Source organism: Nelumbo nucifera, chromosome 8, assembly GCF_055504915.1.
Source record: "Nelumbo nucifera cultivar China Antique chromosome 8, China Antique-T2T, whole genome shotgun sequence".
Taxonomy (NCBI): Eukaryota; Viridiplantae; Streptophyta; class Magnoliopsida; order Proteales; family Nelumbonaceae; genus Nelumbo; species Nelumbo nucifera.
In genome coordinates, this window is record NC_142656.1 from 30,811,265 (window position 1) to 30,955,443 (window position 144,179).

The window sequence follows — 144,179 nt, forward strand, 5'->3', positions numbered from 1 at the left end:
TAAATCCCTTAGCATATACTCTGCCTTAGTAAGATGAAGGCATCTAAGTTAAGGAAGAGTAAAGGACTTCCGGTATAGTTGGTCACCTATAATAACATAGCGAGCAGCTCAAGGCATGTGGGTAGCATGCCTCGGTGCAAGTACTCCATGATGCGATCAATCCAACTTGGCTCAATCCAGCTTGACTCCAGGTGCCATAGGTCCTCTATGCAAACCATTTGTCTATCAATGCTTTTTACTCATGTTCGTCATTAGATGCTTTAAATCCAAACCTAAAGGCGTGCTCAAGCTCCACTTCATCAAGTCCTAGCAAGATTAGCTTGGCTCCAATACCTCTCTGGTTAGATAAGCCATCTATGTGGAGGATCCAGGGTTCTTCTTTCAAGTTAGATGAAGGTTCCACACTATTGGATACCTCTGAGTTGGTTGGTGGTTTGTCCAGTTCTAGTGTTGTCGAGCTGAAAGTGCATTCGGTGATGAGATCGGCTAAGACTTGAGCCTTGATAGCTGGTCGCGGATCAAATTGAATATCAAACTCAATGAGTTCCACTATCCATTTGGTGAGTCTTATCGATACCTCGAGTTTCTGTAGGATCTATCACAAAGGTTGGCCAGTGAGTACAATGATTGTATAGGCCTAAAAGTAAGGTCACAGCTCTCGGGCTGATATGATTAGAGTGAACGCGAGTTTTTCAATATTTGAGTATTTGGTTTCAACTATATGTAAGGCTCTGCTTACATAGTAAATAGGTCATTGCACTTTCTCTTTTGTTCGAACCAATACAAACTTCCAACTTCATTGTCGGCTTATAAGTACAGATAAAGCTCGTCTTCGGGCACGGGCCTTGTCAATAGCAGAGGTGAGCTGAGGTACTCATTTAGTTCGCCAAACACATGATAGAACTCTTTGGTCCACTAGAAGTCCTTTGCCTTCTTGATAGCTTAGAAAAAGGGCAGACATCTTCCCGCTGACCTAGACATGAAGCAGCTAAGTGTCATAACTCAATCGGCGAGTATTTAGACCTCCTTGATGGACCTTGGTGGCTACTCATCCAAGTTTGCTTGGATCTTCTCAGGATTGGCTTCGATGCTAGGTCCCAGCCAACTTTTCTTGGGAGCTCATCGGGTACACCTTTTGTACCTATTTCATCATGGAGCGTGAGTTATCAACCCTGTAGGAAGAGTTTGCACTGCTCCCTTCCTCAGGAATTTTGGTACAGTCCCACTGCTCCAACATGCAAGTCCAGGAAAGGTTGTCGTTGTTGTTGTTCTAACTTCTAAGGTGCTAGTGGAGATGGAGAAATTTTCTAAGGTGCAGGTGGCCGGTTGTTTTGGTTCTATGCTAGAAGCTTCTCCTACTAGTGTAACGAGCTGCTCTCGAGGTGGTTGTTGTCTAACTGCTTCTCACTCCTCTTTGGCTCTAAGGACATCCATGCTCCAAACTATTTATACCAGATCCTTGAATTATTCTTGTGTTACCCCCTGTGGTGGTGTAAAGGGCTCAACATTTTGAGGGTTTCCTCTAGAGAATGATCCCCCCATAGTGATGAAAAATGCGGAAAGGGAGTGGTCTTTGTGTTCAAAAAGTTCCATCAAAAAATGCCAATTGATAATAATCAATATTTGCAATCCATGCTAGTAGAGATCATTGATGATAACCAATGAGTATTATACTTTTCTTTCATCCAATCCATCAGCCATAGTAGTTAGGGCCTCCACACTCATCCTTGCTGCTTCCAGACCCAATGACTCCACTCGTTTCAAGTTGTTGGATGATGCTTTGTAATTGCTCGGTGCCTCTATGAAGGCATTTCTTTGATGACATAAAGATTTTTTTTTATTGTATTCTATTTTTTATTTTAGAGCTTGCAAAATTCAAACAAGAGGAAAGACTGTAATTTTCTATTTTAGTCTACCCATTTAGTAGAGTATAATAACTCTTCTAATTTTCAAAATTTAAAGTTCAAAGTAGGAAAGACAAGATTCAAACAGATAACTTACAATAAAATTTTAAAGATTTAATGGTTAGAGGAGAACGGCAATCTTAAAGTGGGGACTTTCTATCGGTTTCCATAAGTTGGTTTTGTGGTGAAGGATTTATATTTTTTTCATTTAGTTATGAAACATAGATTTACACTACAATATACAATTAACCATTGTATTATGTTTCATAACACCCTTTCCAATTTCCAATTATATGATTCAAGTACAAACATTCAGACTTGAAGCGCCATGGCATTAAACATCTATAGATGATATTTGATATATCATTGGCATTCTAGTCAATTATGTGTAGGAATTACATATCTAAAATTCAGGTGCAAGACTTGAAGCATAATATCATCAAAGATAAATACAAGAAAATTTCATTAGTCCAAATTTGACAACTTCATCTGTCAACAACTCTAAGATCAATGGTAGGTTACATGTCATGCAATTGTAGAGAGCCTTGATGACAGCAAAGGCTACCAAACATGGATACCTAAAGTTTTCTCATCAAATACAAAGGCCCCACTAAATTCCAATATATGGGATCTCCTAAAATCAAAAAGCATGTAGGGAGATGTTTTCTAATGTGTTGTTGGATGCATGCCATGCTCTTAGTGTATTTACCCACCTTTTGCTTTGAGGATCCAGACTCTAAAATGCCAAATGTAATGAGTAAAGAAATATTTTTAAACTTAAGAACCATCATTTTGATTTGATTAGAATGTAACACCATAGTATCAAATACCCTCTTTATATGTTTTAGGTCTAGCTTTTGTATCATACTATGAATTAAACAATCTAATGGCATGTAGATTGATCGATTTCATGCTTAAACCATTATCACAACAATGTTATATTTTTATTTTATTTTGTCTTCAAGGGGATACACAATGGGGGTAGACTATTCTCCATACCCATAAGGCCATAACCCCCAACCCTGGCGGCAACAAGATTTGATCCCAAGTTTCTAGAACAACTGTTGGAAATGGGATTTTCATATGTTCATTCAAAGCCAAATGTATTTACTTTACATTCTCTTTGCTAAATGGTTATACCTTTTTTTGAGGCATTGATTTATGTATTTGTTGTTTTCTCCATAACTGTTATGCCCATAGATGATATTATAGGGCATTCAGTTAATATACGAGTTCTATCATGGGAGATCTGGATAGCCCAATTCCTTATAGACCTAAAACATCTTAGCTATGAGTTGGCTTAGACCACTTACTTTAAAGGTTATCACATGGATAGTTTTCACTGGGTGGAGTGATGAGATCTCAATCATTTTGATATGTGAGATTTCAAACTTTGATATGTGATACATATTGAAAGATTTATCTATTATTGTTGGTTACATTAATCTCTCTTATGTAAAGTCTCTTTGGTCAGACCTAAGAAGTTCTAGGGCGTCATGACCAACCATTTTGATATACCATGATGATTGTTGTTAATGACCTATGACTATGAAACTCCATATGTTGGGTGTATGTAAAAGTTTTATGATTCTATGAATGTAGGAATCAAATGCCAAGTAGTTGATTCAAATCAAGACTTTCACCTAGAGTCCTATGGTAGAAGAATCCCAGTGACTCTAAGACTCTTATATAAGTCCCTATGTAATAATGAGATAAGTGTGAAAAGATCCTTATTGAATTGGAACTCTTGGGGAGGAATCCTAGTTGCACTAAGACTCTAGTATTCAACTCCTAGAAACCTCTAAAAAGAATATGGGAAGAATCTTTGTGGTACTAAGGATCTTAGGAAAGTTTCCAGGGCTTGTCTTATATATAGTGTCCTAATTGATTTGTGAATACCTAATATACCTAGATAATTAATTGATAGAAATTGCCTTAAAATAGTTTCAAAGTAATAAGTTTGTGGAGGTTTTCCTATCATAACTCTTAGTTAAATCGCATATAGTGGTAGTTGGTCGAGAGAATGACTCCTTGTGTGGTTTCTTAACCAAATTCAAAAATTGTTGTGTAAAAGGATTGAATTATCTTTCCACCTTACATGAATGAGCCAATGTGATAATTTTCAAAACAAAGATTTAACTGCAAATGTGTAGTTAGACCTCTTTGCAGTTTCAAGAAGTCTTTCTAATCCTAATCACAAATTAGAAAGAGTGGATGGAAGATTCCAATCTAAGATCAGAGAGATAGAGTATCTAGGAAACCCTAATCCTTATGTATGGAAACCTTAATAGGATCTCACACCCCTCTTAGAACTTTGCTTCTCTTAATATATAAGAAAATAGAGAGCTCAAAAAGGAGAATTCAACCAGTCATAAAGGAGAGACCAAATTGCCTATTTTGGTACCCATGTGATGTAGAAGTGAGTGTTAAAAAGATACAAAGAAAGGAGCAATGTGACTTTCACTAAAGAAATTGATTTGGCCAATTGGATTGGCATCATTAGTATAATTTTTCATTGGAGAATTTAGATTTAGGAGTTGAAATTTGGGTGATTTACATATATTAAATAAACAAAATTTTAAAATAATCAAATACTCCATGGTGATCTTGGGTTTACAATGAACCAAATTAACTTCATTTCTTGCAATTTCACTTTCAATAACTAGCCAGAAAACTTACCAACTAGCCATCATTAGTAGGTATACAAAATGTGCTATCAGAAGACCTTAATTTTTACCACATTTGGAAAGTCATTTTTTAGGGTCTTTTGAGTTTTTTGAAGTTGGAAAGCCTAATTTTAGAGATTTTTCTAATTAGTTGGAAAAATCCCACAACACCAAAAGATGCACGTTAAAAAAACTTAATGAAGTTCAAAAATGGTCAATTTTAGAAAGCTTCAAATAAAGCTTTCAGGCTTTTCTAGGGTCCTTGCATTTAGCTCATTTGTGTGCCAAAACATACACATGCACAAAAAATAATAGGAATACTCTTGCTCATTTTTGACACTCTCACAACTAGCCATTGTAATAGAGAATCCCTTATGGGATGTCTACTCTCCCTTCTCTCTTCATTCTTTTCTTCTTTTTTTAATCATCCTTCATCTTCTACCTCTTTCTTGCTTGTCCCTCTTCAACCTCATTGTCAGAACCCAATTTTTGCTTGGTCCTCGCCCTACCTCTTGGAACCCTCCTTTTAGAATCCAAAGCTTGGAAACACAAGTAGATCTACTTGAGGCTTTTCTAAAAGCAGAATTTCCCTCTTTTGACAATCCATGGGACAAATGAAAACCTGATATCAACATCAACATCATATTAGATATGGCCTACAGATTTAAGAAATCATAAATTAGTTATACTTCTACCATTCATCATGCCAACTTCCTTTCTAATGGCCTTGATGCAACACATCCATTGCCCGAAAATCACTAGGATACAATCAAAAGCGCCAAGATTCCATTCTAACAGCCCTACACAACTAGAATTATAAAACCTATATTAATCATTTATTTTTTAGATTAAAACCACTCACTTGACCCATCACCTTTATTTGTGCCTATCCACTAAGTTTCAGCTCAAAATTCCTCTGTTTGACCCACCATCAAGCCTATGTCATATTTTAGCAAATCTCATTAATTAGAGCTTATCATCTATCATCCCCATTTCATTTGACCAATCAAACCTCACCACTATGTTCAAAAACCAAAAAAACCCGACCAGCCCATGGTCATTCACCTAATGGGGAATTGATATCCTCGACCTTTTTCCACAAGAAATTAGGCAATGGAGATTCCTAGTCGTAGCCATTGATTACTTCACTAAGTGGGTAGAAGTTGGGCCATTGGAAACCATCACAGCTCGGAACATGTAGAAGTTCTTCTGGAAGAGCATTCCTAAGCTGGGAATCAAGCAGAAATTCACTTTGGTCACCCATCCCCAAGCAAATGGGTAAGCTAAGGTGACGAACAGAGCCATCCTATGCAGCCTGAAAGCCTGGCTCACCCATTCAACTTGACATTTGACACAGAAGCAACAAGCTCTCCAGTGTACTCAAGGTGCCAACCTTGCGATCCAAAACTAATGATAAGGACGAGAATGACAATGAGTTATGCACTAACTTGGAGTTGATAAAAGAAGTACGAGACCAAGCGTAGATCTGAATTGCCACTTACCAACAGAGAGTGGCTTGATACCACAATGCCGAAGTAAAAAGGCATTTGTTTCGAGCCAGTGGCCTCGTGTTACGAAAGGTCATGGTACCTGAACCTGGCTCTAGGAAGCTCGGCCCGAATTGGGAAGGCTCCTACAAGGTAACTAAGGTATTGGGACCTAACACCTATGAGCTCAAAATTCTCAAGGGGAGGCTAGCCTCCCTTGCATGGAAATTTGAGAACTTTAGGCAATATTAGATTTAGAGGTTCTGAGCTCGTCGGCACATGATTTTTTTCACATTTACAGTTCGGCCATAGGAGCTCGGGCTTCAATAACATGACCTCTGCTTATGTGAATCAGTCTAACTGACCCACTATCTAGCACTTTGGTTCATTCATATCGCTTTTAGCGCCTCAGCATTCCACTTTATTACTTAACCAAACTCTCTAGGTCGTTTCATTACTTAGAAAAAATCAAAGGGTGACAAATAGATTGACACATCATTGGAAAGGAAAGTTTCAGTACTTTGTTAAAAAGGATCACTACTTGTCAAAAATGAAGGAGTACATTGTCATAAAAAATAAGCAAAAAAGAAAAAGATAATTGAGCTTGGAGGCCCCAAGACATATCCACTTTGTATATACAAGGTCCAAGAAAAGAGGCAAAATGATCATCCAGCAGGTCATTACCCTAGTCACCATCTCCTCATTGTTGTTGCCACCAATCTCTTTGTCTTTGTCTTCCTCTTCCTCCTCATAGTCTGGCTCCTCATCAACCACCCTTAGGAAGGAGGGATGCAATGAGTTGACAACACAATTTGAACCCTTTGCTTAGGGTGGTAGTAGCACACTCATTCTTTTCCTACTAGCACAAATTTGAGACACAAAATTCCTCAATAGCCTCCATTGTCACAACATGGATGTCATCCTATAATTGGATCTCCACTCTACTAGCTCAACCTCCTTCTGGTCCAACTCGACCATTAGGGCGGTGACATTCTCCTCGATTTCACATAGCTTCTTCACTTGTTCGGACTTCTCTGCCCTTTCATGCAATAGTTTGGCCTTTAGAGCCTCAAGATGTGTTATGGTCGTTTCCAGCTACCTGTAGGATCCCTCTACGTCTTTCACCATAGCTTCGTACTAGCGGGATCTCAACTCTATCTTCCCCATTAGCGCATGCATCAAAGTGTTTGTCTGAAAGTGGACTTTGAATTAATACTTGCAAGGAAGGAAGAAATGGGAAACATAAATAATGAACTAATGACATCGAATACTCACTACCATAAGGTACTAGACCATCTTGCAATCGAGCTAAGTAGGCCACAGTTTGGTCTACTCCTCTCTGTCCTTTGGAAGGACGGTAGCCTTGCTTATTTCCAATGTCATCAACCCCCTCAATGCTTGGTACTAAAGGACTCTCCTCAAGGGCCCAAACACTCAACAAGGTCGATGTTGATGACCTCTGTGCCTCTTTGATCCTTCAACCTCACCTATCCCTATGCTGTAGCTCGGGAGGTGTCTTTGACCTTCCTCTTCTTCTACTTCAATGCTCCTAGACACCAAATGTATCGACTCCTCCCATCTCTCTTGTAAGACAAGAATAGGTAAGTTAAATTGCTGATGTGAAAATAAGAAGTACCTCAGCTAGGAAATCACTGATCAATGACTTCTTGCCTACTAGGTCTTTTACCCTGTCCTTCAAATGTTCATCCAAGGTCTCTTCCCCAACGTCTCCAATGGTTGTCCAATAATCTAAAGTGAAGGGCCACCTGCCATCAACTAAAAGAAAAATGTACTTCCCCTTCCAAGTTGGCACCTTGGAAGGGAAACTGCCCAATTGCTTACAACCAAACCAATAAGACAAATGAAGTTGTATTCCTCGTTGGCCAACTTCTTTATCTAAAGAGGCTGGAAAAAGTCTTGAGATTCAAAGGGAAATTGTGGTGATGGAAAAAGGAGATGGTGCCGACTATGGTCCTAATTGAGCTTGGATGGAGCTAACCTATGGTAATGTCATAATAGCTGAGGGCCTCGCGAATTAGACAGTGAAGTGGGAATCTGAGCCCAGCAATCAAGGCCTGCTCAAAGACACAGACCTCGTTCTTAGCATGGTCCCAACGCAGGTGGTCATCACCAAGGAGGCTATAATCATACAGATCAAGAATTTGATACTGGGCTACTAATTGGTAGATGTCACCAACTGACAAAGTAGTCGGCTTGAATTCCAACTTAGTCTTCTTACAGGAGGTCGAGGCCCCTTTGTAGGAACCTCGCCATTCCTGTGTCGAGGACCCCTCCCGGCTAGAACAGCCACCTACTCCTCTCCCTTGGACTCATAACCTAACACAATATAGACATAACTTAAAAGGAAAGGAAAGGCAAAGGACTCACTGGAAGATGTTAAGGGAACTGACTGACCTTGTCGACCTCACTAGAATTACTGACTATGCCAAGCTCTCTGATCTCATCACTATGCAACTTCCACCAAAGACAAATCAAAATGGATCCCCCAAGCTCAACTATTTATAGTCAAGAGACTCGGCCCATCAATAGTCACAATCGACTTGATTTGGCGGTTCCAAGGGGCATAACAGTTCATCTTCCGAGGCCCAAAAACTAGTTTAGTGCACTTTTTACACCTACGGTAGCTAATTATCACATCATGTCCGTGTGTACTCGCCACTCGACTTATTAGAGAATCCCAACCAAACAAATTGGACCAGCATGAATCCACGATTTGACGGAAACGTACTCAGAGCGTCTGACAAAAGTCGCCTGTAATCGAGCTACTTCCTTCACCCGAGCTTGGAAGTAGGGGGCAATTGATGAGGGGTAAAATGACCCTATAGTTACGAGCTTCCACGTGGTAGCCAAAACCATCTCATGAAATATCGTCGTCACAGGTGGCATGACCTTAGAGAATGATCTTCAAAAGATCAGCTTATGCCACCCAGATAACACCGATCTTGCTTAAATTGTAGATCAGCAAATTGGCAAATGAGACCTTCTAGGTTGTTCGCAACAACTCTGACCTGCCTCTCTAACCTAGGTAATTGATAACTTGATGAACTAGTCAACCTCGAGGACACTGACCTACGTGGCATATCCTCCCTTATCCATTTGCATCACTAGACACCTCCAAAATGCAAAACGACACATCGCCCACCTGGTAGTGGTGAGCGCGGTCCCTCCCACTTCTTGGGGAACTGAATAAGGGTCAATGCAACGTGGTGCAGATGAACTCTACAAGTATTAGAAGGATAAGGCTGATCACCTCCAAATATGTTGGATGCACTTTGTGTAGTCTATATAAAGGTGACTCCTTGCCCTCTAATGTACACTCACACTCATACTATCACTCTTGCTCTATACTTTGGATTCCTGCCTACCATCTCTCATTCTTTTCATAGTTCGATACTAACTTGGCCATCGAAGTCCCCCTGCCCAGGTCATCGCCCCTAGCTCTTTGACATGTTCTCTTCCTATAGAGCCAGTTTGCCAATCTCACCAACATTCATCCAAGTTATCCTAGGCAGTAGGGACTCTGCCAATTTGAGCATTATCAATTTTTTTTTATGTAGAATTGTGTGAAAGGATGGGAGATTCATCATATGGATGGCCGAACCCTATAGGAAGATTAAGCAAAATTTCAAAAATTTCTTTCTCTCCCATCCGGGAATTGTATTCCCTAATTTAGAAATTTGCATTTTCAAGGTTCGTTCTTGAATCAAAATTGGACCAAATCTGAAACCAAAAGGGAAGAGAGGGATATACCTGATACGAAGTAGTAGTAACTCCCAATGTAGGTATTTACGCCCAAAGAGAAGACCAAAACCTGCCTCCACTGAAGATGACACAGTGTATGGTGAAACAGGATCAACAGGATGGTTCTTCAGCAAGAACCTGAATTCTTCAGTAAGAATCAAACAATGGTAGGTGAGCACGACTTCAGATTATTTCTTCTAGCAAGAAACAATATCAAGAACCTTTATTGATTAGCTCCACAAGTGGAAATCGAACTGGGTAGGGAAGGCAAGAACTGGGGAGAATCTACAGGTTGCTTAGTATGTATAAACTGAAGAATTCGCCTCCTATTTATAACCTTCTTTGGATCAGCCTCCTAATCCAATTAGGAGAGAGTTTCTTGATCCAAATCTGATATTTGGATCTAGACTCTTAAATGGATAAGACTTATCTTATCCTTCAACTAATCCTAATCAGGTTATAAATCAGATTTTGCCCTCTTTTAATTAACTGACTTAAGCCCAGTTCAAAATGGGCTTTAGGCCCATTAAGTCACATAGCTCACTTACTCTTTAATCTGCTGGCTAACTTGGCTCTCTTTGTATGGCGTGGAACCCTAACATCGAACTACACATCAGCGGCAAGCATTGGTTGGAAGAAGAGGGCGGGAGCTAAAAGTATGCAGGAGGGCTACCTTGTTAACAAGCGCAGTACCCAAGGATCCCTCCCCCCATTCCATGTCCTTCTCAGTTAGGAGTGAACTTTCCATACACCGGGCCTTTATTTGATATACATGGATTCAACCCAGCCTTTGTTACAAGGCCTGGCCGAATTCACTATAGGACACAGTAAACCTCTGAGTTCATTATAGGCTCTTAATGGGCCCAACATCTACATTAAATGGTCATTGAGTCCAACCACCTTATGAAAACTCAAGGACTATGGGTAGATGCAAGATTAGCCCATCAGATATTACCCTTAATGATCTTACACTTAACATCTTAGCCCTTAATGATCAAACACTGCCCGACAAGAGAGAACCCCTCCCTCGACTACAAGGTACAATGCTGCACTCTCTACTCACATGGATCGTAGGAATTAAAACCTTTTGCAAACAATTTGAAACCATAATATATATATATATATATATATGTATATCTTTATATAAATATATTTTGCAAAACAAATTTCAAACACGTTTGAAATTCACTACTAGCAGTTTAGGTTTCCATCAGATAGAGTGCATTCCCTCGATCATTTACTTTATCCGACAAAGGGGTTGATCCTGTCACTATGATCACCCATTTAGGTGAATTCTCGAACTGTCCCAATATACCCAGGTTTTAACCCCCTCGAAGGATATCACTGATTGGCATATCAAAGACAGTCCAATCCGGCACCTAGTGAAGTTCCACAATCGAGTCTAGGGGTCAGGTGTAACATTCTAGTTTTGCTCATCTATCTCCAAGGTATAGGGCAATACTAGAATTTAGTCTAGTTCAAGGTTTCAAGAAAACTCACACTACATGTACCTCAGGTTTCACCCTGGCAGCTGAGACAAGCCACCCCAACCAACTTGGCAGCACATCAATATCAGCCTTGGCAGGATAAATCTCCTTAGATCTATCCAACAACTGTGAAGATTCTAAACTAACACGAGTCTCATAAGTGTCCAGTTTAAGGGTATTACACAGAAACACACCATAATAACATGAATCAATTATGCACTTTATTCATTTACAATAAATGACACAATGTACATCAATCTGATTGGATCTAAGGGCACTGTCTAACATTGTGTAGGGGTATTAAATGGTATTCATATCCATGCATGTGTACTAGCAAATGAGCAAGTTCCATTTTTGGGAAGAAAATCAATAACCACCCAGAATATGATGTGTGCATGTTCGTTTAATATGCTCTTCACATTTGTTGAAGCAAGGTAGGAGGGTGTTGCATATTATTCAAGTTATTTCTTGAAAATAACTCAAAACCGTAAAAATATGTTCCCTTTATTGAAAGAAGGTTAATAAAATTAACAAGCAATACCTAACCTCATAAGATTTTATTTATTTACTATACTAACCACTATATTTATATATTTTTGTACAAGAAAATGTTAGTGGTTGACTCTAGCTACACAAATATGCCTAGGTTTTTATCTCTATATTGGTTTGAGAGATGCCATTTGAAAGACTTTCAAGGAAGAAGTGGGCATCCAAAGAATGTCAAATGGTACTTTAATTATGTTCATTCTTCATTAAGGAATGTTATCAAAATAGTGTTTTGGTGTTTTGAAGGCGATATTCCAATTTTGAAATTGATGTCATCATATCCACTATACAAATAAAAAGGGCTGTTAAAAAATTTTTCAAACCAACCAAATCAAATTGATTTGACCTAAGATGGTCAGTTCTAAGAAGTAGTCAGACAGTTTCTGTTTAGTAAACCTTAAAACCTGATGGCTCAGTTTGGTTAGGGGTCATGTGTGTATAAAACCCGTAACCTAATCAAACCAAACCAATATGCAAGCATTAATGAGAACCATGTACCAGACCTATGTGGCTATGGCATTTTTATTTCGGGTTTTTATAGTTCAGTCCACCCATAGGGTGGAGCTAAGATTTCTAGGAATGGACTGAATCCTAGCCATGGATTGATATCAAATTCATGGGCAGGATATGTGGTTTAGGGGGGGCTATTAGTAGGCTAGGAAGGGGCTGCAATTTCAGAGCCGTCCACTTATCCCTTTTATTTCTAACGCTTATGAGATTTCCAAGGGCCAGCTCGTCAAGTGCACCATTAAAGTAGTGCCAGTGATGTCAATTTGTTAGTCTGTTGTCCCTCTCTCTCCTCAACCTTTGTTTCAACTATTATTCAATATTATTTAATTAGATTAAACCTCTGATATATCTCTCCAAAACCTGAAGTCCAAAAGATAAGGAAAAAAAAGATAAAAAACAAAAGTTGATGAGACATACTATTAGTTGGAAATTTGTATCAATGTTTAATCAATTAAACTATTTTACACAAATATGTATGGTTGACATTGTTTTTGAAGATAAGTTAAGACATTGAACTATTGGTGTCTTAACTACTAAAGTTCATCTTACATAATTATGATAATTTACGGATGATATTTTAATTATGATTTGCTGTGAACTCTTTTATTGTTTAAAGTTATGTCTCTAATTTGAAGAGGACCCATGTGTGCATGTGAATGTGGACATATAAAATTGTGGATTGCAAAGAGAAAAAAATCATAGAAGGTGATTTTATATTTGTCCTTCAAATGAGATATAATTCTGGTACTTAAACAATTAGACCATATAAGAAACCAGCATTTTAAAAACCGACACAAAGGCCAAACCGTTTTTGCTTCTAGGTCGAGGGTCATCGGTTCGATTAGTCGGGTCAAACGGTTCAGACCATGCCACATTAGCGCATCTACACATATATGTGCGTGTATAAATATATATTTTAACAATAAATAATGTATAAATATATTTTAGATATGTCATATGTATTATTTTATATTTAATTTATGTTTTTTTAATTCAGTTTTAAATTTATTTTTATTTATATAAAAATATTAAAATTGCAATTTGAGGCCAACAAAGGGTTTTTTCACAAAAATAGTAGGGCAAGGCGCCTACATCACCTTGGAACTCATAGATCTTGAAAAGTTACTCAAAAAAAAAAATCACCCCAATCAGACATCGGAATGCAACGTTATGACCTCTAAAAGTTTTGCATCCATTGAGTGTGCAACCTGCGACCTGGTCATCAGGTCTAATGGGTCAATGGTTTAACTAGTCGGCGGGTCAAATGGTTTTTAACCAAGTCAATAATTCTTTACCAACTGACAAGTCTTAACTGAACCGGATCTAAAATCTTGACCAAATGACAATTCAAACGAACGGATTGAAAATATTATAAGAAACCCATCATAATTTTCTTTCAATCACATGATTACAACTCCATGTGAGTAGACAACTACAACCTAGAGGAGTCTAAAATCCACATATTTGAACAAACGTAATATCGTTCATAATAATGTATATATACAAGGAGGAGGTTGTTACACTTGGGGCATATGCATATGTTGTATTATGATGTGTTTGATTTTTTTTCTTGTTTTTTATTATACTTTTCTTGGTATAGAAATACGTTTATTGATACCCACATGCCATTGACATTAATTATGCACCTATATGATTTCAAACATGCTCTTCACCATCATTCAGTCCTTTGATCTCACATAATGAGTCCCAATTCTATGTTAGCGGGCCCCACGTATGAGATGGGCCCAATTTTGCTTTATGCATGCGTATATATGTTAGTAGGGTCCACATAAGTCAATATTGTGTGTGTGAGTGTAAGTGAAACCCATATATGCAAAGGTGAATTACTTGTATATACGCTGTGTATTTGAGAAATTAGGTATATGTATTCTGAACTTTCAAAACCAGTTGACCTTTCAAAGGCTAAATCTAACAGTTTAAAAGATAAAAGTAACTTTAACTATTTATCAAACTTTCAAAACATACCTCACAGAACAGTCGCTCACATTCATCTTTGTCTCCTTATTTTTGTTCTAATAACATCTCGAAACTGACCTCTAGGAGGGTTTTCTCAACTGATGAAGCAGTCAATAAACAGATTAAATGAAGTAAAAAAGAGCTAAAACAAATATTATATCACCAAATCACAATTGCAAATGCCAGGGAAGATAGAGAGAGGAAGTTGAAAAGGATCTGACAATAAGTCGTAAGATTTGGTGGTAAATCCACCAAACATATAAAGACGTGAATGCCATTAAGGTTCTGTTTGGAAAGAGTACAAATAAAAATATGTACAGTATAAATACATATAAAATAATACAAAATATAAAGTTTCGCACTCTATATATTTGCATCTGTACTCCTTCCAAACTAAGGCTAAAGAAATCTTTCTTATTTTTTGGTACTTAGCACAATACAAACTGACTTTTCAACATAAGTGATAATAGAAGGATTCAACTGCTAGGCCCATCCAGCTAACATGCCAACCTAGCCACCACCCAGTTGGCTGGTTAAAGGAATATTTGAAACTATTTAAAGAGGAGTTCGGCTTCAATCAGGGCAAAACCCATCCGAGCAGCCTTTACTGCCTTGCATTGAAAATATCTCCATACTAATGTACTTTATTTCATGGGGAGATATTCCCAATGCAAGGTTGGGAAAGGCTGTTAGATCGGTGTGGGCACAGGTTTGCCTGATGGAAGCCAATCTCTCTAAAGAGACCCAAAAGAACAAATGAAAAATTTTAAGAGAGAGAGAGAAAAAGAGAGCTGAAGTGAAAAAGGCAAGGGCCCATTCCAATAGGGATGAAGAGCAAGTAGCCATTGTTGCAGAGGAGATGGGTCGAAGATGGTCGCCCAGCCCCCGTTCTGCAACAATAAAAGCAGCAGTGACAACCACAATAACGAAACACCAACAATAACCAAAACTTCTGCCAATTCAAACCATCACTGCATCAAGCTCTTCTCTTCCGTCCACTCAACACCAAAAGACAGAGAAGCAAACAAAAATTCTTTTTCAAACTCTCGGATGCTTCTATTCTTTGGTTACCGCTGAATAGAAAGAAGAGATTCCAGATCTTCTCTTCTCTCCCTCAACTCCTTATGGTTATAAGAGGATTTTTCAAACTTTCAGAAAAAGGATTCTTTTTTATTTCATTTTTAATTAAAAATTAAACCAAAAACTTTCAAAAGGATAAACTTGGAATTATGAAAAGAATTTAATGATAACTACAAACGGCCCTAAACGTTTCATTGATGGAGGCCCCATTTATGTTATATCGGGCTACTAAAAGGTATATATGTATCTGTGCAATGTACAGAAAAATATGAAAGATGGAATAATTTTATTTACTGTTAATTAATTGATAAATTAATAATTAAAATTTGTTGTAATTAATAAAAAGTATTCAGTTATTATTAATATTTAAAATATTAATAATTGTATTTTCATTTAATGTTGATTTTCAGAAAATAATTATTGTTAATTTAATATGAACAAATATTTTTTTAATAAATTAATTTTATTAATCTTTTGTAGTAATTTTAATAACTATTATTATTTTCATTATTTTTAAATAAATTTTTGATTGATTTTAAATAAATAAAAATAATTATAAAAGCTAATATTTTTATTAATTTCACTAATAATTAACAATTATATAGGAATGGCAATGGGGCGAGGCACCCCATCCCTGCCCTCGCCCCATAGTCAAGACACTCTACCCCATCCCCACCCCATCCCCAGTGAACCCAATATTCAATTTGATGACAAAAATTATCAAAAGAATATACTAAATATTAACCACATTGTAAATTTCTAAAAGTACACTAAATTGTCTTTAATTTTCAAAAATATATATATAATTTTATGAAAATTTATTACATTTGTGTAATTTTGAAAAATTATTCAAATTTATTTTTAAATTGTTATTAAATAATTTATTTTCTTTTTAAATGGTTTACTAATAGAATTACAATAATTTATTTTATATTTTCTATTATAAACTAATTATAGTTTTTCCTTTTCCATGCATACACAATTATATTTAATAATTTTCAATAATTTACAATGAAAATTACATGATTTTTCAATAGTTTTCCAAAATCTATCAAATGAAATAAATTTTCCTAAAATTTCCAAAATATTCCAATAATTTTCAATAAGTATTTAATACATTTTAAATAAACTTTCAAAAATTTTATATCTTTTAATTTCCAAAATTTTATTGTACAAAAATGTGGTTTTATGAAAATTTTTGAAAAAAAAATTATTACATTTGTGTAATTATGAAGATTTATTGAAAATTATTTTAAATTATTAAATATTTATTTTTATTAGGTAATTTACTAACAAAATTACACTAATTTATCTTTTATTTTCCAATATAAATTAATTAATAATTTCATTTTCTAACATTATAATATTATATTCCCTCATCTACATTCAGTTATTAACTATAATAATAGTAATAACTAAAATTTTATACTTTTTGATAATTGTTAAATATAATTCTCAATTTTATAGAAATTAGTTAAAGAGTTTTCAATTTCTATAAAATGGTGTTAATTAACACGAATATAACAGTATTTACCCAAAATACTTTAAAAGGTGATGATGAGTTAATTAATAACAATATTTATTAGTTTTTTGTAATTTACTAATTATGCTAATAAGAATATTTAATTTTTGGTAATTTACTAACCGTATTTATTAACTTTTGGTAATAACACTATTTAATACTCATTGAAAATGGGTTGGATTAAATATTAACTGTATTTAACTATTTATTAATTAATATGAATATTTTAAATGAGGGAGACTGGATATAAATTGGGGGAGAGAGCAATTTTAGGAATTGATTGGGGAGTGGGGTAACATGATACCTTCCCAATGAGTTTGGATCTCTTGCCCACACCTTCCTACCCATGTGCCTACCCACACCATAAATTTTGCACAATGTCTACTAACATGTGCCTCTTCGCATTCACATGTGCAAACTTAATGGAATGTAATGGGCGGTGTTAAGTTCATCCCATCTTAACTCACCCTTAATCCCAATTATTTTTTAACCTAAAAATAATTAATATTCCCCCTTCCCCAATTATTTTTTAACCTAAAAAATAATTAATATTTCCCCTTCCTTTAGGAACAAGAACCCTAGTGGACGGATGACGGATGTTAAGTCCATCCCGTCAAAACTCACCCATTAACCCCAAATATTTTTTTAACCTAAAAATGATTAATATTTCCCCTTTCCTTAGGAACAAGAACCCTGGTAGTCTCATTCTCTCCATTCCATTCTCCACAACGTACTACTCCAAGAAATTTCACCAGCATCTAACAATCGGCAACCGACAACATGCTCACCGGCATCCTATTCTCTTTATACTCCTCCATCGATTAACCTTCTTCTTCTATCCTCCATAACATCCTGTTCCAAGAAATTTCACTAACATCCGACATCCAACAACCGAGGATGTGCTCATAGGCATCCTAATCTCTGCATAGTACTCCTCTGTCGCTTAGGGCTTGTTCGTTTGCTTTGAAGTCTAACATCTGAAAGTGCAATAATTACATTAAAAGGTATATTGGTATTGGTGAACTTTTCTTTCCTTTGAACTCTGAATGCAGAGAATGTTGTTCTGAATTTTGAATTCGGAATTCTGAAAATGATCAAATATCCATTTTGACCCCATATAAGAGAGTTTGTGTTTTTCTTTTTGGGGGTATCATTGGAAAACAAAAAGTTGTATGATTGCACTTTAAGAGATAAGAGATAGAGGAAACGAACAACCACTTTTCTCTTAAAGTTAAAAGATTCCTCTTAAGATATAAGAATTAAGAGGAAACGAACAGACCCTTACTCTTGTTTTTCTTGTCTCCCATGACAATGTGGTCCTCATCCTAGGTATGAGAAGAAAACTCCGATGGTTAAGCAACTTCATCAATGTGCCTTGCGGATTAGGACCTTACTCTTGTTCCACGAACAGGCCCTTACTCTTGTTCCGTTCTCTCCATACTTGTCCCTTGTGGATTAGGTAGAATGGTACATGAGTTTTAGTTTTTGGATTCTTCAGCTCTAGTGGAAATATATAAAGCATTTTGATTCTTTTCATTATTAAATTCTATTAATTAAGTCCATGAATAATAAATTAATAATTTCAATAACATAAAAATATTTTTTAAAATCTACTTGAAAAAATAGTGTTTTAGAAATTAAACAATTTTAGGTCAAATGGGTCAATCCATGTTGTCACAATTAAATAATAAAATTCAAAATAGATAAAATGCAAAAAATATAGAAATTAAAAAAATGGGAACATTTTTAACATCATATATTTGGCATAATAAACAATAATAAGTATGATAAATAAGAAATATTTTTATTAATGATGGAAATGGAATGTAAAATTTAAAACCAATTAAAAATAAAACTATTTTCCCATTCTCTCTCATTAAATCTTGTACCAAGGTATATTCTCTCATTAAACCTACAAAATTAATTTAATAGTATAAAAATAAATATTTTGAAAAATAATTTAAAAATAAAACTATTTTCTTCCCTTCCAATGGTGGGTAAGCAATTCAACCATTTGGGGTCAAATGGGTTAATAAATAATGTCATAATTAAATAATAAAAAAATAAAAAAGAATTTTACAAAAATCTAATATTGTATATTCATTATACTAAATAAAAATACATATGAAATGAAAGAAGTAATTTTATTAATGATGAAAATGAAAAGCCAAACTTAAAATCAACCTAAAAATGAAATGAAGTCCTAGTCAAATAATAAAATTTTAAAAATAGAAAATTTAAAGAATAACAAAAATAAAAAAATAGAAAAATTTTGGGCACATATGTAATGTTATATATTCATAAAAATAAATATTGGGTACATCTCTAATATTATACATTCATTATATTGAACAAAAATAAGTATTATACATAAGAAATAATTTTATCAATGATGGAAATGTAATACAAAATTTAGTGTCAACATAGAAATCAAACTATTTTCCATTTTGGGTTATGGGTTAGTGGTATGGGTCAAATGGATTTATCGATGATATGAAAGTTAAATAATAAATCTTTAAAAAATAAAATTGTACAAGTAATCAAAATAATATATAAAAAATTATATATTAATTATATCAAACAAAAACTAAGTGTGATAGGTAAAAAATATTTATATAATGTAGATGATATATAATTTAAAAATTGATCCAAAAGCAAAGCTATTTTCTTATCTAGATGGTGGGTCAATGATCAAACTTTTCAAAAAAATTCATGATGTTATAATTGAATAATAAATATTTAAAAGAGATAAGTGGATTGCAATCCACCTCAGAAATCTGAAATTGGAGCCCCCTCTTAGTCTACTAGTAACCCCCTTATAAACTGCATCCTATCCATGAATTTGGCATCAATCCATGGGCAGGACTCAATCCACCCCTAGAAATCTTAGCTCCACCCTAGGGGTAGAGTGAACTATAAAAACCCTTATTTAAAAAATATAGAACACAAACAATGAAAAAGAATAGAATTTTGTTGCATTTGAGAACATTTTGTTATATATTCATCATAATAAATATAAATAATTGTTAAAATAAATTTTTTATTTATGATCACAATAGAATACAAAATTTAATAACAACAACAACAACAACAACAACAACAACAACAACAACAACAATAATAATAATAATAATAATAATAATTGTTATTGTAATTTAAAATTTCCACATGCAATGCATGTGCACATTTACTACAAGTATTTGAATTTATTTTTAATCATATTGTTACTTTTGTTAATTTTCAATTTTTATCTTATGATATATCTAAAATTCAAGTAATTAATATATATATATATATATATATATGACATTTTATTTTTTCTAAAAATATATATTCTATTTTCTTTGCGGACATGGCATTCTATTTTTTTTAAGATACTTTCTACTCTTAAATAAAAGTTTTTTTCTCTAAAACATATATTATATATATGTATTATATATACATATATATATATATATATATATATATATATATATATATATTATATACTACCATTCTGAAAAAAGTAAGAACTAGAAAAAGTATTAACTTTAGACACATGGCCATTTATAAAAAAGTTACCACTGGGCCCATATTAAATTTAATTATTTAAATTAAATATATCAAATAAAATAATACAATATTATTAAAAAACAAAAAACAAAAACCAAAATAATTCATGGTTATAAATTTATAATTGCCCCGTAATTATTACGGGGTGCTCGCTAGTTGATGGATGGATGGAGTAAGATTTGAATGAATGGTGGGCTACAGTCCAATCTGTGACTATAGATTCTGGTATAACGGTCTGGATTGGAAGCTGCATTCCAAATCGTACATTGGTATTGTTGGAAATTTGGAATTTAAATGTACAAGGTTCGAAACTTCCGTCATTCTTTACGACTCTAAAATACCACGTGTCGTGTTTCGACCAAACCAACGTCGACGCGCTGGCGGGAACTGAATAAACAATTATTTTTCTCTATTTATTTTTGACACCCCAAAAATATAAAATATTACGAAATAGTTCTTTTATTTTGGTCGAAGAAAAATAGAAGACACCTTTCCAAGCCACAGCTTTCTCTCTGTTTGCTTTTTCTTGCCTCTTTGCCTGTCTTTAACGCCTCAATTTGGATTTTGGAGCCTTTTTATTCCTCAATTCGCGGCGTTGTTTTCGAATTCTCGCCCTAAATCCGATCAACAACCCAATATCGGCGCTGGATTCTTCTCGAAGTTAGCCAATTACAGGCCTCTAGGTTTTCAGAAAGATACCAATCAGTTATTTTTGAGAATTCTAGGCCGAAGAGATGAGCTTCCAGGATCTCGAATCTGGTCGGCTTTTGGCTTCGAGGCGTGATTACATCAATGGGAAGCAGGACTCGACGCAGGCCGTTGCTTCCGGCGTGTTTCAGATCAACACCGCCGTCTCCACGTTTCAGCGCCTCGTTAATACCCTCGGGACTCCCAAAGATACGCCGGAGCTCCGGGAGAAGCTGTGAGTTCTGTTGCTGCATGTCCCCCTCCACCAATCGTTTTATTTATTTTTTCTCTTTCTTTACATATGCCGAATTACAAGTTGAATTGGGTTGAATTATCCTGTGCGTTTGGTGGCATCTTAACTAGTTCTCCTGCTGTTTTTCCTAAGTATTTGTTTTGCTATTGTGGATGATATTGAGTTGTGGAGGGAGAAGTAATAATTCTGTATACGACATAGCATTCAGTTTAATCTAGAACATAATACTTTTTTTTTTTACATATTGATAGAATATTTGTAGCCAAAAGATTGAGAGTGTGTGATCGTATTGATTTCTGTATTTCTATGTTTTGAAAACTAGAAAGAAAAAGTAGCTTGAGCTGAGCCAAATTTCTGAGCAGCAAAGATTCTTGATTAATGCACCAACAAGTGGGAGCCGTGGTGGATATTGCTGAAACACAACCAACCTTTTAGTTCAACGGCTAGGATTTTAACCTTTCTGTGATCCAGAACATTTTTCAATAGAAGAATATAATGAAAATAATTCAACTGATAACTTTTGATTGAAAAGGGCTAATGACAAAAATGTTATGATTGTAGCTAACAAATCCATCCAAGAGTTGATACTAATGGTTTAGATGTGGTTGTTGTAGATGTTGTTGGCTATATGTGAACTTTATGGGAAGTGTGACTTTTCTAGACTCTACTATCATCCCTTTCCTTTTGATCAGTGGTATCTATACTATATTCTAAAATGCAGTTGTCCACACTATACTCTTCATATTGCTTCCCAACCCCTTTAGAATTTTGTGTTTTTTTTATGAATTTTAAAAATTAAGAAATTAAATATGGGTGTATTTAAGCTCACCCACAACCACTTCAGTTAAGAAACTGAATGTAAGATGGGCATATTTTTAACACCAGTATCACATGGCTCCCTTCTAGTTCAAGTCCAAATACTAAGATAAGGATAATGGTTTTATACCCATACTTCAATTCCTTTTATTTCTTTTTCTTTTCCTCCCACTGTTACCTTTTTATTATGTGAATCCCCATTATATCTTTTCCTAAGCATGAAGCTCTCTTTGTCTTTCAAACCTGGTGTATAACATTTAATCCTGCTCTTTGAGTTGAGCCTAAAGTTTGTTGATATATGTCAAGTACTAATTGTCATTCAGGGTAGACATGCTACTGCAGTATGTCTCATTTGCATCCATGGAGATGTCATTCAGGGCCCATGTACTGTTTCCTGACCTTGATGTCATAAGAATCAGGACCGGCTCGCTTTATCATATTGAGTGAACCGTATGTCTCATTTGGTAAGAGGAATTGATTATCCCATTCCACTTTCTCATCTGGTCACACCAGCCAATTTTTCAAATCACTCTGAGAATTGCAATGGATAAGATTATTCCTCAAAGAAATGATTAGAGGAATCAGTACTCTCAATTTCTGTATTTAAGGGAAACACTTCAATCTGAGGGAGAAAGCTTCCTTGAATTGGGGGGTGATTCTCAAAATGATTTCTGATGTGGCAGAGACATGTCTGATGTTAAAAAAACCCAAGTGCATATGTTTTGAGAAAATGCCATGTCAGTGTTATTTCACCCAAACATGTTTTTTAGAGAAATCAGTGATTTCCCAAATGCCGCAAAATCAATGATTTCTGAGGAATTTCTTTAGGAATCAATTTCTCTTACCGAACATCTTAGTTGTGCCTTTTGATTCTTAGATCCTGTTTGTTTGCACCTTAACCATACCTTATAGCTATTTGGGTAAGCATATTTATATCGATGGATGATATCCATGGATAAAATCATAAAAAAGTTGGGTCTTAAGATAAAAGGATAACCAAGTCATTTTAAATTTTTAATAAGATATTATAAAGTTAACTTGGGGGTTTTTAGAAAGTTTGAGGGGTCAATCATCATTTTGTGAAAGGATATTAAAGGCACATTTTTTTTATTGTAGCATCTCCAGCTAGTGTAGAAAAAGATTGCTTCAGCTTTACTTGAGAAACTGCTTCATTATCTCAATTTAAAATTTCCCTAACTTGGCCTTTTTCTCCATATCCAAATGACTAATTAAGCTGCTTTTGGCTTTGAAAGCATGAAAAACCATAAAAGTCCAGTGAAGATACTCCCAAATGCAGTCTTAAGCAGTTATTGCTTGTGTTCTAAACTCCACAATCAGTCCTTGGGAAGCTGAAAGATTTTTGATAGAGATTGTCTATGACTGCTGGGGTTTTAATTGTGGGGAAATTCATCATGAGTTCTATGGAAGTAAGTCTGGCGGATTTGCTGCCTTCTTTTGAAATTCCTTAAATGATTTGATTTTGAATTCCCATACTTATACAGCACTCCCTCTCGATCTTGCCAGAATTGTGGGCTTGATGGATGTGATCCTGCTCAATTAATTGATGACAGTGACAGAGTTGTGCTTTCCATGGATTACATCCCTAGGCACCAGTTGTCTTCCATCATACACAGATGCAGTAAGCTTATTGTCCATTGTGAAGCACCTTTATAAGTTTACAGCTTGATACCATGCTTCCCTATTTATTAATGTTGTCTCTGCTATTTGGTGAACCTACATTTTTAACATACTGGTTCTTGTCCTCTATGACCTTATTACCTAGATATTGGAGGTACATTGACTTTGTTGAGCTGTAGCAATGGGCTAATTATATAAAAAAGAACTCTTGCTTGAAATAGATACAGAAGATCTTATGTTCAGAAATTCTAGGTTTTCTTGACATTGGCCAATGCAAAGTTGATTGGTAGAATACTTCTCACAAAGTTCCATTTACATTAACATTGGAATGAACTCCACTTTTGTTGCTTTCATACCAAAGAAAGCCGGGGCCTCTCACTCAGCCTATTAGCTTGGTAGGTAGTCTTTACAAGATTATTGCTAAAGTCCTTTCTCTCAGACTCAAGGAGGTCCTCCCTTTATTTCCCTAGAGCAAGGAGCATTCATTAATGGCAAGCAGATAACTGATCCAATCTTAATTGCAAATGAGTGTGTTTAGGACCTGAAAAGGACAAAGAAAAAAGGCTGGGTGTGCAAACTAGATTTGAAGCCTATGATAGGGTGGGTTGGAGTTTTTTAGAGGAGGTACTAAGGATTGATGAGAGGTGAAGAAAATGGATTAAGGTACTAAGGATTGATGAGAGGTGAAGAAAATGGATTAAGGGATGCTTATAGTTGTGTAATTCCTCAATCCTAATGAACATAGTGCTTAAAAATTTCTTTCTAGCCAAGAAGGGCTTTAGGCAAGGTGACCCTCTCCCACCCTTCCTCTTTATACAAACAATAGATGTTTTGAGCAGACTTCTCTCTAGAGCTGATGATAGAGGTCTATTAAAAGGACCTTGGGTGGGGAGGAAGTGATGGCCTTGCATTTGTTATTTATGGATTGAAATATTGTTTTCTATGGGACTAGTGATGAATATGCTGTGAGTCATTTACTATTGCTAGTACAATGCTTTGGAATAATTTCCAACCTCAAAGTTATCCTCTCCAAAAGTTGTTTAGTGGGTATTAATCTAGATCAGGGAGTGGTAGAGTGTTTTGCTTCTTAGGGTGTGTGGTTTCCTTGTGGCCTTTGTGTTACTTATAGGTTATCTTTAGGAGGCAATCCCAAGTCACATAACTTTTGGAATCCTGTAGTGTATATAAATTTACCAAAAAGTTGGATTCTTGGAAAAGGAACTATATCGCTTTAGAAGGGAGATTCACCCGAATTAGGTCCACTCTTGCCATTTTGCCCTTCACTTCCTTCCCTATTCAAGATCCTAGCTGTAGTAGCAAAGAGATTCGAGAAGATCATGAAGAGCATTTTTGGGAAGCTAGGAGAATCCTGAAAGATATACCTTATAGACTTGAGAATGGTGTGTACAAGAAAGAACAATGGAGATCTAGAGGTGGGTGAAATTGTGAGGAGGAATTTGTCTGTTATGGGTAAGTGGCTATGGAGATTCTTCCTCAAGATGAAGACAAACTAGAATCAGAGATTCTCCCTCGCTGCCAGTTATGACTATGTCATCCACATAAAGCACTAGCAAAATCTTTTCGGCTTTAGAATCATAGCTAAACATTGAGTGGTCAACTTGACATTGTCTCATTCCGTACTCTTTCACTACTTCACTGAACTTGCCAAACCAAGCAACGGGGGAGTGTTTGAGCCCATAAATTGCCTTCTTGAGTTTACACACCTTACCATCCTCCCCCTGAGCAATAAACCCTAGTGGTTGCTCCATGTACACTTCCTCTAGAAGATCTCCGTGGAGGAAGGCATTTTTAATGTCAAGCTGAAACAGGGGCCAATCATGCATTGTTAATGAAATCAAAACACGAATTGAGCCAATCTTAGCAATAGGGGAAAAAGGTTTCCACATAATCCACACCATATAGTTGAGAATATCCTTTGGCAGCCAGTTCGGGCTTTCAACCGTTCCACTCTCCCATATGATAGATATTTAACAGTATACACCCATTTACAACCAACAACATGCTTACCTGGAGGAAGATTGGTGAATTCCTACGTGTGATTGTGTTGAAGTGCAGAGAGTTCCTTTTCCATAGCTTGACGCCACCCTAGTGAGGTAAGAGCCTCCTAGACATTCTTAGGAATAGACGCAGAAGATAATAGAGAAACAAATTGGCGATGTGAAGCGGAAGGGTGAGAGACAAAAACATAATTGGTTATAGGATGCAAAGTACAACTACGCTTACCTTTCCACAATGCAATAGGAAGATCAAGTTCAGAAAGCAACTCTGGTGTACTTTGCATCCTATAACCAATTATGTGTACCTTTCCACATTCTTAGGAGTAGACACAAAAGATAACAGAGAAACAAATTGGCGATGTGAAGCGGAAGGGTGAATGTGTACCTTTCCACATTCTTAGGAGTATACACAGAAGATAACAGAGAAACAAATTGGTGATGTGAAGCGGAAGGGTGAGAGACAAAAACATAATTGGTTATAGGATGCAAAGTACAACTACACTTACCTTTCCACAATGCAATAGGAAGATCAAGTTCAGAAGGCAACTCTGGTGTAAAAGAAACTAGATCTGTAGACAAAGTAGAAGTTGGAGGAGGTGCTGGTCTTTGTTGGTGAGTATACACTTGGCGGATTGGTGGTCATTCAGTATGATTCTGCACTGGAGGAGGTGGAGACTCGGTCACAACAAGAACAACAGGAATGGGATCATCAACTGGAAGAGGAACCTCTACGGGAGAGAGAGACATATCAGGACCTGAGAAGAATGGCACAGACTCAAAAAATGCAACATCAGGGCAAACAAATGACTTCCGAGTAATGGGGTTGTAACATTTATACCCTTTCTAAGTCCTAGAGTAGCCAAGGAAGATACACTTAATCGAGCATGCATCCAACTTATCTAAACCAGGGCCAAGATTATGAACAAAGCACACACATTTGAAGATCCTGGGAGTCGAGGGATATGGAGACAGAGTGGGAAACAAAATAGAAAACGGAGAACGACTGCCAAGAATGAATGAAGGCATGTGACTAATGAGGAAACAAGCTGTAAGCACTGCATCATTCCAAAAACGTTTAGGAACATTCATATGATGAGAAGGGACCAAGCTGTTTCAAGTAAATGTCGGTTCTTCCTCTCAGCCACCACATTTTGTTGGGGGATGGATGCATAGGAGGTCTAATGAATAATGCCATGTTTCTCCAAATACTGTTGAAATGAAGTAAGGAAATACTCTCTACCATTGTCTGAATGAAGAATTTTAATTGGAACACCAAGTTGTGTACGTATCTCAACATGAAATTTTTGGAAAATGAAGAATAAGTCACTCATTTCTTTCATTAAATAAATCCATGTCATTCTTGAACAGTCATCAACAAAAATAACAAAGTACTTGTAACGATTATAGGACTCAATTCTAATCGGACCCCAGACATCTGAATGGGCTAAAGCAAAAGGACTCAACATACGACTATCAACTCTGGGACGAAAGGAAACCCGATGGTGTTTCTCATACTGACACGACTCACACTACAAGGAAGACCATCAACTCAATGATGGAACAAGTAGCTTGAGAGCTTTAAGAGATGGATGACCAAGTCTGCAATGCTACTGGAGAGGAGCCAATGAAGTCTGAAGTGCAACTGTGGATCCACCACCATCAACCAAAACTTCTGCCAATTCAAACCATCACTGCATCAAGCTCTTCTCTTCCGCCCACTCAACACCAAAAGACAGAGAAGCAAACAAAAATTCTTGGGGGAGAGTGTAGTCGGATGCTTCTATTCTTTGGTTACCGCTGAATAGAAAGAAGAGATTCCAGATCTTCTCTTCTCTCCCTCAACTCCTTATGGTTATAAGAGGATTTTTCAAACTTTCAAAAAAGGATTCTTTTTTATTTAATTTTTAATTAAAAATTAAACCAAAAACTTTCAAAAGGATAAACTTGGAATTATGAAAAGAATTTGATGCAGCACGATCTGGGCACTCCTAGTTGGCTGGGACTTGGCTCCTAGCTGTGACGGACGACACCTGAGAGGAAGAGGAAAGTGAAGGGTTCTTGGGGAGCTCTCCTGGCGGGAACAACCCAATGAAGTCTGAAGTGAACTGTGGATCCACCAGCTTCATGCCCTCCACCAATCTTCTTCCCCGTCTTGAGATCCTGAAAAGCACAAGAGGAAGGGTAAAAAGTGATAGAACAATTGAGAGACTTGGTTAGTTTACTAACAGACATAAGATTGAATGGAAAATTAGGTATATATAACGCAAAAGACAAGGGAAGAGATGCAGTGTCAACATTACTAACACCATAAATGGGGGAAGTAGAACCATTGGCTAGGGTAACATTATGTGATGTGGAGGTTTGAGAAAGGGAGGAAAACACACCTGGAGTCCCGGTCACGTGATTAGAGGCTCAAGAGTCAATTATCCAGGGGGAAGGTTTTGATGCTAGGCAAGCCATACCTGAATGAGCAAGGGTGGCAATATTCTGTTGTGAAGTAGCTTGAAGGAACCTCTCATACTCATCTCTTGGGACACTCATCATCTCCTTCTCGAAAGTAGTTATAGATGTAGAAGGTGTTGGATCAACCGGCTGATTATCATTGACTTCACTGCCACCAACAACGACATGATTGGCCCATGTGGAGGGTGGCTCATGTAGATCATAACAGAAATTAATTGTGTCCATCCATTCCATAGTGTGTACATTTCCTAGTAGTGCTTTCTCTTCCTCAATCACGGCCTCCCCTTGAATCACGACCTCCACCAATACCATGACTATGACCGAACATGAGGTTATCACGACTCCCTTGAACTGTATGACGTCTTGCTCTGTTTCCATAAGCTCCTCCTTGTGCTCCAACAATTGTTGATCTAGTAGAAGTTATGGTACCCTTTGTGTGTCCAAGAGAGATCCTATGTAGACGGGCAAACACTTCCTCTAGAGTGGGAAGGGCAGATCCACCCAATATCTGTGCTCTGATAGGTTCATATTTTGATTTCAACACTACTAAGAACCGTGTAACATCAAGTTGCTCCCTTTGTTGTTGCTGAATTTTGACATCTGGAGTTAAGGGATGATAGACATTAAGTTCATTCTGAAGATTTCTCATACTGGCATAATACTCTTAAAGGGTCTAATTTCCCTGCTGCAAACTGAAATACTCCTTATAAAGCTGATAGACTCTCGTAGTATTGTCTTGGCCAGAATAGAGTTTCTTAGCATGCTCCCATATCTCCTTTGCTATATCTAAGAACATAAAATTGACACTGATTTTGGGTTCCATACTGTTGCACAACGGCACAACCACGTCATGATTTGAGCATCTTCCTGCTCCTAGTCACTAAAACCCGGAGATTCAGCTATAGGTTTCTCCTCCCTCAAATGTTTTACCTTCTTCTTGGCCTTAAGAAACACTTTCACTGACTTAGCCCATGGCACATAGTTTTCACCGTTGAGTTTAATGGATGTCATCTGCACATTTAAAAATCTAAGGAAATCATCACACTCGATTTCTGGTCACCACTGACATCTCCTATTGTCATCATCAAGATTTCAATTCAAGAAACTGGTTCTGCCCTTCTAGAAAAAAAATTATCAGTCCAGACACACCTGCTGTTGTTATTTGAATACTACACCAGTTCACTCACCACCTTACAGTACCTCCTCATCCAACCACCACGATACTACCTAAACACACATTCGGCCACTGCTGTCGGCATAAAAAAACACTTCTAATAACACAAGCCACAATTTGATAAGAAATCCCTCTTGAAACTGCTCGGTAGAGGGTTCAAACCACTACAAACATAATCACGACCACTAGGGCTGTCACACATGGTGACAGCAGTCCAAAAACCACCAACTAGGGCTGTTGCACTCCTCTCTCACCTGTAATCCAGACCACAGTAACACTAGGAGAACCAGAATAAGTTACCGCAGACCTCTATAGATCACCACAGCCTTCTCTTGCCCTTAATCCAGGTTGTGCAGCCCAGAAAAAAATAAAAGGAAAGAAAGGGAGGACTGGTCGTAGTACCAAGAACTTGAAGCTGTAGTTTTCTTCTCTCCTGTTTATTGCTCTGATACCATGTGTTGATAGCTCAATCGAACCAGGTTCAGAGATATAGAAAAGAGAAAGAGAGAAGAAGAAGAGAAGAAGAGAAGAGGAAGAAGGAGAGAACTGTCGTACTGAGAAGACAAAAAGACTCTCCCATCTGACCATATATATATATATATTGTCAATGCATGATACAATGTCTAATATGCCCCTACTTAACTATGAGACACGTAACTTAACACAGTACAAATAGACAAAGCACATCTTAACTTATGATAAAAAGACAGAAATACCCTTCCTTAGCCAACTCTAACAGCTCCATTTGTAGCTTCTATACCCAACGTTTCATTCATCAGGACTCTTATGCAGTCAAACTCTGCAGCAGACGGTTTAGTTAGGAGTTCTTTCCAATACAGGGTTTAGATGAGCCTGATGGGGTATGTTTGTATCTATTTTATCATTGTATTTATATATGTAATTGGTACTTACATGTTTCTTCTCCTGGATTTTGTGGAGCTCTATGTATTTTAATGTTTTCTCCTTTCTGAAAGTTTCTTCTTAAGAAAATGTCTCTTTGTTCTTTTCTTTTCTTTTTTCTTTTTTTTTCTTCCATCTGTTGACATGAGATATGAAACAGTATGCTATAAAAGAAGTCAAAAGAAAAGAAGATTTATAGAAACAAATATAGTGACTTGCAGTTTTACTAAGGGATAAATAAAGCCAAGAATAAAAAAAAGAGACAGGATGATCAAAATCTGAAAGATAGAGATATGAAAAGCTTGATGCTTGAAATCCACTAATTTGCATTCCTTTTGTCTGGTTTGGGTAGCTATTTTAGCTACTATTTTTTTAAATGATCATTCTTTTTATTTGATCCGTATGAGAATTCAATTTAGTATCGTCAAATGCAAAATTTTCTACATGGCTCTTGCTTGTGTTTGTAATTTTAAATACACAAATCATTTGAGAAACACAACACCTCCTACTTGAGACATTTTATTTGCTTTTAATTGACTGAATTTTGTTTTCTTCAAATAACAATGGATTGTTTAATTATTGCATGATGAACCTTTTTTTTCCTTGAGTGATATTTGTAATATATTCATATGTTTCACAGGCATAAGACAAGGCTACATATTGGGCAGTTAGTGAAAGACACTTCAGCAAAACTTAAACAAGTTAGTGAAACAGACCAGAGTAGCAAAGTTAGTGTAAGTTCAGATGCATTTTTCTTCTGTTATATAATCTCAAATGGGTTTCTCTTTACTTCCAGATTTTCCTGGTAGAGACAAGATGATTGTGGTTAGTGACTAGAAAGGTTTAAAATGTCAGTCATCCAAATATTGAAAACATGTCAGAAATGTCAGAAATATTGTATGAAAATTTTGTAAAAGTTATAGACATGTTGGGAACATTGCGAAATATGCAATAATATATAATGATATTTTATGAAATGATGAAAGAAGATCAACCAAAAATCTATTACACAAACGAAAACTAAGATTTAACTTAATGTTTGAAACGAATTTCAAGCTGGCTCAAAGTGGTAATCATGTCCATTAGGCAGGCAATGACATTGCTAGTCAATTTTTATGTCCACTAGGAAATGTTAGTTCACTAGGAAATATATGTTATAATATTGTTACCAACTTATGTTATAATACCATCTCTTGTACTCCACATGGTGTCCACTAGGAAATGTTAGTTCTAGTAAAATTTTGTGTCAGTAACTATGGAAATGGAAATATTAGGAAATATATGGACATTTGAAACCATGGTGACTAGCATGTTGAGGCAGGTTCACATCTGATTGAGCATTATCAACTGTGTTCAAAGCTTTGATCCTCCCCAGACCAAACCCATCATCTGTTAGAGAAGAACACTCCTCTTCCGTACTAAACCTCCACCACTACTTTCCAAGGAAGGCAGTGTTCAAAGCTCTGATCCTCATACCAAGCCCACCATCTGTTAGAGAAGATCACACATTCTTCCATTGAACTAGGTGCACCTTAGGTCTTCCTTCCAACCCTTCTTTTGATGGATGAAAGAGAATTTTATTATCAAAAGATGAAAACATTGCAAATAGCCTAAGGAGAGGCATGAGATGCGACCTCTCCTTATAAAGCGGATATAGGTACATAGTGCTCGCTCAGACCCTCAGACATCAAGATTAACACCGCAAAGTTGCGTGCGAACAACCCACAGCCAATCCCCATGCTGCGATGAACCTGCAACACACCATCAACCCTGCGATGAACTCACGTGTATCGCAAAACTGCGATAAACCTGCAGTCCACCGGGCCTACTCGGTGCCCGAACCAAAGGAAACCATGATCGAACCCATCCAAGGGCCTCAAGCCTACTCGAACGTGTGATGAACCTATGCCCACCAAAGCGTGTGAAAAACCAGCAACTTACAAGCCCACTCGCGACCCAGATCAAGAGAAACCCAGGCCAAGCCCATGGCGAGGCCCACGTGCGCCCGGAGGCACATGGAACCTGCGACAGCAAAAAGATGTGGCAAAACGCCACGTGGAGTCAGCAAAGCGGCGCCCGCCAAGCGATGATGTCATCAATGCCATGTCAATTAAGTTAAACCGTGCAAAAGGTAGTAGCACACGTGAGTGATGAGGAATCTTGAGGAGAGGGAAAGCCAATCCTCGGGAAGATCCTCATGAGACACGTGGTGAAAGCGAAACCAATATTCCCTTTCCCGATACGTTGCAAATACTCTTATCTCCTACCTTTTAGGATCTTAGGATCTCCCCCATAAATAGAGATCCTCTTCGTATTGAAATTTATTCAATCCTTAGCATTTGGCACCCATCACTCAAGCACACTCTCTCTCCGCTCCTTTGCCTCAGCATCTTTAACCCCAAAAGCCTATTCCCCTACTCACCGGGCCTCTCTCTGTCTTTCAAAGAGACCACTCCCCAACCAAGCCTTACCCCACCTACAGCGGGAATTACTTCAAACCAAGAAAACACATTACAAAGCATCCCAGTACAACTGTTCCCTATTGGCCACTTGTTTAGCAAGACAATCAGCTAAAGCATTTGCTGACCTGCCCAACCAATGTAAGCTACCATTCATATTCCTTGTTAACTAGTTAGTTTTCCTGAAGATGCCCCTGTAGCACCATATGACTGAAACCGGATCTGTCAACCACCCCACGACTTTGAAATCTCCTTCAATTATTAGGTTCTCCATTCCAAGTTGGTTTGCTACCTGAATGCTGTGTATAGCCACTAGTAATTCAGCCCTATTAGAGTCTCCTATTTCCATTAGGCAACAAGGCTAAAATGTTTCTGCCCTTATCTTCTCAATACCCCTCCTATGCCAGAAGGGCCTGGGTTGCCCAGCTTCTTCCATCAAAATTCAGCTTTACACAACCTTCAGGAGGACTCCACACTGTAGTAATCCTATCCTTCTTGGAAAAGCTATTTGCCAGGGCTAACCAATTCCTCCAAAGATCATTGAAGGAAAAGGGTTAAAAGGAGTCCAAAGATCTTAACCAATGAATTGCCCTAGTAAAAGATGCAATCCTTGACATTTAGGAAGCTTCTTACCTCTGTAGTTAGGTTCCACCTGCATCCAAACACCGCAAAGATCCCATTCCAAATAGCAACAACAAAGAATAGATAAAAGTAAGTGGGAACAATCCTCACCATTAGCCCTGCAAAGTATACACCAAGTAGGGGGGACAACACATGAAAGGCCTTTTCTTCTACAAGCGGTCTAAAATATTTATTTTTCTACAAAACACCTCCCAGCAAAACACAATAATTTTAGGGGAAACAGGCCTAGTCTAAATCTCCTTAACTAGGAAGCCTGACTACACAAAAAAAGAGCAAATGGACTTAAAGAAGAATTTGGTCCCCCCATCCAAAAGGTTACTTGTGTCTTCCTTCCAACCCTTCCATAAAATGTTTTACATTTTTGTTCCAATTTTCCAGCTCCGCTGCAGGTATGGGAATAATGACAAGTAGTAAATGTGAAGAGAAGAGAGAACAATCCAGATTAATGTTAGCTTTTGTTTGGTTGCCCCTTAGATGAATATTTGGTCTTCCAAGTAGCCAGTCTCTGATCTATTACTCCAGTATGGGATCCCAAATAACATTTGAGATGCATTTTCCCCTAATGGCAATCCCAAATATGCCATTATATATTGGAAAAACCTTGTGCTTATGTCCCTTAAAACCTTTAAAAATCTTGTATATTGAATAACTTTCTATTGAATTGTTATTTTTTGTAGATGGATGCTTCTTTTAATATGGAGTTCTTGTGCTTAAATGTTCAAATTGCAGGCAAGCAAGAAGATTGCTGATGCTAAGCTTGCAAAAGATTTCCAGGCAGTTCTTAAAGAGTTTCAGAAGGCACAACGGCTTGCAGCTGAGAGGGAAACAGCATACACCCCTTTCATTCCCCAAGCAATACTTCCTTCCAAGTAATTGTTGAAACTATTTCCCCTCCCTCAAGTGAATGCAGAACAATATCTATGTGTAATATAATGGTTTTATGTCAAGAGATGAGCATAGCTGTCAAGTTAAAAATAGTTTCTGAAACATGATAGGTTGGAAATATCAATCAATTCATTTTAATCTAGTGGATTAATGTTTGGTGGTGATGAAAATACGATGGTTCTGTTTGGTTTAGATGCATATTGTCCCTAATATTATTCTTTTAATCATTTTGATACAATTATTCTGTTTGATTTAGATGTAAATATTTTTCTAAGATTATGCTTTTAATCATTTTTGATACAGCTACACTGCGAGCGAGCTTGACATAACTTCAGATAAGAGCCCTGAAGAGCGTGCTCTTCTTGTAGAGTCTAGAAGGCAAGTTTAGCTCCTGATCTGTATTTGTTGGTATGCTAGTTTATACATTGATTTTTCTGTTCTTCATACTAAAAATATTATTATCATATCATTATCAATGCTCATCAAACTAGTTGCAATGGCCTTGTGTTTCTTCCTTCACCTAAATTGTGTTTTATGTTCTTTTGGATGTGGTTCTTATAATGAGGTTCAATGAAATGATCCACAAAGAAAAGCATATGCACATGACCTTCAAATTAAAAAAGATGAGGTAGAGAGGTAATAGGAGAAATTGCAGGTGAGAAGGCACATGATAAATTGGTCAGAGGAAAACACTCCAAAGAAAAAAACAACCAAGCTTAGCTGAGGTTTTTGTTGGAAAACTTCAAAAATTCCAGTTTTTGCCATGCCAATATTCTGGTATTGGAATTTAAATCCTCGCTTGTGAGCCACGGGATCCTGCCTGTGGATTGCTATATGATCACACAGTATCAGTTCAATGGTCATTTAAAGGCAAAGTTTGTAACTTCTCTTCAGTGTTACCAATGTTTCAACTAATTATTGACTAGTCAGTTGAGGGCCAGATAACTGCATCACTAATTAGTCGGTCAATACTCATGATTGGTTGCCTAGGATGACTAAATATTGACTAGTTCAACTAATTGATTAACCTAACATGGTCAACCACAAAACCATTTTTAAGCTTTATTTGTCTGTTTTTATTTCTAATTGTTTGAAATGATATAAAATAATTTTTACATTTTTTTCATATTGATGCTGTTACTTTATATATTTGTCTGTGATAAAACAGTATTGGATGATGGTATATAAAATAAAAAACATAAAAATAAAAGAAGGCAGTGGAGAAGTTCTTTTAAGCTTTCTTCTACTCAATGGTGTGTTGGTGTGGAGTTACCACAAATAAAGGGCACATTAAATAGTCAAGGTTGCACTTTTTCTTTGTTTGCAAAACAAAGACTGTAAACTAAATGCTAAATGTCACTTTTCTTGCATAATTACTGTCTATATTAACTTATTTATGAAATTGCATCAATATCTTAATGTAGAACATATCTTTGTTTTCTTAATCAACTAGTCATCACGTCAACTCATTGCTTCACTGTATTGATAGCACTGCTTTTATTGAACATATATATCTTGCCACCTTCAACCCCTTATGGTGGGACAAGGCTTTGTTGAGTTTATTTGAGTTGAGAAGTCTTGCCACCACATTTATCCAATCAATTGGCTAGTTCATTACACTTCCTTGGTTTTAGGAGAGGTCATGTACTCTGAAAACTTTTTCTACCTACTCTTCTATGGAGGAAACCATAACCAACTATTCAGCCCAGACCTACCTTTGATATTGTTGTTAGGACTTAGGGTTGTTTATTCTAGATATATTATCATCAGGAGTACTTGTGTAATTTTTTAATCTTTTAAACACCCTAATATATAAGTCAGCTTGAGGATTGCCACTGACATCTTTTGCCAAACATTCTCTTTCCCTCTTGGGCCTTGTTTGTTTGTAATAGTGCAGCTTATCTGGGTAAGTGCACTTACCTAGGTAAATGTTACCTAGGAAACATTTACTTGGGTAAGTGCACTTACCCATGTTTTGATTTTCAGGATTCCCAGGTAAATAATAAAAGGACATTTCTACCCACAAAAAGTAACTATTAAAATGGGTAAAATGGTCCCATCATGTTTTGTAAAAATTTCTCCTAGATGGGAAAGTTACTTACCCACCTGGGAGATGGGTAAGTCTTACCCAGGAAAATAAGGGTAACTTTACTGCAGGGCCCATTGCTTAATGCAAAAAGAACATAGGAAAGTTGGTCAATGGGAAAAAGATACCCATTGACCAACTTTCCCATGCATATTTACTTGCAAACAAACAGGGCCTTGTTGTTTCTCTTCTCCTTCTCTTCGAATCTACATGGTATTAGAGGAGGATTGACAGAAGTTTGAAGCTCGTATGCAAATTCAAAAGTAGGAGTTTTCTAGTCAAGAATAAGATTCAATGAATGTTAATGGGAGTTAATACCTTAAATATAATACTTAATGCAACGGATTTGAATGAGGAGAAAAGTGGTTGTTTAAGTTACATTTTTAACCTTACAAATAGAGAGCAATCAAATTTAAAAATTGGGGGTATTTTAGACAAACAAAAGTTCCACTCTCATTTACACTTTTAATCAATGATTTAAAAGGTCCGTCTAGGCACATAGGCGAGGCATATTTTATGGTAGGCGCCTTGCCCAAGTCCTAGGCTTCCAAAAGACGTGCACCTGGTGTATCTGATGCGCCTTGTGCCTTGGCCCAGGTGAGTGCCTTTTGAAAATTGTACGTGTTTTTGCTTTTTTTGAACCTACTGGCTGGGCTAGGGGCGAAGCCCCTGGAGCCCTGACCGCACCCTTTGAGGCAAGCCCGACCACGCTGCTCTAGTTTGCTCACTCACCGAAGCTCCGAGAACCCCCCATTTGCTAATGTTGTTCATTCATTCATCTTAACAAAATATCTTATTAAAAGGCAAATAAAATTATAAAATCATTATTTTTGTGTGAGAATTTAGAATTTAAGGCCCTAACATGGACTTGTTTGGGCTTGCCTCGAGGGGCGTGGCACAAAGGTGGCTTGTAGAATTAGGAATGTAATATGTTTTACATCACATTAGCTACTTGAAGTAATGCAATTGAGGAAAAAAAGAGATTGGGTGCTTGACATGCTTGAAAATGCTTTATATGTTTGATTTTATTTTTAAATTTTCATTTGAATATGCTTTACATGTTATGTTTATGAATTTTAATTTTAGATAATTGGTTTTTTAAACCACTAATTTTAAAATTTAAGTTTATATTTCTTATTAATATTATGTTTAGTATTTTTGCATTTTTTTGAATTTTCTAACATTTTTTTATTCTTTAGCATTTTTTTGTATTTTTGCACCTTGCTTCAAAAAGGCATGCACCTTGCCTTGTGCCTTGTGCCTTGTGCCTCAGGCGCAAATTGGCCCTTGCGCCTTGCACTTTTAAAACACTGCTTTTAATAGTAGTATAGATATAGATTTGCCAAAGTAAATGTCATTTTACAAGATTTATATCTTTCCAAATTTATGGAAAAGGATTTATATTTTTCCAAATTTATTATTATTAAATTACTACAATGTGCAGATTTTTCATGGCATATTTTGTTAAAACACATTATCTTACATATTTTAAAGTGTTACACTGTTAATGCAATTACATCTAGAAGTATTTGCTATTGGGCATGCTAGGCATATACAGGTATCTAGGCATAATAGCATGCAACCGCATGAAAGAAGTATGTTGGTAAGTGGGGTAAGTTAACCTTTCTCTCTTTATTGCAACTGTCATTATCTTACTCTATAATTGGAAGTAGTCTCTTTTTAACCAATCAATAAAATTGTTATTTGTTAATTATAAAAAAGAAATGGCGCTTGGTTTCAGAGATTAGCAAATGGTTTAGGTGATTACCTAGCTAAGCAGGGAGTCAATGGACAACATCTTTTCTGGGCTTGTGATATGAAGTGTATGGGTGGGTTGGGAAGCTAGGGCTGTATTGTTCTCACAACCTCTTGTTGTACCCCTTTTAATTAATGAACAAATTTTCATTGTGTCGCTGATAAAAAACATGACACTTGGCTTCAGAAACTAGATATAGAAACATGATATGGGCATAATAAATGGGATACCTGTATCTGTATTTCTGTCAGATTGCAAATGGGAAGTGATTGAAACCATGGAAAATCCTATGAAGCAATCAGTCTTTGAGACAATTCCAAAGTTTAGTGGCAAGGGCAATCAATCTACTTTCCCATGGGCCCTAACCATCAAATAAAGTGTTTAATAATGACTTTGGCAATCTGTGGGTGTTGAGTTTCATATGCAAACACATTGATGCATGTGTCTGTCTACCAGCTATATGTAGAGAAAAGTGGAGCACCTCCAGCCTTGGTAGGGTGCTATCCTGTACAATGTTTCATTAGATAAAAGTTAGAAGTCATTTGTTCTTTGAGTTGACAATTCATTGAAGTGTTGAATATAGGATTTCCTTGTTGGATAATAGTGCAGTAGCTTCAACTTCTATTTGTTTTGTGCTTCAGGCAGGAGGTCTTGTTACTAGATAATGAGATTGTTTTCAATGAGGCCATCATTGAGGAAAGAGAGCAAGGGATCCAAGAAATACAACAACAAATTGGTGAGGTGAATGAGATATTCAAAGATCTGGCCGTACTTGTTCATGATCAGGGAGCAATGATTGGTCAGTTACATCCTTTTTTTTGGGATTGATCTTGTAAAGCTTTGTCTATCATGTTATACTAACTGTAATGAACTTCTGTACTTGCAGAGGAAATTGACTCTCATATTGAAAGATCTCATGGTGCAACTACCGAGGCAAGAAAACAACTTGCAAAAGCATCCAAGACCCAAAGAGCAAATTCATCTCTTGTAAGTTTTACTGAGTTTTGTTTTTAGAAAAATATACCATGGCTCCTGCACCATAGACATCTTGCCTCTCTTGTTTGGACTTTAGGCTGTAGTGTGACATCAATGAAGCAAGATGTTGAACTTGGAAGGCTAATTTACACACACAAAAACACACTCTTATTGAATCCATTATTTAAGTTATTTATGTTTCTCATCATTAAATTCCACTAAATAAATCCATACATAATAATCTTAATAGAATAAAACCTATATTTTAAAACCTACTTGCAAATGAAACTTTTTTTGTTTAATTTTGTCTAAGTGGTAGCTAAGCAGTTCAACCATTTGGATCAAATAGTTCAGCCCATGAGGCCATAATTAAATAATAAAAGTTTACAAAATAGATAAAAAAGCAAAAATATAGAAAATAGAGAAACTTGTAGAAAATTTTGGGCACAAATGAGGTCTTCGATGTTTGGAATTTTTTAACTAAACAATTTGAGCATTACTTTTTAGCATGGTTTTCAAAACCGGACCAGACCGGATGGTCGGATCGGGAAAATCGAGAACCAGTCAGGTGACCGGTTCCGTTTTATCCCATAACCATTATTTCCCCCAAAACCATTGATTTGGTCAGCAAACCGCTGACCTGGGCAGTCGAACTGTTCGATGGTTTGGCCGGTTTTTATTTTTTATTTTTTTGTCAGAATGGGCTGTTCGTTCGGTTCAAACGGTCGGATTGTTCGACTCGGGAACCGGACCCCTGACCGGTTCGTTGTCCTGGTCGGTTTTAAAAACCTTGCTTTTTAGTCCATTATGTTCCCTGTTATTAAGTCCATATTTAAGGTATTAACTCCCACTCTCATTGAATCCTATATTTAAGGTGTTTATGTTTCTTGTCATTAAAAGCTACTAATTACAATAATTTTAATAGTATAAAACCTATATTTTTAAAACAAACCTAGAAATGAAACCATTTTTTTTCATCTAGATGGTAGGTAAGCAATTCAACCATTTGGGTCAAATGGATCAACTCATGAAACCATAATTAAATAATAAAAATTAAAAAATAGATAAAAATACTAATAAAATTATAGAAAATTAAGGAAAACTTCTAGAAAATTTCCGACATAAATGTGGTCTTGGATTTCTAGACTTTTTCTTGACTAAATACCCTTCCTCTTGAATTTCGTCCCTCTCCATTGTGAGGGTAGAAAACATAATTTGAACACAACATTTCAGTCCATTGTGTAATTGTGTTACTTCATTAAGTCCCATATTTAAGGTATTAACTCACTCTCTCTCTCATTGAATCCTAAATGTAAGGTATTTTTGTTTCTCACATTTAAATTCGACTAATTATGATGGGTTTTCACCAAGGTTCATCACTTAGCCTTATTCATTTGCACTGATCAAAGATGAATTGACTAAACATATACTAACATGAGCCATTGACATGCATAGAAGATGATCGACAACACCCTTAATAATTTTTTTGCAAGTTGAAGGGGCTAGGGTAGACTAAAAAGGACATGGGTTGAAGTAGTATGAAAACAGTTTAAGCACTCATACTTTAACAATGAATATGCTATTAAATAGAAAACAGAATGACAAAATAAGACTCATGTAGTTGACTCCATATAGTTGGGATGATGCTTGGACGATGATGATTTAATTCATTCACAATAATTTTAAAATATAGAAACCTATATTTTTACAATTGATAGGAAATGAAACCATTCTTTTCCATCTAGGTGGTGGTTAAGCAGTTCAAACATTTCAGTCAAATTGGTCAACCCATGAAGCCATATTAAATAATATAAATTTAAAGAATATAAAAAATAAAAAGTACAAAAATAAAGAAAACTTGTAGAAAATTTTGGGCAAAGATGAGATCTTGGATTTTGGATTTTTTTAACTGAAATTGCCTCCTTTTTAATTTGGTCACTCTCTATTGTGAGGGTAGGAAATCTAATTTGAAGTTTTGAACGCTACTTATCATTTGATTGTGTTCTCATTTAAGTCCTATATTTAAGGTATTAACTCCCAATCTTTCTTATTGAATCCTATATTTAAGGTTTCTTTTTGTTTCTCATCATTAAATTCCGCTAATTAAATTCATACACATAAATTTTAATAATATAAAAACATATATTTTTAAAACTGACCTGGAGTTGAGCAGTTCAACCATCTGGGTCAAATTTATAGAAAATTTGAGCATGTCTTTAATAAGACATATCTGTCATATTAAACAAGAATATTTGTGAAAAATGAGAATTATGATTATTTATGAAGGAAATGGCTAAAAATACAAAAATAAAAAACAAGAATTAATGTTTTACCCATAGCCCATTGACTTGGTCAAGTAGTTCATCAGTTCAACTAGTAAGATCATCTAGTTGTCAACCAAGTCGATGGTCTTTTTTTGTCTGGTGAAAATTCAATCAATTTGGCTGTTCAGGTCAATCACAAGTTAAATTACAAGAATATTTGAAGAGGTCTTTAGGCTGAAAGGAAAAATCCACCAGTTCACCGTGTTCCAACTTGTCTTTGTTACATGAGTTCTGATAAAAATTTTTCATTTATTTTGTTAACGATATATGAAATTTCCCCATGCCAGACATGCCTGCTATTGGTGATATTTGGGATTGTTCTGCTCATCGTGATCGTAGTCCTTGCAGCTTAATCAGCGAAATTGTTGTCCTTACCACATCTGTTCGGAAACAAGGTCTGATGTCTCTTAGCTATGTGTTAGTTATCATGTTTTGCAGGAGGTCTTGGCTTGCTTAGATTTATCTTGACTATAGACCTCTTTCAAGCTAAGAAACATATATTGTAGGTCATTGGTTGTGTATAATCTTTAGTTGCTGTCATTGAGGAAGGGGGAGTTCACTTTTCTTTATTCCATTTCTATTCCAGCTTTTGTATTTGATAGTTGTAATTTTGAAGTTTTCAAGCGTTTATGTTTACCACATTGTTGAATGATCAATCTATTATCAATAAATTCAATATTCTTTGTTTCTCCATTCTCCTTGCTAAAAATACACGATAATTTTAAGAGTATAAAAACGTATATTTTTAAAACCAACTTGGAGGTAAGCACTTCAACCATTTGGGGTAAAATTTATAGAAAATTTGATCATGTCTAATAAAAACACATTTGTCATATTAAACAAGAATATTTGTGAAGAATGAGATTTATGATGGAAATGGCTGGAAAATACAAAAATAGAAAGCAAGAATATTATTGTGTTACCCAAGTAGGAACTAAAAAAAAGTCATATCCAAGTTAGTCAGCAGTTCAACCAATAAGGTCATTTAGTTGTTAATCAAGTCATATTTTTTTTTCTAAAAAAGGTGTTCGGATGAAACATAGTAAGAAATGTCTAGTGACAATTCAACCAATTTACTTGTCTTTGTTACATGAGTTCTGATAAGAACATACACACACACCCCTCTTTGATGCTAGGCAATATATATTGTGGGGCATTGGTTGTGTATAATCTTCAGTTTCTGCTTTTACTTGGGGGGGGGGGGGGGAGGGATGTTCTGTATCCCCTTTCTATTCCGGTATTTTGTGTTTGGAAGTTGTTATTTTGAAGTTTTCAGGTGTTTATGCTTACCATATTGTGGAATTATCAATAAATTCAATATTTTTTGTTTCTCCATTCTCCTTGCTATTTCTTTGTTTTGCTTACGCTATTGGTCCTGCTCTAATGGCTTATCTTTGTGGTAGTGCACTTTGCAAAATAGCTAGGGGTGGCAATTGGGCAGGTTGGGTTGGGTTCGGTTTGGGTTGAGCTTCAACTCAGCCCATCTGACCCGCCAACCCATTAATGACCCAGTTAGATAGAGTTAAATGGGTTGGGTTTAACCCAAACCCACCTTGACCCAACCTAACCCAACCCAACCCATTTAATTAGATAAAATAATGAAAATTACACAAAAATAATAGAAATTGCAGGAAATAAAATAGAAGTTAAACAAAACACAAAAAAATGCATAAAACTTGTAGAAATTACATAAAAAATATTGAATAAAAAAACAAAAATTGCAACTTTCATTTTATCCTTTCTATACATGTGAATAAACAATATTACCGTAAAAATTACAACAGTAAAATTGGACAACACAAACTATTTTGGATTGTCCCAACCTGTCAGGAAGTACAAGAAAGACATGCACATCAAGTCCCAGGAAGGAGATATCAATCTTATATTTAAGCGGTTTTTACCATTCAGTCCACTCCTAGGTGGAGCTACTAGTAGATTAGTGGTGGACTGAATCCTGCCCATGGATTAATGTCAACATTAACAATTTTGACATTAACACATGAAAAAAGAAGTCGATGGCATGAATTTGTATATCATATAGTTGTTTATAGGAAGATAGGAGTTCAATAAGATGAAACCACATCCCACTGATTAATCTACTCAACAGAAAAATGCAGCACAAAAATGACATGAGCTCAATCTTGACACTTACTTTTATCCCTTTTCTGAATTAGAAAGTACTTCGAACACAGGCAACGTTAACTGCCATCCTAATGAATAACTTTTTAGGTATTTAAATTTAAGAAATCTCAAAGGCTACCTCAGGATTGTTTTCAAGAACAATATAAGAATGTAGTTCCTTTAAGCCTAGGGGCCTAGGTAACAACATATAAACTCTCTAGGTGTATGCTGAGGATAAACCAAAACTTACATAAATGGCCTTGGTCATCAAAAATCAGGTATCATTTTAACTCCCCTCTTAAATACCATAACAATAGGAGATACCGAGCTACATCTTGTTTCTTTTAAATGAAAGTGGGCTTAATTACAAGCTTAGATAACATAGTTAAAAAAGATATTATTAGGCCTACCTAAGTTTTTTTAATCAACCTGGGACAATTATATGTGGTATCAGCGTTTTAAAAGGAATGAGAGGTGTGCCTCCAGGCAAGGTGCCCCCGAAACGCCCCGAGGCACCAAGTTGAACAACACCATGTGGACGTACAGGAATGATTACAATTGTCTGCAAAGTTCAAACAAAAACAACATTCGGAGTAAGTTATAGAGAGTGAGAGACAAAGGAAAAGGGTGAAAACAGGAAACAAACCATACCTGCATGCTAGCTAAAAACTGATAGTGAACCTCATCATAACCTAAAAGCACAACGAAAGCTGGAAAGGCATGTACTTTTTACAGAACGGTCAGCACTCGACATAGACTTGATGAAGATCAGTATTCAGTAGTTTGACTAGAAATGAGAACTGAGAAAGACCAATAAAAATGCACCAACCTCATTGTAGGAGATATGTAACAAAGATTTTACTACTTTAGTAGTGTAAACAGAAAAGAACAAAAAAACATTAGATAAAACCAAAAATAACTAATATCTAAAACCAAATATTTTGCAATTCATCAATAGCATAATGCAATATTAGGTTATATCTGAACAAAAAATTCAATCTAAATTATGAGAATCTTAGGTCCAATTGCTACATTTTGCATATTAAGAGTCGCTCAATGAAGAGACCCTGAAACAAAAACCCAAAACTAATTTTATGGATCTACCTCTAAACAAGTATAATTTGTTTCATCCTCTGACTTGTCTACATAAAAATTAAACAAAAGAATAGATTAATCAAAACTTTTTTAAACTAATAAGATTTTATTATAAAAACTTAAGTTATCTACATAAATAAATATTTACAAAAAGGGAAAAAATTTACCTTTTGAAACAAATGACAAATCGTGTACAAACTTAAGTTTCAACATTTTTTGGAAGAAATGCAATATTGTTCTAAAATTCTACCTCTACCACTAAATGCAGCTTCTGTAACAACTATAGAGATTGGAATTTTAAGAACATCATGAGCCATCCTTGATAACTCAGGAAAGCAAGACTCATTCAATCTCCAAAATCCTAAGATATCAATATAGCTTTTTTGATCAACACTTGTTTCCTCTAAATACAAGTCTAATTGGGATTTTTTTTCATGAATACTATAGACTTGACTTTGAAAAGTATCAGATTCCTATAATAATAAGAATGTAATAAGACATTAACTGAATAACTAATATATGAAAACTTTATATTTTTATTTTCATAAAAATAAACCTTTCAAATTATAATTGCCTTCAATGGATCAAACTCCTCATCATGCATTGCATCACTAGTGGCTTCAGTTTCAATAATTGATTTCACATTAGGCATGGCACTACTACTCTTCATGTAATTAGCAAATAAGTTCCTCAATATTTCTTCAATAAGAATATGTGATTTGTTGCATCTTCCATATTATACAACTTCCTGTATACAAATTCCACAAATTTCAATTTGAAATGAGGATTTAGAACCATAGTAATTGACAAAATAATCCTATATTTTTTCAATATTTTTTAAATTTACTTAATATAGACTTGACCATCTTTTTTCAAAAATTCATCTGTACCTTTCAATGCTTCTTTTAAACACAATTTAACTTTTCAAACCCCGTGAAAACATAAATTTGAAGTTAGATATTGAGTTCTTGAGAAAATATTGGTCATATTATAAAAAATTTTCTAAAGCTTAACAATTTTTTTAACCCTCACCCATTCTTCTTCGGTTGGAGCATTAACATAATTGATATTATATGATTTCTAATAAGAAAAAGCTTTTCGATAAAACATAGCCCTTTCAAGTATCAAATATGTTGAGTTCCACATTGTAGAAACATCCAAAATTAGTTTCTTTTTACTTTCAATCATCAATTGATTGGCACATTCAATTAATCTTAATTTGCGTGCCTTAAAACTTTTAACAAGTTTTACAATTTTTCGAATTTTAATTATTACATCATCTATTTTTTTTCAAGCCTTCTTGTATTATAAGATTTAAAATATGTGCACAACAACACACATGAAAAACCTTTCCATCTAATAGAAGTGCATTTTTCAAGTTAAGATGCCTTTTATACAAATTAACAAATGTATCATTGGTTGAGGCATTGTCTAAAGTAATTGAAAACTTGTTTTCAATTTTTCATTCATTTAATACTTTCGATGCCTTGTCCAAAATTGTAATACCAGTGTTAGAGGGTGATACATGAGAAAAACTTAGAATCCATTTCTATAACCTCCACTCTATCAACAAAATGAACAATTATGCACATATATGATTTCGTGGTAATTAAAGTCCACATATCTAATATAAGACAAATTCTACTAGGAAGTCATTGTAATAAATACCACTTTTTTTCCTCCTTGTGTATCTTTAATACATAAGCTTTTGCAGTATTACCTGAAATATATTTCACTTCTAGATTCAAACCAGAATGTATATGCCTATTACCTTCATGCTCTACAACTGAAAATGTATATCCATGTCTAATTATAGTTATTGCCATATTTTCTTTATATGCATCTTGATCACATTTATTTACTCGACTCTTAGAAGATTCATCTAAACCTTCCCCACAAATTCTTATATAACACGATATATTTGATGTGTTGACACCAAGGTTCAAAGTATTGGAAACGCAGGGTGTATTGGAAAGACATTTTTAAGAGACATATTGGGATATGTTTTGTATACACATGAATATAGATGAAAAATCAAGATACACATAAATATGTTAGGAAATTCAAATAAATCATGAAAAATATTTTATTAACAATACTTACAAGTTTTATATTATTGTAAATAAGTCATTTAAATGTAAAAAAACTATAATTTAATGTTTATATAAAATGTGATGCATTGAAATATAATTAGTAACCGTTGAAAAATGATGAAACAACTAAAATGTAAAAAAAAAAACATAAAAAAACTAAAATGTGAATGTATATACATCAATTTTCAAATAACCAATATAATTATCTTGATATTTATTAGTATATAAATTTTAATAATTAATTTCAGCATTTATTAATAAGCACCATTAAGAAAAGAGAAAATTGGCTTAAAACAAAAAATGCATATAATTACAACAAACAAATCAAAGTGGTTTAGTGGCGAAATTATGGGCACTAAAATCTAGTGACCAGGGTTTAAGTCTTGCTATTGTCAATATTTGTAGTTTTTACACTAACAAAACGAAATTAGTGAGAAAGAGAGAGAGAGAGAGAGAATGAATCATTAATTAATAAAATTAATGAGAGAATTATAATTAGGCGCTAAAATTTAAATTTAAATTTAAATTTATCTTAAATATAGGAGTAATTAACTAATTAATGAAGAAGTTAGACTTAAATATAAGAGTAATAAACGACATTAATGAGAGAGATTCAATATTAAATATAAATTAATGAAATTAATGGAACAAGGAGAATCAAAACGATTCAGTTTGTATTGGCCTGTTTCCGATCTGTATCATACGAGCCCGTATCGGCCGATACATATAAAAAGAAACGAAACACATGATTTTTACATGTTTTAAACCTTGGCAATCACTCTCATCTGCACTATACGATTTATCACAATTTTTGCATTTTGCCCTTTCAATTCCATTTTCATTGTAAAACAAATCAAAATGTTCCCAAATAATGAAAGTTTTTCTTCTTTTATGCTTTGAAGTAGACCATGATGATTTTTCGACATCATTATGGCTTTCCATTGACATTAATCCTTAACAAAAAAAAATTATATTTGATTCAGATTTCTACTACAAACAAATAGAAACAAAATGAACTAAATGCCAACAAGAGCTTCATTTCAAGGTCATCATTAGTGAAATAAGTGTTCTAACCAAAGACACTTTGAAACTCACAAGCACCAATGTAGCAATATGACAACGCTTCTTTTGATTTTTTTATCTCCAATCTCGTTCATGTATAGCAGGGAGAACTTCATTTTATTTCCATAAACAAAAAAGACCAAGACCAATTTCTTCTTTTTTATCTTCAATTTTTTTTTTCAACAGAATATTTTTGGCCTAATCTGGTGAAATAATTCAATTTCACAAAGTGGTGTATGACTTTTATCTAATTCCTAGGTGTTTTAAGGTATTGCATGAAATGGGTCATTAGTTTCAAGTCCCGTGAAATGAGCAAAATCATGCTTATTTTGGTCTATGAGATGGACTTCTATGCTTTGGGGAATGGGTATTACTATCTGCATATGTATCATGATGCTTCATGGAATTCAAGCTACTTTTGACTGTTTTGTTAAGAAGCGATGCTCGATTTTTGTTTAGTGGGTGTATTCTATAGAGTGTTGAACTTATTAACATCTGTGTAATGACTTTTGGTTCTTTTCACTGGGTTCTTTATGAAGTTCTAGGGAGCACGACAGGAGCTTGTCGAGTTGCAAAAAATAATTCAATTTTGTAGTTCAATTTAACCAGTTCCAATTCCCAATAGGAAGTGGGTTTGGATATCCTAATTTAGCTGCTCATACCATTGTTTGGCACTGTTCCTAGTTCAGCATAATTAGCTTTTATCTTGTTCAGTTAGCCTATTACAAAATTTCGGTCTAAATTTAGAAATATCTTATCCAGTGGTAGGCTGCACAGGACACTAACTTGTGAGCTATGTTTACCACTGAAGTGAAAACAAAGATCATATTAGCTTGGGATTACTGGTTATTCTTCATGAAGTGACACAATTGTCAATATATGCTGGTAATATAGGGTCAAAGTGAATTGTTTGAATTACTGTAATCACATAGAGTTATATTTTCAGGTAAATTCTATTCAAAAGATGAATTCGACCAAACATACATTCCCCGATCATCAAGGGATGGAAAAGCTTAAATTGAAATTGAGAGGGTGATTGATCCAATAATGGATCTCGAAATCTGGAAGAACCTAGAAGAGTTTATACCGGAAACGTTCATGGATAGGTTTGTTGATTTCAAGGGTCAGCCTTTTGAATTTATACTGTTTGAAGCAGGTCGAAGAATATGTCTTGTAATGCATTTCGGCTTCGGGGTTCATGTAAGTTGTAGTAGAAGTCCAAGTTTCAACCGATTAATCTATATTTGTCTCATAGCCTAATTAATGTAAGTTACAAGTCCAAGAGAAATGAAGAGGAATTCAAGCAATTGATCGAATAAGGGCTTCTCAATTCTTAACTCTCCATGCGATCAGCAATCTAATGTAACAAGTCAAAAATTTTCACCATGCATGTTGTAGAGTAGAAAACAAGGTTAAAGATAGAGAGAGAGAGAACCTGAAGAACCTAAGATGGCAGTCTGAATCACCGTGTTGATCTCTGTTAAACCCTAAAGTATGTTCTTCCCTCTTTGTTCTCCAACAGCTTAAATCGCCGTATTGATCTTGCCAAACCCTAGAGTTTGTTCTTCCCTCTTTGTTCTCTAATAGCCTAAATCATTGTATTGATCTCTGCTAAACCCTAGAGTTCGTTATTTCCTCTTTTTGTACTCTACTTCTTTGTATTGACCGATCTCTGCTCCTTGATGGGTTCGATGGTTAACCATTACCCAACCTGCCTAATCCATTAAAGCCCATGCTTATTGGGTTAACTGACCCACAACGTCCCAGAACTAAACAAATGGGTTCGACGCATTAACAATAGGGTGGGTTGGGCGGGTTTAGCGGGTTGGTTCAAAAACTGTTGCTCCTACTTGCAAACACAACTAACCTTGTTATACAACCCAACCCCAACATGAGAAAAATCGAGATGGACATAACCAGTTGTCTCAACATACAGGAGAGAGTGATGTCTCATATTTATAACCTGTTGATGAATCCACCCTCAACACTTTCAATGAGGGGAGAGTATAGTAGCAATGGCTACCTCCACAACATGAATAGATTGTGTGAAGCTGCACGAGAACATCTTTCTTCAACAAATTTTCCTTAAATGAAAATGTTATGTTGGAATGCAAGGGGGCAGGTAGAAACACCTTCCAAATAACTCTTAGAGATCTATGGAAGATGCATAGACCATTCATAGTAACAATATTGGAAACCAGAATTCAGCACTCACAGTCCAATCACATTATCTTTCGTCTTATGTTATTCAGGTCATTACATCCTTGACCCCAAGGGTTTTTTTGGTGGAAAATGGCTTTTATGGCAAAAGGAAGAGCTCAGAGTGGTCACAAATCGTATTTCCTTATAGATGTATTCATGTTGTTATCCAATTACATCCATCATAGCTTGAATGGTTGCATTAGCCATTTACAGTCAGTCATCCAAGCGCTCAATAGAATCGCCAAACATTGATGGAATTACAGGGAATGAAAGCTAGCTATGAATCAAACCATGGATTCTATTAGGTGATTTTAATGTTGTTTTAACCAATAATGAAAAGCAAGGTGGTAGGCTTGCATGCATGTGAAAAATGCAAGATTGTTTCAGAGCTATTGTAAACTCTTGTTGCCTAATGGATATGTCATTTAATGGACCAAAATTTACATGGACAAATAACCAAGAAAGAGCCGGGGTGGATTAGCTGGAGACAAAAACAACACACCTGGCTGAATTATCCATCACGGTTGGACACGCCAGTGTTCAATACAACTGGATCCCAGATGGAGTCCACAGTGAGCACTGGTGCGTTCAACTGTGATAGGTAGTTCAGCCGGGTGTGTAGAATTTTGTCTCCAGCTCATCCGAACTGATCTTATTCAAGCTCGATTGGATCCTATGCACTTTATAATGGGGAATGGCACACTCTCTTTCCTATAACCCACTTATTTTACCACCTGGTTTGCATTAGATCATGGTATGCTTTCTCCATCTCATAAACCTTTTAGAATGGAGAATATATGGTTGTATCACCAAGGTTTTAAGCAACTAGTGAGGGATGCATGCCAAACCCCATTAAGCTCATCTGTCCTATCTTTGTATATGAATGTTGTAGCATGCTTTCCCTCACTGGCGAAGACCTGGAACAATAATACTTTTGGCAACCTATTTGCTAGGAAACATTAAATTATGAAATGGATTGAAGGGATCCAAAGGTTCTTTGAGACAAGGACCTCGGGATTCCTTGAAAGACTCGAAAAAGAATTAAAAAATGAATATTTAAATATCATTCGTCAAGAGGAGATATTCTGGTTACAAAAATCTTGTATATAATGGCTAAAGGATGGAGACGTAAATACTCATAACAATTCACCGTTAGACTTATAATAGAGTTATAGCTTTAAAAAAATTATGAAGATTGTTGGATTGAAGACCCAGTTGAAAGAGAATGCTCCAGCTAATAGGCCTAATCCATGCATCAACCCTATTCCATCTGAGTTTTTTAATTGCTTAAATCATGTTACGGTAGAGGAGATCAAAGATATTGTCTTTAACCTCCCTTGGGACAAATCACATGGTTTGGATGGACTTATAACTGAGTTTTTTATTCAAAATTGGGGCACAATTAAGAATAGTTTTATCTCCACTGACTTAGAGATTTTCGACAATTAGAAAATGCCTTTGAAATTAAAGAGAGATCTTGTATTGTCCTTAGGGAAATCCCTAAGGATACTCATCCAGAGTAGTTACCCAATTTAGACCTATCAATCTATGTAATACCATTATACAAAGTGGTTACCATGTTAATTGCTAAGAGGTTTTAAATATTTTATATGCCTATAGTCATGTCACCTAACCAAATAGCTTTATTCCAGAACAATATCCTCTTGATGCATAAGGTTGTTCACTCATTTAAGCATAAATAAGGTCAAGGTAAAGTAGGGATCAAAACCAATTTGACAAAATTAAATGGGATTTTGTTTGGTCCACGCTTGAAACTATGAAGTTCCCTGTCCAATTGTGAAAAACTATTATGCCAAGTCTAAGTCAATGCTCCTTTCAAGTGATTATCAATGGGGAAGCTCAGGACTCTTTCATTCCTTCACATGGAATTCATCAAGGGGATCCTTCATACCTATTGATGGCCTGATTAGAGCCCATCAATAGGAGGAAGCTCATGACAAGGCCCACCCTTGTCCCACTTCCCTTTTATTGGTGGTCTATTTATTCTTAGTAAGGTTAATCACCAACAGATTCAGCTGGTCATGAACATTGTGCATGAACTTTGTGGCAAGGTAGGACAAGTTGTGAATGTTAGCAAATTTGTGATGTTAGCATATAATATGTTCCCATAAAACATCAAAGGATGTTGTCTACCATTTCTAATGTAGGGAAATATTTAGGACTCCCAACTATTTTGGGAAGGGCCACTAGACGAACCTTCAACTCCCTTATGGATAAAATCAACTCAAAGCTCTTCATGTGGAAGAGCAATGTCCTCTCCCTTGCTGGTAGATATATATACCCTTAGTAGTGGTCTTGGAAAGTATCCCCAATTATGCATTTTAGAGCTTTAAGGTTCCTTCCTGTGTGACAAAGAAAATAGACCGAATTAAGAGAAACTTTATTTGGGGTTCATAGGAAAATCAACATAGACCTCACCATGTAGGCTGAAAACATTTGATTTAACCTAAAATTAGCTTGGAGGATGAATTCCAATCAGGACCAGGGATGGGCTCAAACTTTAATAAGTATGGTAGGGGTCAAATCTTGTCAAGTATGAATTCTACTTGTGACTCTTGGAAGTGGAAGGGTATAGTCATGGGAATGTGGGGTCAAATCTTTTTAATAAGTATTTTTCATCACAAAACAAATCCCTCGAGTGCTAATGTGAGGGATGGGAAAAGTATTTCATGGGCCCCTCTCTCATCAACAAGGTTGGATTAAGCTTAATACTAATGGAGCAACAAAAGGTTAACAAATGACATAGAGGATCTATGGGCAATTTATGAAGGCCTGCATTAGGCTAGAGTTGGAGAATTTCAGCATATTATTGTTTGATCAGATTCTCTTTCTACTCTTAGATATCCTTTAACAAATCCCCTATGTGGAGCTTTCACACTGTTAACGAGAAGCAAACATATGTGTTGATAGTTTAGCTATGTTATCTAACAATATGTTGTCTAGACGTAGGTATTTTGATAGTCCTGTTTCTGTTACTTAGTTACTTTGGGAGGATTGTGCCCGTTTTGGTTCTTAGTGTTATTGTATCTCCTAGTTAAAAGAATGCAACATTTGAGAAGAGTGAGCATTAGTCTCAAAATGTATATGCAAAGCCAACCACACTGCTTGTGGAAAATTACAAATTACGTTTGAAAAAGAGGTGGTGAATTAATTCTATTGTCCTATCATGATTTTGTAAGAAGGGGATTTTATCCTTTGAAGAATAGCATCCCAATATAATTTCCAAAGAAAATTTTGAAAATGGAAGGGAATCTTCAGCTTTAACCCAAGTAGAAGAGCTGACAATATGTTGCAAGAAGCACCTATTAGAAAATTTTGCAGTATACATATGGGAGTTTTGAGTAATAGTAAAAGACACAACCAATATGCTAAATAATATGTACATTGAGTATTTGTTGGACTTTGTGTTGGGTGAATATTTGAGAGAGCAGTTTATAGTATTCTTGTTTCCATCCACCTGTAGAACATCTTTTATTTTGATTGAGCTTGCATTGCTAATCTAGTTGTCCTTAAGAATAGGTTGATTCGTATGTATTGTGGGTACCCATGGAGTCCGGATCTCTTGCCCACGTTAATCGCAGTCACATATGGAGAATATCTCATCCTTTGCATAGTATTATGTAGGGGGGAGATGTTCCCAATTCACGGAAGTAGTGTATTGTGGGCAGAGTTCTCATGGACAGGAGATCCAGAGTCATACCCATGAGCCTCTAATTAGAAATGATTGAGACAACATTAGCAATTTCCGAAGTTGTTTCCCAAACAGCTTTATTCATCTCCTACAATTTTTTAAAGCCCAAACCTCTTTCATTCTTATTCTTAGGTTTTCCTAGTTTTTCCCAACTTAGAGTGTACATTCTTGAATTTGAATTGGTTCCCAGCCACCAAAAGTTTCTCTGTAACTTATTCCATTTCATTTAAACATTCCTAAGGAAGGAGAGCAGTTGACATCAATGTTTTAAAAAACGATCCGGAAATGAAATCGTTCTAGCCACTGGTTTTTGGGTTGACGGTCTGACCATCCGGTTCGAACGGACGGTCCATTCTGACAACAAAATTAAAAAAAAAATAAAAAATAAAAAAATGGTCAAAACCGTTGAACGGGTCAACGGGTCGACGATTTGACCGCCCGGATCAATGTTTTATTGACTTTTTCAACAGTTTTTGACCAAATTCTGGATTTGGAGTAAAATAGAACTAATTGCCTAGACGGTTTCCAGGCCAAACCTCTGACCGTCCAAATCAACGACGATTCTAAAATGTCGGTTGACATAGTGTAAACAGGTAGAGCCTGATAGTAGCTTGCTCGCCTAAGATTGAATATTGGAATTCCACATAAAGATTCTATTCTTAATTTTATTAATTAATTCCTTATAAGCCTTCACCTTCCCCTTACAAATCCATAATCTTGTGCCCAAATATTGTCCTTACTGTCCATTTGCTTCACCCCAAACATGTGAATGATGAACATCCTTTTCTTTCTGTGAATGTTGCTACTAAAGGATTGAACTCTTGTTTGGGTTAATCCTTTCATCTGACATTCTTTCAAATTTCTGTTAAAAAAATTAAAGTTCTTTCAATTTAGCAATTTCAATCTTATAAAAGAAGTAAACAATCATCTACAAAGAGCATATGTGAAATATGCCAAGCATCCTTTGCTAGATTTAGGCCCACGAATATAAAAAATAAATAGGGGAGAGAGAGAGGATCTCCCTACCCTAGGCCCAAATGTAGCTTGAATAACTTAGAACACCATTTACTTAAATTGAGAAAGAGGGGGTAATTATGCATTGTTTTATCAATGAACACCATTGTTGTGAGCAACCCATCCCCTCCAACCATCTCTACTATAAACTCTCTTTTGGCTATCATATGCACTGGACATGTCCAACTTGATGGCTACCCAACCCACAACTTTTTTTCTTAGTCATTTTATTTCTCAATTCTCTAGCTATTATGATATTACCGATTGAATTTCTACCCTTAATGAATGCTGATTGGTTTTTAGATATTAACTTACACAACTTATTTTTTAATTTGTCCACCAAACACTTGGAAATTATCTTGTATAGAACATTACATTTGTTAGAAAAATTACATCCATGGTCATGTTGTTGGAGTTGTGATCACATTTTTAACATTTATGGGATTGTTAAGCTACTATCTCAATCATCTCTTTCCCATCTTCTTGGAGGCTTAGAGTTGAGTGGAGAGTCATCTAAGAATAAGAAGGGTTGAATTAGAGTTTGTAAGCTCAGAGCAGCTAAATGGGAGGCATGGCTCTATTTTTAAATATATATTTGCATTTATTTTATTTAACAATGTTTTTTCAAAACTAGTATCAGAGTTCTTTGAAATGTTAAAAAATGCAAATTTTGTTTTCCGGTGATTTGGCCAGAGTTCGACAAAATATATGCCGGATATTGATCGGCATCCGGCTCCGTCACTTCCGGCCACCGGTTAGCCTTAGACAGGTCGAAGATGGAGGGTTTGAAATCACCCAAATAATTATGCAAAACCCGGTTTTGAATGAAAGTCGGGCAAAGAAGACGATATATTTGAGTCGCTGAAGACTTATTTTCGACGGACACGTATTACGACACAATGGGGGTCGTGGTTGCCATGGCACTGTATCCGACATGCTACCCGTTCCAGATCAGTTCCATGCAAACTGAGTCGTTTGAACGCATTCAGACCAGTTTAACTTGGTCTATGCGAACCAAACCAGTTCCAGTTTACATCGAAACACTTTTTGGGACCGGTTCGACATGTTTTAGGCCAGTTCTTGACCGATTCTAGGCATATTCAGGATATTAACACCCATTTAAGCATATTTTAACCATTTTATTCAACTTAAATCGCATTTTGGCCCTTATTCTTGTAATAAATACCTGGTTCAGCCTAGTTTGCATTTTATTTGATAATTAGGGGAATTTTGTTCCAATTTAATGGCATGAAGAGTGATTATAGGGCCTAAATATAATTATTACTACTACTTTTTTCCTTAAGATTGGATTGTTTATGGTTTGATTTTATAAATTGCCATTGACACTATATGAAAGGCCAATTTGAGAACCGAAAGCCAAAGCAATTGGGACTCAATTTGGTATTCGATGCTTTGTGATTTGGATATTGGTTGTCCATTCCATTGAATCCATAAATGGCTTACCCAAAGGTAACATCATTTACTATGATTTAATTAGAGTGATCAAGGGATCTACATATGTGTATTTATTATTAATTGTTTGAACCCAAAGGTTTAAGTGGTTAATAGCTAAGTACACGCATGTGTAGTTTGCTTTTATTATTAATTGTTTGAACCCAAAGGTTTAAGTGATTAATAGTTAAGTACATGCATGTGTAGTTTGCCTGGTTGTGTGATTAGATTCACTTGTTGATATGGAATCACTCTTGAACCCAAAGAAGAGAGGGTGAGACCATATACAACTTGGTCATTTGATAATCATGCTTATCAACTTAGATGCATGATTTGAAATTTGTTTATTTTTCTCCCATGTGTAAATTAAAATTGGCCTTTATATTTGTATGGCAGCCTTTTAACACTCAAAACATTTTTGCCCAATTTCAACCATTCTCCATTGAACTTTTGACTAGAACAACTACTAAAGAAGGAAAAGTCAAATTGATTCAGTCCTAGGGGCTTGTGGATATGACATTTGCCTCATACAACCCAAGTCTCTACAACCTCCAACAAATGTAAGTAGTTAAGCCTACACTAGATATAACAATTGGCAACAGGCCAACAAAATGGCTCTTCTTATCATTTAGAGCAGGATTTTTTAGCCTTTAAAACTTGGCATTCCAATATGTGACACTACTAGGGAAATCCTTGATGCTATCAAAAGTTAGTTTGCAGGCTCAACAAAGGCTATCATTATGAGTTTGTTTTCCCAACATTTTGTTTCAAAGTTTTAACAACCTAGGAATATTAGAGAATTTATCGTTAAGGTATCAGGGATTGTTTATCAGCTATAATATCTAAAGATGAACCTCAATGATGATTTCCTTGTTTATGGTGTGTTATTTGCTTTGCCCAAATCATTTGAAACCTTTGTGGTTAACTACAATAATACTAGTACTCACAAATAGAGTGTGAATGAACTAATAAATCAATGTGTACTAGAGGAGGAGAGACAAAAGAAGGGCAGGATTGAATTAGCACATGTTGCAAGTTTGGACCAAGGAGAAAACAATTTAAGAAGAATGGAAAAACAAAAATCAAAAGTATAAGGAGAAAAGTTCTACTAAGCCTGAGCATAAGAAGGTAGAAGGTATTATCTGCAATTATTGTAAGAAACTAGGGCAGTACAAATTTGATTATTAGAAGTTCAAGAAAAAGGATAACAAGCAAGATAACCCTTTAGCCTAAGCGTACTCAGAATTGAACATTGTGGGTATAGGTGAATTGATTCTAAGTGTACTGTTCACATTTCCAATGCCTTATAAGGGTTACTAATGTAAGGAAGATTGATTTAGAGAGCATCTACATCTGAATGGTGGGGACTGTATATATATATATATATATATATATATATATATATATATATATATATATATATATATATTACATGTCTAAAGTACGAACCTGCACATAAAATAGCAACGTGAGAAGCTTTCGGAATTTCACATGGCCTTGTGGTTTAATCCACCTAAATGGCTTAGTCAATGTAAACAAGAACAACAAAACCAATCTGTACGGGCGTACAATCCTAAAATGGCTCAAAGAATGTCAAATGCAGTTTAAGACTTTAAGTTACCTATCTTTTACTCGATCACATATGCCGTAAGTTATGGCATCGGCCTATGCAATAAGTTATCTTTTAAGCTAAATCTGAATGTAGTTTAATTTTAATTTCTGAAAAAGAAAATATAAAAGTTTGACAAAAGTGCCAAAAAATGAAAAATGGAAAGGGCCATACTCAAGAATATTCGTCTTTAATGAGGTAAAACAGAACGCATACATTCAAATCTTTAACCAGAATTTTACATGTAAAATAGCTAAAAGATTTGTCTGAACAATTTGTACTCTGAAAATAAGACAAGTCATGATATCATCCCACCTTCAGAAAACTCTCCTGTCAAAGATCACACCAAAATCAATATCTTTTTTCTCCATTCAGAGTTAGCCGGATAGCAGAATCCTTGCACTGATTCTTGAATAAGTTAGCCACCAGACTTGAGTGTATTACTCAACCTGCAAGGACATGTATCAATGTACAAATAAAAATAAGGATATGTATCAATTTTCAATCGGGCTTCCATAAAATTGAGTTGTATAACTCCATTTGCTTCTTCTATATATGATAGTTTAGACAAGGCTTAATTAGGGGTGAACATAAAAACAAGGATAGTAGGGGTGAGCAAAAAAACAAAAAACGAAAAATCGAAAAACCAAAACAACCAAAACCGAACCAAAAAACCTGTTAACCGAACTGGCCGGTTCAATGTTTTTAAAAAGCCGAAGGTATCGGTTTGGTTTTGGTTAACCAATATAGAAAACCGGTGGTTAACCGAACCGACTGGTATACATATATTTCTATATATTTTATATATTCTAAATTAGTAAATATGCATTATATATATAAATATATATTTATAATATATGATTATAAATATTATTTAAAATATAATATTTATATATATATCTATAATTTTTATTATATATTTTTATAATATATTGTAAAATTAAAAAACCGAAAAACCGACGAACTGAACCGGTCGATTTTCGGTTACCGGTTTTCCAAAAACCGGTACTACCGGTTCGGTTACAAAAAAACCGAACCGTGAGCATCCCTAAAGGATAGTTGAGACAAGGCTTTCATAATATATATATATATATATATATATATATATATATATAATATTACATTATTAAAATTTGGTTTTAACCAAAACAACCAAAAAGCAAACCAAAAATTTCGGTTTTGGTTATTTTGGTTATTTTATAATTTGGTTTCAGTTTGGTTTTTATTTTTTTAATTCGGTTTTAAAAATTTCAGTTTGTTCGGTTTGGTTTTTAACAGAATAAACTTGAACGCTCACCCCTAGGCTTAGTTGAGTAATAATTATAGAGAGAAATCCAATAGTATGCTATTATCACAATTTTATTCAGTTGAGGCAGTTGGGAACAAGATATAATAAATCAAGTTACAGAAGATATATACAGGGCCACCAATATGTTCTAAATCAAGCTCATAAATGATATTATGACGAAACTATCATTCTTAGTTGAAGAAACTTCAACTTTTTGTGGATGAGATGGAGGTTCTCATTTCTTATTGTACATTGTGAAATCCTATTAATTTCTCCCTTGCATTATTCTTGCAAAATCAGGTTTGACCAAAAAGATGAAAATATGTAACGGAAATAGTTCCTCTTCGACATGTAAAAAAAATTAATCATTCATTGCAATGTTGTTCGACTCAGATGAGGGGGTTTGCAACTTTGTAGATTTGGTGGTTCTCTTCTAGGAAAATCAGGGAAAATGCTGAAGCAGATTAACAGGATCAAGGATTTCCTTCTTACAGCAAGAAGAAAAGCATGTTCTGTCAAAATCATAAAATGCAAAGATGTGGTTAAGGTTCATTGCTCCAAGTATGTATGACTCCGAGAGGCAGATAAGTTGAAGCAGTCTCTTCATCCAGGCCTGAGTACCCAAGATCTGTGAATAGAGGATCTGAGCATGTTTGGATGATTTCACCTTAATTTTGGTAAGAACAGAGACTGTTACCTGTGAGCATTTCTTAATTGCATGCCCTTTTATAAAGTCAGACTTAGACCAGACAAGACTGCCGGACTATCAGACTGGTTGTTATTCCATTTTATTTTACCAACCCAACCAGCTTTCGATGATCTGCCCAATCACTACTTTGTCACAATCACAAAATGAACCTACCACCTCTCCTTTACGTAAAGTAACATACCAACCTGGAGGCTGAACTGTTTTTCCCTCCAGGTCATGGATCACTAGTTCAACCACCCAGGTCAAACCGATCAATCCTTGACGTGCCCAAATTTATAAATAAATATTTGAGACCAAAAGAGGAGTTTTGTGGCAAAATTAGTGGGGCAAGGCATTGGAACACAGACCTCGAAAAGTTACCCAAAATCAAGAAAAAAAAAAGATCTCCTCAATCCAACCACTGAGAGCAAAGTTATGGCCTTCGGAAGTTTTCATATACATTGAAATTTATATGAATAAAAACCAGCTGGTTTTATGAAAAATGAAACCAGGACCACACTGGTTCCCTGGTTGGAATGGCCAATTATGGCTGGTTTTTCGAACCCCCCGTTTTAGAGCCTAAAAAAACTGGCCAATGGACCAGTTCATGGTTATTCTAGTAAGACCAGCCGGTTCGTTCTGGTTATCTAAGTACTGTTTTTGACAAAAACATGATTTTAAGACTAGAACCCTGGTCAGTTGTATACAACCAATGAAAAAGCCATCGGACCATAACTTACACATACTAAAATATACACAATATTTTATATGTATCATGGTCACTGATTGAGATAGAAATCCAACCTTTTGACCCAAACCCAATAGCCCTTCTAGTTTTGTGAATGGTCCAAGTCTGACAATATTGATATCCGGAGCCTATAGAGGAAGGGGAATGATGTAGGAAAGCTATCCTTGCTCTGGTTCATGAACTTAGAGTGGGGTCTGTCATCAGATTGAGAGAAGATAGAAGAAGACTACGAAATGGTGGTGACTCTAGATGAAGGGACTTGGCACCTAAAAACACTTCATAAGAGAGTATGGATCTAGATACTACCAAGACTGAATAGTTCATTTAGATGGAAGTTTTGCAAAGGTCAGCCAATACATCAGTAGGAAGTTTGGCTATTTAGTTGGAGCAAATGCTACATTCAAGGTTCAAAATTTCGATACGATACGCCCTATCATATCGTATCGTATCGTTGGGGTCCTGATACACCTATTTACAGGTGTTTCAGGAACCCCCTTCTTTTTAATAAAAAATATGGTTAAAAACAAGCCTAAAAATCAAATTTTGAAAAACAAAACTAAAAAAACACAAACGTGCGTTATTTTAAGTACCAATACGCCTCTGCCAATACCCAGGGGCGTATCAATACTTTGAACCTTGGAGAGTATATTCCAGTGCCAGTCTGTCCACATTGTTTCCATCCTCTCTTACCATTCTCTTAACTGTACTATTAGACTGTTGAAATCCTCTATGTCATTCCTCCACAGATTTGTGATATTTTATGGGAAGTGAACACCTAGAGATAACCAACACTGGACACTGGACATTGGACATTTGCCTCTAGATCAACTAAGTTCGAGCCAGGTCTCCAACACTGGACATTGACACAATGTTCATTTGTTTGAAGTCACATTACATAAAAGTCATTCAGAGGGGTCGGGAGCTCTACAATTTCCTTGCAGTTTTGATAAGGGATTAAAATGACAGTCTCTTGCCCCAAACCTCCTCCACCACATTCATGCTTGGCTTAGGTTGATTAGTACAGCAGGAGATTTGTAAGTCTTCTCCCTCCCCTGCAGCTTGTGTGTATCAGCTTTAGGCACCGCCACTACCTCTTCCTTTGTCCCTTTGTATCCCAATGGCTACAGCATCAATAGGATCCACCCCTTTTCAAGAACATGTTCCATTAATATGTTTCTTTGCCGATATCCCTGTATGACTTCCAAGATCATGTTCCACCCCAACCTCTGTTTTCCCATCGGAAAGCAAACCATTTGTCTCCTGTCATTCCCAAACCACTCAGCCAGGGCAATAAACCACCCTTTCTTGTTGTTTCTTGTTTCCACTTCAAAGAATTTCTGATAACTCTTTAGATTCTTCCTCCACTCTTGTACTTTAAGCAACTTGCATGCCCCTACCAGGAAACATTTGAACCAAAGTAAATCACCTTTCATCAAGAAAACTGTAGCCTTCTTCCCTTCTTGCAAATTCAACATCTCCAACCCTCTTGATCTTATTTATTCTTCAACAATGAAAACATTTGCCCTTATCTTCACTTGCTTTCTCCATCTTCTCGCCGGCTCAAAATCTCTCCATGCAAACTGACAATCAAAGCTGTCAAGCAGCCTAGCAAGACTGTCCCCCTTGGATGGCACATTGCTAAATCTTAAAAATATGCATAATAATGTGAGATAGAATCAAGTGAAGGAAAAGTGAAATGGCAATCAACAGCATCAGATGGCCATAGAAGTGGAATCGAAGCAAAAGATGCTACTACTTCGAAAGCAGTCAATGGAAGCCTTCCTTCCACCCCACCCCCAGGCTCCAATCTGGCAATTCTTCTTCTACCAAAGAAACCCACGCACCCAAGCAAAGAACATAGTTGACCCTTAAAAAAACACAATTAAACTTATCTCCAAAAATTTATGCCTCCACCCACCATATCCTCCAAGAAATAGCCAGATCCCACTAACACAAAGAGTCACCCTGAAAGTACACAAGATTCCCACTTCTCTCCGAAAACTTAGCAATTTTTATTCTCTCATTTTCTTCAAATTCCAAAAACATTTTTCTAGCATGTTCCTCACTTAATTTCTTACCCGCCACCACTTCTTAATATCTATTCTCTTGTCTGTCTTAAGTACTTGATCAAATATTACTGAATCAATTCCAGACTCCCTTACCATGTTATCCACATCCTCTAAACTCTCTAATCAAGGTGTCATCAAAGTCAGCCACAGGCCAAGTTCTATATTTTAAGTTCTGAGATCTGCTTTCTTCTGATGACTCCTAACCCAAGATACCACATTTGACACTTGAGAATGAGAAGGAATAGAAAGAGAGCTCAGCCGTACTTTTTCCAACACCACTGTCAACTTTAGCCTGAAGCATACTTCCCAGAATTTTACCATTCCACATTGTGCTGCCAAACAAAAGGGTATTAATCTGATTGTTGGTCCTCTGCTGAGGTCCTTAAATGTTCAAACAGTATCCTCAACCGTCCTCTTATTGACCTTCAAAACCTTAAAAACAGAACTTAGCATGGCTATCCTAGCACAGTAGCATTACTACTATTAATCTTATTAGATCTTCAAGGCAGAAACTTAGAAATTCCTGTCCTTGATTAAAAAAATCTCTTAATGTAGATTAAGTAAAAACCCTTGGAAGATGTTGCTGATTTGTAAAGCCACTAGATCTCAATAACTCTAGTTGATAATGACTCTAAGATTCTTGACGAAACAACTTAATAGTGGTTTCAAGAACCAGTGAAAAATTTGTTATCTTTTGAATAATTATTTTTTCCTTTTGATAAATTTTACCTTTACATCAAAAAGTACCATTAAGAAGCTGTTTACCAATATGCATTATATTGTTTTTTTTTAAACAAAACCCACTGCCACATCAGCAGAATGTTCATCCAACAGTATAAAAATGTATAGATTTAATAGCTGAAATCAAGAACAATATAAGCTAATATCTTTCTTAATAACACTAAAAGTAATGTCTTAGTTTCATGACTAAGAAGTCAATAAAAGATAAACCCAAAAGAAAAATTATTCAGTCCATTTTATCGAAGATATCTTAAACCAACACATGATAAGATAAGGATAATTAACCATGCTTACCAGTCCAAACCCTCAAAGAGTCCTTCACCCTTTATGGCAGAAGTTTTAAAGATAGCCCACTGACGGCTTTTTATTTTGTGCAGCTCTAAGGCCTCAGTCACTGCAGCATCATCAAGTGCACCAGGGAGATCCTGCATTGAAATACATGACAATGAATGCAGCACAGAGAAATCAAACCTAAGATCAGAATTTCATGTAAACAAAAAGAGCATTACCACAATTCTATTTATATATTTATTTACGATATCATTATTCTTTTTTATATATTTTTTATTTTGTTAATTGACCCATGTTGTTGAATCATTGATCCACAACAATTTGCTTCTTGAAGAAAATAATTGTTATGTATTTTATCTATTTTTGTAATCATATATATATATATTATCTAACTGTTTTGTTTATGTTAATATTTTCAACAAAGAAAATAACATAAAATCAACCATTGTTACATAGACCCAAAAACAAGGAGAAAGTAATGTTAAAGTAGGCATGACACACGTAGATCTATCTCATCAGAATTCACAACATTGATTATACATTAAGATGGCCAGAGGATCTTTTTGATTTCCCACAGATGTGCCAACAGAGGGGAGAGAATTGAAAGAGGGTGGGTGGAGAGAAATCTGAGGCAATTGAAATCACATCATTACAGTTTAGTTGAGACTTGAGAGAAAGAGAGAGAGAGAAAGAGAGAGAGAGAACCCTTGATAGTACTCATTGCCAACTATAAACACAATCATCTTATGCCAGCTCAGCCTGATGTGGGTCCCATATATATGAATTGTGGTTCAAAATTGGCCCAAAACTAAATATTACTATTTTTTCAATGATAAAATTGAGATATTTTTTTTACAAAAGGATAAAGTAACTTATATTTTATATCAAGATTGAGCATTGGGTACATCCATCTTAACAATACCACCATTGCAAATAACAACCAAAAAGATACACTATTGATAAACCCATGCCAATGTCCATCACTCCAAAATCTTCTTGACATAGGTGCAACCATCAAGCCATAGCATGTAAACCTCAGGTTGGGTGAGCATTCACGCGTAGTTCTCCCGCGTGTAGATTATGTTTTCCCTCCAATGAAGTGCCCACGTCATGTAAGGAAAGTATACATTTCCTTTCAGTATTTCAGTATAATACATATGATTTTCTAATGAAAAAACTTAAATCAATCAATATTTCTTGCAAGAGATTCAATGAATAAGTGTTCCTTGATGTGAAATTCATTCTTTAGTGGAAACAATTGACTTTTAATCTTGATCTTGCTGGGTACTATTTAAACCAAGGAAACAGCAACAAAAAAGAATTGAGGTTTTTTGTCAAAATCAATTGGAAACACCTAGGAGGGAATCTATATGCAAGGTGCTCCGTTGTTGCACAGCCTCACCTATACACCTTGAAGAATTACATGACCAAGTGGCTGAGTGACTGCCAGTTCTGACTCCATATTTTCCAGTTTTCACCAAATGTTGCTTTTCATTTTTCCATGCCTCAAATTCCATGAAAGCAGAAAAGCTATGGAAAACCCTCCCAAACAAGTACTTGAAAAAAATGTATAAATTATTAACAGAGTTATACCCCCGCCCCCAGGTGTAGTTATCTATATCTTCTGAATTTATTCCCAGGAATGTGTCAGGAGATTTACCTAACCCTGAATTTAAGAATGCTATGAAAGAAAAAATGGAAGCCTTGATTTTTTTTTTATCAGAAAAGAAAAATTAATTTTATTAATGAGTGAGAAACAAGTGCTGAATTAGAATACAGCCAGTCAACAAAGCCATAAAATTACAGTTATGCCCAAAACAGCTGCTGCCTATGGACCCCCTGCTTAGCTAATGAACCAGCCATTCTATTTGCAGTCCTTCTGATCCAGGTGAATGAAGCATTGAGTTCCCTTGCCAGACTTTCTATCTCTCTCAGGGTGTGTCTATACATCCAGGGACCATTACACCTTGTGGTAGTCCAAGAGGTAATCAGTTTTGAATCCCCTTCAACCTCCAAATTTTGAAAGTTTGCTTGCTTAGCGAGTTTTAGACCTTGTAACAGCACTAGCAGCTCAGCCTTAATTGAGTCTCCTACCCCTAGAGGACCTGAGTACATTGCCAATACTTTCCGTAAAGAATCTCTAAATACACCACCTACATGAATAGGTATAGACATGGGAGGTTGTAGACATACATGAAGGAAAGGTGCCAGTTGTTTGTTGGTGGGTTATAAGACCAAGTGTGCATCAAGAGGTATAAGGAGATGCTGATGGCTAAGGGATAGACACAAACTTATGGCAATGACTAGTTGAAAACTTTTTCTCCTATGGCCAAGATGAACTCAATAAGAGTTCTTTTACCTCTTGCAAGAAGCCATTGTATAGACTTAAGCAATCTCCTAGAGCCTGATTTGATAAATTCCACAATGCATTGATCAGGAATGGATTTCTTATAGGCCCAGCCAGATCATACTCTCTTTACTAGAAGGAATGGAATACTTACTGCTCTTATTGTTTATGTTGATGACTGTGGTGATGGGGAATGATGTTGGAATTAAGTAATTTCTAAGCAAAGGGTTTGAGATTAAGGACCTTGGGGAGTTGAGATAAGAAAAGATTTTTATTTGTCAAAGGAAGTATATTCTAGACCTACTCCTATTGAACCTAGTCACAAAGTTGTCAACTACTAATAGACAACTTCATAAAGACAAGGGAAGATTTCAAGGTCTTATTGGCAAACTATTGTATAAGCATGACACATCTAGATACTTCTTATGCAATTTCACAATATATGCACCCACCTAGATATTCTCAATTGGCTGCTATAGAAAGGGTCCTTGCTTATTTAAAACGTCATTCAGGTAGAGGCATCCTTTTCTCTAATCATATGCATATGAAGATAGAAGAATTTACATATGCAAATTAGGCAGGGTCTCTTGATGATAGGAAAACGGCTTCTGGTTATTGTACTCTTATTGCTAATAATCTTATTTCTTGGAGAAGCAAGAAGCAGTCTATGGTTGCTTGCTTTGGTGCATAAGCTATATACTTTCATTTATAAATTGCATAAGCTATATACTTTCATTTATAAATTGCATAAGCTATATGCAAAGCCATGGCACATGGAATATCAAAATGTTATGAATCCAATCAATGCTTGATGAGATTGGGATTGCCTATTAATTCATGGTTTAAAATGTCCCTAATTTCCCTAATATCTCCACGACATATTCCCATTTCCATGGGTAGTGACACGAAATTTTACCGAAATCGACATTTCCCCAATGAACACTACCAACACTATGTGGAGTATAAGAGATAGTTTCTATAACATATTTCCATTTTCACTTCCATGGGTAATGACATGGAATTTTACTGGAATTGGCATATACCCAATGAACACTACCAATACTATGTGGAGTACAAGAGATAGTATTATAACATAAGTTGGTAACAATATTGTAGGTATGTGAACTAGAAAGTTATTGCCCACCTAACTTATATCATTACCACTTTGAGTTAACTCAATATTCATTTCAAATATGAAGTATTAGTTTTTGTTTGTGTAATAGATTATTTGGTTGATCTATTACAACCATTTACATTTTCTATGAGTTTAAATTTGCTTTAACTCATTCTATCATGAAGCTTTGAATCTTGAGGTTTACAGGGCAACTTCAAAATGCATTCTTTTGTCTATAACTTTAGTTTCTTAGCTTTGTTTAATGATTTGGAATAAGATAATAATTTAAAAAGATGTGACTATGCTTCTTTTATCATTTCATAAAATATCATTCTATATTTTGCATATTTTACAATGTTTCCACCATATCTATAACTTTTACGATAATTCCACGCAATGTTTCCGACATTTCCAATATGTTTCTTATATTTGGATGACCGACATTTCCACCGACATTGACATTTCAAACCTTGCCTATGATGAGCCTATCCATTTATATTGTAACAATCAAGCTGTTATTGTACACAATCCTATTCAACATGAATAGATCAAGAAGATTGATGTCGACACACCATTAGCGAGCAAGTGACTTCAGGAGAAGTTGGTCTTCCTTGTGTGAGTACAAATGGATAGCTAGCAATTCATTACCAAAGGAGTCAACAAGGCAAAGTTGGATTAATGCATAAGCAAGTTGGGCATGATTGACCTATATTCTCAACTTGAGGGGAGTGTTGACACATCATTCATTCATTGTTATTCATTATTGGATTTATTTGCTTTCCTTCTATTTGTAATGGTTTTGTTGACAAACCGACCATTCATTGTTATTCATTATTGGGCTTATTTGTTTTTCTTTTATTTGTTATGGTTTATAGGCTTTAGTTGTCTATTATGTTTATGGGATTTGGGCCTGCTATAGGCCTCTTATTTTTCTTTTCTTTTGCTGTCACTAATTAGGTGAAGATATGTAATTCTATTCCCCATTACCTAGGCTGACTAATACAAAAGAAGTGGGAGTTCTCGCTAGCCTCCCGTGATTGATATCTCTTCCATCCTCCTCTCTTCTTTTTTGTCATCTTCCTCTGTTTTCCCTCTTTCTTCCACATAATATTTGTTAGGGTCCGTTTGGTTCGCAGCCGGAATCGGAATCGGAATGGTCTATTCCCATAGTTTGTTTGGTTCAGACAGGATTGGGAATGAAAATTGGAATCAGCAGGAATTCCCAAGGGAGGGGGAGGGAATGGCCATTCCCTCAAATGGGGGAATGCCATTCCACCAGGAATGGAAATGGGATTCCAGTTCCACACAACCAAACAGTTGAAATTGGAATGGCCCATTCTGATTCGGATTACAGACCCCTATTCCTAATGGGGCCTTAGACCCTTAGTTTAATTGATAATATACTGCTGAAAACACAAGTCAAATGTTAAGACCTCCACTCAGGTATACCCATTAACTTATACCCCCCTTGACCAAAAGCACAGGGGGCAATAGAAGAAAGGGAATTAAAACAGAAATAGGTACTTTACTAAAATGACCTTAATAATGAAATATTAATTTTGCTTTTAAAATATATTAACAAATGTAACCTCATCTGAAAACACTAAATACATTTTTGCCATATCAAATTTTTATTTTATTTTCTTCAACCTTATTTCAACTTTTCATTCACCTTAAAAACATAGAAGAAAAAAATTTGTCCCTTCAAGAAATATAAATAAGAGTATCTTTTCCATATACAAGGTGTAGTAAACGGTAAAATAGACTTTTGAAAAGTTTTGAATGTCATGTGAACACTTTCCATCACTAAAGTTGGCAGCAAGTTAACAGAGGGGTGGAACAGCTCAATCCCAAACTATAAGGCTTAGTTTGGAAAGAGTACAAATACAAATATGTACAGTACACATACATACAAAATAATACAAAATACAAATACATACAAACTATAAGTCTTAGCATTTGGCCAAACATCAGGAGAGGTAACAAGAAATTTACCTTAAAATTTTTCAGAAACTAAAAAGGAAAAGAAGAGTATGACAATATAACAGATCAAAGTTCATTTAGTTTCCCTGTGTATTTATTTTATTGAACTGAAAAAAGAGCAACTAACCTGCTTGTTTGCAAAAATGAGAACAACAGCACCTTTTAACTCATCCTCCTGTTACAGGTCCAACAGGCAAGGTTAAAGTTCTAAGATGCCCATTAGTGCTTCAATTCATTATGGCATGCGAGCATGTGCCTTAGTTTTGGATAAAACAAAAAAATGAATAAAGCAAAAATGTAGCACAATTAGGTAAGACAGCAAGAACTCTTGGTTAAAAAGATGGAAAGGCTACAAATATAGTAGTCCACACTCCACAATTAAGAAAACATTGCAATTTTGAAAATTAAAGTGAGCTCTTTGGTAAATTTTATAGCCAAAGGATCCTAAAATAAATCCTCTTTCACCCATCTCTTCCAATGGATAACCTTGTGTGTAGGGTGCACAACCATTTCACAATCAATAGCACCACTATTGGAAATGGCCACCTCAAGAACACCATTTGTGCAACTATTTGCAGTGTTCAATGTACACCTCAAGCCAAGAGCAGATGAAAAGCTACACATCTAAAGAATAGTCCTTAAAAGGAACTTCATAAAAACCTAAGGAAACATAAGTTGCTTTATTGTTTTGACTTGGTCATATTTGTGTTTAAGGTTACTAAGTTCATTGGCATGGAATTTGAGATGGCATTAATTACTATAATTTCCACAAAACATGGGCATTACCTCCAAAATTGCATGAAATTCATCTTTGGCTATTACCATCCTGTCGGTGTCACTGGAATCAACAACGTAGATGATAGCTTGAGTATTTGGAAAATAGCATCTCCAGTATGGTCTGTACACAACAAATAGGCAGGTAAAATTCCATTTTTTTCTTAGAAAGCACTGATCCAGTGAACAATCAAGAATAATATTTAGAAATTACAGAAGAAAAACCAAATAGGACAAAGGAAAGCAAGTGAAGAAAAAAAAATATCCACAACAAGTTCTAAAAAGCACAATAAGATGAAGCAAAACACATCAAAGAAAGATCAGAATGGAATCTGGAGATGAATTGCTTTTCATCCAGGAGAGAGAGATGTGATGCAGGGCCCACCCAAGCAAAAGCTATTAGGTGGCAGAAATGGGCCCCAAACAAGATGAAGGCAAGCCCACAAGGCCCTAAGCTTGCTAGACTAAGCCTTGATTTACCAAACCAGTAGGCTGTAAAGAACTCAAAGAGATCAAATAATCACTGGAACAAGTGGAAAACTGGAAATAGAATTGATAAATGGGTAAAATGAACTCAAATAGAGCTTACGGACTTTACATAAATAAAAGAAAGGACTAGAGAGGATCTCCAACATACTAATTAGAGAGGATGGCACAAATTCAATAACAAAAAAGAAATCCAAGGAGAATAAAGGAAGGAAAATGGTAAGAAAGAAGATGTATGAAGAGGTTGAGGAAGTAATTCATAAAGCAAGAACATAAGAAAGACAACGAAAGAAAAGGTGAACCTGAAATAATAAGATAAAGATTCAATAGACTAATACTCAACTCAACCGATGTTTTAAAACATGGAAGCGTGATGCAAGGTGTTCCACTACCTGGAGGCATGAGGCGTAGCTCAAAATGGAAAAGGCATAAGCCTCCCAAGCACAAGGAGGCATAAACCTCCTAGTGAGGAGGAGTTGGAAGAAGAAGAGGAAGAAGCCCCCCCCCCCCACCTTTCTAGCTAGTGTTATGCATCTTTATTCTTAATATAAAACAATTTCATAAAAATGAAATAAATTGAAATCCCCTTCCTCTTCTTCATCCGCCTCCTCTTTAGGAGGCTTACGCCTCTTACATTACACCTCACGTGTCACACCTTCAGGTAGTGATGCCCTGCATCACTCCTCCATGTTTTAAAACATTGGTCTGTTGATGGTCGATATATCTGGGCATATACTATATATATTAATTATGTTGTATTTCAGGATTTTATTGTTGAAATTTAAATGACCTAAGGGTTCTGAGCAGAGAGAGAAGACAAATGAAAAGGGCCCCTTACAAGTTAACCATCAAGAAAAGAGAAGGGCCCCTTCATTTTCCTTTTTTTTTCTTTTCTTTCTATAATTACTCCCCCATATTAATTAGAACAAGAACTCCACCCATTAATCTTTTAGTTTTTTTCTTGCATTATTATCACTCTATATTTAGTAGTAAAAAGAACGTGGCCTTCTTTAGTTTTTAATATCTTTTTGACACACAATTCCTTTACAAAATACTTATCACATTGAGTGTCTTGGAGTGATGTGTGCTACACAAAAGAGTATGAGAGTGCTTGATTTAGAAATCTAGCAGGATCATAAAGCATAAATATGGTAATGTAAGGGACGGATTGGGTAAAAACTCTTTGTTCTGACTCCTATGGTGTCAATGTGTGGAACAAGGTTTAAAATGTCAATGCCAATGAAAATGTCAATGCCAATGGAAAAGTTGGTCATCCAAACATAGAAAATATGTCAAAAATGTTAGAAATATTGTAAAAATTACAGACATGGTGGAAACATTGTGAAACATGCAAAAACATAGAATGATACTTTGTGAAATGATAACAAGAAGATGGCAATCAAAATGAGTAAGTAGATTGTTGATTCAGAGTCCTTTGGGGGTTTGGTTCTTACTTTAGGTCTAGGGTGGGGTGGTTTTGTTTGCTTTGGGTATTATATGGGTTTTGGCTTTTGCTTGTTTGTTGTTCTTGTGTCGGTTCTTTTCGCTTTGTATGGGGTTTGGAATTTGAGGGTTGGACTTCTTGGGATGGTTTAGCATATTTGGGTGTTTTAAGCATTAGTTGGGCGTCCTTTGGGTGTTTTTCCTTTTCATTCGGGTGATTGCTTATCACCTTGTATCCTGTTTTTTGTTTTAATATAATTTTTTACTTATCATCAAGAGAGATGATAAAATAAGTGTAGACACACCTTTTTTAAATTATTATCTTGTTCTAAATCATCAAACCAAACTAAGAAACTAAGGTTATAGACAAAACAATATGCTATGGAGTTGTCCTGTATACCTTAAGAATCAAAGCCACGTGACAGAATGAGTTCAAACGAAAATTAAACTCAGAAAATGCAAATGGTTCTAATTGTTTAACCAAATAATCTATTAAACAAACAAAAACTAATATTTATCTTCATGTTTGAAAAGAATATTGAGATGGCTTAAAGGTGGTGATCATGTCCATTAGGTGGTCAATAACATTGCTACTCCACACATCTACGGTATTGTCACCAACTTATGTTATAATACTATCTCTTATACTCAATATAGTGCCAGTAGAGTTTATGGGGGAATATGTCAAATCAAGTAAATTCTGTGTCGGTACCCATGGAAATAGAAGCGTCATGGAAATATTCAGAAATTTTGGACATTTTAAAGCATGGTGTGGAAATGATCAAAGGAGAGATGAAGTTTAAAGATGTGTCCCAAAAGTGTTTCTTTTACATTAGGGAATGACCAAAATATCATGTTTTGGATCAGTGGTAGACTTGTTCATGGGCTGGGTAGCCCAGCGGGCTTGCTAGGCCTTCTTTATTGGGCTTGGACATTATTTAAGGCTTGTAGGCTCAGGCTCTAAATATCAGGCCCAATTACTTTTTGGGCCAGGCTCAAGGTTTCTCAAATAAGCCTAACCCGAGCCCGAGCCAAGCCCAATAACATTATTATATATGGGCCAGGCTCAAGATTTCTAAATAAGCCTAGCCCGAGCCTAACCATGGTCCAATGATCACCCCTATTGACAGGTCACTTTTGGCACAGACTGACCTCAACCCAAAACCAACCAAGACCCAATTAAGGCTAATCAGACCCCAACCCAATATGGTCAGGTCAAGGCAGGTTTTCCACTTAATTGACCCACTAGCATCACTAGCCCTCAAAACAGTGTCCAATGGGAATGGTCCCTTGACCAATGTTTTAAAAGCGCAAGGCGCAAGGACCAATTTGCCCCGAGGTGCAAGGCGCAAGGCGAGGTGCATGCCTTTTTGAAACAAGGAGCAAAAATACAAAAAAAAAATTCTAAAAAATAAAAAAAAAAGTCAGAAAATGCAAAAAATGCAAAAAAAATCAAAAATATTAAACATAATATTAATAAGAAATATAAATTTAAATTTTAAAATTACTAGTTTAAAAAACCTATTATCTAAAATCAAAATACATAAACATAACATGTAAAGCATATTCAAATAAGAATTTAAAAATAAAATCAAACATATAAAACATTTTCAAGCATGTAAAGCCCACAATCTCTTTTTTTTCCTCAATTGCATTACTTCAAGTAGCTAATGTGATGTAAAACATATTACATTCCTGATTCTATGAGTCGCCTTTATGCCACACCCCTCAGGGCAAGTCCAAACAAGTCCATGTTAGGGTCTTAAATTCTTAATTCTCACGCAAAAAAAGAAAGATGAATGAATGAACAACATTAGCAAATTGGGGTTCTTGGAGCTTTGGTGGGTTAAAAACAAGAAAAAGTGTACAATTTTCAAAAGGTGCACGCCTAGGACAAGGCACATCAGGCGCACGCCTAGGCACACCAGGCGTGCGCCTTTTGAAAGTGCTATGCCTAGGACCTAGGCAAGGTGCCTACCTAAAATGTGCCTTGCCTGTGCACCTAGGCACACCTTTTAAATCACAGCCCTTGACTCTTGTTAGAGCATTTGGAAGGTCAAAATAACCAAATCTTTGAACACATCTAGAACTTGGGAGAATGTGGAGTTAATACCCAGTCATTAGGATCTGTCATGAATGAAGAGTTAAAAATTAAAGCTCATCAACTTTTTTGATAGAAACGACTTAGTTCTTAGTAGCATATACAATGCTTGTTTTTCTACATATGATCTTTTCAGCTAAAGAGTTTCTTCTCTTTTATGACCTACTGTACTTGAGTCACAATGTACATGCTACTCGCCCTTCACACATCTTAATGCATATTTATCTAAGCAAAGAAGTTCAATGAGCATTAAGAAGAGCAGCTAAGGACATTTAAGAACCATATTCTGTAATTAAAATGATAAGAAAAATCTCAATAAACCAATTACTCTTTTAGGGTTTCTGCAAATATCAAATTCAGATAATAGGATAAAACAGATTCATCAATTTGGTAAAACTTGACTGAAAATATAACTTTATTAAGTTACCAACAATGCATATATGGAAAAAGCTATACATGGTATACATGCTCAATCTTGAAAAATGATGGTAAAAAATCTTCAATTTAAACAAAAAAAATGGTGAAATTTTAGTTGAAAAGGGAAAGTTTACCTGATACTTGTTTGCCCACCTGTTTCAACAAACCAACCCATCCATATTAAACTTAAGTTGGCATAACAACAAATAGAAGAAACAAAACTGTAGAAGAATAAACGATAGCAAAAAATAACATGCTTTTTTAAGTTCTTAACAAATAATAGCAACTTAAGGACAGTTCAGTCAGTTAACAAAATTATAGAAAGCCCCAAAAAACTTCATCAAATACATTTCGGAACTTATTTTAAGGTTAACCGACTAGCTATCAAACAGATGTCACGTGCAAAACGTAACCTTATTATTTGGGCATAAATAGCATTAAATCATTTTATCCACGAATTAATATCTGTTTACTTTTGAAAAAAAGGATGTAGTAAAACCATAAAGAATCTAAACAACATATTAGCCCAGGTTAGTTTCTTCAATAAAAGGAATCACAATTAGACATTGCAAACAACAGGTGCAGGTTAGATTGGTATGCACCAGATGAATAGATCTTCAACATGTTGCTACATTTACCAAGCCAAGGGCATAATATGGCTTTATGTTTCCAGTTGATATCACTGTGAAGGGATATGAATGGTGAACAAAACTCCTACCAGTTTCAAATGGATCCAGAAACATGGAATACAGGAAATGCCCAGTGCAAATTGGCACATATGGAATATACAAAGTTGCAGTCAGTCAAAATACCCAAAACACTTATATGGACTATGGGTCAAATACATGAGCAGGGTTTTGACATACTGATATTTGATCATGAGAGGGACCAATAAACATTATTGAGATTCAGCAGTTTCTTATGATTTTCTTATTTGTAATCATTAGTAAGTGTTTTTGGGTGATTAGTTAGTGTTGGGCCCAAGGCCCATAGTTTATGTTGTTTTTTTGGAGCTGTTTTTATGTTATGAACAGTAGCCTCCCTATTAAGGGCAATATTAGTCTTTGTAATCAATCTTTCTTTCTTTTTTCTTTTTCTCTGTTATCAAATCAGATTATTGTTTTCTCTTTTTCTACTTGGTATTTGCAACCCTATATCAGCAACTGCATGGTGAGGTAGAGAGCTGATTAAAGACTTCAAAAGTGTCCAGTTCTTGGTTTTTGGTGGATCTAGAACCCTTTGTGTCAGATCTTGGGTTGATCATAGTAGGACTCTTCCTGATCTTGGGTTGATGAGGAAGAATTGGAGGAGGAAGTCTTGAACTATAGGACTTTTTATTTTCAACCTAGGAAGGGGTGCTATGGATTTTTTAGACTTCTTAGTGTTTTCTGAAGGGGGGGTGGTTCAAGTTCTAGAGTTTTCTGAGGTCTCTAGTGGGAGCAGCAGCCTTTTCTCCTATTTCTACCGGCTCCCACGGAGACAAAAATCTCTGTGGGTGAAGGTTTCTAGATACTAGAAGGTTGCTTGAGGCCTCTAAAAGGGAAAAATCTATTTTTTTCTCATGTACAGTTGATTTTATAAACTATTTTGAGAATTATTAAAAGCAATGGAGTTTGAGTACAAGTCTACTAGTGAAATGGGACTAGGTGGAGGAGGTGCTAGTGACCCTTTTAGGGCAGGGACCATCACTACAATTAGATTGAATGGTACAAACTATTTGGAGTGGTCACAATCAACCAAAATGGCTATTGGTGAAGAAAAGAAACTTAAGACTAACTCTTCCTAGTGGGTGCAGGAGAACTACATGGTGATGAGCTAGCTGTGCAATTCTATGTTACCCAATATAAGCAAAAAAATTTCTATGGGTTATGGGCTAACATATCTAAGGAGATATGGGGTGGAGTTGCAGAGACTTACAGAGTGTGAATGTTGCTAGGGCCTACCAGCAACATTTGGGATGGAGTTATAGTCTTACAAAGACTTACCAGTTGAGAAATCAGGTGATTGCTACTAGGCAAAGAGATAAATCTATTGCAGTTTATTTTTCAGCCCTCAAAACCTTATGGCAAAAGATAGATCATTTGGAGACTGTGGTTTGGGAGAGTAGTAAAGATGAAACTACTAACCAGAAATTGGTAAAGAAGAATAGAGTGTTTTAATTTCTACAGGACTTAACCCAGAGTATGATATTGCACGATAGTATGTTCTTTACCGTGATAGTGCAACTCTCTCTCAGGCATATGCCTTTGTGTTTGGAGAAGAGAGTAGGAGGAATGTGATGATAAGGAACTTAAACTTTGAGCAATTTGCTATGGTTAGCACAGTTAAACCTAAGCCTAGTGGGGATAAGGGTGGTAGTAATGGTAGGAAGGAGGACAAGAACTTGATCTGTGACTACTGCAAGAAACCTATGCATACCAGAGATGCCTGTTGGAAGCTTCATCCACACCTTATACCAAGTCGTCTTAAAAGCAAAAAAAAGGTACATTAATATGGTAGTGATTGGTGACTTGTCTGAACCACCTACCACCATGGTTTCAAATGCTACGACATTTCGCTAATGTCACCCGACATATGTCGATGTCGAGGCTCACCGACATATTTTGGACTAAATCGGTCCAAATAACCTAAAAAAGACAGTTTTTCCTATTATGTCGATAGGATGTCGACTAACGTACATTAATAATATAATATATTAGTATATTATATTAATATAATACAGTATATTAATATAAATTATTCCATTAATAATTTATATTTAATATTTCAAATAAAATATTTATAAAAAAGAATTAACAAAAATAAAAAAAAAAATGAATAAATTAATTACTTTATAAAATATATTTTTCAAGTAATAAAATATTAACTAGTTAGTATTTTTAAAATATTTATTAAAATTAGAAAATGTTTCTTAAATTTTATAATAAATCATATTCTAAATTTAATATAAAAAATCAGAACAAATTTATTAAATTTTATACTAAATCATAATTTATTATAAATTTAGTATTAAAAATCATAATAAATTCATTAAGTTTTACAAGAAATCAGAATTTATCATAATCTTAATACTACAAAAAGGAGAATCAGTTTATTAAATTTATAATAAAACATAATGTATTATAACTTTAATATTTAAAAAAATCAGAATAGATGAATTTCTATTTACTAGTGTGAAATAAATATATTAGAATTTATAATAAATCAAAATTAAAAATAAGAAAAGAAAATATCGAATAACCTTGTAAAAACATAAAAATGCATAATAAATCAGTAAATCGTCATTTACTAATTTGTTATTGATCTTAGTTTCTTAGCTTTATATAATGGTTGGGAATAAGATAATTGTCTAGAAATATGTACTAATGATTCTTTTATCATTTTACAAAATATCATTGCATATAATATTTCCACAATGTCTCTAATTTTTACAATATTTCTCCTCAACGTTTCCGACATATGTCCTATATTTTGGTAAGCGACATTTCCATCGACATCGACATTTTAAACCTTGCCTACCACAACTTCCTTGGAGTCAGTTGCAGGCTTGCAGCAACAGCAGTTAGGGCCAAGTTGGAGAGATATGGGTTGCTTTTGAGCCAGAGAGATACATCTAGTTTCAACTCTTCACCAGGTGGACAGCAAGGTGCAAGTAGCCTAGAGCTAGTCCTTCTACTTCATTTTCACATACAAGTAGTTTATATGCCACTACAAATTATGCCTCCATTACAGGTAAGGAGGGACCTCCCTGGATTATAGACTCGGGAGCCTCAAAACATATAACCAATATTTCCACCATTTTTACCCCATACCATATCTACTCCAGTAGAGATAGAGTGTCCACAACTCTAATGGACACTTGGGAATGGTCGAAATTGAATTGTTCAATAATTTGTGAATTGTTCAATATTTTTTTCTCCTAATAATTATGTTTTGTAGGATCTTGAATCAAAGAGAACAATTGGGAATGGTCATGAGGTGAATGGAGTCTACCTTCTTGATGTGCTTCCCAGTCATCGAAGTCATCATGTCAGCTACAAGAGTACGGAGTCAGAGTCAGTGGGTCAAAGTATGCTTTGGCATAATCAGTTAGGGAATTTGTCATTTGGTTCTTTGTGTTTTTTGTTTCCAAATATGTTTAAGTCTGTTAAGTTGTCCAATTTGGAGTGTGAAGGTTGTGAACTTAAAAAACATTATAGACATTCATTTAAGGCAAGTAATAAAAGATGTTCTTCAATTTTTTATATTGTGCACACTGATGGGGACCATATCATGTTTCTTTTATGGGTGGCTACCGTTACTTTCTACTATTTGTGGATGACTATTCACGATATTCTTGGGTATACTTGATGAGATCTCGTGTTGAGGTACCTTCCTTGGTACAACAGTTCGGTCGGATGGTATTGGCAAGTTCAGAGTACAAAGTGAAGGTGTTCAGATCAGATAATGCTAGGGGATATTTTGAAGAAAACCTAGCATCATATTTATTAGAGAATGGAATAGTTCATTAGAGCAACTATACATATACTCTACAACAGAATAGTGTAAAAGAAAGGAAGAACGGACATATTGTGGAAATACCAAGAAGTATGATTTTGGGGTGATGCGATTCTCATAATCGTCTTCTTGATTAATCAGATACCCTCTCATGTTCTTGGATACACTAGTAGAAGGGTCCCACCTGCAACTAAAAACAAAATCCTTCCTCTCCTTTTTGGCTCGCACCCTCTTGATCTTTAATGTTTACAATTTAAAAATATCCATTCACAACTTTAGTTCTAAGATGGGCATCAACATGCAAAAACTCATCTTTATCTTCAACTTTGTAATTTCTTCTCATTGGCTTTAAATTCTTTGTTGTAACCAGTTGCCTCTTCTCTATCTTGAGAGCCAATTCAAAAGCATGATCTGAATCATAAATTTGAATTGTAGACAATTCATTCTTTGTCTTTCACTTATTATAATGTCACATCTAATATATAATTCATTAAGTTTAGCATATATTGGACTTTAGATAGCATAACTTGCTTGAGATTAATCAACTCCACACATAAATCATCATGAAAATATTGTGGAATGTACTTTTCTTGCAGACACCTCTTCATCTCTACTCGCGTAGTAATAGGATATTCACCTTCGTTTTCTAGTTGTTGCTCAAGAGCTCTCCACTATACTTTAGTATGACCAACAAGCTTTGTGCATGCAAATCTTTTTTTTTTTTTTCTTTTGATACTAAAAGAAAATTTATTAAAGAGAAAAAAAGCGAACAAGAGAGAGGTGACAAGCAATCAACTGCAAAGAAGAAGAGACCTCAACACAGACATGACTCAATATCAAAGCAACCTACAAAGGGACCTTTCAAAACCTAACACCCAACACCCCCTTCCACCTAGGCCCCAAAACAATAGACACAACAAAAAACAAAAACAAAAAAAGCAAGATATGTGCCAGCCACCATTACTCCACCATATACCCATCATCATTCTCATCTTCTGCTTCACTCCAAGCCTCTCCTCCTTCCCCCACAATAACTTTCTCCAAACTCTCCTACCTCCTCTCAAACTCTTCAATGGCTTTTCTAGAAAATGCATCTCCTCCCAAAAAAGACCATTTTTTTCCAACTTCAATATTTTGTTAGTGATTTTCTCACTATCTGGTCCAACCTTCTCCCTTTTTTTCTCCTGAAATCATGCCAACTATCCTTGTGTTAGCTCCGTTCCTTTCCTCAATATTCTTGGCTTGTTGTTGAGCGTTAACCATCTATGAAGCTGAAATCTGATGGCAATTCAGTCCCCCCCAAAGAACAACTAACTCCAATAATTTCGTCTTCATGCCTTTTTTCTTGTAAACTTTCTTAAAATTTTTTGTACGACCAACACCAACCAGGCCTAGCTTTAGTCTAGAGAAAACTATAGTTACATGAACAATATGCGTCTTACTAGAAGCCTTGTGCTTCTTAGGAACCAAACCGTCCTCAATAGTTTTGCATCTTTCATCCAAATTCCTCCTGCAACCCAAATCAACACCCAGCCGACCACAACCTCTTCAAAACGAACTAGAGAAACAAATGAAAGCTCGTCATACTTGGCATTTGCTTCTACGAATGGGTCACCTTCTTCAACCCCAATAATCTTGTTGGTTTTCATAATGATATCCAATTGGTTCGAAATATCCCCCAAACGTGACTCCATCCCTTTTCCTCCTCTATATCTCTCAAACGTACCTCCACCAAAGAAGAGCCAACTTCTTGAGATGGCTTGAAAGCATCATCCTGAACAGTAGAGACATCGTACACTGCAGCAGTCTCACCACCATGAAGAACGCAAGTCTCCATTGATAAACCAACCGCACCATCTGCACCATTAGAACTGTCAAAAATAGAACCAACAAGCAACTCCTCTTCAACTCTTTTAATCGTTTTATCACTTCCTTTGTCCCCTCTCAAAATCTCCCTGACCCGACTCAATTTTCTCTTTAATCTTCGACACTTTTTTCCTTTTAAAAGTGACACTTCAATTCTCATCACGGAAACATAGACAGTCGGTTCCCAAGTTCCCCCTTATTAACTCTAAGCCTCAAAAGGAGTTCCCCACTCAAACCATCAACCAACTTCTCAATTCAAGGAGGCTTTTCCACTCCAATGCTCAAACTTTTCTCTCTTTCTCCACCTGGTCCCACCTTATTATCTTTTTGATCCTCCATGTGTCCCACCAACTCCTTTTGTACACCATTCCCAACACTTTCCCGTGAAAGTGGACCTAGGTTGGGATTCGAAACGTCTTTTGGTTGGGACTCCCCTTGGCTCTTCGAAATCCCCACTGTCACCCCTCCTATCAAGATCCACTTCACTGCCTTCCTTAGGGGAAATTCTTTCCATATTTCCCAAACTACCCTTGTCTTCAACCTCCAACTATGAAACCTTCAAGCCAAACTAACTATTGGACTTCCCACCTATTTCAACAAGAAACTGTGGCTTTTATTGCTCATCCTCCCCCATGTACCCGTATTCTCTACCCATCTCTTCGAATAAGATCCCTCTACCACAAGTCTCAGATCGTAAGACTCCCAACAACTCACAAAGATAGAGAAGAGAGCACCAAATCAATTTCATCTAGTTCAACCAAGATACGTGCACAAACAAGACTCCAACAACTCACAAAGATAGAGAAGGCACCTGATGGATTTCATCCAGTTCAACCAGGATATGTGAACAAACAAGAATTCTCCAAGAGCTTGTCTTAGAATTAACAAATCTGAATCTTCCACAAGCATCACCCACTACTTCAGAAGTTTGAAAACAACAAGCGTGAAGAGGAATGTCGTAAACATTAATCCACACCAAGCTTGTTGGACCCAAACCTCTAAGTGCCCAACCCGGGGTTCCATCTTTCAATCCTCAGATCAGGAGACCAAAACTGAGTGTATTGACGATCCAAAATATTAACTACCTCTTCGTTTCCGAAAATGAACAAAAATAAACCAGCATCACTTGGAGAAAATTATTTGACCTCCAAGCCCACCCACTCCTTCAAAGGTTCTTCATCTAGGTCCGAGTTAACAAAATGACCCACCAAACTCCTCTTAAGCAAGCCCAGTCGCCCAAACACACTCTCGTTCAAGTACACATGCACCTCCCTTGATATCGTTATTTTGTTACCAAGAAATATCTCCTCCACTCACCCTAATCGGAGTTGCATGCGGAACCTGCACAACCCCCATCTTTGCTTCATGTGTGCAAATCTAAACCTTTGTTTTTCAGACATATCATGCCCATCAAAATATTCTTCTAGTTCAGGTCAGCAACCCAATCAAATAATGCTTGCAGGTCTTCATCTCCCTTGAAATTAGGTATTTCCTTCTCTTTTAACATTCTTGAAAATCTCATTCCCATAGTCGACATTATTAGATCTATTCCACTAACTTCTCAAATAAGTCAACCATAGACCCATCATATGGTTCAAAAACCCAATCATTGATTCTAGGCCCATGAGATTGTTTAGTAAGATTCCCTAGGCCTATAGAACTAGTCACTTTGTGAGAACATAGTAACTAATCATTAGCTCCGATACCAAAACTGACATAGCAAGTCTAGAACAAAACTAACACAAGCTAAAAAGAGAGAAGAATAGAGAAATAGGAGAAAGGGTAGAGAAAGAGAAAAGAGAAAAGAGAAAAGAGAAAAGAGAAAGAAATCCCAAGGAATCACTCCAAGGTCCTAGAATCACTCCAGGGTTTGTAGCAATCACTCCATACAACAAACTTGCAAAAGAGCTTTCAAGAAATTTTCATTCATTAGCTTCAAAAGGAAGAGAATAAATCTATTTATAGAGTGACTTGTGTGGCCCAGAATACTGTTCATCATAATTACAAAAAGGGTAAATTACAAGACTCCCTTGTACTATGGGGTCTGTGACAAAGACCCCCTGTACTTTGTTTTGTGACAAAGACCCCCTTCCATTAGCCTTCCATCCAAAAAGATGAGAAGTCTGCCATTGCAATATTTTTTAATCCCCATACTGCCCTTGTAATAACTATTCAAACAATTTTAACTCCCTCACGATTTTCGGCCACACAAGACGTGGGCCTGGGGCATGGAGGTTGGACCCACCATTTGGTTCTGCTACTGGTGATGGTCTAACAGGAACGTCGACGTGTCGAGAGTCGGCAAGCAGCTCTACAACTGGGTACCAGGACGTTGGGGTTCTGGCTTAAGGATGGGACCGGGGACGGGCGAGATGCGAAACCGGACGTCGGTGACTTGTTGCACCATCTAGCGGAAGTTGGCGAGGTCGGCCGTGATGAAAGTGGTGGGAGACCGCTTCGATGCCCGGGACTTGCACTTTGAGATCTTTCCGATGGCGGCGGGGACAATGTTTTGGCGCTTCGTGGCCATTCCAGGCTCCGATCCTGAGCCCGTTGGTGTTGGCACGGTTTCAGGCTTGATGAGGTTGAAGATGGAAGTGACCGAGTTGGTATATGCTGCTACTGTTCGGTGTCACTGAGGAAAGCGTCGGAGACCCACAAGTCAGTGAAGGTCCAGAAAGTCCATGGCTCGAGGCTCGCCAAGTTATCAGAAGATGCCATCTTCTTGTACTCCCTTTATCTTTCTTAACTTGTTGCGATTCGAGTGCAAGTCCAAGTGAAAACAAAAATGATAGAAACAACAGAACCTCTCACTGCATAGTTCTGTTATTGGACGAAATTCACCAGAAAATCAACGAATTTGCTGATTATGGCGAAAAGCTAGTTGCACTCGAATTGGTTAGACTTTGGAACACGTAGATCTAAAGGAGAGTACAAGTAAAGATGGAAAGCCAGGGAAAGAAGAGATTCGACAAGCTATGAAGCGCGGAAAACAGAGAGAATAGAAAGTAATTGATAATTCGATGAAGTTGAGATGAATTACAAAGCCTGAGAACAGTTCTGAAAGCAGTGTAAAACCTAGAAGAAATACCTCAAATCAAGCAAATCTAAGGAGAATTTGCATGAGGAAACTTCGGAACAAAGCTCAATGAAAAACGAACAGTCGGAGGAAACAACTCCACTCTCCGAAGAAAACTAACCAGAAAAGATGAGAACCAGGGGAGTGTATGTGAAAGTATATAAAGAGAGAGAGAAAGGGAAGGAATAAGTGAGAGAAGAAGCGCAAAAAGAGGAGAGGGAAGAGAGAGAGGAGAAACGAGCGTTATATCGAGGAGGTCGCCCATCCCTGGTCCCATCCTTAAACCAGAACCCCAACGTCCCGGTACCCGGTTGCAGGGCTGCTTTCCTGTTTTTTTATCAATCAAAAAATTCCAAATTTGATTTTTCAGCTCCTGCATTAGAGGTGTCAGAGATGAAGAGGATAATATTATAGCTTTGTACTCAGGTCCTATTGGAGTTGGTGACAAAACAAGAGCAGAACTCAAGGCCACAATTTATGGAGTACAAAAAACCTTTGGAGATGAGAGCAGAATTCCATTTTTTTAATCAATCAAAAAATTCCAAATTCGATTCTTCACTCCTGCATTAAAGGCATTCAGGGATGAAAAAGATAATATTATAGCCTTGTACTCAGGTCCTATTGGAGTTAGTGGCTAAACAAGAGCAGAACTCAAGGCCGCAATTTATGGAGTGCAAAAAACCTTTGGAGATGAGAGGAGAAAATAAATATTGAAGGTGATTCAAAGGTGGTGATAAGTTGGTTGCTGAATACAGGGGAAATTGTATGGATTTTAGGAATGAGATAACGCAGTTTAAGTGGCTCTCAAGAAACATACAGTTGAAAATTAGATGGGTACAGAGGTCAGCAAACTCATTGGCCGATATGTCAAATAAACAAGGGGTTAACAAAAACCATATGTTTTGGGCCCAATTGTAATGCAATATTCCCATACTGTAATAGGAGAAAGATAGAAGGGATATGCTCTTATAGTCTTTTCCTTTTTGTATTTGTAAGGCAGCTGCTAATTTAATTTCTATGCCTTGACCATCTCAATCTCTGGGATGCTAACCCTTGCATTTCTCTTTATTCTAATAAAATTGATTGTTATGAAGTTATCCATCAAAAAGCCAGTTCATCATTTATCCTAGGACCTTTGCACCTTCTAGATGCCTAACCTAATGTGTAACTTGATTCAGATACACAATTAGACTACCTATTTAATTTCTTAGCATATCAATTCCTGTATATGAAAGAGCTAAGTCCATCCCAAGAAGAACTAGACCACATTCAATTCATCTTTAGACTTGCATTATTCTTCATACATCATAGAAAAAGTGTCTAATTCCATAATTTTGGCATATTCTTTCTTGGAACATGTTATAGATGTCAATGTTTTCCTAGAGACCAGAAAAAGAGCTTTTACCATTGACTGAACCAAGTCCATTTCAAAAGGAGGTAGAAGAGCCACTAAAGACTAGCAGTTCAGAAAGAGGGATGGAGGGAGGGGGAGAGAGAGTAGGGATGGCAATTTTCCCTATCCTGCTGGGTACACGACCTCCCCAACCCAATCAGATTGGGTATGGATACTGCTGTAGCGAGGATGGGGGGAATAATTGGGAAACCCAATCAAGGACAGGAACAGGGATAGGGAGTGAAATCCTAGCCCCAACTTAACCCCAAATATATTTGTGTGGGTGTATAGATATATAGATATATATATATTTGGAGTCGTAATTATATATTTGTCCAATATTTGTAGCAGAATTATTGTAATTATACAAAACTATTTTCAAAATTTAAAATATATATACATAACATTATTTATATTTTAAATTTTGAAAATAGTTTTATATAGTTACAAAAATGCCACTATAAATATTGGACAAATTTCAATTTCTATGCTATCTCGGTGATTAATGGTGTTAGTTTAAGTGTTAAACCAAGTAAGATTAATTTTTTTCTTTCTTTTAAGTAAATCTTTTTCCTAATCATATATGGGCTCCCATACCCTTCAAGGCAAAAGCAAGCTTTAAATAAACAAAAAAAAATTGGGGATTCGGGTCCCAAATGGGGAACCCATCTTCATCAGGTCGGGGGTGGAGGTTCATTTTTCTACCTGATGGGGATCAAGGACAAGGGTGGGGAGTTACTTAAAAATCAGGGATGGGGATGGGAGTCTGGTTCCTACCATTCCTATGAGAGAGAAAGAGAGAGGACTCTAAGAATGAACTACTTGGCTCCAAAGTTTTCAAATACGGTAGAAGAGCCACTAAAATCTAGCAATTCATAAAGAGGAAGGGAGGGAGGGAGGGAGGGGGAGGGGGAGGGCTGTCAATAGGACTGGATTTGGTCCAATCCAATATTGGTCCATTTAAAAATGAACTGAACCAAACCCATACAAACCAAATCAAATCCAGTCCAAATAAAATGCAAATGGACCGGATTGGGTCCACTCCAATCCAAATTGAATCAAACACCAAAAATAATATGAGAAATCCAAAAAGTATGTAAAAAAACTACAACACCTGCTGCAATCCAATCCAATTAAAATGCAAACGGATCGGATTGTGTTCAATCCAATCCAAAGTGAATGAATAAAAGTACATTCTTTAAAGTGTTTTTGTAAAAGTACTTTTATAAATGTGCTTTCGTAAAAGTGCTTTTATAAAAGTACTTCCATAAAAGTGATTTTATAAAAGTACTTCCGTAAAAGTGCTTTTATAAAAGTACTTTCGTGAAAGTGCTTTTATAAAAGTGCTTTCATAAAAGTACTTTCATAAAAGTGTTTTTATAAAAGTGCTTTCGTAAAAGTGCTTTTATTAAAGTGCTTTCATGTAAAAGTACTTATATAAAAGTGCTTTCATAAAAGTACTCTTGTAAAATGCTTTCATAAAAGTACTTTTCATAAAAGTACTTTTCATAAAATTACTTTTATAAAAGTGCTTTTGTAAAAGTGCTTTCATAAAAGCGCTTTCATAAAAGCACTTTTGTAAAAGTGCTTTCGTAAAGTACTTTCATAAAAATGTTTTTATGTCGGCTTCAGCTTTGATCAGTTTCAAATTGGACAAGGGTTTGGCCTCATGATCAAATTATTGGGAATTTGGTTTAGGTCCGATTCAGACCGATAAGAATATGGACCAATTTATTTTGGATTGGCCAAATCCAATAATTATAACAGACCATCCAAATCCGATTTGATAAGGTTTGGATCGGATTGGATCCAATCCAAAACCGGTCCATTGGCACCCTTAGGGAGAGGGGGAGAGAGAGAGGACCCTAAGAATGAACTACTTGGCTCCAATGTTTCAAAAGAAGGTAGAACCGAAGAAGAGCCACTAATGACTCAATTCAGAAAGATGAAGGGAGAGAGAGGAGGGTAGAGAGATAGGGAAGACTCTAAGAATGAACTACTTGGCTCCAAAGTTATTAGAATACTACAACTTACAATATTAATTGCTATTCTATTCATACACTATCCTATGATTGAATCCTTTTTGTAGAAAAAATCATCATTATTTTTTGAATCTTATCATTTGATCCATAAACCTTACAATTTATCTGATCCATACAATTTGAAACAATTCTGTACTTCATTTATTTTATTAATTGTTTTCAAGGAAATTTTTTTTAATTCTTTCTAAAGTAAAATATATTAGAGATATGCAATCATATTTACAGACATTTTTTGGGCTTAGTTTTCATGATACATGGATCCAAGAGCCATCATATTTATGGCAATTAGTTAACTTTGACATAAAACTTGGTTTTATCATTTTCTACTTAAAGTCTATAAAATAATAAAAACCTCATTACATTAGTTATATAAAGGGTTGATATGAAGCTGAAAATGCATACAATTATTATGTTACATATTTACGCTTTTAGTCTGAGAGTGGCCACTTTGTGCACAAAAATGCTAAGGGTTAGGACCATATCCGCTTTTAGTCTACCCCTACCAAGACTGCAGATCAGTGATTTAAAAGGTGCGCCTCAGATCAGTGATTTAAAAGGTGCGCCTGAGGCACGCCTAGGCGCACAGGCGAGGCGCATTTCAGGGTGTGCGCCTCACCTAGGTCCTAGGCACAGTCCTTTCAAAAGGCGCACGCCTGGTGCGCCTAGGCATGATGCGCCTTGCGCCTCAGCCCAGGTATGCGCCTTTTGAAAATTTGATGCTTCGCTCACTCACTGAAGCTCCAAGAACCCCCAATTTGGTAATGTCGTTCATTCATTCATCCTAATAAAATGTCTTCTTGAAAAACAAGTAAAACTATAAAATCATTATTTTTTGTGTGAAAGCTAAGAATTTAAGAGCTAAGGTGGACTTGTTTAGGCTTGCCTCGAGGGGCATGGCACAAAGGCGGCTCATAGAATCTGGAATTTAATATGTTTTACATTACATTAGCTACGTGAAGTAATGCAATTGAGTGAAAAAAGAGATTAGAGGTTTTAAATGCTTGAAAATGTTTTATATGTTTGATTTTATTTTTAAATTCTCATTTGAATATGCTTTACATAATTGCATCTTATGTTTATGTATTTTAATTTTAGATAATAGGTTTTTTAAAACATTATTTTAGAATTTAAGTTTATACTTTTTTATTAATATTATGTTTAGTGTTTTGTTTTTGAAAATTTTGGCATTTTTTTGAATTTTCTGACATTTTTTTTATTTTTTAGCATTTTTTCATAATTTTACGCCTTGCTTCAAAAAGGCGCGGGCTTCACCTTGCGCCTTGTGCCTCAGGCGCAAATTGACCCCTGCACCTTTTTTGTGCCTTGCGCTTTTAAAACACTGCCGCAGATAGCTGTAACCAACATTTGGAAACACTACAACAACATTTTTTATCAGCGTACACTATAGCAGCATTTTGTTTAAGTTTTTAATTTTTAAAATTTGTAGAAACATAAACAATATTTTTTTTGTAGAAACATTGCTTATGACACAATGCATGATCCAATTCAACTCCACCTTCTCTGTGACTTATGCTACAATTACAATGTCCAAAACATTGCTTTCCTCTAGGATCCCTCCAAAAGCGGGAAAACTTTTTCAAACAATCTTAAAAGCAGGAAAATCATAACCTTATCTAGGAAATTAAATAGGAATATGGAGCATGGAACTTCAGATTATGTCACGAGATAAGCCTAAAGAGAAAAGAAGGGGACTATTTGGAAAAGGGAAGAGAGATACAGAAGACAAATACAGATATGGGAACCATGAGGAAAGAATGGAACTTGCTGCCAAAGATCTCTCCTCATCAAAACCCCATTAAAGGAGAAAAGAAGGTAAAACATTACAAATGAACCTGAGCAGACTATGAGCATAATTTGTCAAATTGAACATTAGAGTCCCACACCAAGTCATCAAATACACAAAATGCTATGTGATAAAAGATGGCTAGATGCTTATTGCTTAAGTGTACTTTTCACCAAAGTGAACAATGCAATGCTTCTTTCCATAATTCTTCCTAAAAGCAGACCTTCTCATTCAGATTGGACAGTAACTTCTTTTTCCTTTTTGAGGAAAGGCAAGGTATGATGTATTGTATTACTGTAGAAAAAGGGGGAAATTGCCCATAGGCCATCTTATATCCATAAAATCTGTACTATATGCTTTCTCTTGATCAAGAAAGACCTTCTGGAATATTTACAAGGCATACATATACTTGAAATAACTACTAAATGATGTCATACAATTGCTTTTTGAACTGAATATCTAAACTATGTTCTAGTTGATACTCCTAGGACATAAAACAAAATTTAACTATAATTTATTTTTACAATTTAGTTTTTCAATTTTCTTTTCTGACATTATATTAAATTTATATACCAATTGTACTAAAGCTTCCCCATGTTCTGGAATTTGGAAATAGAAGCTTCACATAATTAACGAGAAACCAAAAGCAGCAATTCATGCCAAGAATTCAGAGCACCAAATCCAAGCAAATTTATTGCATATAAGCATTAAATTTGTTTTCTTTTTCCATATTCACAAACTTGACACACAAATCTGCTTCACTGAATGCTGGAATGTTACATGAAGTTTTTGGTTTCATATTATTTGTTTTGTCTTTGACAGGTTTCCAATAATAAATCCTACAGCTATCTACTCAGCAGTACCTTGACTCCTAAATGGCACTTTTCTCTCATTTTGGTGGCAAATCAAGACCCTATGATATTGTCCAAATTTCAACTGAGCTAAACCCAATGGGTTTATCGCATTAGATTTTCCAAATTAGAGATTTTAAATAATGCTTTTGTTTTGCAAGTTCAAGATTCAGGTCAATAATCACATACGGATATAAATACGGATATAAAGCACCATGCTTCTTTTTTTTTTTCCCTCTCATGAATCAAAGTAATCATAACAGATTGCAATATCGTGTTCTATCATTAAAATGGATAACAAAGAAAAGGCCGAAAACAAGGCATAGAGAAACATACCCAGATCCCAGACTTGAAACTTGATATTGTTGTACTGCACGGTTTCCACATTAAACCCAATTGCTGCACCATAACAAAACCACTCACTCACATAAGTCAACAGTACAAAGAAGAGAAAAAACTTATTAGGAAAAGATAACCTAAAGATTTAATTTTAGCATACATACTTGGAATTGTGGAGACAACTTCCCCCATCTGAAGTCGATCTAAACAAAAGTTAAATTAAGGTCCAATATATATCAAAACAAGCAAAACCCGAAAACCACGGAAAAGAGAAAAGCGCAAAAGAAGTTAGAAAGAGAGAAAAGGATACAGAGAATTGTCGTTTTTCCAGCATTGTCAAGGCCAAGAACAAGGATCCGAGCTTCCCTGTTACCGAAGAGTGAAGAGAACATTCGAGTAAACAGGATCCCCATTGTGGTTCTCGAAGAGAGGACTCAGCACATCAATTGTAGCAGATCCAAAGCTGAGATGCCTCGATAAAATTCAGATCAGATCCGAGAGCAGAACCCTTTCCCTCCTGCAAACCCAGAACAATGGCAATGAAGAAAGAGAAAGATGGAGATCTGACAGGGGGATGAGGATGGATTACATGCCTTAATAGAGAACAGGGTCTGCTTGCTGGCTTTGGTTCTTGTTTTGGAAATTGTGAAAACAAAAGATCTAACTAAAACCACCCAAAATGAAAATGTTCTTTACAATTGAAAAACGCTTGAATTGGAAGCGAGACAGAGAGCTCTCTCCGAGTGACCAAACCGAGAAAAATAAACAATAAAGAAAAATGAGAAGGCCAATTGGAAACTGGAATACACGCAAGAGAGTTTTATAAAAGTCTGATAACGAGGAATTGGAAAAACCGGAAAACTGCGATCAGCCTGTACCTTTTAACCAACGGCGCAGCTCGGACGGGAGAGTGGCGAGTGGTTCAACCATCCGGTTTGACCATTTATCATGCTTAAATAAAATTTACAAAATTTTAAAAAAAAGAAAATAATTTAAAATTATCTTTTAAAACTAGGCTTCGGTTACACAAAGAAAATTATCATTTGATAAAATTACTTTACATCAAAATAATGATATTATGTAAGGATAAAAGGGTAAGTTTGGCCTTAAGTCAATATTTTTAAGAACCAAGCAACTCAAAAAGTATATTGGCCACCATTCCCACTTTAGATGGTCTAGTATGAACTTGTTGGACCGAGAAGAACAGTCAATAATTGTTGCCTTTGCAATAGGGGGTGTTTACGGTCTGGTTGGTTCGATTTGGAAAAGATCTCAAATCAAACTAGTAAAAATTATGGTTAAGAAATTCTCAAACCAATTCAACCTATTTTATTATAATTTGGTCCATTTTTAATAGAGTTTGTATAATTTTATTGGGTTTAACCCAATTAGAAAGCCCAAATAGCATGTTTACCTATATAAATAAAAATTATAATTCAAATGTCAAATCAAGTGCTATCTATTACTATTATATAAATTCCATTTACACTTTCTCAAACATATATAACTTTTTGGGCCATGGTTTTTAAAAACGGGTGACCGAACCGGTCAAGGGTCTAGTTACCGGTTCGAACAGTTCGACTGTTCGACCCGAACGGCCGGCCCGTTCTGACAAAAAAATTAAAAAATTAAAAAATTGGAAAACGGTCAAAACCGTTCGAACGGTTAACCGGCCAGTTCAACGGTTTGCTGACCAAAATCAACGGTTTTGGGGGAAAAAAGCGGTTTTGGAGGAAAACGGAACCAGTCAAGTAACCGGTTCCTGGTTTTTCCGATCCAACCGTCCGGTCCAATCCGGTTTTAAAAACAATGTTTTGGGCAATCAAATTACTAGTTAAAAATGAAACAAACAACAATAATTATAAAATACTTATATAGTTATGAAATATGTTTAAATGTAAATCAATACATACATACATATATATAATATGTATTATATTATACACATTAATAAATATATTATTAATAATTTGATTTATGGTTTGATCTGTAATGTAATATAGGATGAGGCTAATAAGTTCTATGCAAGTTGAGACCACTCTAAGACACATAAGAAACTTAAAATGATTCCACCACCCAACTAAGTAAGCATTGATTGAGTTAGCCTTAACAACCCATTTGCCTTGACGATCTATCTTAGTTCATATTACCAAGATACATCATTGCAAGATTTCTAAATCTATCTTCATTTTCATTTACCAAGTTAGCTTCATAATGGGATTTATGAAATTGTCTTTAATTATAAATTTTTTAAGAGATTTAGTAATTTTCTAATAAGGATTGCCTAATCATAAGGATATAAAGAGTAGGCCAAAGCTAGAAAAGTAGTTTTATTGATTTTTCTTTTAATTATTCAGTGAAGAGCTTTTCTTCTTCTTCTTCTTATTTTTCGACTTTAGTTCTTTTCTTCATGGTTTTTAAAAATGAACTGGTGACCGAACCGGTCAGGGGTCCGGTTACCAGTTCAAACGGTTTGGTCGTTCGACCTGAACGGTCCAGCCGTTCAACCTGAACGGCCGGCCCGTTTTGACAAAAAAATTAAAAAAATAAAAAAAAATAAAAAATTGGAAAACGGTCAAAACCGTTCGAACGGTTCAAATGGTTAACCAGTCGGTTCAGCGGTTTGCTAACCAAAATCAACGGTTTTGGGGGAAAAAGCGGTTTTGGAGGAAAACAGAACCGATCAGGTGACCGGTTCCCGGTTTTTCCGGTCCGGTCCGATTTTGAAAACAGTGCTTTTCTTTAAAGCTTCTCTAAATATGATTTATTTTTTACTTGCACTATTTGGTACCAAAGCATAAGTTTGATCATTCTTTTGATTATGCCTCATAAGAAAAAATAAGTGGTTCACATCATAAAGAAGGAAATCAACAACAAAACACAAAAAGAGATGATAGAGTTGAAAAGACAAGACAATTCACTTATTCTAGAGTTTAGATCACTATGCTCTCATTCTTAAACAAGGGATAGAAACTCCGGTGCAAGTGTCTCCACTCATTCATTTTCATCATCAAAGCAAGTAACCAAACTGGCTGCAGTCGTGGGTGGTGACTAGAGACAGTAAGAAATGGGTTTCAAGATTAAGATCCCAAAATTCCATTAAAGTATGACTCCAAAAGAATGCATAGACGGGTTACTCGTGGTGGGAGAAGTCCTTGAATTTAAAAGTTCTTAATAACCACTTAGTTTAGGGACATGTAACAACACAATGGCATCACACATAAGAGATAAGAAAAAGATCATGGGATAAACTCAAGACAAAAATGAGATTAGAATTTTTACCCCATAATTATATTTATTTACTTTACCAAGAATTGCAATCTAATATAAAGAAGTGATATAATAGATGAGTATACAAATAAATTTCATCTGTTAATGGCCCAAAACGAGTTAACTAAAATTGAAAACTAATTAGTGGTTAGGTACATTGGTGGGTTGAGACCAAATATTTAGGATGTATTTGACCTATTTGATTGTTATAATATTTCTATGATACACCAACATGCTTTTCCATAGAAAAACAAAGTAACAAACCTAACCAATTGGGTTGAATCCAAGCAAATGTGACCACACCACCTCCACGTGGGAACCCAAATCCAATCCAAAAATCTAACCACCCAACCATAGTCTTATAGGTCAAATCATAACTAGGGTAATGGACCAAACCAAAACCAAGTTGGTTTATTTTGGTTGAAGTGTTAAATGTAGTCAAACCAGGTCATAGATCTAATGAATGCACAAGGAGTGATAAAAAGAAATGAGTGATGTTTGTGGAAGACGAGGGTGAATCCTAAGTTAGAGCATTGGACTATATAACTCCACTTGGGTTTCACTCATATGATGACGAGACCTTAGAAGGTGAATTGGTGTATGGGGATATTATCATATAGGTGAAGTCTTAGTGATGTAGTGATCATTCCTAACTCATAGCAATGATGAATTATCAAATTGGCATAAAAGTAATATCATCCACACTTGTACTATAGGTGGAAAGATAACAATCCGCATAATTGATAGCGGAAGTTATGAGAATGTTTTATCAGAAGAATCAATGCACAAGTGGAATTTGAAAAACCAACAACATCCTTACCCTTACAAGTTTGCATGGTTGAACAGAAAAAATGAGGTGTTAATGGGCTTTTCTATTGGCAACCACTATAGTGATCGGGTATGGTGTAATATTGTATGCATGGACACATGACACTTACCACTTAGGTGTTCGTGGCAGTTTGACCACTATTAGGGGTTTAACATGTATCTAAAACTTTGAATTGGAATTCAAGATTCAGCATAATTGAGTCAAATTTGGATAATTTGAATATCTCACTCTGTCGAATTCGAATATTAAAAGACACCATTTATCTAATTGAATTGAATTCAAATATTACTTGATTCAATTTGTTAAATGTATAACTGACTAATTATATATTATAAACAAAATTATATAAATATATATCATATAAAAAAAGTTGTCAGTTGTAAGCCATTTTTGTTTTTTATGGTAATTTGCGATAACAACCATTTGCGCTTAAATTTTGACCCAATGTTAACCCTACAAAGGAGGAATTTCACTCTCCCCTTTTCTTCCCTTAATCAACGATCCTTCCCCTCTCTCAAAGATTTCTCTTCTTTATTTTCTCCTCACTCTGCATATCTGGTCTTTGTTTGAATGTAGAGGTTTCACCTTCTTTAGTGTTGTCCTTGCATGTAACACCACTGGCTTGATGCTATTTCTTCTTTTCTTTTTTTCTTCCATTTCTCCTATTCTTGATTAAAGTCGTCAATTTTAAAGCCATGACTTTTTTTGCTTTCTTAATATAAGATGCAGCTGCTATCTCTAATGGAAAGGAGGAAATTTATGACTACAATCTTTCTGAATAGAAGGATCACCTTCCTAGCTTCCTAATTCATCACATTGGTACTTTCTAGTTGCCACATTTGTTGTGGCTTTCATCATCTATTGATCTCAACGTTGCCTTGCATTTCATCCTTGATGAGTTGGTGATGCCACAATGTGAGATACCGAAGGTTGAAGTTGCGTTCCTTTATCCTACTTCAAATCCCGCTTGCATATGAGAACTTCATTAATTGAAAAGTCTATTGAGTATTGATGAGAGGTAAGTTTTATTTCAGTTTAAATTCCAAAGCCCAAGACAGTATTATAATTTGTCAAATTTGAATCGAATTTGGATATTCAATGATTAAGACGAATTCGAATTCGGTTTATCATTTTAAAGCTCTATCAAATATCGAACCAAATTCAAATAGTCATGTGTCTAATCAAAATCACATTCGAATATACTTTTCACTTAATTTAATCTCCTCACATTAAGTCTTATAATTAAAGTATTAACTCCCATTTTCTCTTATTAAATCTTACATTGAAGTTGTTTTTTTCACTAATAAGTGCTACTAATTAGATGTATATAAAAATTTTTAAATATATAAACCCATATATTTTAAAATTGACTCGAAAAGAAAACCATTCTTTATCCAAGTGGTGGCTAAGCAATTAAACTATCTGAATCAAATTGATCAACCTATGAAGTCATAGTTAGGTAATAAAGTTTTTAAAATAGAAATAAATATAGAAGATTACAAAAATGTAGAAAACATTATACACAATTATATGATACTTTTTTTCAATCAAATTAAAAAATAAGTGTAATAAACAAAAATTATTTTTTATTGATAACGAAAAAAAATACATAAACTAGAACTAACAAAAAATGAAATTATTTTACTGTTTGGCAAAGATTAATAATTTAACTTTTGTGAATGTGTTAATATTTAATGTCATAAATAAATAATAAAAATACAAAAAATGAAAAATACATAAATTTTGTAAAAAACATTCAGGCACATGTTTAATATTATATAATTATCATATTAAACAAAAAGTAAGTGTGACATATCATAATTATTTTTACACACATATATACAAAAATTATAGAAAAAATTGAACACATCTATAATTTTATATTTACACCACTATTAAAAATATGAATAAGATTGTAGAACTTTCATTTGACTAAAATATTCATTTTTTGAATTTAGTTTCTATTTAATTGTGAGGTTTAAATTGTAAATTGAACTACTACTTCTCACCTCATTCAACTCCCTCTATTTAAATCTTACATTTTTTTGATAAATGCACAAAAAAATATAAAACAATGCAAAAGGAAGAATCTAGCTACCTAGGTAGGCCTGTCAATGTTACTTAAAACTTTACAACTCGATTCGATTATCACATATTTGGATGAGATGTTTATGTAATCATATTTGGATTTTGCAATCTCCATCCAATTAATGATAAAAAACAAATATATATATATATATATATATATATATATATATATGTACTTATGTATGTATGGATGTATGTATGTATGTATATATACTGGTCGGTTTAGTTAACCGCTAGCTTTTATATTGGTTAACTGAAATCAAACCAAACCTTTAGTTTATTGAAAATATCAAACCAAAACTAAAGCCAGAATTTTTTATTCTATCTTATTAGTTCAATTCAGTTTTTTGGTTTTTGATGATCACCCCTAAATTTTATGAATACAATATTATAATTGTATATGGAGTTAAAAAAGTAGAATGGATCAAATTGGAATAAAATATAAAAATAGTACAATAAAATTGAAAATAAAAATTTATGGTGGTATTAAAAAATTCCCAAATAACTTTTAAACATAAATTAAAAAAATTGCAAAAAATTTAAAAAATGTATACAATTATTGAGTATACAATAAATATTAACTTAATTATTTTCTTCAACTTCAAGTTCTACCTCCTCCATCTCCTTGATCTTCATTGCATCATTTGCTTCTAGTGAACCACCAATTGAAATGTCATGCCCTTCTTGATCTTATAGTTTGTTTTCAACATCCAATCAATCCTTTAAGTATATACACATCTCTAGGCTTTCATCATTGATGAATTTTCTTTTGTCGTTTAATTCCCTAATACTTGCACTAAAAGAAGACTTCGATGGAATTGTAGACACTGAAGGGTTAATGAATAATGTGCCATGGTGGCAAGAACTAGATAGTTTTTCCATGTTCTTTCCATCAAGCTAAAATATTAAAATCATTTAATTCATTAGAGTTGAGGGAATCTATTAAATTACTAAAACTAACTTATAAATAAAAATAAAGTTCAATAAATCAACTTGGCAATGAAGTGACAATAAATTGTTGCCTTTTATTTATTAGTGACCAAACTATATCTCTTCGGCTACTTGGTTGTACAAGTTCTCCTATATTCTAATAATTGAGATTCATATATATAATACATTTCATATAAAAAATTATTAACTTCATCATTTTTTGTTGCAATATCACTTCTCATATTTTCATAATAAGATTTGATGGAGTGTGATTTGACCCGACCCCTTAAGACAGTGACACGTGGACATGACTCAGCACAAGTAACAGCTCAGCACCGTAGCCTGACCGTGACTAAGTAACGAGCCCGCAGGATAGCTCGCTACGTCGCAGCTCGTTCTAGGGTGAGCTCGAGGACCCCCAATGTACTGAAAGGGAATACTCCAAGACAAGTCTATCCCAGCTCGCGAGCTAGGATAACCAGCTCGCTCCAATACTTAGGCAGAAAAACTGCCCTAAGGGCAACCTCAATAGGAACCACCTAGAAGTACCCCTGGGAGCTCGCTACAAGTAGCTCGTTACAAGGCAGCTCGCTACTAAGCGACACTACGTTTTTAGGAAGCTTCTATCTGACAAGACCATACCCATCAGACTGCACGACGTCTCCTGACTGACGGTGCAGTCCCTGCCAGCCAGACAGACTGCACCCACGTTTCTCGACAGATGGTAGCGTGTCTGTCCTCCCGGGACGTGTCACTCCTCCAATTGGGTAGTACTCTGCAACGGTTACCTGCGCAACCTTGGCAGATAACGGGTGCAACAGAGGTCCAATGGCAGTTACACCCGACTTGACAAGAACGCCCATATTTAAGAGCCCCTGGGTCGAAGGGGAAGAAGGATCTAAAAACATATATCTTATCTTGAATATCTTGAACTGACTCAAACTTTCTCTCGAGCTAACTCAGTGATCTAGCACGACGTACACTCTTAGCCTTCTTTACACCCTTTACTACTTTCTCCAGCGTTCTAACTTAAGCATCGGAGTATTCCCACCGGGCAAGTTCCTTGGGAATCCTTCAACGTCTTCTTCTCAGGTACCGTCCATCGCCAGGTAGGAGCCAATCAGCCGCCAGCTAGGAGTGCCCGGATTGCGCAACATCATTTGGCATCGTTTGTGGGAAGCGCTTCAAAAAGCCTTCCTCTAAGTTTTCTACAATCTTCCTCTAAGATCTTAGCATTCATGGTCTCCTCCAGCAACGCCGGACGTGGTGCCAGCCAGAACGCTTCTAGGGAGCAACCCCAACCCCCCACTGTCTGTATAGGACAGTTCACCGTCCCCCTCTCTGTGGACGGAATCCACAGTTTGAACGTGCCCCTCACAGTGGCACCTGTGAACGCTCCACTCTCTTCCACAGTTGGAGCGACCTTTGCTGAAACTTCAGTTGTGCCCCCAGTGACCAACCAGAACCAATTGGAAGACCTAGTGCAATGCATGTGAGCCATGCAAGCTCAAATGTAGCAGTTTCAGCAGTTCCAACACTACCAGCAACAAGTATTGAATCAGGTCTCTCAGTACCAGTACCAACAACAGTTCCCTTCCTTGCCTCAAGCTTAGCTGCTACTTCCCCCTCGGCACCCAGCCACGAAGCAAACCAAGCCATCCCGCCGGAGCGAGCGACCTCGCTGGGGAGAAGCCTTTCAGGCCTAGGATCCCTCTAAGAGCCAAGCTTCTTTCCATGGCAGAAAGGAGAGGCCAGCCACCCCCGCCTCGCAGCCTGTGGGCAGGTCGGGGGCCTCCCAGCCGGTCAAGCCGCGCATCGCCCCAACACTCTCAGTTTGAGCTCCCGCTCGCAGAAAACCCGTTCGAGGTCCTAGCCGCAGACTACAGGTAGGGCCCTTCAGTTCAAACCTACCATCAATCGTCCGAGCTTATTGATCTCGGTAATACTGAAGCAAGCAGCACCAATGCTGAGCCGACAAAGCAGCAGCGAAGACGCTGACGAGCTCGCCGAATTGCTACCCGTGTCTCGCCCGAGATCAAAGGTAAAGAGGAGGTGAGCTCAGGTGAAGTAAAAGCTACTCCTCTCCTTTCGGTTCCTTCTCCACTGTCTCCAGAACTCCTTGTTGTCCCCATGCCAAGGGACTTCAAGCTTCCTCCACTGGACAAGTATTGATGGATCCTTCGATCCGAATGATCATGTGGATGCCTTTCAGTCTCAGATGCACCTGACAAGAGCCAGTGAATCCTGCATGTGCGTGGCCTTCTCCACCACCTTCAAAGGGGTAACCCGCACATGGTACTGAAACCTCACGCCCGATTTTATAAGAAGCTGGGCACAGTTCGTGCAAGTCTTCACATCCCACTTTGTCACCAGAAAGAGGTGCCCAAGAATTCAAGAAAGCCTCCTCGGCATAGTTCAAAAGGAAGGGGAGTCCATTCGGAGTTACATCAAGTGTTCAACGACGCTTGTTTACAGATACCCGATCTAGACCCCGCAGTTCACCTCACCGCAGCCAAGTGAGGAATTGCCCACAAAGAGTTCAAGTGGCACGTAGTTGTCAATCAACCCAAGACTGTGATAGAGTTCCTCAAGCTCGCGGATGGTTCATTGGGACAGAGGAAGAGATCAACCAGAAGGTCGAGCAGGCCCTTGAGAAAAGAAAGAGGGAACCAGAACCCCCCAACTCAGGGCGACAACAAGAAGAAGAAGGACCAAGCTCAGGGGGCAAAACCAAATCCGCCTTTTCGAGCTCCAGCAGCAGAAAGAGACTACACGCCCCTCAATGCAAAGTGGGCCGAGATCCTCATGGCGATCAAGGATGCCCCATATGTGAAGTGGCCACCTCGGCTGAAGGCCGACCCTAATGTAAGGAGCAAAAGTTTGTATTGTAGTTTTCATAAAGATCACGGTCACAACACCGAGAATTGTAAAAACCTCCGCGACGAGATAGAGGAGCTCATCCGTCACAGGTATTTGAGAAATTTTGTACAAAATAACAACAATAAAGTAGGTTGGCAAGGGGAGCCGAGTATAGATGCTCTCGAGTCCAGCAGGCAAGCAGAGCAGCCGCAGAAGCAACCCCCTGAAGAGAGACCAATGACTTTGAAGTCAGGCGCATCCTCATAAAAGTGAAGATCAATGACTTTGAAGTCAGGCGCGTCCTCGTCGACTCAGGCAACTCAGCAAACATCCTCTTCAAAGCAGCCTTCAACCAACTTCAGCTCTAAGAGAGCGACCTGGAGCCCGCGAACACTCCCCTGGTAGGCTTTAGCGGAGTGGAAGTCAGGCCCTTGGGAAGGATTACAGTACTTGTGGAAGTCGGCACTTGACCTAGCATAGTGAGGCTCAACCACGATTTCTTAGTGGTCACAACCCCCTCCCCATACAATGCCATAGTAGGTCAGCCGATCACCCATGCCTTACGAGCTGTGGTCTCCACTTGCTACCTAGCCATGAAGTTCCCCACAGACTTTAGAATCGGGATAGCGCGAGGTGATAAGCTTGAGTCTCGCAAATGCTACGTTGCTGCCCTCAAAGGGAAAGCCAAGTTGGCCGGCGACCTCGAGCTGGAGCGACCTGTGGAGCAGAGCGAGGAGCGAGCTGCGCCCATAGAAGAGACCGTCTCCATCCTAGCATCGACAAAGGACCCGACCCAGACACTTCAGATCGACGCTTCCATTGAGAAGCCCCTGCGATCTAAACTGATATGCTTCTTACTTGAAAACTTAGATGTTTTTTCATGGTCCGCGGCAGAAATGCCCGGTATAGACCCCAGCATTATAACTCATAAGCTTAATACTAATCCTGTAGTTAGGTCCGTTAGACAGAAGAAACGCAACCTAGCCTCAAAGCGATGGAGGGCAATCGATGAGGAGGTCGGGAAGCTCCTTGCAGCCGATTTTATCAAGGAAGTCCATTACCCGAGCTGGGTGGCCAACCCCGTTCTAGTAAAAAAGGCTAACGGTAAATGGTGCATGTGCGTCAACTACACCGACCTGAACCGAGCTTGCCAAAGGATTGCTTCCCACTCCCCATGATCGACTGTCTGGTGGACGCGACCTTGGGGCATGAGTTGTTGAGTTTCCTAGATGCCTACTCGGGCTACAACCAGATCAAGATGGACCCGACTGATGAAGAAAAGACTGCCTTCATAACCGAGCTTGGCCTGTACTGCTACAAGATCATGCCCTTTGGACTAAAAAATATCGGGGCAACCTTCCAAAGACTTGTAAATAAGTTGTTTGAGTCATTGATTGGCCGGAAAATAGAGTGTTATGTAGACGACATGGTCGTCAAAACCCAATTTTCATGTGATTTAATACAAGACCTGCATTCGGGTTTTGAAATTCTGCGTAGATTTAACATGAAGTTGAACCCTAATAAGTGTGCCTTTGGTGTCACCTCGGGTAAGTTCCTGGGGTACATCGTTAACCGATGCGACATTGAGGCTAACCCGGACAAAGTAAAAACCATCCTAGACATGAGACCACCCCGAAAAATGAAGGAGGTTTAGAGGCTAAATGGCTAGATAGTTGCTCTGAGACGCTTCATGTCCAAGTCGGCAGACCGCTGCCTACCTTTCTTTAAAGCGATTAAAAGCAAAGGATTTGAATGGACCCAAGATTGTCAGCTCGCATTTGACAAGCTCGAAAAGTACCTCACTACAATACCAGTCTTAACCTGGCCCGAAGAGGACGATGTTTTAGAGTTGTACCTCTCAGCAAGTGATGAAGTGGTCAGCTCGGTACTAATAAAAGAGGTAGATTGGATCCAACGACCTATCTACTATGTTAGTAAGGTGTTGCAGGGAGTAGAGACGAGATATCCGGAGATAGAAAAGCTGGCCTATGCACTGGTTATTGCAGCCCGAAAGTTTCGTCCGTACTTCCAAGCTCATACTGTTGTCGTCCTCACCAACAAACCTCTGAGGCAAGTCCTACTCAAGCTCGAGGTCTTTGGTCGACTGACGAAGTGGGTCGTTGAAATCAAGGCCCAAGCCTTAGCAAACTTCGTCGCGGAATGCACTTTCAGCTCCGAAGTCCCCAGGCCGGTTGAGCACGAGGCCCCCAGTTCGGGCGAGCCCGAAGCTCCCAGGCTGGATGAGTCCGAGCACCGTGAGGTGGCAGCCAATGCGGCATCTCTCCTAGTTAGGCCAAGTGCGAACTGGGATGAGGAGCTCTAGATCCTTCATGTAGATGGCTCCTCAAACCAGTAGGGCAGCGGAGCCGGAATTGTTCTGTACGCCCAAGCGGCACAAAACTGGAGTACACACTACACTTCGAGTTCGCGGCATTCAACAACGAAGCGGAGTATGAAGCGTTGATAGCTAGGTTAGCCCTAGCCAAAAAAGTGAAAGTCAAACATATCATCATCTATAACGATTCCCAGCTCGTGGTCAATCAAGTCACAAGCGAATACGAAGCTCGCGAACCAACTATGATTGCCTACTTAGCCAAAGAAAGGCTCTGCTCAACTTCTAGTCACATTTCATCAGGCAAATCCCGAGGTCGGAGAATGCTGAGGCAGACGCCCTGTCCCGGTTAGCCAGCACCAGTGATAATACCATGAGAACCGTGTACATAGAGAACCTGCCTTGGCCTAGCATTCTCGGGGGGGTAGAGGAGGTCGCTCCTGTCGTTCAAGCAAAGTCGAGCTGGATTGACCCGCTTCCGAGCTTCTTGCTACACGGGACCATCCCTGCAGACTGCAATGCCGCCAGAAGGGTAGAGCATCAAGCGGTCAAATACGTTATGATAGACGAATGGCTATACCGAAGATCCTACACGCTCCCCTACCTGCGCTGCTTGTGACCTTCCGAAGCCGAGCTCGTGCTCCACGACACTCATGAGGGCCTATGCGGCGGACACTTGGGGGGCAGGGCCCTCGCCCAAAAGGTGCTACGACAGGGGTACTACGGGCCAACAATGAAAGCAGACGCTACTGAGCTCGTCAGAAAGTGTGATAAGTGCCAGAAGCATGCCAACATCCTCCATCAGCCTGCTGCCGACCTCAAGTATCTCACCAACCCGTGGCTTTTCGCACAATGGGGCATCGATATACTTAGACCGTTTCCACCAGCGATAGGCCAGAGGAAATTCTTAGTGGTAGCAATGGATTATTTCACCTAGTGGGTAGAAGCTGAACTTCTCGTGACAATCACAACTCGAAACGTGCAAAATTTCTTTTGGAAAAATATAGTGTGTCGCTTCGGGTTACCTCGGGTCCTGATTTCTGATAACGGTAAGCAGTTCGAAGACATTAAATTCTAGAATTGGTGCCAAGATATGAGAATCCGACAGAACTTCACTTCAGTCGCACACCCTCAAGCAAACGGTCAAGCAGAAGTCAAGAACAAAGCTATCCTCCGCGGACTGAAGGCACTGTTAGACCGAGCTAAAGGACTATGGGTAGACGAGCTACCCAGTGTTCTATGGGCTTACCGAACCACAGTGAAGACCGCCACAGGAGAGACCCCCTTCAATCTCACTTACGGCACTGAAGCAGTCATCCCAGCCGAGATCGAAGTTTCCTCACTACGACTACAAGCATATGACGACAAGGCAAATGAAGACGAGCTACGTACCAACCTCGACCTGCTTGACGAAGTAATGGACCTCACATATATCAGGACTGCAGCCTACCAGTAAAGAGTAACTTGGTACTATAACGCTAGGGTCAAGAAGCGGAACCTCTGCGTCAACGACCTGGTCCTTCGTAAAGTTATGGTACCTAAGCCCGGTGTTGGCAAGCTCAGACCGAATTGGGAAGGACCCTACCGAGTGAAACAGGTGCTCGGGGAAGGAACATACGAGCTCGAAACCCTAGAAGGGAAACAAGTACCTTGGGCATGGAATATTGTCAACTTAAGGCAGTATTACTTGTTACTACTGAGTAGACCACGAGTAGACCTGTTCATGGGCCGGGTGGCCCGACAGGCCAGCCCGGCCCGGCCCGGCCCCCGGACGGGCTTGAACACCTATATAGGCCCGCGGGCTTAACCTCGGGCCAAAAAGCCTAGCCCGCAATAAATTCGAGCCAGGCTCGGGATTTGCCAAAATAGCCCGGCCTGAGCCCGGCCCGGCCCGACCTATAACTAAACCTAAAAACCCTAGTCGAATACCCCTCTTTTTTTCACCTCTTTCCCTTCTTTTTCCAACCGAATTCTTCTTCTCCACACCCTCTTTCCCTTCTTTATATTCTATTTTTAATATAAATAAATTTTGAATGTATATATTTTTTAATGTAAATAAATTCTTATTTATATTGATTATTGAATAGGGAAAATATCTATTTTTTTATTAGGTTGGGCTTCCGGCTCGGGTTCGGGCTTTGGGCTTTTTATTAGGGCCGGGTTCGGGCCTAAGTTGTAAGCCCGTTGGTCGGGTCGGGCTCAGGCTCGGACCTAACATATTTCTGTTAATGAGGAGTAAAAGCTCGGCCCGAGCCCGGCCTGACTCAGCCCATGAACAGGTCTAACCACGAGTCACTCTCAGAGCCTAAAGGCCAAAATGTCGAGCTAACACAGACCTCGGCGCAATAAGACCCAGTCGCCTCTATGGCATGGGCGAACTATTGAGTAGACCACGAGTCATTCTCAGAGCCTAAGGGCCAAAATGCCGAGCTAACACAGACCTCAGTGCAATAAGACCCAGTCACCTCTATGGCATGGGTGAACTCCAAGAGTGGAATATAAGTCACTCTATTAGCCTAAGAGCTAAAATGCTGAGCTAACTAAGACCTTGGCATTGAGGAAGACTTAATATGTCAATGAAGCAGTTAAGTACCAGAGGCGTAGGCAGCTCGGGTCCAAACCCTATGAAGCGTAGCTCGTCTCGGTATACTGATTGAACCCAACAAGGAACGACCCGTGAACATACAGTTCGGGCATTCATGGTAACTACTTCGGGGTATACTATAAAAATACCTCAAGCATCAAGGGATAGCTCGGGGCAACAACTACTGAAAAATCCTACTTTGGGTATGTAGCTCTGACAGCTCGAGTGATAAAATTGCTTCGGCAGAAAGTAAAGAGGACACCGTACTTAGCAGAAAGAAATAAAAATCCCATTACTAATTCATGTAAATAAAAAACCGGGCTTAACAGCCCGGGAAGAGTTCAACAAAAGTAAGATAAGGGCCCAACCGCCCAAGAGAATGATATTTAAAACCAGGTTCTAACACTTGGGAACCACCCGAATTCATCAGAGAAAAAAAAAAGACAGAAGAGCAACCGGCCTTAGGGATCCACCGCCTCCACCTCGTCATCATCCTCCGGAGAGTCAGGCTCCTCCTCCTCCGCCAGGTCTGCCGTCTCAGGATCCAGGCCCTTCATGGTTATGCCGTCGAGGTTGAGCCTGGAGAACTTCTTTCGGACCAGCTAGCGACAGAGCTTAAATCTAGAGCGGTAGGAGCTCGAGCCATATTCCACTTGGAGGTCGTGGTACTCCTAGGAGTCCTTGAAGTCCCAGACCGCCTTAACCCACTCAGCCTCCACCATGGCGTCGAAGTGCCGAGTTCGGTCCTGAAGCGTGGACTCCAAGTCTCGAACCTGCTGGCGAAGAAGCTCCCTCTCTACTACCACCCTCGACGACTCCTCCCGGTAGCGAGTGCTCTCCTCAGAAAGCCGGGCGATCTGCGCTTCCTGGTCCCGAACGAGTAGTTCCTGGGCCTCGCTCCCCTTTTGAGCCTGAAGGACTTCACCTCGGGCCAGGTCGAGCTCGCCTTGGAGCTTCTGCACGGTTGACCTCTAAGCACGAGCATTGCCGGAGTGGATGTTGGTCCAGAGGGCCATGTCGTGGATGGCGGAGTTCACCTGCCAACGAGAGACTAAGGTCAAAAAAGAGAAAAGGAGAGAAAAGAAAGAAGGAAGAGAAGGGACACTTACCACCATGTAGTGAGCGGAGGCAAACCTGGCGAGCTCTTTGGGGTCCATCTCTCCCAAGTTGGCGACCTCCTCGTGGCAGATTGCCCTTCGGCTCTTTCGTGCAGCCACGATGTAGTCATTAACACCCTCCCAGTTCCCGGTAGGGAACTGCGGGAAGGGGAAGGGGCGGGATGGCCCAGACGAAGAAAACTGCCCTTGTGCCGGGAGCTCGGGCCCTTCTGCGCCACCTTTCGTGGTGACTCCCTCAAATGGGACCGGTGGGACCTTAGGCGGTGGAGAAGCGAAGATCGGGTCAGCAGGCTCGAACTCAGTACCCCTAGAAGTGGAAGCTCGGTCAGGACGAGACCTCTTCGCCTTATGCTTCTGGTTGCTGGACAGAAGGTGGCGTGCGTCAACACCAGACATGATGGCTGCTAAAAATCACAAGGTATTAGTCCACTAAAAAAAAAAATTACAAGGCATTGCGTGACCTAAAAGGCAACCTACTCGGGCTCAGGCCAGCCTGCGCGAGCTTGTCCTTGGTCAAGTAGTTTGACCAATGGAAGCCAACTGCTGCCCAGGATTGTAGCGTTTCCCGAACTTTGAGGTCCAAGTCAACCCCTGAATCCTGGATGGCGGCCCTCCAGTGAGTTGGGAAGGGCCACCCTTCAGGGTTGCGAACTACAAAATAGTCCCGCTTCCAGGCCGGGATCCTATTCGGAAGCTCGTATAAGAGCTTGAGGCCACGACGGGGAGAAATGTAGTAGGAACGCCTTTCTAGAGGCGCTCCGGGAGAAACATTCTTGATGCAAAGGATGGTGGAAAAGATGTCAAGATTAAGGGGAAGATAGTACTCGTAAAATAAAGAGATAGTCCCAACCACATTTCGGATGGAGTTGGGGTGAAGCTGGTCAACAGTGACGTTGAAGTGGTTCAAAACCTCCACTATCAGGGGATGCAGAGGGAGGCGGAGGCCAACGATGAGCTGCTCCTGGAAGATCACTATCTCATAAGGACCGTGCTCCCAGGGATAGTTACGGGAAGGTTAAACTAAAAGACCAAGGCCCTAAGCCTCTCCATCAACATGGAGGAAGGACCGAAGCTATCTGGCTCCCTGCCCCAAGAGGTAGAAGCAGTTTCGCCAGAAGCCTCCCGAGCTTCTGGAGCCTGCCCCCAGGCTCCCCCTGAGCTCGAGGGGGCATCATCTTGGTCATCACCCCGGGAAAAGACATGGTACGGATACCCAGACATACTGACAAGATGATAAGACTCACCAGGGAAGAGGAGATGAACTGAAAAGACGATGCGAACAGAAGAAGTGCTCGTGTAGCTAGATGAAGACGCGACCTCAGAATCTGAAGGCAAAGCAAGTTTGCGTAAAAGAAATGAGGCCTGGGGCCCTTCTATTTATAACCACTGTGCCCTCAAATCGATGACTCAGATTAAAACGAATCTGATGATTCACAGTCAAGCTGACCGCACGCCTCTTGAAGCTGAAACGTGACTGGCTGCACGTGTCCCATGATTAAGGTAATGATGGCTGCACGTCTTCCTGAGTTAAGAGCTGCTTCGACACGTCTTTTGGCATTCGAAAGGTCCAGAGACCCCTTGACTTATGCGCGCGTATTTAATGTGATCAGTCAATCAAGTTTGAACTTCAGGTCAAATCCACCCGTCACACTTCATGAACTCCTCACGCTAAGGTAGCACCCTTAGCCCGAGGAGTGGGGGGCAATTGATGGAGGGTGATTTGACCCGATCCCTTAAGATGGTGACACATGGACATGACTTAGCACAAGTAACAACTCAGCACTGTAGTCTGACCGCGACTAAGTAACGAGCCCGCAGGACAGCTCACTCTAGGGTGAGCTCACTACAGCGTGAGCTCAAGGACGTCCGATGTACTAAAAGGGAATACTCCAAGACAAGTCTATCCCAGCTCGCGAGCTAGGATCACCAGCTCGCTCCAATACTTAGGCAGAAAAACTGCCCTAAGGGCAACTTCAAGAGGAACCACCTCGATGTACCCCTGGGAGCTTGCTACAAGGTAGCTCGCAACATAGTATCTCGCTACAAGGCAGCTCACTACGGGATAGCTCGCTACTAAGCGACACTACGTCTTTAGAAAGCTTCTATCTGACAAGACCGTACTCGTCAAACTGCACCATGTCTTCTGACTGACGGCGCAGTCCCTGCCAGCCCGACAGATTGCACCCACGTCTCTCGACAAATGGTAGCGTGTTTGTCCTCCCAGGACGTGTCACTCCTTCGATTGGGTAGTACTCTGCAACGGTTAGCTACGCAGCCCTGGCAGATAACGGCTACGACAGAGGTCCAGTGGCGGTTATGCCCGACTTGACAAGAACGCACATATTTAAGAGCCCCTGGGTCGAAGGGGAAGAAGGATCTAAAAACATATATCTTATCTTGAATATCTTGAACTGACTCGAACTTTCTCTCGAGCTAACTCAGTGATCTAGCGCGACGTACACTCTTAGCCTTCTTTGCACCCTTTACTACTTTCTCCAGCGTTCTAACTTAAGCATCGGAGTATTCCCACCGGGCAAATTCCCCAGGAATCCTTCACCGTCTTCTTCTCAGGTACCGTCCGTTGCCAGGTAGGAGCCAATATGCCGCCAGATAGGAGTGTCCGGATTGCGCAGCATCATTTGGCGCCGTCTATGGGAAGCGCTTCAAAAAGCCTTCCTCTAAGTTTTCTACAATCTTCCTCTGAGAGCTTAGCATTCATGGACAGTAGGATTTGCGTGCTCACTTTGGATAACGGGACAAAAAGGACAGTAGGCAGATCCCACGGCGAGGCCCGCATCTATCTAGATGCACGCGAACCCAAGACAACAAAAGAACTTTGCAAGTCGCCACGTAGAACTGACGAAGTATCGCCGAACGGTGACACCACTATTGCCACATAGGATTAGTTATTACGTATAAAAAGGTAGTAGCACAGGTGAGTAATGAGGAATCTCATGGATAAGGAAAGCCAATCCTTGTGGAGATCCTCATAAAACACGTGGCGATACCTCAGTAGCGCACCCAATGATTGATACCGAATCAAATATTCCCTTCCCCGATATGGAGCAAGTATCTTAATCTCCTATCTTTTAGGATCTGAGGACCTCCTCCATAAATAGAGATCCTCCTCACATTAGAACTCATCCAATCCTAAGCATTTGTCATTAATACTCTCGAGTATCCACATCCCTCTCATTTTCTAAATCCTTCACTTAAAGATCTTTGCCTTCCCTCACTCTCGAGGCCTCTCTTCGTCTTTCAAAGAGACCACTCCCCAACCTAGCCTTACATCCCCATCCTACACTATTTGTTTTTAAATATTTTCGTTTATGGCAACTGTACTTGATTCCATAAGGTTCCTTGATACCTTGGAGGGTCCACTTTGCCAAGAATAAATGGCCTATACACCACGAAACGATGTTGCATGGGAACCTTTCTCTCTCTCTCTCTCTTGCTTTCTTCCTCTTTCCTCACCTTAATTATCTTCCGAAGCTTGTCCTTCGCAAAAATCTCCATGTGCTTCTTTTGGTCTTTGTTGTTTCATAGCCTGTTACCTCACAACAAAGAGGGGCAGCTTTCAACACACGATTTTTTCTTGGTTCAGTTAGGCCTTTCCGATTCCTCCAAAACACTAAAAAAATCCAAATAACCCGAATTTCAACCCAAGACCCCTTAGATCCACTATTAAATTTGCTTGATTCCAATTTGACGACCACAATTAACTCCCATTTACACCACGACCCTTAGATTCTGTTTCAAGCCCTCTTGTTGGCCTAAATGTCCATAACCCAAATCTCCTTGATCCTAACACATTGGAACCAATCAGACCATACCATTGAACTTCAGACTTACAAAATTAGCTTCCCATAGAATTTCAACCCAAAAGTCCCCCATTTACCCCTCCATAAAACTAACACTTCGTTTCAAAGCTCTAGATCCACCAAATCACTTTCCCTCTAGATCTGCTTAATCTAGGCCTAGTTGGGCCAATCCGGCCCTACCAATCAACCCAAAATGCTCAAAAATACCACCCTGCCAAATTTTAACCAAAATTATCTTTGTTTTTCCATTCATGGCACAAAAATTCTATTCCGAAGTTCTAGATCAGATGAATCATTACCCCTCCAGATTTGCCTATTCCAGGCCTAGTTGGGCCAATCTAACCCCACCAATCAATCTAGAATGTCCAAAAACCCCACCCTACCAAATTTCAGCTAAACATACCCCTATTTACTCTATCTAAAAGGATTTTGTTTCGGTCTATTTTATTGACCTACACACACAAAGCCTTTGTACACTATCATGCCCATCTCCATCTTCCATTCTTTGACTTAAAACTCCCACCATTAGATTAGAATCTTGATTTTGACCCCTTAAACCCAAATGACCATGTTACCCCAAAAAATTCCAAAATCACCCAAAATGCCCCTAAACTTTTCTAAAATTATGAATATACCCTTATGCCCAACGTATAAATATAACACTAGCTTTTCAAATAAAACCTAATCGATCAAATTTACTATTCATCATCTTCAACCTTCATACAAACAACGCGGTGACAGTCTCTGTTTTTTTCTTTCTTCCCTTTTCTTCCTCTTTCTTCTTTTCCCTTTTCTTCTCCCTCTCCTTCTTCTTGTCAGCGTTATTGGAGATCATTGTCCACCCTTATTTTTCAACCACAAAAGGGATTATACAATAGCATCATTCGTTCGGTTTTCTTCTCCAGCTTTTGGGTGATTTCTCACCATTTTTCTAACGAAGTAGCATCCATTATATGGGGTATTTCTCTACTTAGTCTGGCTAAACCAACCAAACACACAGGTCCTCTGTACTTTGTTCTCCACCACCGTTTTGACGAAAACCAACTATAGCATCTGAACGAAGCTCCTTGGTTTCTCAAACTAATTATGAATGGTTCCCCTGCTGTATCGACTGTGCTCAGGTCAAAATCCCAACCACTAAGCTCTATTAATTTTCTTCTTGTATTTCATTTCATTCCTTTTATTTCTCTGTTTTTCGTTTTGGTTGCTCTTTGCATCATTATGGGTTAATCAGGGTCAAGGGAGTTTGTTGGAGTCGGTGATGAAGCCCCTTGCCGAACCGAACTGGCTTCTCTACAATCCTTCGGACCAACCCAGACTTCCTGAAGACCAACGTTTTGGATTTCTGTAAATAGGATAGTCTATTTTATTTTAGTCGTTCTTATCCATTTATGTCTCTACAATTGTTTTCCTGTAATAATTTGTTTGTTTTTGTGTAATTTCCCGTTATGTTTTCTCTAGAGATAAAATTCAATTCGAGTGGGAATGCCGATTTCAATGTTCTTTATTTTTGTTTTTGTTTTCAATCACTTCACCATTTCTTCCATTCTTGTTGAGCTTATTGATCTGTGATTAACCTGAATGAACCTTGGTTTGTCACTAATAGTCATTTCATTCAGACATGATGTTTGTCTTGTTATGGAGTGGTTTGCTGTGTTTCAAAGCCGAAGGGTTAATGTAAGCCTAGTTGATATGATCTAAATTAGGGAATAGGGAAGGGTTAATGTACAAAACTAGATGAGAAGGGTGGTCGAATTGAGAAAAAAATAAAAAAAAATGAAATAAAAAACAAAAACAAAGAAAAATAAAATAATAAACAAATTGGGCAAAGATGAAAGAGGATGGCTGGTTTAATAAGCTTGACCATATTTAGATGGTATGGGGAGAATAAACAATAATAGAAAAGGGTAAAATAATGAAGTAAAAAATAATAAAACTTTACAAAAAAATGAAAAAATAAAAAAGAAGATAAAAACACTACATAATTTCATGATGAATTTTGTAAAAATATTGAATTATTAATAATATGAATATTATTAATTCTATTAATTTGTTGTGTTTTGAATAAATATTTTAAATTTAGTATATATTTTAGTTATAACATTAAAATAGTTTTGAATTTTTTTAATTGTAACTTTCTTTGATATAAATAAAAAGTGGGGGAGAGGATAAATAGGAATTAGAGATAATTTAGGAGAGAATCTCTCTACTAAATTAGAGAAAATTTAAGAGATAAATAGGAGTTAGAGATAATTTAGGAGATAAATAGGAATTAAAGACAATTTAGGAGGAAGTGGGGGAAAGTGGTGCCACTTGGCTAAACATTAGAAAAGCAAATCCCTCTTTCTCTATGGTTGTTAGAAATAGTTAAGCATAAGTGATTTCCTTATTGGTTTAATGGGTAATTATGTGGAATTAAAAAAATATAAAATTCAAAAAAACAAAAAATTAGGAAGGGGGTTTGAAGCAAGGAGAGGTATGGTGACGTGGACAGACCTATTTTAATATATAAATGATAAATGTAAATAAATATAAAGTATTAAATTTATTAATTATAAATTTATTTAATTATACATAATATCTATATGTATACATAATTATACTACATATATTCATAAAATATTAATTTTTTATTGGACCCAGATATTTTAGTGGGATTGGATAGGGTTAAATCGACATCTGATCCAATTATTAATTGAATGCTAGTTTTGGCATTCAAATCTATGATAATCAGATTCGGAGTTGAAATGGGTAGTGGACTTTCAAAGTCCATTGACAACACTAGTGGGTAGGCCCAAGCTAAACAACCCCTAAGCTCAAATTGGAATTTATATACATATTTAGATAACAAATTTTATATTACTATATAGATAAAATTTTTATTTATTTTTTATAACATACTAAAATTAAATAAAACTTTTAATTTATAAAGAAGTTGTAGTTTTATAATTAACACATGCAGTCATATCCTTGTCCCTTAGCTTTGACAAATATTGTTACACTTGGGATGTGGGTCAGACTGGGATAGGCAACTTTAAAAATAGTTAATACACTACTAAAATATGACCCATGACATTTTATTTTTTTGGGTTCATTAGACTACACAATGGGGGTAGCCCCTCCCCATAGCTCATTTGGCTTCAATATTAATAAATTTTACCTAAAATTAACTAAAAACCCAAAATAATGCATGCATGGGGTGCAGTTGGTTTGGTTTAGTCTAATTATGAATGCCACATTTCTTTAGGGGTGCAACTTAGGGGGACGGGGTGGGTCAAGGTTGAGGATCAACCAAAGCCCAACCCAAACTCTTAAACCTCAAGCTCAGACTTAGATTAATTTAATTATGACTACAACTTAATTTTATATAATTTATTAATATTTAATTTTTAAACATTTAAGTAATATGTACAAAAATTATAACATTTAATCATTAACAAAACAAAATAAATAAAATAGAACACGAACAGATAATATGGTAAAAATATTATTTTCTTAAGTATTTAGCGAAGATTTATTATTTTTGTTAAAAATTATTAATATAATTAATAAAATTAAAATTGCATTATTTTAAACAAACTAAATTGCATTCCTTTCTTATAATAATTATCGGTTTTTATTATTTTACTTTTTCTTAACAAATCCTATGCATTGCATGGTCCCATTAATCAGTCTCTGCGATATCAATTCTTTACTAACAGAAACTGGAAATAAACCAGAGAGCAAGATCCAATGTCCGAAGTGGCTTGGTTGGCTTCTCTGTGTGGACGGTATTGATAGATGATTTCAACTCTGATCCGCTTAATACTTTGGCAGTTGGGTAGGGATCTATTACCAACAAAACATCCCAACACTGTTCCAAGTGGCGGCTGCAGTCGCACATTGGGAACATCTTGCTTGTCATTCATGTGGAAATGCTTTCAATGTATGGCTGCAATGACTGATTGGAATGTTGTTGGGACCATATATTGGTAACTGATACAAATTCTCTTTAACAAGGGTATTGGCGCACCAAGGTGGCCTAGACAGTCGACGGTGAGCTTCAAATCATCCTCCACAACTGTTATGGTCTTGTAGATTACTTTAGTGACCAGTAAGTTAGTGGGCCTTTCTTGCAGCCCAAACGGACCTCAGCCACAATTATGACGGCACACAGCCTAATCCTCCACTACTGTTTGTTTAGAACTATCATTTTATTAAAGGATAAAGTTTATCACGTCATGTGTTCAGCTTTTGCCCATCCTTTATTCCAGTTAGGGGTGAGAAAAAAAAACCTAAAAGAATCAACCGAAAAAATTGACTGAAAAATCAGTTAATTAAATTGGTCGGTTTGCTGTTTTTAAAAAACTGAAGGTACTTGTTCGGTTTTGGTTAATTAATATAGAAAATTGGCGGTTAACCAAACCGATCGGTATACATTTATTTCTATATATTTTATATATATATATGTATATCATATATATTTTATACATTATAAATTAATAAATATGCATAATATATAAATATATATATATATATATATTTATAATATATTATATATTATTTAAAACATAATATTATACATTTATAATTTTTATGATATGTTTATATATATTTTTATAATATATATTTTAAAAACTAAAAAACCGACAAACCAAACCGACGGTTAATCGGTTAACCAACTGGCTTCGGTTCGGTTCTAGTTACCAATTTTCAAAAATCCAATAGTACCGGTTTGGTTCCAAAAAATGCCCCACAGTTTGGTTAACCGAACCGTGAGCACCCCTAATTCCAATCATCTGATGGGATATGGAGATGGCTCAACCACTGCACCATCGAAGGAGGTTGCTAATCCAAACAATAGTGGAGAGGCCATTCTTAATCCAACATATTTTGACTGGTTTGAGAAAGATCAATTTGTTTTCTCATGAATCATCGCCCTCGTTTCCTCACAAATTGTTGGGTATAGATCTTCACTTGAGGTATGGACTGCACTTTCTAAGTCTTGCAAATTGTTCTTGTTCTACAATCTTGCAATACAAGCAACAAGTTTAGACCTTAAAGAAGGGGAACTTGAGTGTCTCTGAATATGTTCGCAAAGCTAGACCTATAGCTGATAGCCTCTCAGTAGCTGCAGAACCCATTCTACCTGATGATTTGATTTTATATATACATGCTGGACTAGGTCCAGAATACGAATATGCCTCGTGGTTGAGGCAAAGGGCATGGCTTTCCCTCATATGGCAGATGTCAGAACGATGATGGTCAAGGCTGTAACAACTCAACTATTTCTTGCCATTTATATAACAAACCTAGCCATGGAGTGACTAAATTTTGATGGCGGTATCAAGGATTAAAATATTATGCCCAATATGGGGCATATCATATTGGTATAGCCGATACAGTTTGATATGTATGTGCTGATACAGAAGTGTAGAGCCCCACTTTTGTAACCACCAAGTCAACTTTTATTTCATGACAATAAATGAAACAAATTAACTTATATTAACATTAATATCCTCATGAAATCCAACAAAGCAATATACACTTTTCTTCAACAACTCCAATTACAAATTAAAAGGAATAATATTCAAAATTTTTATAAACCAATGGAATAAATAATCTATGAAACCCACATTTATATCAAAAAATGATTTTTAATTTCAAGAAATCTAAAAATATTAATAATAGAATAGTTATTTTAATACTTATAATTTATAAAGTTACACATGATATGTATCTTAAAATTTTTATAAATTATTAATTAATATTTTAGTTTCCATTAAATAACAATGTATTTATTATTTACAAAACATTTGAAAATGTAATATAAATTGAATCTATTAAATCCACTAATCTACATTTATATCACAAAATTAATTTTTTATTTTAGAAAAATAAAATATTACTATAGTGGAATAATTATTTTAGTAATTAAAATTTATGAATTTTCATATGCTATGTATCTTCAAAATTTTAATCGATTTAATATATTTTAAGTTATGATTATATATTTTTAAAAATTATTAATTAAATATTTATATTTTATAATAACATATTTATTGTTTATAAAAATAAAAGGGAAAATTCCCTATAGGTACCCTATACTTTAGGTCGAGTGGCAATTTAGTACTTGTACTATAAATCATGATAATCTAGTACTCGAACTTTCAATTTGGGACAATTTGGTACCCAAACTTTTAATTTGCGACAATTTTGTACCTGACGTTAGATTTTCGTCAGTTAAAAACTCACATGCGGGTTAAAAATTTCAAAATACCAAAAATACTCTTTACAAAAAACCCTTCTTATTTCCCTAATCCCCTGTTGTCTTTGTTCTGGGTTGAACGAACGAAAAACCCTTCTTAGTTCGATTAAAAATGGCACTTCTTCCGACGGAAATCTTGTTGGGATGATTCCACCGGGTATAATTTCCGGTCGGATTCTTGTTAATGATCAGCCCATGGATGCTGCACATTTTTGGAGAGTGTCGGGCAACATCACCTAGCACGACGCACTCTTCCCACTGCTAACAGTTGAAGAAACACTCATGTACAACGCCTGTCTGAGGGGATGTGGTGGGCGTAGTGTGGCTGTAGCGAGAGTGAGAGAGCTGCTAAAAGAGCTGGGGTTGGATCATGTGAAGGATTCGAGGATTGGCAGGGATTCAGCTCGTGGGATCTCAGGCGGTGAGAAGCGCAAGGTCTCTGGGTTATAGAGACTCTGGGTATACAAACCTCATCGGCTCTTGAAGGCCAATTGTTGATTGAGGATAAAGCTGCTGAAAATCATCATGAAGAAGACGACCAACAAGAAAAGCGGTTGACGAAAACTTAGGCATATGATTTTATCGAAGAAAAGCATCTTTTCTACCCAAATTCTTGATTTCGAGAGGTCTTAATTCTCAGCTAGAGATTTTGCAGCAACATATTCAGAACCAAGTAAATTTTTGCGGTCCGAATGATCCAAGCCTTAGTGGCCGGAGTTGTGTTGGGAACCATTTTCATGAATGTTAACAATGACACCACCCAGGTCAGGTTGTAGACGCGACTTGGGTTCTTCGCTTTCAATCTCACTTTCTTGCTCTCTTCAGCAACAAAAGGGCTATTGATTTTCTTAACGGAGAGAAGAATTTTGATGAGAGAGGCCTCCAGAGGAGCTTACAGAGTCTCGTCCTATGTAACAGCCAACACCCTGGTATTCCTCCCCTTCCTTCTACTATTTGCTCTTCTGTACAATGTTCCTATATATTGGCTAAGGGGTTTGAGAAGAGAAATCGATGAGTTTCTATACTTCTGTTTGGTGGTTTGGACGATGGTGTTGATGTCGAATTCATTTGTGGCATGTGTCAGTGCTCTCCTTCCCTCCGAAAATGGCACTGCTTCTCGGATTCTCGGTGGCGCAATAATTTTCTAGCGTCGTGTACGTCGAAATCAACTTTCCCAGCGGCACATTCGCCTCACACCACCGGCGTGAGGGAGCTGGTTCTTTGTAAATGCAAGAACAATGCTTCCTACTTCCATTGCTCGGTGGGTTATTTTAATAATTTTAATCGGTCGAAATAGCACTGGGGGTGTGGCTACCCGAACTAGAGGGAGGGATGGAAAAATATGGAGTTTGGAGTCGCCACCTAAATTTTTGGGAAATGGGAATTTAGGAAAACCCGAGATTTTTCAAGAAAAACATTTTGTTTTCTTGGTGACTCGTTACCCAATAGGGATAAGATTCTTAGGATCCGGGGACCAAAGTACAGTGTGAGAAGGTGTTAGGGACCCCACACACGCTTGGTTAAACCGGCCTCTACTTCACCAATGCTCCAAGGATAATTTTATAATTTTTGGTTATTATAGAAAGAAAATTTCTGAAGAAGACTAATTCAAATTAATAAACATAACACAAGTAAGAGAAAAAGATCTAGTATTAGATGAAAAGGAATTTATTAGTAAACAAGATAGGAAAAGGAACTATGAAAAACTAGGAGATTGGCGATATTATGAAAGACGCAATCAATCCATGAATCAAATATATGCAAGAAGAAAACTCAAACTAGTAAGATAATACTAGTTAGAGAATTAAATGACTAACAAACTAGAAACACAAACCTAGCTACTAAATATCCTATTTATAAAAAATTTTTGAAAACAACTTTTAAGAATGTGATCTATCAAATCTTAATGGAAAATTCAAAGAGATTTTCTACCTTATATGCTGAAAATAAAATAGAAGAAAAGAGGGATGGTTACGTAAATAAATGATCTAGCCTAGAAACTGACAAGTGTATTAAACTAAAAAGTGCTGATGGCAATAAAAAAACAAATGGAGTAAATGTTAAATGAGGCCATGCCTAATTAATGCATATGATGGGATTGGTCGGAAAGATATAAACAAACTATCGGTTAACCATTAACCATATGAGGACTACAAATAATTGAACATATGCTTGCATTAAGCAAATCAATTAACTAAGCCATTTTTAACACTTGAGAATAATAATAATCACAATGGTAAAACTTATGCTAAAGACTTGAAAATCAACCGTAGGCTAACCGATTATTGATGAAATCTAAGCAACCTTGGTTACGTGAACTAATGACCATTGAGAAATTTGATTATCACTAAAAAAATTAATAGCTACGAGTGAAAACAATCCATCATCGATCAAACCAATAACGAAGATGTTGCAGAAAGCTTTGAAAGAAACATATGACTACTTGATCAAGCCGACAAAATAAACCCTTAACAATTGCTAGCAACAATGAACAGATCAAATGAATGAACTCAAGATCCTGAACTCACCTTGAATACGATCGATCCAAAGGCAAGAGAAATGCATTTAGCAGCAGATATGTTTGGCCCGAGGAATGAGAAAGTGTTGTTCATGTAGCTCAATAAACATTGTTGGACGTCTTCAACATTTCTGCAACAAATTTACACTTCAAGAATGCTTTGGCTTTCTTCTTCAATGTGGCTTGACCTTAGGGATTCTTAGACTTAAGATTGACATGGTGGGACAGAAGGAAGTGGGGAATGTGAATGGGGGAGTTCTTAGACATGAAGGGGGTATTCTCTATACTAGTGAGTATAGAGTGATTGCTCTAAGCTTTCTTGTGTGTCTAGGATGTGAGAAAGGGGTGGTATTTATAGATTTTTTAAGAGGGGAATGGAGGGCTGAGATGGGAGACAAGGGAGATCAATGACTGATGTTTAACTGATTTTTGGAGGGAGATTGATTGAGAGAATGGGCTGCCAGGACAGCTTTGTGAGAGATTCTCTCTATCAATCAAGACAAAGAGTGAAAGATTTCCCCAATTTACCTAAATTGGACATTCTAAGTTTAGGTGATTGGCTTGATTGATTGGAAGCTATAGCTGGTCAAATCATAGATTTTTAAGATGTTTCTAGAGGTTGAGGGGAAGTTTTGGTCATGGAATGCCCTAGGTTCGAAGTTATTATAAATATGATTCTAAATGGAGGGCCCCGATCGAGTCTAACTTCGGGTCTCAAAATGGAGGGAGTAACGGTGTCGGAATTGGACGATCTTGGTACCGTTGGACTTAGAATTTCGAGATCTATCTATCTACAGTGTTGGATTTCAGATTTTCAGGGGTTTAGGATTTAGGATCAGAGATGATCCCAATCGGATGATCAAAATCAGTTCTGGCTTCGGGTCTTGAGATGAAGGGGTAAGCGGTGTCAGATTTGGGTGATCTTGGTATTGATGGACTTGGATTTTTGGGCTCTACGTACCTATGGTCTCAGATTTTGGATTTGATGTTAAATGAGGATTAAGATCAAAATGATTCCGATCGGACGATCAGAATCAGTTCCAGCTTCGGGTCTTAGGATGATGTGGTAAACGGTGTCGTACTCGGGTGATCTTGGTGTTGTTGGATTCGGATTTTTGGACTTTAAGTACCTATGGTTTTAGATTTTGGATTTGATTTTAAATGAGGAATAAGATCAAAATGACTTCGATCGGACAATTAGAATCGATTCTGGCTTTAGGTCTTAGGATGATGGGGTAAACAGTGTCGAACTTAGGTGATCTTGGTGTCATTGGATTCGGATTTTCAGGAGGTTAGCTGAAGCATGTTTGAAGCTCAAAGTGCTACAGAAAGACTAAAGAGTGCAAAAAATGGGATGTCTATAGATTGCCCCTCTTTGTTGGAGGATGATAATCCGAACAACAAAGCTTGAGGAGACAACCCATTTTTGCGCAGAAATGCGATGGAATAACTGTCATGTTCAAAAGAATGCTACTTGAAAAAATTTTTCATGACAAAAGTGTTGATGATTGAAACAAGTTGATTGTTTTTTATTGAAAATGATAACCCTGGAATGTCCTCCTATGATCTGCTCCCATAGCTGTCTAGCACTCGTTCGATTGTTGATAAAAGGGTTGCCGTAAGCAGGCCAATCCCTGAATCTTCTTGAAGGGGTTTTTGAAATGAGATCTCTCACCCACAATGTTTGTGTGGCTGTTTAGGACTACGATCGCCCCTGCAATAGAGGAATTGTGGAATCTCTCATTAGTCAATTCCCTGAGATTTTTCGGGATGCATGATTTGATAAATAGATGATGAAAAAGGAAAGAAGACCTTTGTCATTGAGAAAATATTTTTTGTAGAAAACTGTTGAGTGTGGGAAAGTCATTCCAACGTATTTCCTTATTCAGCATAACTAAAAGACATCTAGCAAGTTCTCACACATGAGCCATGCATGTTTGACATGGGCAAGTCAATATACATGGCTCTTGGGGCATTTGGATTTGAAGTCCAAAATATGCTTTGATGTTGGGAGTTGGGTCAACCACCTAATATGAAGATTAGGGGCATATGGGACTTAGGACTGCCGTAGTGGATGTAATTCAATGATAATAACGATGTTGATGTGAGGATGAAGCTTGAGTTGCAATGTAAGAGATGAGGAAGTTGATGATTGATTGTGTACCTGGTGCATGCATGACATGTTAAAAGCACTCTCCATTTTTTTTTTTTGAAATATGAAGGAAAAACAACTTTGGTGATTTTATGGCCTCGGATTTGTCTAAGTGGATGAATTCTTTTCTTTTGCGATGGATGTCCTAGACTTATCATCAACGACCATCACCGAAGCATTTATTGAAAACTTTTCAAAATCAAAATCTTTTTAGAGTTTCAAAAATTCTTTTGAAAACAATCGGCTAAACTAGGAAAGCATGATCTATGCTACTAACTTTTACCGAGTTTGGTCCATCAGAGGTGTGTGAAAATGGTTGAGTTGACTTCAAGATAGGGAGGTGGCACTATGGAATTCTCTTCCGTTGGTCCACTTAGGCATTTCCCCTGAAATTTAGTAGAGAAGGCGGATGATTGATCTTTGGTGCTATTTTGTTGTTCTTCCAAAGTTGTGAGATACCAAGTGCTTCTAGGAACTCTCTCTCTTTTTTCTTCATTTTTTTCTTTTTTTTTAACCTCTCTTTTTTTTTTGCTTGCCCTAACTTTTGCCTGAATCGCCCTTTCGGGTTTTCAACTCAGCGAGCTATGAGAATACCTTTCCGTTAAATCAATTGCCTTGGATTCTACTTATAGGAGATACACAACCTTACGAGGTCCAAAGAGGGCTTCTTATTAGGACAAAATGTGGCTTGGGACTCAGATGGGTGAGAGAAAAAAAATAGGCATATATGGAGGGATTTTTGAAGGGTTGTGGGGTTGCAAGGTCTAAAGGTTAAGTTTTTTTTTTTTTTTGAAAGCTAGAAAGGGTTCCTTAGAGTGGTCCCATCTATCTCCTTTGATTCGAGGTTTTCGTTGCCTTGGGGTCAAGGGAGGACTTTTCTTAGGATGAAACATGGCTTAGGACTAGGGTGAAGAATGAACAGATAAAAGTCTCAAACTAAATGTAGCATCTAGGGCCTATTGAGGGGTTACGAGTGCATTGTAGCACCTCACTTGAGTGACTGGATAGTTGGGGAAATAATGAACTACATCTTTGTCTTAAATCTTGATTGAATTTTTCTTTCCCTTATTTGAATTGTTTTGCTTTTTTTTTTCTTTATTTTCTCTTTATTTTTTGTTTCTTTTTGAAGGACTTTTGCCAAGACCATGTAAGGGTGTAAAATGAAAATATTTTTGGATTTTTTCATATTTTTCTTCTTTTTTTTTCATTTTTTTTAAGTTTAAGGAAAGAAAAGGCCAAGTCCAAAGTTGCCATCAAGGGATCAAAGTGTGATCAAGGGTGGCTCAGGGTATGTTTTCGGTAAAAGATGGCCTCCCTTTTTATGAACCCCTTAAGGCTTTCATTGCCCCTTGTCTAAGGAATAGATGATAGACTCTAGGAGTCCTTACCTTGCCTTACTATATTTTTTTTAGACCAGGTTGTCTAAAGAGTGTAAGGTAAGAAAGAAAGGCTAACGTTCAATCACAGATTCCAGGGATGGGATATAAAAATAGGTGATTCGGGATAAAAATCAACCAAAGATGGCCTCTCAACAACTTTGTACCTCATTTCCTATTTAACTATAGGAAGGACATTACTCTTTCTTTTTCTTTTTTTCTTCCTTTTTTTTACCCTAACTTTTGCCTGAGTTGCCCTTTTAGGTTTTCAACTCAGTGGGCTATGCATAATATTTTTTTATCCTATCAGCATTGGTATGCTTTGGGAGTTCATTTCCATCAAGGTCAACAAGTCGAACAACATAACCAAGCAATACTTCTTTGATGACATAGGGGCCCTCCCAGTTAGGCTTGAACTTGTCCCTAGTATCAGGACGATCTCCTATGATGGCTTTAAGTATTAGATCTCCTGGTTGAAACTCCCTTGGTCGGACCTTCTTTGCAAAACCTCTGACAATCATTTCTTGATAAGATTTGATGTGACACAAGGCTTGTAGTCTCTTCTCATCAACATTCAGCAACTCTTCTACTCTAATATGTAACCAGTCCTCTTTAGATAGGGCATCTTCCATCGAGATCCTTCTAGTCAGGATTTGGACCTCAATCGGAAGTACCATTTCCATCCCATACACCAAGGAGTAGGGTGTAGTATTAGTCGGAGTGCGGATGGAGGTACAATAAGCCCATAAGGCATAAGGGAGCTTCTCATGCCAGTCTTTATATGTCTTCGTGATCTTCTTCAATATACGACCAATGGTCTTGTAGCGCCTTCGACAGCTCCTTTCGTCTGAGGTCTATAAGGTGAAGATTTATGCCTCTTGATCTTGTACTTTTTACAGAGGGAGTTTAGGTACTGGTTGTCAAAATTCAGTGCATTATCAAAAATGATTTCATGTGGTACTCCAAATCTTCCGATTATATTATTCATGATAAACTTGGCCACATGCTTTTGGGTGACATTCTTGTAGGTTGTTGCTTTAACCCATTTTGTAAAGTAGTCAATCCTCACAAGTATGTATTCATGTCCATTAGATGCCTTAGGAGTTACCCTACCAATGACATCCATCCCCCATACAGAGAATGGCCAAGGGGAGACTAGGTTGTGAAGTTCAGTAGGTGGTGCACGGATGTGGTCTCCGTATATTTGACATTGGTGGCATCTTTTAACAAATTTGCAACAGTCTTTAACCATGGTGCTCCAGTAATACCCCATTTGTTGTATTTTCTTAGCTAACATGTGCCCATTCATGTGGGGTCCATAGTCACCCATGTGGACTTGTCTCATCATCTTGACTGCTTCTTGCCCAGTTAAGCAAAGTAGGTGAGTTTCGTCTTGGGCCCTTTTGTGCAACTTTCCTCCCCATAGTATATATTGTTAAGCTAATCGTTGGATTGTTCTCTTGTCTTTATGTGAAGCATTGCTTGGAAAGATCCTATCTTCCAAGTACCTTTGGATGTCATGGAACCAAGGATTGTCATCAATTACTACAATAGAACTTCCAATAGTGTAACAATAGGCTGGTTCTTCTTTTTGTTCTATCACGATTGGTTTGATGTGGCCTCCTTCAGGCAATTGGAACTGTGACCCCAAGGCTGCTTGTGCATTGGCTAAGTGATTGTATTCTCTAGCTTAATGATGAAAAGAGATATCTTCAAAATGATGGGCCAGACACTGCGAGTGATCATGGTAAGCCTTTAGTTTCTTGTTTCTAATCTTCCATTCTTGATTAGCTTAACTGATGATGAGTAAGGAGTCACCATAGACCTTAATGTTTTTGACATCCAGCAATAGAGCTGCTTTTAGACCAACAATGCATGCTTCATATTGTACCATGTTGTTGCTACAGGGGAACCTTAGCTTGAAGATGAGTGGGACCTGCAGTCCTTCAGGTGAGACTAGGATAATTCTTATTCCCTTACCAGCCTCATTTTTGGCACCATCAAAGTACATTTTCCATCGACTAGCTGATTGTTCTAACTCCATTTCAAGGGTGAGGATGTCTTCATCAGGGAACTCAGTTTTTAGTGGCTCGTAGTCTGAAAGGTGGTGTTCTGCAAGATGCTCCACTATGGCTCGACCTCTGATGGACTTTTGTGTAACATAAGTAATGTCGAACTCTGATAGCAAAACCTGCCACCTAACTTTGATAGCAAGTATTTTAGTGGGTCCATTCGTGCCAAGAGCCATACTGAGTGAGAGAGCATGTAATGTCTAAATCTCTGAGTGGCCTAGATGAAGGCAAGGCATGTCTTTTCTAAGGTTGAGAACTTTGCTTCTAACTCTAACAAGTGCTTGCTAATGTAGTAGATGGCTCACTCTTTTCTTCATGTCTCATCATGTTGCCCTAAAATGCTACCTGACACTGGTGGAATAAGGACTGGAGGGTTGAATAAGTATTCCTTGATTTTGTCAAATGCTACTTGACACTCCTCATTCCATTCCTTGGGAGAATTCTTTCTAAGCAGCTTAAATATTGACTCACATATTGGAGTTAATCGGGCTATGAACCGATTGATGTACTGTATTCTGCCTAGGAATCCTCTTATCTCCTTCTCTGTCATTGGTGGTGGAATTTCAAGAATTGCCTTGACTTTGATAGGGTCAACTTCTATTCCCCTTTGACTGACCATGAAGCCAAGGAGTTTTCCAAAGGTTGCTCCGAACACATTCTTTTGGGGGTTCAGCCTTAGCTTGAACTTCTTGAGCCTGGTGAAGAGTTTCCTGAGGTTGGAAATATGGTCCTCCCTTGTCCATGATTTGGCTATCATATCATCAACATATACTTCAATTTCCTTATGCATCATGTCATGGAATTGGGTTGTCATGGCCTGTTGATAAGTAGCACTAGCATTCTTGAGACCGAATGACATGATTCTATAGCAGTAAGTTTCCCATGGAGTGATGAAAGATGTCTTCTCCCTGTCTTCTTCTTCCATGAGAATTTGATTGTACCTTGAGAATCCATCCATGAAGGAGAGGAGGGCATGCCCAGTGGTGTTGTCTACCAAAATGTCGATATGAGGAAGTGGAAAATCATCTTTTGGGCTGGCCTGGTTCGAATTTCTATAGTCTATGCACATTTTGGCTTTTCCATCTTTCTTGGGCACTGGCATTATATTTGCTAACCACTCAGGGTATTGTGAAACTAAGAGAAAGCCAGCATCGCATTGCTACTCAATTCCTTCTTTGATTTTTAAAGCCCATTATGGCTTGAGTCTTCTAAGCTTTTACTTCACTGGTTTTGATCCCTCTCTGATGGGCAGCTTATGTACCACTGTATCTGAATTAAGGCCAGGCATGTCTTTGTAGGACCAAGCAAATATTTCATCAAATTCCTTTAACAACATGATCATATTTTCTCTTTCTATGAAACTCAAGGTAGTGCCTATCTTGACCATCTTTGGATCATCCTCAGTACCTAAGTTAATAGTCTTAGTCTCATCTTCTGTTGGATGGATCCTACCCTTGTGCATTTCAAATGATTTTGCTAGCCTTTCCGAAGTATCCCTATGCTCATCACTTGGACCACTCTCAGGGTTAGAAAGGAAAGCTGGTTTAAAACTTTCAAAATTTTCAAAACAATTATGGATGGTTTTTTTATTTTTGATTTTTTTTGCTTTTTTGAGTTTTGGAAAATATATGATTTTTTTTTTGGATTTTGAAAAATATTTGATTTTTTTTGGATTTTGAAAAATATTTGATTTTTTTTGGGTTTTGAAGAATATTTGATTTTTTTGGATTTTGAAGAATATTTGATTTTTTTTGGATTTTAAAGAATATTTGATTTTTTTGGATTTTTGAAATGGTGATGCAATGCTAGATGATGTGTTGCAACTTGATGCAATGTCAGAAGCCTCCAATATGGGGAGGTTTACGAACTTTTTTTTTCAAGACACTAATAGGCTTGATGGTGGGCCAGATGACCCTAGGACTTATCTCCTAATTGCAATTTGGACCTGTCGTTGGTTGGATGCAGAGGGTTGGGTCTATGTTGAGCTCACTATGAATTGGAACCATGATAGTGCAAACATGAGACTTAACCCAGTTTCCACTCAAACTTGATATGGTCCCATCCCTGGGATGATAAGATGGAGAGTGCATACCTGAGGATGTGGAGTTATTGCCCGTACCATCGATAGGTGAAAGTGGCATGTTAGATTGCAGGCTTGCTGAAATTGGGACGATCATCATGGGTTTTGCCTCCTTAATGGGCTCTACTTCAGTGTGTTCCGATGTAGGAGTGCCTAGCTCAACATGGGGTCCTTCTTGGACTTGCTTTAGGGGTCCATGAATGCTCTCTTATAACCCCTGCCCTTCAGTTTCATCCATAGATTTTGTATCCCAATCATTCCACAAATCATTCTCCTCAATGTCTATGAGAAATCTCTGGAAGCACCGATAAGAGTCTACATCCAAGGTGTGAGGGTTGGGAGTCACAAAAATAGGTAGTGCCCCTCCAAAGTTTAGGTTAACATGATTTGGTCCAAACTGGTTAGACCAAATCTGTGGTTCAATAGGGTTTGTTCCCAGTCCCAAAATTCGGTTATGGGCCAAGGGTTTGATGGCCCATTACAAGATGCAATTCGGTCCAGCCTGTAAAACCCAATTTTGTTAAGTTAAAACTCCATTAGCCTATTCATTGGCAATGACGTAGGAACGTTAACTACGGTGAAAGTATGGCTTTCGCAGCCATTCTCCATGAAAGATCTTGGAGAAGCCTCCTACATCTTGGGACTTCGACTTTATAGAGATAAATCGAAGAGGATAATATGATTATCCCAATCTACTTACATTGACAAGATTGTTAAAAGATACATTATGGAGAACTCGAAGAAAGGAAATGTTCCTTTCAGGCACAGAGTCATTCTCTCCAAGGGTATGTCTCTCAAGAGTCCCGAAGAGATTAAGGGCATGAGAGAGATTCCCTATGCTTCAGCCATAGGGAGCATCATGTATGCCATGCTATGCACTCAACTTGACATTGCTCAGGCAGTGAGTGTGGTAAGTAGATATCAATCTAACCCAGATCAGGAGCACTGGACAACTGTGAAAAACATACTAAAATACCTTTGAAGGACAAAAGAGTTTTGTCTGGTATTCGATGGTAGTTCACTATAAATCCTAGGGTATACCAATGCCGATTTTCAGTCAGACCTAGATGATAGAAAGTCTACATCTGGTTACATCATTGTGATGGGGTCGTATGTTGTAAGAAAAATAGTCCACGAATTAAGCCAAGCACATTATTGTAAGTGAGGCTGTCTAATGAATGAAGTTGTTCATCCTGGAATTAGGAATTCGGCACATCACCCATTCCACTGTTGTGTGACAACACTGGATCTATGAGAGATTATTGTTAAAAGGTAGCATCAGCGGAGAATGTGGCAGACCCATTGACTAAGCCACTGACTCAAAAAGTGTTTGAGAAACATGTGGAAAGTTTGTGATTGAGGCTTATGCCAGATTGGAGCAAAGTGCAAGTGGGAGCTGTTAGACAGTATATGCCCTTAGCTCCAATCAGATTGATGTACAAATCTATTTATTGTAAATAACGAAAGTACATATTGATTCATATTATTATGGTGTGCTTCTGTGTAATACTCTTAAGCTGGACACTTATGAGACTTGTGTTAGTTTAGAATCTTCACAACTGTTGGATAGACCTAGGGAGGTTTATCTTGCCAAGACTGATACTAATGTGCTACCAAGAAGGTTGGGATGGCTTGTCTCAGCTGCTAGGGTGAGACCTGAAGCACATGTAGTGTGGGTTTGATTGAAACTCTAAACCAGACCATTTTCCAATTGTGCCTTGGACCTTGGAGATAGATGGGCAAAACTGGAAAGTTACACCTAACCCCTAGACTCGATTATGGTAATGCACTAGGTGTTGGATTAGCCTGTCTTTGATATGCCAATTAGTGAGATCTTTAGCAGGGGTCAAAACCTCGATGTGTTGGATTAGCCTGTCCCCTTTGTTGGACAAAATGAATGGTCGGGGAATACACTCTCTTTGATGGAAACCTAAACTACCAGCAGTTGATTTTAAACTTGTTGAGATTTGTTTTGCAAAATATATTTATATAGAGATATACGTATATATTATGGTTTCACAAAATGTTTGCAAAAAGGTTTTAAATCCCAAGATCTATGTAAGTAGAGAGTGCAACACTGTACCTTGCAGCCGAGGGAGAGGTCTTCACTTGTCGGGCAATGTTTGATCATTATGGGTTGAGTGGTTAAGTGCAACACTATTTAGGGTTGTACCTGATGGGCTAATCTCACATAAGTCCATAGTCCTTGGGCCTTCATAAGGTGGTTGGACCCAGGGACCATTTAGGGTAAATTCTAGGCCTACTAAGAGCCCATACTGATGGGCTCAAGGGTTCACTATCTTCAGTAGTGAATTCAGCCAGACCTTGTAATAGAGGTTGGGCTGAACCCATATGACTTTTGTGGAGATCAATGCTATGGTCCCACGCCATACAAAGAGAGTCAAACTAGCCAGAATTTAAAAGGGGAAGTGAGCCACATGACTTAATGGGCCTAAAGCCCATTTTGAACTGGACTTAAGTTCTTTAATTAAATGGGGCAAATTAGGTTTGTAATCTGATTAGGATCAGCAATAGGATAAGATATGTCTTATCCAATTAAGAGTCTAGATCCAAATATCAGATTTGCATCAAGAAACTCACTTCTAATTGGATTAGGAAGTTGATCCAAAGAAAGTTATAAATAAGGGGGTGAATTCCTCAGTTTACATATTCAGCATTCTGCAGTTTTCTCCCTCAGCTCTTTCCGCTCCTACCCAATTTGATCTCCACTCTTGGATCTAATCAATAATAGTTTTTGATATTGTTTTTTGCTAGAAGAAACAATCTGAAGTCGTGCTCACACACACCCAACATTATTCTTGCTAAAGAACCTCTTTGCTGATCCTGCCTTAACATAAGTTGTGTCGTCTTCAGTGGAGGCGGGTTTTGGTGACCTCTTTGGGTATGAACACCTATGTTGGGAGTTATTTACATTGATTATGTATCAGGTATATCCCTCTCCCTCTTTTGGTTTCAGATCTGGTGTGGTTTGTTTCAAGAATGAACCTTGAAAAATGTAGTTTTTCTAAATTTGGGAATACAATTCCTGGATGGGAAAAAGAATTTTTTTGAAATTTTGCCCAACCACCCTGCATGGTTCGGCCATCCATATGATGGATCTCCCATCCCTTCAACTGGTTCCTCTGTTGCTGCCATGGTTGCTTGTCTCTACTTGTTATAAGCACTTTTCTCTCAAAGATCTTGGTCCTACTCACTATTTCTTAGGGCTTGAGATTGAAGCACATCCTAATGGAACTCTTCTCAGTCAGTAGCACTATATTCTAGACCTAATCAAACATGCTAACATGGTACATGCTAAGCCATTGCTTCTTCCATGACTACCTCTTCCAAGCCAAGTGTGGTGGTACCTCATTAATTGACCCCACTGAGTATTGAAGTATTGTAGGTCTTTTTCAGTACATGACTCTCACTCACCTTGACATTTCCTTCATTATAAACAAGGTTTGTCAATTTTTACATTCACCACTTCTAATCATTGGAGTGTGGCCAATAGATTCTTCGCTACTTGATGTACATCATTAATCATGGCCTCCACTTCTTTCAGCATACTTCCCTTCCCTTTACAAGCTAACGCTAATTAGGTAGAAATGAAGAAAGAGAACACACGTAACTGTTGTGCATGGTTCAATGGCTAACTCCACGAACCGTGTGTTATTTATAATAGAAGAGTTTGAAGTACATTACAACACAACTACTGTGGAGATTGGGGTGACTACAATAGATAGAGACATAGATAAATATTGAGATAAACACAATCACCAAGGTATCCATGTATGAGATATCCAGATAAGGATAATCTTGATATACATGGATAATCACTAACACGCCCCCTCAAGTGAAATGTCCAGCATGGGCATGAAGCTTGGCTCTAAGTTGGTGGAATTGAGATCCACTAGCCAGTTTGGTGAAGATGTTTGTTGTTTGATCTATTGAGGAGACAAAACGCACTTCTGGTGACTTGTTTAGTACCATGTCTTGAAGAAAGTGATAATCAACTTCAACATGCCAAGTTCGGGAATGGAATATGGGATTTGATGTGAGATGAGCACCAATATTATCACACCAAATAATTGGATAGTGATGGAATGGGGCACGAAGATCATGTAAGAGGGATTGTAACTAGAGAACTTTTGTATCAATATTTGCGCAAGCTCTGAATTCAGATTCTGTGCTTGAGTGGGCAACTATAGCCTGTTTCTTAGAACTCCATGCAACTAGATTATTTCCCAAATAAATAGCAAAACCACAAGTGGAACGTTTGTCATCCAGACATCCCACCTAGTCTACGTCAGAGAAGGCTTGAAGAGATAGGTGAGTAGAAGAGAAATAGAAGAAGAGTCCATGATCAATTGTACACTTGAGGTACCTTAATATTCATTTCACAGACGCCCAGTGATCTGTGGTGGGAGAGTGGAAAAATTGGCAGATCTTGTTGATGCTAAACACAATGTTTGGTCTAGTGATCGTTAAGTACTATAGGGCTCCAACTATACTTCGATACTCATTAGGATCAGGTAGTGAAGTCCCACCGAACTTGGTCAATTTACAAGAGCCGGCCATAGGAGTGGACAAGGGTTTAGCAAGATCCATGTGACTCCATTTGAGTAGGTTTACAATGTACTACCGCTGAGGGAGAACTAGACCAGTAGAGTGTGGAGTGGACTCCATGCCCATGAAGTAATGAGCTGGTCCTAGGTCCTTAAGAGAATTCTACGGTCAGAGAAGAGATAACCCATGAGATGATGGCAGAGGTAGTCTTGGTGAGGAGAATGTCATCGACATAAATCAACATATAGATGGAGGTAGTGCCATTGTGGTAAACAATGAGCGGCGGATCTGTCTTAGAAATTTTGAAGCCCATACACAACATGTGAGAAGTGAGTCGAGAGTACTATGCTCTGGGATCCTATCAAAGACCATATAATGCTTTGTGTAGTTTACACACATGTGTGGGAAATCACAGGTCCTCAAAACCTCACGGTTGGCATACATAGATGTCCTCATGAATGGTTCCATTCAGAAAGGCATTGTTAAAGTCTAGCTGGTAAATTGGCCATTTATGAGACACGGCTAAGGCAATAACTGTTTGGATGGTTGCCGGTTTGACAATTGGACTGAAGGTGTCAATGAAGTCTATTCTTGGAACTTGTGAGAAACCTTGAGCTAAAAGGCGAGCCCTGAAGCATTCTACGGACCCGTTAGCTTGCCTCTTTACTTTGTAGACCCACTTAGTAATGATGATATTCATATCAGGTCTATAGGGAACAAGAGACCAAGTTTGGTTTGTAGTAAAGCATTAAACTCCTTGGTCATTGTTTCTTGCCATCGAACATGTGTGGCATACTTGAAATTGGAAATAGGAGCATCATCGTGTAACTGAGATAATAGTGCATTGGGTAGGGGATACTTAGCAGAAAAATGAGCCCGAGTTGAGAGTGTACCCTCCATCAACATAGTAATCATGAGATATTAGCGAGAGCTGGGTCATGGTGGAGGTACTAGTTGTGTTGCATTCAAGAGATCTGAAATGAGGTGAGTGCCACAAGGTGGTACAGTAGAAGAAGACTGAGCATTATCTGGGCTGTTTTTATTAGTAGGAGAAGACCGACTAGGTGGAGTGTGGACATCACGAAGACCATCTGATGGTGGAGTATTTGTAGAGGGAGGTGTGTTACTAGTGGTAGATGCTTCTGTATTCGGACTGGTCTGCTGAAACCCTAATCGAAGAAGGGTGTTGATGGTGCAGTGAAACCCTAGCAGGTTCTGATCTAGTGTTGAATAGGTGTGGTTTTGTTTCATTTTATCTCAATATTCTTTATCCAATGGTGCGTAGGGCTTAGGCCTTGATTATATGGTTACTAGTTTGAATAATTGGTTGGTGAGAGTGGGGAACCACATTCGGACTGACAGTAATGTCTGTGTTGGTGGTGCTAAACCGATGACTGGACTCCTTGTTGTTCTGTTTGGACGTTGTAGTGACTGATTTCTCATTCTCAGCAGTAGTTCTTGTGCTCTCAACAATATTGAATAGCTTGTTCCTCAAATCCTAGGAGTAAACTCTGAGTTGCCACATTCCAGTTGTGGCGGCTGTGCTGTTAGGTGGAATTTGGACTGGTTGGTTGTAATTTTCAATGGCAAGTTAGGAACTGACCTCATTGGAGAACACCTCCACCCGCAACATAGCAGGTATGGGAGGTGAAACCATGGTCTTTCCCATGCCAATCACCCCCTTGAATGGTCTGAACTACCTAGAGTGGGCTAAGAGTGTAAAACTCTATGTAACAACAAGGGGTAAGGCCGGTTACATCAATGGAAGGGTGAAAGAACCTAAGGGTGATACAGTTGAACATGATAGGTGGGACCAAGAAAACAATATGGTGATGTCTTGGCTCCTTGCAATAACGGAACCTGATGTGAAGAAGAATTTTATGTGGGCAGACACTGCCAGTGAGATCTAGGAACATGCCAGAAGTACCTATTCTGAGCAACGGCATTATGCCAAGATTTACTAACTACAAGCTGAGTCTTCTACCTGTAAACAGGGAAACCGTAGCTTGTCCTCATATTATTCGGCTCTTACCTCCATATAGAAGGAGTTGGACCATTATCAAGCCATAGAGTGGAAGCACGATGATGATGCTAAGGCCTACAGGAAGCTGATCTCTCAGCAACGGGTGTTTGCTTTCTTGTTAGGGCTGAACCCTGTATATGAACCATTAAGGGTACAGATTCTAGGAAGCAAAGAATTGCGTACAGTGCATGAAGTATACTCCCTTATCCAATATGAAGAAATCAGGCAGAGTGTGATGGTTACAACCGAGGGGGAGCAACAAGTTGCCTTGGCTGCGGTGAATAACAGTCCAACGGGGAAGAAAGGTGATCCTAAGAAGGCAGATGATAAAGATAAACTCTTTTGTACCCATTGTAGAAGGTCACGGCATACACGTGACACCTGTTGGGACATCCACGGGAAACCTAAGTAGGCAACAAAGAATCAAGAACAGGGTAAAGGTCACGTGAAAAGAACTAGTGCAGCACATGTGGCAACCCAAGATACTCAGGTTGCCGGTAGCACCCGAGACTCTCATAATAAACTTGACCCCAAGAAGGATATAATGAATTCATTCAGAGAGCATCTAGAATCTTATGGTAGGGCATTGCGGCAATTGGATAGCTCAGTCACTGGTACTCCCTCTACCTCCTTTGCATCTACTTCAGGTAATGTGGCTTCTGCATTCCATGTCACTCCCATAGATTCCCCTTGGATTGTTGACTCAGGGGCCTCAAATCACATGACCGGTAAGCGTAACCTATTCCATTCTTATAGCCTTTTGTCAGGAAGGGATAGAGTGAGACTTGCCGATGGTTCCTTCTCTTCCATTGCAGGCCAGGGATCGATATCCCTTCCCCAAGGCCTTAACCTGAATTGTGTATTGCATGTCCCTCAACTTCCCATTAATTTGTTTTCCATTAGTAGCATTACAAGTTCTTTAAACTGTAGTATAACCTTTTTTGCTGATTCATGTGTCTTTCAAGACCTAACTTCTGGGAGGATAATTGGTAGAGGAAGCCTGGTGGATGGTCTCTACATTCTCGACAACAAAGCTGGTCTTTCTGTATCATCCTCAAAGTCACATAGTCAGTCAAATAAGAGTCAAATTTTGTTGTGGCACAGTCATTTAGGTCATGTTTCTTTTGAAGTAATAAAATGTTTGTTTCCACTTTTATTTAAGTCGTGTTCAGTGTCAGATTTCATGTGTCAAACGTGTCAGTTGAGTAAACAATGTAGAACAACCTTTCATTCGAACAATAAAAGATCAAATGTTCCTTTTCATATTGTGTATTCTGATGTATGGGGGCCTACAAATGTAACCTCTGAGGGTGGATATCGATATTTTATTACATTGATTGATGATTACTCTCGCTATACATGGGTAATCCCTATGCGTAGCAGAGACGAGGTTCCAAAGATAGTGCAAGACTTTCAGAGGATGGTGTTTACACAGTTTCATGCTGAAATACAGATCTTCCAATCCGATAATGCGAAGGAATACTTCCATGGGGAACTAAATGAGTTCTTCGCCTCCCATGGGTCTATTCATAGAAGCTCATGCGCCAGAACACCATAGCAAAATGGGGTTGCAGAAAGAAAAAATAGACACCTCCTTGAAATAGCCCGCGGGATGATGTTCCACATGAATGTTCCAAAGAGGTTTGGGTGGATGATACTTACAGCTGCGTATGTCATCAACCGCATGCCCTCCAGAGTATTAAATTACATGGCCCTTCATCAGTTACTGTACCCTCAGTCTCCTTTTTTTTTCCATCCCCATGAGAGTCTTTGGTTGTCGGGCCTTTGTCCACGATTTTTCTCCATCCAGAGGTAAGTTAGATCCTCGGTCCATTCCTTGTGTCTTCCTGGGGTACCCATCCTCTCAAAAGGGGTATCAGTGTTTTGATCCAGTTAGTCGTAAATATTTTGTGTCTATGGATGTGTCATTCTTTGAGTCCGAGCCATTCTTCCCTCCTTCTCCTCAGGGGGAGAGCCGTAGTGTGGAAGAGGAGAAGCAGGTTCAGGTGTCCCTTCCTTCTATTCCGAACCTCACTCCCTTCCGTGTCTTCCAGCGTACTCGTCGGAGAGATAAGCAGTGTGATAGAAATGTGGAGCAGCCGAACACTGAGCAACTGACATCATCAGAATCCCAGGAGGTAAGTCCAACCCCTGACCCTTCTTCCACTGTGGACGACCTAGACATCCCTATTGCTCAACGAAAGGGAGTCAGGTCATGTACTACCAAACACCCCATTACCCACTTTGTTTCCTATGACCACATCTCTCCCTTGTATCGAGCCTTCCTATCGGCAGTTGACTGCATCCCTGTTCCCAAGAATGCTGCAGAAGCCTTAAAATTCCCTGAGTGGATAGATACCATGAAGGAGGAGATTGATGCCCTCCACAAAATTCAGACTTGGGAATTGGTGGATCCTCTAGAGGGGGAAGAACCAATGGGGTGCAGATGGGTGTTCATAGTTAAGCACAAGGCAGATGGATTAGTTGAAAGGTACAAAGCAAGACTAGTAGCCAAAGGGTACACACAGGTATATGGAGTTGACTATGATGAGACTTTTGCCCCGGTGCCTAAGATGAACTCGATTAGGATTCTCCTATCCTTAGCTGCTAACTTTGATTGGGAATTGCATCATCTGGACATCAAGAATGCCTTCCTGAATGGTGATTTGGAAGAAGAGGTATACATGGTTCAACCTCCTGGATTCTCGGCCAAGGGAAGTGAAAACAAGGTGTGCAAGCTTTGGAAGTCTCTCTATGGCTTAAAACAGTCTCCCAGAGCCTGGTTCAGTAAGTTTCACATGGCAGTTCAAGAGATGGGGTTCCAACAGTGCCAGTCTGACCATACACTTTTTGTGAAGAGATGTCAAGAGCAGGTTGCCATATTGATAGTGTATGTAGACGATATCATCCTTACAGGGAGTTGGAGTTCAGAGATACAGAAATTGAAACAATTCCTTGCATCCAAATTTGAAGTGAAAGATCTAGGACTCCTAAAGTATTTCCTTGTGATCGAAGTTGTCCATTCAAAAAGGGGTATCTTTGTCTCTCAAAGGAAATACACCCTTGATCTATTACGAGATACAGGTAAGTTAGGTGCAAGGCCAGCAGACACTCCTATGGATGCGGACCACAAGCTAGGTGACTGTATTGGTGAACCTCTAAAAGATGTAAAATAGTACCAAAGGTTAGTGGGAAAGCTGATTTATCTATCCATGACCCATCCAGATATTGCCTATTCAGTTGGAGTTCTGAGCCAGTTTATGCACTCTCCTAAGAAGCCACACATGGAGGCAGTAGAGAGAGTCCTTAGATACCTGAAGAAACATCCAGGAACAAGCCTACTATTCAGTAAACACAATCACCTAAAGGTGGAAGTCTTTACAGATGCTGATTGGGCAGGAGCAGTGGATGATAGAAAGTCCACTAGTGGGTATTGCACATTTGTGGAAGGAAATCTGGTGACCTGGAAGAGTAAGAAGCAAAGTGTGGTAGCAAGATCAAGTGCTGAAGCTGAGTATAGAGCTATGGCACATGGGGTGGCTGAAGTCCTTTGGCTAAAGAACCTCCTAGGTGAGCTTGGGGTTGCTGTTCATAATCCTATGTCTCTTTACTGTGACAACAAGGCTGCAATAAACATCGCCAACAACCCGGTCCTACATGAGAGGACTAAGCATATTGAGGTGGATAAGCACTTCATAAGAGAGAAACTGGAAAAAAGGAAAATTTGTATCCCTTATGTCAACACCAAGGAACAACTTGCTGATGTCCTCACAAAAGGACTTCCGTGTTCACGGCACAATGAGCTATGTGACAAGCTGGGCATGATAGACATCTTCAGCCCAACTTGAGGGGGAGTGTTGTAAGGCTTGAGTGTTCCTGTAATTGATGTTAGTGTGATAGTTTCAGTTTACTTTCTTTTCTTCTTTTCTTATTGTTCTTATTCTAGGATATGCCGCTAGGGGCATACTTGTATTTTTGCCTCTTTATAAAGTTTAATATAAATAGAAAATTGGCGGCTACCAGTACTGAGTTTTTTGCCTCTACTTTCTATCATCCGTACTTCTCTCTCTCTCTCTCTCTCTCAATCATCATGAGGGACCAGACTAGCATATGTTTCCATGACCTGATTTGGGATGCAAACAGCGATAGCCCTTGTGGATTGCACTGTACCCCAAGAAAATGCATCAAGGAGACCTAAAATCAAACTTGTGTTTGTTGTAGGGGCACATAAATGGATAGCATGCACACCCAAGTGTCTTTAGCAGGCCAGAATCTAGAGCAATACCTAAGAGTTTATCAAAAGGACTAACGTGACCAAAAGATGGACTTGGCACATGAATTAATAAATATACGGTTGTCTCAGCTGCATCAGCCCAAAAAATGAAGGGGAGAGATGAAGTGGCCAGTAGAGACAAGGTAGATTCAATAATGTGTTGGTGTTTCCTTTCAACTGCGCCGTTTTGTTCATGTGTGAGGGCAAGGTCGACGATGGGTAATGCCATAGTTTGACAGAGTCTTGTACTTCCCAATCAGATTGAGAGCATTTTATTTTTACATCAAATAATAGTTCAACATGACCTTTAAACTTAAGAAATAAATCAAATATATCAAACTTATTTTTCTTAGAAAAAATCCAAGTAAAATGACTGAAGTCATCAAGAAAAATGACATAATATTTAAATCCTTTATTTGACATAACTTGGGTTGGTCCCCAAACATCTGAGTACACCAACTCCAAAGGATGCTTGCTAGATGAAGAACTAGATGACAAATGTAACCTATGACTCTTACCCATTTGACAAGTTGCACAAATCCTATTGGACACCCGACTAGAATATGGTAAACCATACTTAGACAAAACTTGCATCACAACTCGAAGAGTAGGATGTCCAAGCTACTAGTTCCATTCTTGAACTGAAGCTTGAACTCCCATCATCACCTGTAGAGACTTATTCTTGTTGTGAACATTACCCAAAAATAGATATAATCCATCTCTATTGTGTTCTCACAGAAGTTCTCCCTATATTCAAGAGAAAATAATCTCGGTGTAACTCAAAAAAATAATTCGTTATATTTAGTGAATTTGATGATTGAAAGTAAACTTTTGCATAAGTGGGGAACATGGATTAAATCTCTTAGATGAAAGACACCATTGGAAGAAGATAAAGTGGATGAGCCAATGTTGGAGATCTGCAAACCTGAACATTACCCACTTTCACTTGATCGCTACCTTGATGTTCAGAATGAGATTGCAAATTTCTATGTCTAGCGTCATATGATAAGATGCGCCAGAATTTGGATACCATGCAGGGTCAAATGATGACGAGGTACCGCTGTTGTAGGCAATCGGGTCATACTCATCATTGTGAAAATTGAGGTCATAGCGTCTACTACATTTTTGTGCTCCATGTCTGGGTTTGTTGCACATCTGATACACAATATTGGAGCCTCCACATCCACGAACACTAGAGTTGTTGGAGTGGCCATCCTTATTGGGTCCACAACCCCTTCCCTATCCACAGTTGTTAGACTGAGGTGAGAACTAACTTTATCCTTGAGAAGGAGCAAAGTTCTTTCCCTTGAAGTTGACAATGTTGGTAGCTAGAGAAGAATCATTTAAAGATGAAGCTTGTTCCTCTAGCCATGCCTCATGACTTAATAGAATACCAAGAACAACATTAATATCGAGTTCATCAATATTAGGCTTGTTGGTGATTGTGGTCACAACAGATTCAAACTCTGGACTAAGGTCAGTGAGAACATAAATAATTAAATCTATATTGGAAATTGGATCAGCTACAACAGGGAGAATGTTAGAAATTGATTGAGTCTTATAAACATAATTAGATATACTGGGACTTCCTTTCTTTAGGCTTTGTAGTTGTTTTCATAATTGAAAAACCTGGGATTTAGCATAAGTAGAATAGAACTTATGTAGAGAAGTCCATGCCTCTTAGGAAGATCATAGCCCAACGATCTGAGCCATCACTCGTTTAGTCAACGAGGAGATCAACTAGCTGAGGACGAGCTAATCAAGTTGAAACCATGATCCGTATGCTAGGTTGGGAATCAATTGAGTGTTGTTGGTGGGATCTATGATTTCTTTGGGCAAGGCAATTCACATGCCATCTACAATTCCCATTAATTTATGGGTATGAAGAATAGGTAAGAAATGGGCTTTCCATAGGAGGAAGTTTTCACTGTTTAGCTTTATGGGAAACAAGTGAGTAATATTGGGGAGGTGATTAACCAAACCAGAATCCATGGTGGTCGTAGAAAGTCAAACTGAATTTTGGGTTTTGATTAGTGGAGTTGGAGAGAGATGCCATAGCTCTGATACCAAGATGAAGAAAGAGAACTCATGTAACTGTTGTAAATAGTTCGATGATCAACTCCATGAACCATGTGTTGTTTATAATAGAAGAGTTTGAAGTACATTACAACACAACTACTGTGTTATTTATAATAGAAGAGTTTGTGAATAGTTTGATGGCCAATAAGTAATATTGGGGAGGTGATTAACCAAACTAGAATCCATGGTGGTCGTAGAAAGTCAAACTGAATTTTGGGTTTGGTTAGTGGAGTTGGAGAGAGATGCCATAGCTCTAATACCAAGACGAAGAAAGAGAACTCATGTAACTGTTGTGAATAGTTCGATGATCAACTCCATAAACCATGTGTTGTTTATAATAGAAGAGTTTGAAGTACATTACAAAAGAGTTTGAAGTACATTACAGCACAACTACTATGGAGATGGGGATGACATACGTGGATAACCTCTAAAAGGTAGGATGTCTAGATGACTAGCAATCCGTAGGTGGTTATGCCATTTATTTAGGCCAAAATTTAGTTGCATGGAGTTCTGATGTAGTACAGGAGAATGCCAATAAGTTCTATGCAAGTTGGGATCATTCTAAGACACATAAGAAGTAGAGATGACGCCACTGGCCCAGCTTAGTAAATATTTACCGATATAGCATCGCTATAGAATTTCTATCTTTGTTTGTTTTTTCCAAGTTGGCACCATCACAAAGTTTCTATCTTAGTTTGTTTGTACCAAGTAAGCATTATAACGAGATTTCGAATTTATATTCAATTAGGACTTTCCTTTTGAAGGGTTTTAGTAGGATTATATTATGGAGTGTTTTCTTAGATTAGGATTGCTCAATTATGACTTTCTTTTTGAGGAGTTTTAGTAGGATTCTATTATGGAGTATTTTCATATTAGGAATATGAGCCATAAGGGTGTATGCCTATATAAAGAGTAGTTAGGGGAAAGCTAAGACATTTTTTGATATTGAATTTTCTCTTAATTATTCAATGAAGAATAATTTTTCTTGGTAGTTCGACTTCTGCTCTTTTCTTTGAAGATTTTCTCAATGTGTTTCATTTCCATACTACACCAGTTGGTATCAAAGCTCATGTTTGATTCTTCGGATCATGGCTCCTAAGAAGAAACAAGTTGCTCACATCATAGAGCAGGAACCCAATACCAAAACATAAGGAGAGATAGCAGAGCTGAGAAGACAAGTCAAGGCACTTGTTGAGGAGGTGAAATCGCTGTGTTCCTGGTCAAAAACAGGGACAACTACTCTGACACAAGTATCTTCACACATTCCCTTTCATCATCAAAGCAAGCAACCAGATCAGCTATAGTCGAGGGTGATGATCAGAGGCGATGGAAAGCAGGTCTCAAGGTTGAGATCCCGGAATTCCAAGGAGACTTGACTCTAGAAGAATTCATGGATTGGCTCTTTGTAGTAGAAGAATTTCTTGAATTCAAGGAAGTTCCAGAAAATAAAATCGATTCCTTAATAATTACTTGGTTTAGAGGACGAGCAACTGTATGGTGGCATCAATTGAAGGTTATGCAACAGAGAAGAGGCAAGGAAAAGATTAAGACATGGGAAAAACTCAAGGCAAAGATGAGGTCAAAATTTCTACCCCATAATTATATTCGTTTATTTTATCAAGAATTGCAAAATCTAAAGCAAGGAATTGATACAGTAGATGAATATACAAAGAAGTTTCATCTATTAGTGGCCTGGAATGAGTTAGCTGAAACCGAAGACCAATTGGTGATTAGGTATATAGATGGGCTGAGACCAAATATTTAGGATATATTAGACCTATTTGACTATTATGATGTTTCTATGGCAGATCAACATGATCTAACCATAGAAAAACAAAGTAGGTGACCTAAGTAATCGGGCCAAACCCAAACTAATGTGGCCAGACCACCTCATGTAATAATCCTAACCCGCCTCTAAATTAGCCACAGTCTTGTGGGCTGAACCAAAACCAAGGGCGTAGACCTAATCAAAACCAGGTGAGTCCACCTGGACTGAAGTGTTTTAAGTGTGGTGAACCAAGCCATAAAATTGTCAAATGTGTGACGGTGATAAAAGAAAAGGGACGATCTTTGTAGAAGATGAGAGTGAAACCCAATTAGAAACATTTGACTGTTTAGCCCCACCCATGTTTGACTCTTATAATGAAGAAACCTTTGAGGGAGAAGTGGTATATGGGGATATGAGAGAGGCCTTGGTGATGTAGCGATCATTCCTAACTCATAGGGATGAATCATCAGATTGGCTAAGAAATAATATTTTCCACACCATGTGTACTGTGGGTGGGAAAGTTGCAAGCCTTTTAATTGATAGCGGGAGTTGTGAGAATGTTATAGCGAAAGTATCCATCCACAAGATGAACCTAAAATCTCAACAACACCCTCACCCCTACAAGCTTGCATGGTTAAAAAGAAAGAATGAAGTTTTAGTCACACAACGGTGTGTAGTGAGTTTTTTTGTTGACAATAATTATAGTGATTGTGTGTGGTGTGATGTTGTATGCATGAATGATTGCCATTTTCTACTTGGGCATCCATGGCAATTTGACCGTTATGTAGTCTATGATGGATAAAAGAATACCTACTCTTTTGAGTTTGAAGGGAAAATGCTGATCTTATGTCCATTATAAGAGACTAAACTGAAACCCAAAGAGGGTTCTAGCCTTTTTGCCATGACTGAATTCACAAGTAACTTAAAAGAGACCGGTGTTGCATATGCTTTAATTAATAAGGGGGTTGAACTGAAAGGTGTGGAGGCTCCAGATGAGGTGATGCCTTTGCTTGATGAATTTATCAATGTGTTTCCCGAGGACTTACCGACAGGATTACCACCATTAAGGGATATCCAACATTGCATAGATTTAACGCCAGGTGCTAGTCTCCCCAACAAGGCCCATTATAGAATGAGTCACATTGAATATGAGGAATTGCAAAAGAAAGTAGATGAACTGATTGTTAATGGGTTCATGTGAGACAATATGAGTCCATGCATGGTTCTCGCTTTATTAGTACCCAAAAAGGATGGCACTTAGAGAATGTGCATTGACAACCGGGCAATTAATAATATAACAGTCAAATACCGATTTCCGATTCCACGCTTTGATGACATATTGGATCAGCTTTCTGGGGCCAAGGTATTCACTAATTTGGACTTGAAATCAGGCTACCATCAAATTAGAATTAGTCCTAGTGATGAGTGGAAGACAACATTCAAGATGCGGGATGGTTTGTATAAGTGTCTTCCACTATATATGAGAATATTCACGAGGGTCATGAACTAGGTTCTCAAACCTTTTATTGGTCAATGTGTTATGGTATACTTTGATGGTATTCTCATATATAGCACTGATATGAACTCTCATTTGTTGCATCTTCGAGATATACTTATGACTTTGCGTAGGGAGTAACTTTATGCAACCATGAAGAAGTGTATCATTGCCATAGATCGGGTCTTTTTCCTTGGGTATGCCATCTTAAGAGAAGGAGTTTCTGTAGATCTAAAGAAGGTTCGTGCCATTATTGAGTGGCTCATCCCCAAAACACTTAATGAAGCATGAAGTTTCATGGTCTTGCAAGGTTTTACCGGTGATTCATTAGCAACTTTAGCACTGTTATGGCACCATACACAGATTGTATGAAGGCTACAACCAATTTTGTGTTCACCACTGAAGTAGAAAGAACCTTCATTGAGATTAAGGCACGGTTGACAACTGCACCCGTGCTATCCCTTCCCAACTTTGAGCAACCCTTTAAGGTTGATTGTGATGCCTCTAAGGTTGGAATCGATGATGTTCTCAGCCGAGAAGGTCAACCCATAGCCTACTATTGTGAGAAATTGAATGGATCACTCCTCAACTACTCAACTTATGATGTGGAATTCTATGTTGTGGTACAAGCGCTCCAGTTTTGGCGGCATTATCTTATCTATAAAGAGTTCATTTTATATTCAGATCATGAGGCACTTAAGCATATTGGGGGGCAACATAAGTTGAATGCAAGACATGCTAAATGGGTAGCATACCTCCAAGAATATTCATTTGTGCTAAAACATAAGTCAAGTTTGCATAATCAAGTTGTGGATGCGCTCAACCGAAGGAGAGCCATGTTATCCACATTCCAAGTACAAGTATCGATGTTTGATACTTTTCATGAATTATTTTTCATTGACCCTTATTTTGCTGGTATCATAGAGGAAGTGTAAGCAAGTAGTATGACGAACTTTGTGATATATGATGGCTTCCTTTTTAAGGGGACTCGCCTATGTATACCCCTGATTGCTCATGGCGGTTGAAAATCATCAAAGATTTTCACAATGAAAGACATTTTGGGCGAGATAAAACAATTCATCTCATCTCAACAAGCTACTTTTGGCCCAAGATGATGAGAGACATGCCCCTTCCAGTTCCTAAAGGGAACAGTAACTAATGTTGGATTATACATGCCCCTTTTAGTTCCTAAAGGACCTTGGGTAGATATATTTATGGACTTCATTCTTGGGTTGCCACATACTCAACAACAGGTAGATTCTATAATGGTGGTCGTAGACGAATTTTCAAAAATGGCTCACTTTGTGGCATATAGGAAGACAATGGATGCCTCACTTATTATTGGTTTATTCCTCAAGGAGGTTGTCAAACTCCATGGAATACCATCTTTGATTACTTCGAATAGA

At 37.5% G+C, this 144,179-nt stretch overlaps 3 protein-coding genes, 1 long non-coding RNA gene and 3 pseudogenes across 5 annotated transcripts; 3 read left to right on the plus strand and 4 right to left on the minus strand.

Moving 5' to 3' along the window:
* Positions 1-20,960: 20,960 nt before the first annotated feature.
* On the plus strand, positions 20,961-49,259 carry LOC104603206 (syntaxin-22-like). The gene is made up of 8 exons (XM_088893447.1): positions 20,961-21,415; positions 31,083-31,176; positions 34,273-34,412; positions 34,732-34,810; positions 38,916-39,069; positions 39,157-39,257; positions 41,857-41,964; positions 48,887-49,259. Exons 1-7 carry the CDS (start codon positions 21,228-21,230, stop codon positions 41,920-41,922), a joined length of 822 nt encoding a protein of 273 aa, XP_088749573.1. The 5' UTR covers positions 20,961-21,227; the 3' UTR covers positions 41,923-41,964; positions 48,887-49,259.
* On the minus strand, positions 43,972-49,673 carry LOC148789818 (uncharacterized). The gene is made up of 4 exons (XR_016079577.1): positions 49,376-49,673; positions 45,342-45,533; positions 44,342-44,490; positions 43,972-44,252 (listed from the first exon to the last, which is right to left on the minus strand). It is a non-coding gene; the product is annotated as an uncharacterized LOC148789818 (long non-coding RNA).
* Positions 49,674-58,100: 8,427 nt separating this feature from the next.
* ARF3 (ADP-ribosylation factor 3) lies at positions 58,101-91,145 on the minus strand. Of its 2 annotated transcripts, XM_010267067.3 has the most exons (9): positions 90,884-91,145; positions 90,601-90,807; positions 90,455-90,493; positions 90,288-90,350; positions 74,554-74,572; positions 69,985-70,096; positions 69,326-69,373; positions 63,758-63,888; positions 58,101-58,378 (listed from the first exon to the last, which is right to left on the minus strand). In XM_010267067.3, the coding sequence occupies exons 2-9, from the start codon at positions 90,701-90,703 to the stop codon at positions 58,348-58,350; spliced, it is 546 nt and encodes a 181-aa protein (XP_010265369.1). In that variant the 5' UTR covers positions 90,704-90,807; positions 90,884-91,145; the 3' UTR covers positions 58,101-58,347. The 2 variants fall into 2 exon arrangements, with proteins under 2 accessions (XP_010265369.1, XP_010265370.1); XM_010267068.3 differs by lacking the exon at positions 69,326-69,373.
* Positions 59,519-59,988, plus strand: LOC104603131 (large ribosomal subunit protein eL38z/eL38y pseudogene; annotated as a pseudogene).
* LOC148789819 (calmodulin-binding protein 25-like) lies at positions 82,843-83,635 on the minus strand (annotated as a pseudogene).
* A 25,505-nt stretch (positions 91,146-116,650) lies between the features above and the next one.
* Positions 116,651-117,516, plus strand: LOC148789820 (ABC transporter G family member 10 pseudogene; annotated as a pseudogene).
* Positions 117,517-122,695: 5,179 nt separating this feature from the next.
* Positions 122,696-123,046, minus strand: LOC148789821 (uncharacterized). The gene has a single exon (XM_088893782.1). The coding sequence runs from the start codon at positions 123,044-123,046 to the stop codon at positions 122,696-122,698; it is 351 nt and encodes a 116-aa protein (XP_088749908.1).
* Positions 123,047-144,179: the final 21,133 nt, after the last annotated feature.

Coding starts and splice junctions, on each gene's coding strand:
- LOC104603206 (XM_088893447.1), top strand. CDS start 21,228: ATGAGCTTCCAGGATCTCGAATCTGGTCGGCTTTTGGCTTCGAGGCGT. Junction 21,416..31,082: donor CCGGAGCTCCGGGAGAAGCT/GTGAGTTCTGTT, acceptor TATGTTTCACAG/GCATAAGACAAGGCTACATA. Junction 39,070..39,156: donor TGATCAGGGAGCAATGATTG/GTCAGTTACATC, acceptor CTGTACTTGCAG/AGGAAATTGACTCTCATATT.
- ARF3 (XM_010267067.3), bottom strand. CDS start 90,703: ATGGGGATCCTGTTTACTCGAATGTTCTCTTCACTCTTCGGTAACAGG. Junction 69,374..69,984: donor AATTTCATGCAATTTTGGAG/GTAATGCCCATG, acceptor GACCTGTAACAG/GAGGATGAGTTAAAAGGTGC. Junction 63,889..69,325: donor TCATTTTTGCAAACAAGCAG/GTTAGTTGCTCT, acceptor ATTTCAATGCAG/GATCTCCCTGGTGCACTTGA.
- LOC148789821 (XM_088893782.1), bottom strand. CDS start 123,046: ATGGAAGATGCCCTATCTAAAGAGGACTGGTTACATATTAGAGTAGAA.